Source organism: Cervus canadensis, chromosome 9, assembly GCF_019320065.1.
Source record: "Cervus canadensis isolate Bull #8, Minnesota chromosome 9, ASM1932006v1, whole genome shotgun sequence".
NCBI lineage: Eukaryota > Metazoa > Chordata > Mammalia > Artiodactyla > Cervidae > Cervus > Cervus canadensis.
Genome location: NC_057394.1, coordinates 68,797,406 through 68,919,301, shown reverse-complemented (window position 1 = coordinate 68,919,301; position 121,896 = coordinate 68,797,406). Strand labels below are relative to the sequence as shown.

Sequence of the window (121,896 nt, the reverse complement as noted above, 5' to 3'; positions counted from 1 at the left end):
ACAATGCTATGGGTGTAGTTCCAGGGCCTGGGCAAAGCTAACCTAAGGGAGCCTGGTTGGCTTCTTTCAGGTGTTCAACATATAAAATCAATGTTTCCAATAACGTGAGGCGAGTCTGAACCAGATCAGGTCAACTGGGGGCCATGTGTCCCCCATGGAAGCAGCTCCATTAGTGACACCATCCGGGAGAGCAGGAGGTGGGACCCTCCTCACAAATGGAGAGTTTAGGGGGTGTGTTATGGGGGCACGGGGAAGGGGCTTTTTCGGCTTCCCCGGTGCCTGGTGACTTGTCTGAAATGAACATACTGCCCTAATGTTGGGCACATAACTGGACAATAGTTATCACACTTGTGAAATAGAAACTGACTTTTAAAAGACCCAAGGGTGCCAGCATTAATTACAATGTTTGCTTCCATTATTCACTCAGAGAAATTATGTCATTCAAAGCCATTTTGTAAAAAAGCCTTCTGTGGAAGCTGGAAGAATGTAATTCTATAAAAAACCTTTAAATTCAGGTTCTTGACTCTTCTTGAATCCATGTGTTATAACTGTGACAAAAGATGTTTCCTTTGAGAAGCCATTTTTATTCATGTCAATTTCTTGTTTCTTCAAGCGTCTAATAGTATCTGATCAGTTGTGTTTCCAGAGAATTAAAGAGGAGTGGAATACTGCAGATCATTGAGGGGCGTATTTATGTCCAGACCAGGAATGTGGAGCAATGTGACCCTGGGCATGGGGGGGTCGGGAAGGTTGGGGGGTGCGGGGAGGCAGCCCGTCCAGCTTTCCACTGTTCTCCTGAAATTTGGACTTGGGATCACTGGCCAGAAGTGGCTCTGATTAGTGTTCTGAGGCCTTGTGAGGGAGAAGCTCTCAACGGTTTTATTTGCTGTAAAAAAAAAAAATCTCTTCTAGAAATTCTATGAGTCTACTCAGGTGCCTTTTACCTGGTGGATTGGAGAATTCATTCATCTACAGAAGGCCCAGTAGGGGAACAGGAAGTACTTGGATTTCTCCTGTTTGACGAGGGGCTAGAGAGATCAGCCATGGGCTCAAGGGCCTTCCCGATACAAGGAAACACTTGGCCTCACCCGGAAGGCGCTGGATGGTGCAGCTCAGCAGGCTTCCACATGACTGCACCCCTGTCCTTGGGTCTCAGGGATCAAGCAGTCCCCAGTGCTACCACCCCTCTGTTGACCACACATCAACCCCTCCACCATCGCAAAAGTCTCTTCAGGGGCTCACCACACTCCTCCATGGGAGACCCAACTGGGGTGACCCAGGGTGGTTTCTGTAGGGTTTGGGCTTGGTCCGTTAGGGACCCCCAAGAAACATTTGATCTTTAAAGCAGATACTAAGTAGTGATACTAGTGGATACTAGGTGGATCTTCCTGGTGGCTCAGATGGTAAAGAATCCGCCTGCAATGCAGGAGACCCGGGTTCAATCCCTGGGTTGGGAAGATCCCCTGGAGAAGGGAATGGCAGCCCACTCCAGTATTCTTGCCTGGAGAATTCCATGGACAGAGGAGCCTGGTCCATGGGGTCGCAGAGAATCGGACACGACTGAGCAACTAACACTACTACACTACATGTGGGAGACCACAGTGGAACCATGAGCAGCAGTGTGGGGAGCCTTATTTGGAAAAGGGGCAAGTAAGGGATGGCCTGTGAGCTAGACCGGGGCACTTATTAACACGACCCCTGGGGCAATGCTGGGGAGAGAAATGCAAGGTCGAGGAGACATGTTACCCATTAAACAACAAGAAACTACAGCTAAAATACAGATCTTCCATCGAGAATTGTCTTTTCCAGGAGAAAAATAATTTATGAGATGACCTCAGCTTTTAAAAATTGAACAAATTTATTGAGCACCTACTGTATGCCAGCCAGCATCTATCACAATAATAATCTGAAAGGGAGAGGATTCCCCAGGGAGTATCAGGAACCCTCCTGGATGAAGACAGCACTGGAGGTGGGTCAGCAAAGGGAGCTGAGCCCCAGGAGTGCCTCTGGAGCTCCTCCTCGCCAGAGAGACTGCTGTCTGCAGGGAGGGGCGCGTCTGAGTGAGGATGTGCTGGTCCTCTCTCCCTTCTCATGTTGTGGGGGCATCTTGCATTTCCTGTTATGGAAGAGGTTTGCTGACATCCTTTGCTGTCACTCAGTTCGGGAGACTGCACTGTTCTGCCGCGGGGGAGTCAGTGAGAAAGGGTGAAGGCAGACTGCATCTGAATTGGCTCTGAAGCATCCGAAGGGTGTGGGTGTGAATGTTCTGAGCTAAGGGTGCTGCTGAAGGGTGAAGCCTGGAGGAGCCATCACCTGGCTGACAGTCCACTCATGGATGCCCCGGTGACTTTACTGTCCTGAGCTTGCCTCCTGGTCCTTGGGGGCTACGTCAGCACCTGAATGGTTAGCATGTTGCTTTGCATCCTCAGCTACAGGCTGTGAGTAGCAGCAGGTAGAAAGCCAGTGACTTTCTAGGCATCATCTCTGCAGAAAGAAGCCTTGCACTGCTCTGAGCCCTGTGGTTCTATAGTCATCAGCGTGGTCCCAGGAGCGTGTTTTCTTGGTCTTGGGCATCACAGCTGCAAAGGGATGCAGACCTCCGTTCTTCATCGTTGACTGTGGCTGAGATCTCAAGTCTCAAGTCAACCTCAGTCGAACACAAGGGCTGGCCAACTATGACTCTCAGGCCAAATCTGACCCTCCACCTGTTCTTATAAAATAAATTTTCTTGGAACTCAGCCACTTCCATTCATTTACATATCCTTGGCTGCTTTCACACTATCATAACAGTTCAGTAGTTTCGACAGAGACCGTATGACTGGCAAAGACTAAAATATTTATTATTTAGCCCTTTATAAAAAGTTTGCTCACTCCTGGTGTAGAATTATAAAAGATCATAATTTTATGTACTTAAATCAGAGTACAGTACTGTCATCTGTAGTCCTGAAAGGGCTTCCCTGGTGGCTCAGTGGTAAAGAATCCACCTGCCAATGCAGAAGAGAGAAGACACAGGTTTGATCCCTGGATTGGGAAGATCCCCTGGAGGGGGCATGGCAGTCTGCTCCAGTATTCTTGCCTGGAGAATCCCATGGACAGAGGAACCTGGTGGGCTGTAGTCCATGGGGTCACACAACTTAGTGACTAAACAACAACAATCCTGGAGTGTCCGGGCTGTTTGGGGTAGGAGAGAAGTTTCTCATTACAGGGACGGCAAAGACTTTGGCTCGAGTGTGATGACTAGTGAGGGCTGCTGGGAGGATTGTGTTGAGGAGGATTCTGAAGGCCCATCTGGGCTGGTGTGGGCGCTTCCAGGGAGGTGTAAACTGGGCCATGAGTCATCCAGGCAGGAGCACCAGGGTGGGACGGGAACTCGGCAAGTCCACACTCTTCTTCTCCAAAGGTGCACGGCAACCAGGGACAGCTTGGTGTGGCTCCCGATGCCAGCACTTGGCACTGCTGAGGGTGGGATTGTAAACATTCCCTTGCTGGAGTGGGAGAGACGTGAGATTTGAATACCATTCACGCTGCGACAGAGGCAGGCGACCACAGGCAAGACCAAGGTCAGGTCAGAGCTCCAGCTTTAACTCAGGCTCCTCTGCACATGGGCAGCAGTGTTGGTTCAGGACGGCATCTTGTGTAAAGCTTCCCACTTGGAGAACAGGGGAGGGCATTTATTACTCAGTGCCTGATGAAAACGCCAGTTAAAATTGTTACAAATTGTTTAAAAATGAAAAAATGACAATGCCTGTTTACTGGAGAAAGCAGTATAAAAAGTGGCCCATTTACATATATCTGTCTAGATAGCCCTTAAATTGTGGATTTAAACATGGAAGCATCTTACGAATACCTACCCACTAAGTCTAATATCCTACTATCCCGTAACCCCCATGAAGGATTTTTCCTCAGTGGTCCAAATAAATCCAGGTAGTGGTCTTCTGTAGACTCCGACTTGTTACAGTGTATGTGTTTTAAAAGTGCATTCAAATCTAGTTCTTGGAGCTCAGATCGTATTTTAAATGCACCAAGAGTCTGTTATTTGGGCTCAATCTGTATAAAGCTTATTAGCCACTTTTGCGTAAATGCTGATTTTTGGATGGTGCGTGGCATCACTGTAGTGATATGAGTGCTGAAGTGAGGTCTTACTGTAGTCTGATATATATCTACTGTTTTACTAAGGTGACTCTTTTCACTGCAGCAGTTCCTAGAAATCCTCAGGGCCACTGCTCCCTGGTAGGGTAAACGGAAACGGAGAATCCACTAAGTGGACATCACAAGCACTGACCTCTCCTCCAAGTTGCTTGCTATCTTTCTCACATTGAGCATTTTGGCTTTAGTTGTTTTTCCTTCATGTCATGAAAAATTGTGCAATCAGCTCCAGCTGACTAGGTTTTCTTTTCAAATAATTATAGGAAGCATTTAAATTATGTAAGTGCATTAAACCATATCCCAAATGGAATTGAGTATTTAAAAAATATATTTTATGACCTAAAAGTTCGTTGAGAATTTATTTGCATAAAAATCCCAGTATCTTTATTGACTCTTAAAATGCCACTGAGCGTCTAGAAATACACCTCACGGGTGAGAAAGGCTGGCCTGCAAGGGTGTTAGTGATCCATGAGACAGATCATCAGACTCCAGACGGGCCTGGGGGAGCTGGGCTGAGAACACGATGGCACCAGACCCCAGGAGGGCAAGGTGGGACCTGAGCCTGTGGCTCTGAAAGACACGAGTGGGGGGGTGCTCAGATGTAGAATTCCTCCGTGTCATTGTCCCCGCATCCGGCCAGCACCAAGGGTGCTGGGACGTCTCTGCCAGTCTGCCGGGCCTGGGTGGCATCGGAAGGGAGTTCTGGGGGTGACTCTGTGAGCGAGGAGGTGTCCGAAGCAGGGGGAGCAGCGACGGCTGTTGCCGAGGAGCCCGAAGGCCCTTTGAAGAGAGGGAGGGTGGCCCAGGGGGCCCCCGCGGTCTCGCCGCCCCCAGTGGGCAGGGGTCCTTCTCTGAAGCCCCTGCGCTCTGACCAGAGGCCGCTGCCTCGTTCCGGGGGGTGCGGCGCTTCCTCGGGACTGCAGAACCTGCTGGGTGCCGAGTAGGCAGAGACCACGGACAGGTCGGAGGAGGAGAGCCGCAGCCCGGTGTCCACGTCCGTCTCCTGGGCCCCCTCCAGGTCATCGATGGAGAGGAGGTGGCCATGCCCCCGCTCCGGCGCCCTCTGCCCCCCGCCGCCGGAGCTTGCAGACCGCTGCGCTTCCGCCGCGGAGGCCAGGGAGGGGTCTCCGGTGGGCAGACAAAACAAGGACTTGCTTCGCTGGAAAGACCAGGGGAGGCATGGAGGGCAGGTGGCTCGTCCGGCAACTTCCTGCGGGTGCCTGGTAGACGGACCTGCCTGGCCGAGCCCTGGGTGTGATGTGTCCAGTGGCGGCTGCGGGCGGCCTGGGGTCCGGCTCTGCGCGGTGGCACGCGGGGAAGACGTGGAGCCAGGTTTCTGCTCTGAGGCCTGGTGAGCCCTGCCGGGTTTAGGGCGCTTCCTGTGCCCCTTCTGTGCCTGCAGGGGCAAGAGGGGACACCGTTATCAGTGTTGGCCTGGGGGTCCACCTGGCAACGGGGATTCATTGTTAAACAGAACAAGAAACGCACTTTCTGATGGTTGGAAACTTCCAGAACTGTCTCGGCAATAAAGCAACGCCAGAAATGTCACTGGGGCTTCCCAGTGCCCTGGTGGTAAAGAACCCGTCTGCCAATGCAGGAGACATAAGAGACAGGGGTTCGATCCCTGCATGGGGAAGATCCCCTGGAAGAGGAAATGGCAGCCCACTCCAGTATTATTGCCTGGAGAATCCCATGGACAGAGGAGCCTGGTGGGGCCCAGTCTGTGGGGTCACAAAGAGTCGGACACGTCTGAGCACATACACATACATACAGAAATTTCATTCTCCAAATTCTGAAATGAAGACAGAGATTGCAGAGCTTGGGGGAAGACAGATGGGATTTCTTAGTCTGAGCAGATGTCCCCGAACCCAGGAGGAGAGGCAGTCCCTTGTCAGGACAGGGAATAGGACCTCTTCCAGCGCACACACAAGGATACTCCATGGATTAGCGACAAGCCTGAGGCCTGGCTGAGCGGGACAGAGGACACTGGGATTACCATTCCATGTACAGAGGATGCTCGAAGGGTCTGCTCCCCTCTGGCCGAAGCCCCAGCATTTGGACATGCTCCCAACCAACGACAGGGTGGAAACGTCAGGATGGGGCTTGATCCTAGTGCATGTGTGACCATCGGGACACATCCCAGGGGCAGCCCTTGGTTCAGGGCGGTAAACCTTCGTTGAGTGAGGGGCTATCAGGAAATCTGCATGTATTGACTTGCTTTAGGAAACACTGACTCCTCTGGGTCCCCTTTCAGAAACTGTAAGGGGAAGGGAACAGCTGACTACTGACCAATCCCGTGGATGCCGCCTAGGGGCAAAGGCAAGCCCCCAGGGGTCAGTCAGTTTCATCCTTGAGCAGCTCAGCCCTGACCTCCTGTTCTCTCCCCCACCTTCCCTGCAGCTCTGCAGGAGTTTCTGTTGCACAGAATTAATTGGGAACCTCTCTTCCAATGGATGTTCCCACCTGGGGCTGCTGCTCTCAGGCTCCCCCCACCCAGGTCTGCTCCCCAGGCCTCCGGGCCAAACTTACTATGCAAAATTTCAGTGAAATAATGGATGTGGGGACAGTGATTCTGGTTCTGTCTAGTACAGGATCATTTCATTTATTGTTCAGTTGCTCTTTTGTGTCTGACTCTTTGAAACCCCATGGACTACAGCAGGTCAGGCTCCCCTGCCCTTCACCATCTCCTGGAGCTTGCTCAAAATCATGTCCATCAAGTCGGTGATGCCATCCAACCATCTCGTCCTCTGTCACCCCCCTCTCCTCCTGCCCTCAATAAATTTCATTTATGAATTTCCAAATAAAGAATTTTTTTTTTAAACACTCAAGTACAGTTTACTCCAAGGGATATTTCCCAGCTCTCTGCAAGATTCTGAGACCCTGGCCCTACCCTGGACAGCACACACCCCCGTCCCCCTGTTACACAGGAACCTGGTCTTCCCACAGCCACTTGGGAAGTTTGGTTCAACGTCCTGTACACCTGTTTGTACCTGTTACAGGTAAAGGAGGGGAAACTAGAGTGAGGAGGACTGTTTTCAACCACAGGAAGTACATTTCATTGAAAGGACAGGAGACAAAGAGAACTCAGACAGGAGCCTGTGATGACAGGCACAGTGGTAGGGTGGAGGGGAGAGGCCATGCCTGTCCGTGGGGCGGAGGAGTGTCCGTGGAGGCGGGCGTGGACGTGGGCAGCTGTCGTGCTAGTGGGAGGCACAGGTAGAGAGGAGGCTGGGTGGGAGAGAGAGGCCAAGACAGACAGAGGCTGACACTTGGCAGGTAAGCGAGGGAGCTGTGAAGGGCAGGGAGCCAGCAGTCTGAATGATTAGAGACCCGGTGCATGGAAGGTAGTGCTGTGGGTCAGCCTGGGGCTGGAGGCTAATAGTGGTCAAGGAGACCCTGACCACCTGGGTAAGAAACCCACAATCTTATCCTTTTGCTGGGGTCATATTCAGTCTTGATTATGTTTTTTTTTCCCCCCCATAGGATCGTTCCTTTCATTCATGAGATCTTTGCTTAACTTCAGATATTTCTTAATCCTATAAATAGACTTATTGACTCTTTTTTTTTCCCCCAATCAATATTAAATGAGGGTCTTTCCTGCAGAGCTTCTCATCTAGACTGCTTAAACTTTGACTGGGTTATTAAAGGTGTGCCGACATATGGGTCTCTTTCAGTGGCAGCCTCTTGCCATGTAAATATTATCATTTTTTATGTGCTCTGATGTGGAAAAGGTCTGGAGGACCAGGCAGAGATAATTTTGAATAAGACAAGATATTGAACCCCCACAAGTAACAATGCAACATTGAAATGTATTGAAGTAAGCCACGATGATAAGTTCAGTTCAGTGGCTCAGTTGTGTCTGACTCTCTGCAACACCATGGACTGCAGCACGTCAGGCCTCCCTGTCCATCACCAGCTCCTGGAGTTTACTCAAACTCATGTCCTTCGAGTCAGTGATGCCATCCAACCATCTCATCCTCTGTTGTCCCCTTCTCCTTCTGCCTTCAATCTTTCCCAGCATCAGGGTCTTTTCACATGATTCAATTCTTCACATCAGGTGGCCAACGTATTGGAGTTTCAGCTTCAGCATCAGTCCTTCCAATGAATATTCAGGACTGATCTCCTTTAGGATGGACTGGTTGGATCTCCTTGCAGTCCAAGAGACTCTCAAGAGTCTTCTCCAACACCACAGTTCAAAAGCATCAATTCTTCGGCGCTCAGCTTTCTTTATAATCCAACTCTCACATCCATACATGACTACTGGAAAAATCATAGCTTTGACTAGATGGATCTTTGTTGGTAAAGTAATGTCTCTGCTTTTTAATATGCTGTCTAGGTTGGTCATAGCTTTTCTTCCAAGGAGCAAGCGTTTTTTAATTTCATGGCTGCAATCACCATCTGCAGTGATTTTGGAGCCCAAGAAAATAAAATCTTTCATTGTTTCCGCTGTTTCCCCATCTATGTGCCATGAAGTGATGGGACTCGATGTCATGATCTTAGTTTTCTGAATGTTGAGTTTTAAGCCAACTTTTTCACTCTCCTCTTTCACTTTCATCAAGAGGCTTTCTAGTTCTTCTTCACTTTCTGCCATAAGGGTGGTGTCATCTGCATATCTGAGGTTATTGACATTTCTCCCAGCAATCTTGATTCCAGATTGTGCTTCATCCAGCCTGGTATTTTGCATGATGATAATGTGAGTGGCAATGTGTGAGCTCTATTGGATGCAAAGGAGGGGGGGGGGTTGATTTTATAGAGGGGTGAGGCAGCATGGGGAGAGGGTAGAAAAAGCTTGCCTTAAGAAGTCACGCTTGGACAAAACCTTGGAAAGTGGAGGAGGGTTTTGCCAACTGGAAGCCAGCGGGCATGGCATGGAAGGGCACATAGGCACAGAAGCAGCCTGCGCGGAGGCTGGCTCACTGAAGCAGAGGTGAGCCCTGAGGACTGAGAGGAGCCTCGCCAGGGGATGCGTATATATATCCTTTTTCAGGTTCTTTTCCATTTTTGTTATTATAAGATAACTGAATATAATTCACCATGCTATACAGTAAACCTTTGTTATTTTATGGGGCTTCCCTGATGGCTCAGATGGTAAAGAATCTGCCTGCAATGCAGGAGACCCAGGTTTGATCCCTGGGTCAGGAGGATCCCCTGGAGAAGGAAATGGCAACCCACTCAAGTATTCTTGCCTGGAGAATTCCATGGACAGAGGATCTGGTGGTCTAAAGTCCATGGGTCACAAAGAGTTGGACATGACTGAGCGACTAACACTTTGTTATTTTATAGATGATAGGGTGCATCTGCTAGTCCCAGACTCCTAATTTATCCCTCTGTCGTGCCTTCCCCTTTGATAACTGTTAAGTTTGTTTTCTATGTCACGGAGTCTGTTTCTGTTTTATAAATAAGTTCATTTTTATATCATATTTTAGATTCCACATATAAGTGATATCATACAATAGTTCTCTTTCTCCGACTTACTTCACTTAGTATGATAATCTCTAGGTCAATACATGTTGCTGCAAATGGCATTATTTAAAAATTTCTTTTTTTGTGACTGATATTCCATTGTATGTATGTACCACATCTTCTTTATCCATTCATCTGTTGATGGACATTTACATTGCTTCCATGACTTGGCTATTGTAAATAGTGCAGCAGTGAACACTGGGATGAATGTATCTTTTTGAATTAGAGTTTTCATCTTTTCCACATATAAGATTGCCCAGGAGAAAGATCGAGGGATCATAGGTAAGTTGATTTTTATTTTTTTAAGGAACCTCCATAATGTTTTCCATAGTAGCTGTACCAACTTACATTCCCACCAACATTGTAGGAGGGTTCCTTTTCCTCCATGCCCTCTCTAGCATTTGTTATTTGTAGACTTTTTGATGACGGCTGTTCTGACTGGTGTGAGGTGATACCTCATTATAGTTTTGACTTGCATTTCTCTAATAACTAGCAATGTTGAGCATCTTTTCATGTGCTTTTTGGCCATCTGTATGTTGTCTTTGGAGAAATGTCTATGTACGTCTTTTGCCCATTTTTGACTGGATTGGTTTTGTAAACAATTTTATTTATTTATTTTTGGCTGTGCTGGGTCTTGCTGCATGGGTTTTTTTCTCTAGTTGCGGAGACCAGAGGCTACTCTCTAATTGCAGTGCCCAAGGTTCTTATTGGGGTGGCTTCTCTTGTGGATCATGGGCTTCCGTGGTTGTGGCTCCTGGGCTCTAGAACACAGGGTCAGTAGTTGTGGCACATGGGTTTAGTTGCGCCGTGGCATGTGGGATCTTCCCAGATCAGGGATTGAACTTGTGTCTCCTGCATTGGCAGGCAGATTCTTTTCCATGGAGCCACCAGGGAAGGCTTTGATTGTTTTTTATTTTTTTATATTGAACTGTATGAGCTGTTTGTATATTTTGGAAATTAAGCACTTGTCGGTCACATTGTTTGCAAATATTTTCTCCCACTCTATAGGTTGTGTTTTCGTTTTGTTTACAGTTTCCTTTGCTGTGCAAAATCTTGTAAGTTTGATTAGGTCCTGTTTGTTTATCTTTATTTCTTCTGCCTTGGGAGACTGGCCTAAGAAAATATCACTTTGATTTATGGTAGAGAATGTTTTGCCTATGTTCTCTTCTAGGAGTTTTATGGTGTCATGTCTTATATTTATTGATAAGTCTTTAAGCCATTTTGGGGTTTCCCTGGTAGCTCAGTTGGTAAAGAATCCGCCTGCAATGCAGGAGACCCCAGTTTGATTCCTGGGTTGGAAAGATCCCCTGGAGAAGGGGTAGGCCACCCACTCCAGTATTCTTTGGCTTCCCTGGTGGCTCAGCTGGTCAACAATCTGCCTGCAGTGCGGGAGACCTGGGTTTGATCCCTGGGTTGGGAAGATCCCCTGGAGAAGGGAAAAACTACCCACTCCAGTATTCTGGCCCGGAGAATTCCATGGACTGTAGAGTCCATGGGGTTGCAAAGAGTGGGACACGACTGAGCGACTTTCACTTTAAGCCATTTTGAATTTGGGTTTTCTTTTTTTTTTTGTATGATGTGAGTGAGTGTCCAAACTTCACTGGTTTACAAGCAACTGTCTAGCTTTCCCGGTACCACTTTCCTTCATTGTATATTCTTGCCTCCTATGTCGAAGATTAATTGACTCTAGGTGTGTGGGTTTAATCTGGGCTTTCTATTCTATTCCATCGATTATACATCTGTTTTTGTGCCAGTCCCGCGGTGTTTTGATTATTGTAGCTTTGTAGTATTGTCTGAAATCTGGGAGGATTACTGAGCCTCTTCATCCTCAGTCTCTAATTCTGTGAGTGTGTTGGGGGGACAGGGTGTGTTTGAACCCATGACCTGCTGGTTCTCTTCCTGCCCATCAGGCTCTGTATTGAAATTCTTAAGCTGTTCTGCGGAGGGTGGCCTAGGGAGCTGAAGGTCAAGAGCAACAATTGTAGAGATTTCTGATGGTCCAAATTACAGATTTTTAAAGAATACAATGCAAAACACTTTTAGTACAGGTTGTAAGGTATGGTTCTCCTAAAGATCACACTCCCCTAGACCATTCTATGTGTGTTTTTTCAAAAATAATTTTATTTATTTTTGGCCATGCTGGGTCTTCATTGCTGCGTGGGCTTTTCTGTAGTCGTGGTGAGCAGGGGGCTGCGCCTCTAGTTGGGCTGAGTGGGCTTCTCATCGTGGTGGCTTCTCTCGCGGAGCACGGTCTGTAGGGCGCACAGGGGCTCGGCAGTGTAGCCCCCCGGACTCTAGAGCACAGGCGCAGTAGTTGCAGCGCAGGGGCTTCGCTGCTCCACAGCATGCGGGGTCTGCCCAGATCAGGGATCAAACCCGTGGTCCCTGCCCTGGCAGGAGGATTCTTCATCACTGAGCCACCGGGGATGCCCTCTATGTGCATTTTCTGTGCACGGGGACCTTGCTGAATTCGGTGAGGAAGGTGCTGAGCTGAGCTGGTTCCTCCTGGGGGTGTGATCCACTCCGCAGGGCTTGCTGCTCTGCGCTCAGCATCCCCGGGACCCCCAGCCCAGCCATTCTCTATGCTGGGCTGCTCTGGTTAGTGACCCATTTCTCTGCAATGCTCTGTGCCTCACGCGGGAGAGCCTGCTCGGCACACGCCCTACCCCAGTACCCGGCACGTAACAGGAGCTTAAGCGTGAGGGGAGAGTCCCAGCTTGGGGAGAGGGTAAGGAATGGCCCCCGAAGGCCCACTTGTGTCAGAGGTGTCACAGCTGGGTAGCTGTTGAAGAGAGAAGCCGATTTTCTCAATCATTTGAGTTTGGCTAAATAAGAGTGAAAATAAGTCGTGAGGTTCTTTAGACAAGGAAGTCCTCAGATATGGAGGCTGCTTTCAATGGAGAGACAGTGTTTATTAAGATGTTGAGGGATTTTCCTGGCTGTCCAGTGGTAAAAACTCCATGTTTCCAATGCAGGAGACAATGGGTTCGATCCCTGGTTGGGGAACTAAGGTTCCCACATGCTGTGTGGTGAGGCCAAAAATTTTCTTAAAAAATAAAAGTAAGGTTATTTATTTTAAAAAAGACATCTATCTTATTTTCCCCAAGGGCTGATTCCTCTAATAAGTACGTACTACCCTGTAACTTGCATCTTCAGGGTCTTATTCAAGGGGCATGTTCTGGGTGAGGCTGTCTGCAATCTAAATTTGCCTGAAAAAAGGAAGCCTCTGCGAACATTGCTCCATGAGAAGCAAAAGGCCAAGGTTCCCATGTGAGGAACTGCTTGGGGACGTCTGAACTCTCCACTACCAGAGACAGAGTGGGGTTAAATTTGACTTTAAGTCAGGAGCAGCTGGCAGAGGGTGAAAGCTCGATGGGTTTTGAGGAGGTTTTCGTCACTGTGCTTATTGAACGGAAAGCTGTGTGTGCTCTTATTTTCCCTGCATCAGGAAGGCTGGAGTCCAGATCAACCCTGATTTCTGCCTTGAGGAGAGGTGGCATCCAGTGTTTTCCACTGGAGGGGTGCCCACGTGCACCGTGGAGATGCCTGCTGGGTGGGTGGGATTCCAGTTGGCTGGGGGCCTGCAGGACCCTGGGGTGGGGAGCTGCAGGAGGGTGGCTGCAGGGCTCCCACCCCCCGGCTGGGTCCAGGAGATGTGGTGGTTTCCTCCAGCTCCGCCTGGGGGCAGAGACGGCAGCATCTAAGAGCAGGGTCTTGTCTGTCTAATGATAACTCACTCGTGCAAAGGATGCCTTTCTTTCTGTGTCCCTCCCCTGGCAAGGACTCTATTTCCGGCCGCTCTTGTCTGCCTGTCTGACTTGACCAGAAGCACTAGGAGCTGAGAATGAAGCATCACAGATGCTTCAAGAAGCTCTTCCCCAGTGGAATTTTCTTTCTATTTTAACTTATTTTCTTATTGAAGGATAATTGCTTTACAGAATTTTGCTGTTTTCTGTCAAACCTCAACATGAATCAGCCATAGGTATACATATATTCCCTCCTTTTTGAACCTCCCTCCCATCTCCCTCCCCACCCCTCCAGGTTGATCCAGAGCCCCTGTTTGAGTTTCCTGAGCCATTCAGCAGATTCCTGTTGGCTGTCTATTTTACATATGGTAATGTAAGTTTCCATGTTACTCTTTCCACACATCTCGCCCTCTCCCCCGACTCCCCCCATGTCCATAAGTCTGTTCTCTATGTCCCTTTCTCCCAGTGGACTTTCTCAAGGTGAAAGGAAACCCTGTGCCTTCTGTCCAGGGAAGCTTCCCCACTCCCCCGCACTCCCCAGCCCCCAGCTTTCAGCTCTGAGGGCTGCCCTCTGGAGCTTCTCCAAGAGACTGTAGAACGGTCCCTGCAGAATAGTTTCCTTTGCTTTTCTTTGAGGCAGTGCAGGCTCGCTGACTCACTGGGATCCAGCATTTCCCTCTTTGCTATTTATGGAACTTTCTCTAAGGTACTCAGTAGCATTACATCAATGACTGCCTGAGGCAACCAGCCAGGGAGATCTCTTGTGTCCCTGAAATCACCAAAAAGCTGACATGCGCTAAGTGACCCACGAGCTTTGCGTGGAACCTGGGCAGTTTGCAATGCAAGAAGTGTAAAGAGGTCTTCTTCAAGGGATCTTGTGTCAATAGACCCAAGGACAGAATCCCTAGGAAGGGTGATTCTGCCCCTGACCCAGTAAGCTTGGGTGGTGTCTCACGGATCCATCACAGTCAGGAAATTCTTTCTCACCCTCAAACCATCTCGTTCTGAGAAAGGTCCTTTCCTCTTGTTCTGTCCCTGCCAGGAGCACAATCAGTGTGGCACTGTCTGTTATGTAATAAGCCAAAGACCTTTTAACCTAGGGACTAATGAAAATTAGGGGCAGTCTCAAAAATATTGGGCAGTGGGTTCACATGAGAAATCAGATTTTGGATCTAAATAAAAACATCATATTTTGCTTCTCCTTTCACTGTCCTCTGGGTAGTGTTCATATATCCACTAAGAGTACTACTCCTGGAAAAGGCTATGTTGTCTTTAAAAATTATTTTAAATTTGATTAAAATTTTTATTGAAATTGACATATAACATATTAGTCTCAGGTGTGCAACGTATTGATTCATTATTTGTGTATGTTGTGAAATGATCACAGTAAGTCTAGTTAATCCACTACCACACACATTTGTTTTTTTCTCATAATGATAACTTTAAATCTACTTTTCTAGCAAGTTTCAATATACAATGCAGTATTGTTAACTAGTCACCAAACTGTACATTCCATCACCAGACTTACTAATTCTATAATTGGAAGTTTGTACCTTTTGGTCACCTACCTGTAACAACTACCAATCTGTATTTATGAGTTAAATACTCTGTATTTATGAGTTAGGTGTTTTTTTTTTAATTCCACATATAAGTGAGATCATATGGTATTTGTCTTCTCTGATTTATTTTGCTTAATGCCCTCAAGGTACATCCGTATTGTTACAAATAAACAGGATTTCATTCATTTTTTTTAATGACTGAATAATATTCTACTCTGTGTATGTATATATATGTGTACACACACACACACATTTTCTCCATTCATCCACTGATGGACACTCAGGCTGCTTCCATGGGTAGACTACTGTAAATAATGCTGTTGTCAATGTGTGTGTGCATGTGCTCAGTCGCATCCGACTCTTTGAGACCCACCAGGTTCTTCTGTCCATAGAATTTTCCAGGCAAGAATACTGCAGTGGGTTGCCATTTCCTACTTCAGGGCATCTTCTTGACCCAGGGATCGAACCCATGTCTCGTGTGTCTCCCACACTGACAGACGGATTCTTTACCACTGTGCCACCTGGAATACAAATACCTTTTTTTTTTTTAAGATTTTTTTTTTAATGTGGACTATTTTTACAGTCTTTATTGAATGTGTTACAATATTGTTTCTGTTTTACATTTTGGTTTTTTGGCCAGGAGACATGTGTGATCTTAGCTACCCACCTAATCAGGGATTGAACCCACACCTCCTGCATTGGTAGGTGAAGTCTTAACCATTAGTCTGCCAGTGTGTGTGTGCTCAGGAAAGTCCCCAAATATCTTTTCAAGTTAGTGTTTTCATTCCATTCAGATAAACACACAGAATTAAAACTGCTGGATCACAGGGTAGTTCTATTTGTATTTTCAGAGGAGCCTCCATACCATTTTCCATAGTGGCTACACCAATTTACGTTCCCACCAACAGCGAATGGGTTTCCCTGGTGGCTCAGATGGTAAAGAATCCACCTACAATGCGGGAGACCTGGATTTAATTTCTGGGTTGTGAAAATCCCTTGGAGGAGAGCATGGCAACCCACTCCAGTATCCTTGCCTGGAGAATCCCACGGACGGGGAGCCTGGCGGGCTACAGTCCACAGGGTCACAGAGTCTGACCGATATCTTGCCTGGAGAATCCCCCGGACGGGGAGCCTGGCGGGCTGCAGTCCCCGGGGTCGCGCAGAGTCGGGCACGACTGAGTGACGGCACAGCTACAGCAGTGCGGGAGGACCCCCTTTCTCCACATTCTCAACACTTCGCATTTCCTGTTTGCTAACAGCCATTCCAGTGGTTAGGAGGCGGTATCACTTTGTGGTTTAGGTTTGCATTTCCCTGATTATTGGTGATGTTGAATATCCTTTCATACCTGTTGGCTATCTGTATGTATTCCGTGGAAAAACATCTCTTTGGACTCTCAGCCCAATTTTTAATTGAACTGTTTGCTTTTTTACTTTGAGTTGTATGAATTCTTCATATTTTTTAAAGATATTAACCCCTTATCAGATATATGATTTGCAAATATTTTCTTCCATTTGGAAAGTGACCTTTTCATTTTGTTGATGGTTCCTATACAGAAGATTTTTAGCTTGATGTAACCCCATTTGTTTATTTTTTGCTTTTGTTGCCTTTCTTTTTGGCGTCAAATCCAAATTATCATCACCAAGATCAATCTGAAGGCGCTTACTGCCTATGTTTACTTCTAGGAGTTTTATGGTTTCAGGTCTTAGGTTCAATTCTTATATCCATTTTGAGTTCATTTTTGTGTATGGTGTAAGATAGTGGTCCAGTTAAATTAGTTTGCAAGTGGCTGTCCAATTTCCCCAGAATCTTTTATTGAAGAGACTGTCCTTTCCCCGTTGTATATGATTGGATCCTTTGTCATGAATTAATTGACCATATATGCATGGGTTTATTTCTGGGAACTCTAGGCTACTCCATTGATCGATATGTCTGTTTTTATGCCAATATCATGCTGTTTCAATTTGTGTAGTTTTGTAGTAATAGTTTGAAATCAGGAGGCATGATGTCTCCAGCTTTGTTCTTATTTATCAAGATTGCCTTGGCTATTCGAGGTCTTTCATGGTGCCATACAAATTTTAGGATTGTTTATTCTGTTTCTGTGAAAAATACCATTGAGATTTTGATAGGATTACATTGACTCTGTGGATTGCTTTGGGTAGTATGGACCTTTTTTTTTTTTTAACAATATTGATTCTTCCAATTTATGAGCATGCAATATACAGTATCTTTCCACTCATTTGTGTCTTTAATTTCCTTCATCAATATCTTATAGTTTCCTATTTTTTCTTTAATTTTTATTTTATACTGAAGTAGAGTTGATTTACAATGTTGTGTTAGTTTAAGATGTACAGCAAAGTGATTCAGTTATACATATATTCATTCTTTTTCAGATTCTGTTCCCACATAGTTATTACAGAATATTAAGTAGAGTTCTCTGTGCTATACAGTAGGTCCTTGCTGGTTATGTTTTATAGTAATATATAGTAGTGTGTATATGTTAATCCCAAACTCCTATTTTATTCTTCCTCCCAACGTCCTCCTCTCAACCCTCCCCCTGGCAACCATGAGGCTGCTTTCAAAGTCTGTGCCTCTGTTTCTGTTTTATAGTTTCATTTGTATCTTTTTGTTTTTTAGATTCCATATATAAGTGTTATCATATGATATTTGTCTTTCTCTGACTTCATTTAGTATGATGCTGCACATGGAATTATGTCATTTTTTTCTTATGGCTGAATAATATTCCATTGTATGTATGTACCATAACTTTTTTTTCCAATTGCTTATTAACTGACCATATTACAAAAATGATCCTGGTAGATATCTTAGTTCATCCTTCTAATAAGCCTGTTGCTCTGGTCTTCCCTGTTGCCAGCATCTCCACCTTCTATAAAATGGATGGTCTTTTTCTTCATTCCACTTTGTGGAGAAGACAGTTTAAAGGGCCACAGGAAGTTGTTTGCGTCTTTGAAACGCAAACAGTATAGACTTTCCAACAGTATAGATCTCATGAATCTGATCCTCCATGCAGATGATGCCATATTTCCCAAGAGATCAAGCAATCAATGCGTTATCTCTCAGGGCAATTTGCTTCTTGTTGATTTTGCCATAACCACGCTTGTAGATCAGTTCATTTACGGACTTCAGATTTGGGTACCCCCATGCAATGTATGGCTCCACAATTCTCAGCATGTTAATTGAAGCCTTGTTGAGCTTCACAACGGTGCCACTGAAGATCTGCTGGAGGTGAAGGAGCCGTAGCACCTTTAGAACCTCCGGGCTCACACCTTTGATACCTCTGATCCTGATGACAAACGCCAGTTTGGGTTCTGCAGGTACATAAAAGTTGCCGGCTTTTCGTGCCATCCCAGCCATTTGAATTTCAGTTCTGGACACCTGCCTGTGTTCCTTGTGGTGATGCTTAGCTTTTTCATAGATAAGCTTCCTCCCTGCCTTTCAAAGCATCTTTCAGGCAAACTTCTTTCTCAGGCACTTGATTTTAAGCTCTGCAAAATTCTTCACTTTTTCTTAAGGGTTTCTGGCATAGCAGGAACCTTCTTTTTCTTCTCTTTGGCACCCTTCATGGTTCCAGCCAGGGAAGAGGATACCATAACTTCTTTATTCATCTGTTGATGGACATTTAGGTTGCTTCCATGTCTTGGATATTGTAAATAGTGCTGCAATGAACATTAGGGTGTATGTATCTTTTTGAACTATGGTATTCTCTGGGTATATGCTCAAGAGTGGGTTTGCTGGATCAAACGGTAGTCCTATTTCAGTTTTTTTTTAAGGAAACTCCATACTGTTCTATAATGATTGGACCAACTGATTAATACATACTCACCAACAACGTAGAAGGGTTTCCTTTTCTCCCCACTTTCTCCAGCGTTTATTGTTTGCAGACATTTTGATGATGGCTATTCTGGCCAGTGTCAAGTGATACCTCAGTGTAGTTTTGATTTGCATTTCTCTGAAAATTAGTGATATTGAGCATCTTTTCATGTGCTTTTTGGCCATCTGTATGTCTTCTTTGGAGAAATGTCTATTTAGACCTTCTGCCCATTGTTTTGTTTTTTGATATTGAGTTGCATGTGCTCCCTCTATATTGTGAAGACTAATCTCTTGTTGGTTGCTCATTAGCAGATATTTTTTCCCATTCTGAGGGTTGTCTTTTCATTTTGTTTATGGTTTCCTTTTCTGTGCAAGGTTTTTAAGTTTAATTAGGTCCCATTTGTTTATGTTTGCTTTTATTTTCATTGTTCTAGGATGTGGATAAAAAAAGATCTTGCTGCAATTTATGTCAAAGAGTGTTCTGCCTATGCTTTCCTCGAAGAGTTTAATAGTATCTGGCCTTACATTTAGGTCTTTAATCCATTCTGAGTTGAGTTTTGTGTGTGATATTAGGGAGTGTTCTAATTTAATTCTTTTACATAGAGTGGTCCAGTTTTTCCAGAAACACTTATTGAAGAGACTGTTTTCCTCCACTGTATAGTCTTCCCTTTTGTCCTAGTTGGGGGCATGGGTTTATTTCTGCACCTTCTATCCTGTCTCATTGATCTAGATTTCTGTTTTTGTGCCAGCACAAACCCATACTGGATTATTGTAGCTTTGTAATATAGGAAGTCAGGGAGCCTGATTCCTCCAGTTCCCTTTTTCTTTCTCGAGATAGCTTAGGCTATTCAGGGTCATTTGTGTTTCCATTTGTTGTTGCTGTTCAGTCACTCAGCTGTGTCAACTCCTTGTGACCCCATGGACTGCAGCATGCCAGGCTTCCCTGTCCTTCACTGTCTCCCAGAGTTTGTTCAAACCTATGTCCATGGAGTTGATGATGCCATCCAACCATCTCATCCTCTGTTGCTCCCTTCTCCTCCTGCCTTCCATCTTTCCCAGCATCAGGGTCTTGTCTTTTCCAATGAGTCGAAGCACTGGAGCTTCAGCTTGTGTTTCCACACATATTGTACATTTTTTTGGTCCCAATTCTGTGAAAAAATGCCATTGATAATTTGATAGAATTTGCATCAGATCTCTGGATTGCTTTGGGTAGTATAGCCATTTTCACAATATTGCTTCTTCCAATCCAAGAACATGGGAATCTCTCTCTCCATCTATTTGTTTCACCTTCGATTTCTTTCATAGTATCTTATAGTTCTCTGAATGCAGGTCTCTTGCCTCCTTGAAAGTGAACGTGTTAGTAGCTCAATTGTGTCTTTTCGTGACCCCAGAGACTGTAGCCTGCCAGGCTCCTCTGTCCATGGGACTCTCTAGGCAAGAATACTGGCATGGTTGCCATTTCCTTCTCCAGGGGATCTTCCTGACCCAGGGAGGTTTATTCCTAGATATTTTATTCTTTTTGTTGCAATGGTAAATGGGATTGGTTCCTTAATTTCTTTTTCCAATCTTTTGTTGTTAGTGTATAGGAGTGTAAGAGATTTCTGGGTATTAATTTTTAATACTGCAGCTTTACTAAATTCACTGATGAGCTCTAGTATTTTTCAGGGCTTCCCTAGTGGCTCAGACGATAAAGAAACTGCCAAAAATGCAGAGACCCAGCTTCAGTCCCTGAATTGGAAAGATCCCCTGGAGAAGGGAATGGCTACCCACTCCAGTATTCTTGCCTGGAGAATTCCCTGGACAGAGGAGCCTTCTGAATAGTTTTTCTGTTGGCATCTTTAGGATTTTCTATGTATAGTATCATGTTATCTGTGAACAGTGACAGCTTTTATTTCTTTACCAATATAGAGTTCTTTTATTTCTTCTCTGAATGCCATGGCTCTGATTCCCAAAACTATGTTGAATAATCGTGGTGAGAGTGGACATCCTTGTCTTGTTCCTGGTCTTAGAGGAAACGCTTTCAGGTTTTTACCTTGAGAGTAATGTTTGCTATGAGTTTGTTGTATATGCCCTGTTTGGTTCCAAGCCCACTTTGTGAAGAATTTTTTAATCATAAATGGGTGTTGAATTTTGTCAGAAGCTTTTTATGAATCTAATGAGATGATCATGTGGTTTTTATTCTTCAATTTGTAATGTGGTGTGTCCCATTAATTGATTTTGCATATATTGAGGATTTCTTTCATCCCTGGGGTAAATCCCACTTGATCATGGTGTATGATCCTTTTAATGTGTTGCTGGATTCTGCTTACTAGTATTTTGTTAAAGATTTCTGTGTCTATAGTCATTATAATATTGGTCTGTAATTTTCTTTTATGGTTGTATCTTTGTCTGGTTTTGGCATCAGGGTGATGGTGGCCCTGTAGAATGAGCTTGGGGAGTATTCCTCCCTCTGCAGTTTTTTGAAAGAGATTCAGAAAGATGGGTGTTAGTGCGTCTCTAAATGTTTGATAGGATTCACCTGTGAAGCCATCTGGTTTGGACTTGCATTTGTTGGAAGAATTTTTTAAAACCACAGTTTCAGTACTTGTGATTGGTATTCATATTTTCTATTTCTTCCTGGTGGCCCCCCTGTCCTGCCCGTCACAAACCTGTTGCTGGGCCCTCCTTTGAGCCCCTAAAGCTCCCCTTCTGTCCCAGCTTGTTTCCCTGCCTGGGATGGAGCTTCCCCAGATGTGAGAACCTCGCCTCACCTTCAGCTCCCTGCCAAGAATTCAGGTCCTATCCTGCTTTCTTTCCTTCTCCTGTTCCCTTCTTCTTTCTTTTGTCTTATCTGGGGGGATCTTTCTTGTCTTTTTAGGTGTCTGAGGTCCTCTGCTAGCATTCAGCAAGTGGTCCGTGAGAACTGTTGTAGGGAGAGATGATTCTACATCCTACTACTTCCTTGCCTCCTTCCTCTTTTTTCTTTTGCCCTGCCTGGTTATGTGGAGGTTATCTTGGCCTTCCAGAAGTCTGAGGTCTTCTACCAGTGTTCAGTACATATTCTGTGTGAATCGTTCCACTTGTAGATGTGTTTTTGATGAATCTGTGGAAAGAGATAAGCTCCATATGTCCTCCGTCTCCATCATCTTGAATCTTCCCTCCAAAATCTTAGTTTTCAATGTACATATGTCATTGGCCTTCTTGTATAAATTTACTCTTAGTTATCTTATTTTTTGATGCAATTGTCGACTGCTTTTTAATTTCTTTGTCTGATAGTTTGCTATTAGTGTGTAAAAACAAAACAGCTATTTAATATTTTTGTATCCTGCAACTTTAGTGAAGTTTTTAGTTCAAATAGTTTTCTGGCGCAGGCTTTTGGATTTTTCTCTATAAAGTAGCATTGCATCTGCAAGTAGTGACAGTTTTGCTTCCTTTTCTTAAAAACACAACATGATTATATTTTAATACAAAATCACAATACAAAACACCATAGTAAATTGATGGCAACAAAATATGGTATTTCATTGACATTGCATGACAAATGTTAACATCCTTTGGCCATAAATGAGTTCCTGGAATATTTCCTTCTTTCTGAATTGGATGGCTTTTAAATCTTTTTCTTGCCTAATTGCCCTGTCTAGAACTTGCAATACTACATTGAATGAAAGTGATGAGAGCTGGAATCCTTATTTTGTTTCTGATCACAGAGGTAAAGCTTTCAGCTTTTCACCACTGAGTGTGATGTTAGCTGTTGGTTTGTCATGTGTGGCTTTTTTATGTGGAGATATGTTCCTTGTATACCCCATATGTTGAAAATTTTCCATAAATGTTGAATTTTATCAAATGCTTTTTCTGTATCTATTGAGATAAGATTATGGTTTTATCTTTCATTTTGATAATGTGGTATATCACACCAGTTGACTTGCATCAGATGTTAAACCACCCTTGCGCCTCTGGAATAAACTCCACTTGAATATGTTGTACAATTCCTTTAATGTATTGTTGAATTAGTTTTGTTGAAGATTCTTGCATCTCTGTTCATCAGGGATATTGACCTGTAATTTTCTTATGGTATTCTTATCTAGATTGGTATCAGGGTAATGATGGCCTTATAAAACGATTTTGGAAGTGTCTCCTCCTCTCTTTTTGGGGGGAAGAGCTTGGGAAGGACTGGCATTATTTATTTTTTTTAAATGTTTTGTTGAATTTACCAGTGAAACAGTCTGACCCTGGACTTCTTTTTGTTTGGAGATTTTTGGTTACCAATTCAATCTCCTTACTAGTAATCAGTTAAAGATTTTGTTTTGTGATTCAGTCTTGGTAGGTTGAATGTGCCTTGGAATATATCCATTTCTTCTAGGCTAATTGTTGGCATCTAATTATTCATAGCTGTCTTTCATGAAGCTTTGTATTTCTGTGTTATCAATTTTAACCTTTCTTCTTTCATTTCTGATTTGAGTCCTGTCCTTTTCTTGGTGAGTCTAGCAAAGGTTTGTCAGTTTTGTTATCTTTTCAATGAACTGGCTCTTAGATTTATTGATCTTTTCTATTTTTGTTTTTTTATTTATATCCATTGTGACCTCTCCTTCCTGCCATTAAATTTGAGCTTCTTTGTTCTTTTACTAATTACTTGAGGTATAAAGAGTTTTTTTTAAAGATCTTTTTTTGTTAGGACTTCTTTTACTATATCCCATAAGTCTGGCATGTTGTATTTCCATTTTTATTTATATTAAGGTATTTATTTCTCTTTTGCTTACTTCTTTGACCTATTGGTTGTTCAGCAGCATGTTGCTTAGTCTTCACATACTTGTGAATTTTCTGGTTTTCTTCTTAAAATTCTAGTTTCATAATATTGTGGATGGAAAAGATACATTTTAAATCATCTTAAATTTACGTCGACCTTTTTTTTGACCTAACATATGATCTATCTTGGAGAATAATTCCATGTGTGCTTGAGAAGAATGTATGTTCTGTTTTCTGTCTGATCTACCCATTGATGAATGTGGAGTATTAAAGTCCCCTATTAATACTGTAATGTTACTCATTTCTTTATGTTTGTTAATGTTTGCTTTATATATTTAGGTGCTCCTATGTTGGGTTGTGGGCTTCCCTGGCGGCTCAGTGGTAAAGATCCAGCCTGCTAATGTCGGAGGCGCGAGTTCAATCCCTGGGTCATGAAGATCCCCTGGAGGAAATGGCAACCCACTCCAGTATTCTTGCCTGGAGAATCCCACGGACAGAGGAGCCTGGTGGGCTATAGTCCACGGGATAGCAAAGACATGACTTAGTGACTAAACAATGTTGGGTTTGTCTGTCTCATCAAATGTTATATCCTTTGTTGGATTAATCCCTTTATCATCATAAAATAACCTTGTCTCTAATGAGTCTATCTTTTACCATCCCTTCACTTTCAATCTGTGTGTATCCTTACATCTGAAGTAAGTATCTTATAGGCAACATATAGGTGTATCTTGTCTTTTTATATCTATTCTGCTACTCTGTCTTTTGATTGGAGCATTCAGTCCATTTATATTTAAAGTGATTATCGATAGGTATGTCTTACTGTCATTCTGGTCATTGTTTTCTGGCTGTTTTGTAACTCCTCTTCTTTTCTTGCTCCTCCTTTGAAATTTGATGATATCTTGCATTAGCATGCTTAGATTTTCTTCTCTTTACATTTTGTGTATGTACTATGGGTTTTTGCATTAAGGTACCATGAGGCTTACAAAAAACAACTTATCAATTTAAAATAGACTTAAGTTTGAAAGCATTCTAAAGTTCGTGTTGTTTAGTTGCTTCAGTTGTGTCTGACTCTGTCACACGATGGACTGTAGACCACCAGGCTCCTCTGTCCAGGGGTTTCTCCAGGCAATAATACTGGAATGGATTGCTGTGCCCTCCTCCAGGGGATCTTCCCAACCCAGGGATTGAACCTGCATCTCTTACGTCTCCTGCATTGGCAGGCAGGCTCTGTACCACTAGCACCTTGCTAAACCCCTCTAGTATATTTTTCTCATCAGTTATTATATTTTTCAGCTCTATGACTTTTATTGCTTCTTTCTTATATTTTCTTTCTTTTGTTGCAGGTCTCACTTTGTGCATGTTCCCATGTTCTCTTGAACTCATGAGCATCTTTATGACCGTTGTTTTGAACTCATCATGAGGTAAATAACTTCTTCCATTTGGAGCATATTTTTCTGTTTATTTTCTTTGACTTTCTGTGTTGGTGTGTATGCACTAGAGAAAACAGCCACTGCTCCCAGTCTGAAGTAGCAACCTCATGTAATAGATGAAATTATTGTTCAACCCTGCCGTAGTTGGTTGTGTTTAAGGAGCCTATTTTATTCTTAATGGTTCCAGGAAGGGAGGGTGTTCCTAGACCTGTCAGTGTCCCAGAGGGGAGAATCTGTCTGCTCCCTCTGTGTACTGAGCCTTGGGGTGATAGCTAGTTAAGTCCTTATTGACCGGGGGATATTTGCAGAAACTAATGCCTCTGGCCAGCAATTTTTATTCTGGCCTCCTTAAAACTAATTCTGTTACTTAACTAACACTTCGGGGGTTATTACATTCACTAGTTACACCTGACATACCTGTAAATTCTTCTAATTTTTGTGAAATGTAGTCTTCAACGCAGTCTTCTGTAGAAGCAAATGAATATTCTCCAGCATGGGGAGTTTCATTTTCACTTTCCATATCAGAATCAGTCACTAAGGTTTTTTTCGTCTTTTTGTGGGTCTAGTATTCATATAGTTAGAACTATATTCTGTAGAACTACCATCTTCTAGGACACTAGTATATGTGTTCCTCGGACAATTAGAGAAAGTATCTGCCTGAAACTCACTGATTAAATTCATGTTTATAACATACACATGGTTGGAACAATGACCTAACAGAGCACAATGTGAATAATAACAGCAGTCGTAAGTTGTAAATGAACTGGACCCTTGATCAGTTTTAAGCTCCAGAAACTTTACATGGTGACATTAATTGTATCACCCTCTGAAAATGTATTGCTACATCTCCATTTGATGATGTTTGGGTAACAAAAGACATATGTGTCAATAATGTGTTAGGAACTATTTGTTTGCTACTGTCCCATTGAATCTGTTAACACAAGCCTCACTGACCACAACAGCCAGGCTATCAAAGGATGTATCCTCAGGGTGGTAGCCACAAAAGCTGGGTCACCAGATGTCTATAAGAGCTCCTTTCTCAGAGACTGTGGCGATTTGGAGCTGGGAAGACAGAAAGCATGAAGATGACAGTTACCAGCTTCCCTGGTCTTTGCAGAGGACTTCAGTCATCCTCTATGTGTGTGTGAGTGAGAGAGAAGCCTGGCTTATAGGCCACAGCCATGAAAGTAAGTTAAGAGGCTTCCTGTATAGGAGGATTGGGGCTTTTGATTCTCTTGCTTCTTTGCTGTTCCCTGAGGTTAGATAATTAAGAAGTCTTTGCTTGTTACAGTCCTATGGGACCTGTAGGTGTAAGCTCTGCTGTCCACCACAGCCAGGCAACCAAGGGATTCCTCTGGATGGCAACTGCAAAGAGCAGGGCATAAGATGAGGGCTCAAGCTCTTTTCTAGGAGTTACCAGTGACTTGGAGTGAGGGACAGTGTAAAGATAGCACCTTCCCGCCTCTCTTTTGGAGAGTAAGCCCCTGCACATGTGTTAAATTAGATGCCTGCCTCTTGGGCTGAAGCTTTAAGATAAACAAATTGACGTGTTTCACAGAAAGCGTTGGTGTGTTTTAGTTGGCTGCCTCTGCTCTGGGCCCTAGAATGGGTGATTCTGCCTAAGCCCTTTAAGAATTCCAGCACTTTTGGGTTTCTTGGACACAAGCCCCAGTGGCTTTCAAAGCTAGATGTTCTCAGAGTTAGGGATAACTTGTCTCTCAGGTGGGAGCCTTAAAAGCTGGGCCTCAAACCCTTTGCTCCTCGGGGACAGGCTGGGAGCCGTACGAGCCCCTCTGATTGTGGGTCCTGGTGATGTTGTGTCTCAGCCTCCTACCTGCTTTGCAGGAGTTGCTCTGCTAGTTTTAAAAGTTGTTGTCCCATCTGTAGCTGGAGGTTTGCTGTGTCCATGGCGGGAGGTTAGTTGAGGCTCCTCCTTTGTCACCATCTTGAACCAGAACCCTGGGCTGTCTTTTCTGAATGGTTAGTAGAAAGAGAGGGGGAGGACTCAGGCAAGATTCACTCTCAAAGTAACCTGTGCAGGTGAGTCGCTAAGTCATGTCCAACTCTTGTGACCCCATGGACTGTAGCCCTCCAGGCTCCTCTGACCATGGGATTGCCCAAACAAGAATACTAGAGTGTTTTGCCATTTTCTTCCCCAGGGATCAAACCCAGGTCTCCAGCATTGCAGGCAGACTCTCTACCAACTGAGCCACCAGGGAAGCCTAATCTGTGTACATTTTGTCAAATCAGCGACGTTTCTAGGTTGGAAGTTTGAAAATTTTCAAAGAGATTCTAGGCCTATAGGATGGTGGTTTAACCAAGTCTTTGCTGGAAAATTACTTGTCTGTTCTTTTCCTCTTTGTTATTATGGAACTGTAAGGCTTTCAGACTGTCAGGGTAACATACTAATTCTTTTCTTTTTAAAATGAAAGATAAGGCAATGTATACCATTTTGCTGATTTGGCAAAATGGCAGCAAAGCGATAACTATCCACCTGGACAGGCTTCCTGTCAATGGTTACATAGCCTCCCCAGCTTCACCCCACACATCTCTCCGAATGACCTTTCTAAATAACAAACCTGACCACGTTCCTCGGCAGAAGAGACTCACTGGCAAGCACTATAAGAACTTGTCTACTCCATCGAGCCTTGGGTCTTCCTAGAACTGACTAGAGCATACAGATTGCGTTTGGAACTAACGTCATTCCCAAACAAGCCATGCTACTCCTGATGCCTGTCAGCCTAGAGGACATCTTTAGAGACCAAGCCTAAGGTGATGCTGTGAAGCCTTATCTGACCAGCTCCCTTCTTTTGTGAACAAAATGCACTCATTTCTCTTGGCCTTATAAGTAGGAGTAGCATTGCTGGGGCCAAGGTGAGCAGCTGTTAGTTTCAGCAGGTACTTCCAAACAAATCTACATCAAACTGATTGTACCAATGTATAATTCTACCAGGAATTTACAAGTATTCCAACTGCTTTATATCCTCGCCAACCTCTATGGTTAGCATTCTTTTTCATTTCAGTCATTTCGGTAGGTGATGGTGTTTCATCATGCTGTTAACTGGCATTTCCCAGATGACTAATAATATTATCTTTTTATGTTTATTGGCCATTTGAATATCCTCTTTAGTGAAGCACCTGCTCTTTGTATACAGTATGTTCTAGATTCAATTCCTTTCTTGGATGTATGCATTCTAGATAACATTTTCCAGTCTGTGGCTTGTCATCTTACTCTCTTTCTGGTGTCTCTTGATGGGCAGGAGTTCTTATTTTTTTTGTAAAGTTATTACTAGTCTTAAAAAAAAAATTTGCTATTCCACCCAGCAGCCAAACAGAGGGTGAAAGACATAATGAAAAGAAGCTTGGATCTCTGAGGATTGTCAAAAATAGAGAGAAGCAAGCATCCATTGTTATTAAGCTTCTGTTTTTTTAAGCCTCTTTCTCAGTTGAACCTAAGCACAAATCATCACAACAAACATTTTGCACATAAGTATATTTATGTATTTAAAGGAACTGGGTTTAATTATAAAATTTTTAGTGCAGTAAGGCATTTAGGAGCTTGGTTGATTGACCTCTAACACCTATCCTTTATATAAGTATTTAAAAAATTAACATATTCATATTTGTACAAAACAGGCACTCAAATTACTACTGAATAAATCCAGATACACATATATGTATTTTTATCTCATGTTTCTTGGTGTTCACAGTCCCTCTATTTAGTATCTTCTGTAACATTTACCACACTTTCCCAAGATCTGATAATGATATTAAACAAAGGTGAAAAAAAAATATCTGAGGCAGCCCCTCAGATATTTCTTGACTTAAAATTTTTCCATCATTAGATACTGCTACTGCTATCCAATAATACTACAGTCCTCATTTTTTCCCATCAAAACCAAATATGAACTGTTGGTATTTATGATTTATAATATATATATGTATGTATGTATAAAAGCACCTTAAAATTCCCTTGATCATAAGCATATGTGGTAAGCATTAAAGAAATACTCCTTGCCACAGTTTAATGAGGAGATCCTAAGGGTAGCCGAAATGATTAACAACTTAAGCAAGAATCCCATTTTTTAAATTAGAATGAAAGAGAGTGAAGAACTATGTGGGACATGATCCAAAGAATATCTTCACTTTGGAGTCCCAGAAAGAACAGAGAAGCGATAAAGGGACTGAAATCTTAAAGAAATACTGGCTGAAAAAGTCCCAAATCTAGGGGGAGAGATGGCCATCTAGGTAAGGGAAGCTCAGAGATAATACCCAAAGAGATCCTCACTAAGACACATTATAACCAATCTCTCAAAAATCAAAGTCAGAGAGGATAGTGAAAGCAGCGAGAGAAAATCACATACAGGGAATTCTGATAGAACTGTAAAGCTTTCAGCAGAAATCTTGCAGGCCTACAGACTGTGGGATGATATACTCAAAGCACTTAAACAAGCCAAATCTGTCACCTGGAAATGAAGGCGAGATAAAGACTTGAGCAAACCGAAGCATGAGGGAATGTAATCACCACTAGACCTGCTTCCCAGGTGGCTCACAGGTAAAGAACCTGCCTGCCAGTGCAGGAGACAAAAGAGATGTGGGTTTGATCCCTGGGTCAGGAAGATCCCCTGGAGGAAGAAACGGCAACCCACACGAGTGTTCTTGCCTGGGAGATCCCATGGACAGAGAAGCCGGGCGGGCTACAGTCCATGGGGTCGCAAAGAGTCAGACAGGACTGAGTATCTGAGAACATAGACCTGCCCTACAAGAAATGCTAAAGAAAGTTCTTCAAACTGAAACAAATTAACATGAAAACATACTGAAATATAATACTGGTAAAGGTGAATACATATAGTCATATTCAAAATACTCAACACTACAGCAGTGGTGTATAAATCACTTTGATATCTAGCATATAGGTTAAAGAAAACAGTGTTGAATAAAAGTAACTATAGCTGCAACATTACATTAATATAACATTTATAAATATTACAATATAAATGTTTAATATATGGGGTGGTGCCAGTGGTAAAGAACCTGCCTACTAATGCAGGAGATGTGAGAGACACAGGTTCGATTCCTGGGTCAGGAAGATCCCCTGGAGAACGGAATGGCAACCCATCCAATATTATGTTAATATAACATTTATAAATATAACAATATAAATGTATAATATATAAATAACATAAAACATAAATTGGGACATCAACATAATCTGAGGGGGGCAGTAAATGGGTGGACCTTTCTTAAGTAATGGAAGGTGTCATAATCATCTATTTTTAGCTGATAACTATAAAATGTATTATGACAGCCTCATGTAACCACAGACCAAAACCAGATAATAGACACAAAATGATGAGTAAAGAATCAAAGCAAACTACTACAAAAAGATAATCAATTCACAAAGAAAAACAGCAAAAGGAACCAAGGAATGACAAAACAATCAGAAATCAATTAACATTGGTGACAGTAAGTCTCTAGCTATCAATAATTAATGTAAATGGGCTAAAAACTGGTTGAATGGATTAAAAATAAGACCCATCTGTATCTGCCTACAAGAATTTCACTTAAGCAGTATAGATACTCACAAGCAGAATGTGAAGGGATGGAAAAAGATATTTGAAGCAAACAGAAACCTAAAGAAAGCAGAGGTGGTTATATTTATATCAGACAAAATAGATATTAAGTCAAAAACTTAACAGGAGATGAGGTCATTATATAATGATGAAGGTGCAATTCATCAGATACATAAATTGTAAAGATATGCACACCCAGTATTAGAGTGTCTAAAAAACAATTATTTTAAAATATTATTAAAAGATCTGAAGGGAGAAACAGACAACAATATAATACCACTTTAAACAGTGGGCAGACCATCCAGGTAGAAAGTCAAGGAGGAAATAATGGACGTAAATGATGCTCTAGAACACATGGACCTACAGACATATACAGAATAGACTATCCAATAGCACCAGAACACACTTCTTCTTGCACGCAAAACATTCTCCAGAATAAATCACAGTGTCTTAGCAAATTTAAGAAAGTTGAAATTATACCAAGTATCTTTCCCAAACACAATGGTATAAAACTAGAAATCAATACCAGGGGGAGAGCTGAAAAGTTCCCAAGTATATGGGGATTAACAAACATACTCATGAAAAACAAATGGGTCAAAAGGAGCAATCAAAAGTAAAATAAAAAATATCCTAAAACAAATGAAAATAATAGCACAACATATAAAAACCCATGGGGTGCTGCAAAGGCAGTTCTAAGAGGAAGTTTATAGTGATAAACATCTCAAATAAACAATCTTGCTTTACATCTCAAGGAACTAGAAAAAAGAAGAAACTAAGCCCAAATTTAGCAGAAAGAAGGCAATAACGAAGATCAGAGCAGTAATAAATGACACAGAGACTGAAAAGAAAATAGAAGAGATTTACTGAATAATAAACTCAGTAAAGTTGCAGGATACAAAATCAATATACAAAAACCTATTGCATTTCTGTATGTTAATAATGAACTATCACAAAGAAAAGAAAACAATCCAACTTAAAATTGTATCAAAAAAAAAAAAGAAAAACAACCGAGGAATAAATTTAACCAAGGAGATCAAAGGCCTGTACACTGAAAGCTGTAAGACACAGAGGAAAAAAATTCCAATGACATTTATCACAGAAATAGAACAATCCTAAAATTTGTTATGGAACCACAAAAGACCTTGAATATCCAAAGCAATCCTGGATATACAAAAGAATCTTGAGAAATAAGAACACAGAAGCATTTCAAACTGATATTACAAAATAGTAATGGTAATCAACTGTGGTGTTGGAGAAGACTCTTGATAGTTCCTTGAACATCAAGGAGATCAAACCAGTCAATCCTAAAGGAAATCAACCCTGAATATTCATTGGAAGGAAATGATGCTGAAACTCCAATACTTCGCCCACTTGATGTGAAGAGCTGGCTCATTGGAAAATATCCTGATGCTGGGAAAGATTGAGGGCAAGAGACGGGGGTGGCAGAGCATGAGATGGTTGGATGGCATCACTGACTCAATGGACATGAGTTTGAGTAAACTCCGAGAGATGGTGATGGACAGGGACGCCTGGCGTGCTGCAGTTCATGGGTCGCAAAGGGCTGGACACGATTTAATGACCGAACAACAACAGCAAAGTGTTTTTGGAACCATAAAACACTTCAGATAGCAAAAGTCATCCCGAGAAAGAATAACAAAGCTGGAGACACCACAATATCTGATTTCAAAGGGATAGTGATCAAAACTGTATGTTTTTATGGGATGGCATAAAAACACACACACAGACCAATGGGACAAAATTCAGATCCCAGAAATAAATGTATGCATACATGGTCAACTAGTATTTGACAAAGAAGTCAAGAATACTCTAGAGAAAAGACCATCTGTTTAATAAATGGTGGTTGGAAAACTGAATATTCACACTTGGAAAAGAACGAAACTAGGCCCCTATTTTATACCACTCACAAATATTAACTTGAAGTGGATTAAAGACTTAAACCTGAAACTATAAAACTCCTAGGAGAAACATAGGAAAAAAGCTCCTTGATATGGGTCTTGGTAATAATTTTTTGAATATGACATTTAAAGCATAAACAGCAATTATACAAGTGGGACTAGATCGAATAAAAAGCTTCTACATAGCAAAAGAAAGGATCAACAAAGTGAAAAGACAACCTATGGAATGGAAGAGGATATTTGTAAATCACATATTGATAAGGGGTTAACATAAAGAGCTCACACAACCTAATAGCAAAAGCAAAAAATGACCCAAACAAAATGGGCAAAGGACCTGAACAGACAATTTTTATGAGACTGACACGCTGCCTACTGCACTAAGGAGGCAGATGTTGAACAGACAATTTTTAAAAGAAAATATATGAATGGCCAACAGGTACATGAAAAGGTTTTCAACATCACTAATCGTTGGGAAATGCAAATTGAAACCATAATGAGATATTACCTCTTATTTGTTACAAAGGCTGTCATCAAAGAGACAAGAGATAATGAATGCTGATGAGGGTGTGGAGAAAAGAGAATCCTTGTGCATTGTTGGTGAGAACATGAATTGATGCTGCTGCTGCTGCTAAGTCACTTCAGTCGTGTCCGACTCTGTGCGACCCCATAGACGGCAGCCTTCCAGGCTCCGCCATCCTGGGATTCTCCAGGCAAGAATACTGGAGTGGATTGCCATTTCCTTCTCCAATGCTTGAAAGTGAAAAGTGAGAGTGAAGTTGTTCAGTCATGTCCGACTCTTCACAACCCTATGGACTGCAGCCTACCAGGCTCCTCTGTCCATGGGATTTTCTAGGCAAGAGTACTGGAGTGGGTTGCTATTGCCTTCTCCGATGAACTGATGCAGCCACTAGGAAAAACAATATGAAGATTCCTCTAAATACTGAAAATAGAACTACCATATGATCTAGCAATTCTACTGCTGGGAATATATCCAAAGGAAATGAATTCACTATGTCATAGAAGTATCTGGACTCTCATGATCATGGTGGAAGTGAAAGTGAAGTTGCTCAGTCATGTACGACTCTGCAACCCCATGGACTGTAGCCTACCATGCTCTTCTGTCCATGGGGTTTTCCAGGCAAGGGTACTGGAGTGGGTTGCCATTTCCTTCTCCAAGGGATCTTCCCGACCCAGGGATCAAACCCAGGTCTCCTGCATTGTAGGCAGATGCTTTACCACCTGAGCCACCAGGGAAGTCCTAAAAACAATAAATGGTAGCTCTATTTGTAATACCCAAGACATGGAAGCAACCTAAGTGTCCATCAACAGATAAAGAAAATATGTTATATATCCCCATAGAATACTATTCAGCCTCAAGAAAGAAGGAAATCTTGCCATTTGTGACAACAGGTGCGTGCATGCATGCCAAGTCGCTTCAGTCGTGTCTGACTCTTTGTGACCCTATGACTGTAGCCCACCAATATAAGTATAAATGGACCCGTGCAGTTCAAACCCATATTGTTTAAGGGTCAGCTGTACTTTGGACTGTAGCCTGCCAGGCTCCTCTGTCCACGGAGATTCTCCTGGCAAGAATACTGGAGTGGGTTGCCATGCCCCCCTGCAGGGGATCTTCCCAATCTGACATACTTTACTACCTTAATGCCTTTGTCAGATAAAGACAAACACAACTTATATATGGAATCTAAAAACACTGAACTTGTAAAAACAATGGTGGTTATCAGGAGCTAGGGTAGGGGAATCAGAGAGTTGTTATTTCAAGGTACAAACTTGTAACTAGTAGATAAGTTCTGAAGATCTAACGCACAACAGCATTTCTAGTCATCAATACTATATTATGAACTTCAAAGTCGCTAAGAGCTTAGATCTTAATCATTCTCTGTACAGTGTACGCAAAAAAATAATACAAGACATGATAAAGCTTCTAGCTAACTACTGGGCAGCCGAGGATGAGATGGCTAATTAGCATCACTGACTCAATGGACATGAGTTTGAGCAAACTCCAGGAGATAGTGAAGGGAAGCCTGGCATGCTGCAGTCCATGTGGTTGCAAAGAGTCGGACACGACTTGGCAACTGAACAACAACAAACTTTAACTACTGAAGTAACTGTATTTGCAATATATAAATGTTATCAAAGCAATACATTGTGTGCCTGAAAATTACACAATGTTATCAATTATATCTCAGTAAAAATAATTTTTTAAAATCCCATTTTTATTTTGAGCATTAATCAAGAGAATCTAGTTTTGAATTATCCATATAATTGTTTCTGAGGGTATAATGCTAGCCTGCGGGACTGAACTTTAACCCATTACTATACTGTAGGTGAAAGGATTATTCATTTAAGTTAACACACACATTTGGAAGGATTATTCATTTAAGTCAACACACACACACACTTGGAAGCCTAACTGGAATCCTAGACATTTAGTTTAACTCAAGGCTTCTCAATTCAGCACAACTGATTTTTGGCTGGATAGTTCTTGCTGTGTGTGTGGGGGTGTCTCATGCATTAGATGCTGCCTGGCAGATGTCTGCAGAACCCCTGTTCTTCCCACCACATGGAGACAGCCACAAATGTCTCCGGACATTGCCCAATGTTCTCAGACACAAAGGGCTACAAAAATGCCCCCAGTTGAGAACCACTGCTTTTGTATTACGGAAACATAATGCTTTCCAATAAATTCAGCAGTCAAAATTTTAGGAATGCCTCATTTTTAAATTAAATTTTTGTTCTTATAAACTGATGGACAGTTTTAAAAACAAAGTACAGCTGACCCTTCAACAATATGGGGTTGAACTGCGTGGGTCCACTTATACATGGATATTTTTCCACAGTGAGAACTACAGTACTATATGCACAAATGGATACAGAGGTCCAGCTCTTAAGCTATGTTTAGATGAATCACCACATTGTTCAAGGGTCAACTCTGTAGTTCTACAAAGCTTATGGGAGAAAAAAAGAAGGTTCTGTAAAACTTTCTGCAATGGCACAGTCTGGTATGTAAGCCATCAGTCCGTCAGTTCCCTCCAATCTCCTACCTAGACAAGTGCTAGAAACCCAGCAGCCTGTGTTCTTGAGGCCAGTCAGGGGTGTGCTGGGCTGAAGGGATTGTTGAGAATACAGAACTGGATCTCTTCTTCCTCGGTTCACTCTAGCACTCTCACCCTCAACTAGGCTTGCCATCCTCCAGTCTAAGTCACTGGCCACTTTTTTCAGAGAATAAAATGATGCAATGAGGAAGAGGTGGCTGATTTGGGGTTCAATTGCTATGTGTGGGTTCCAATACAACTTGATGTACAAAAATAGCAGGCCACCTTTGGCTTGTGGTCTTTGGTTTGTTGCTGCCTGTCAAACTGCCTTTTAAATTAATTTTAAACCAATTTTCCAATTTTACCACCCACTCACCAAGGCACAGACACCATGCATGAATTCCGCCTCATCTCTTTTAGCTTGACCATCTCTCTCCTGCCTTTCCTCCAGGCTCCAACAACAAAGGACCCAGGGCATCAAGTCTTGGGCATTCAGTGGATCGGCATGATAAAGACAAGAGATAGTCACTGGTCCTCTAGTTCATGAATGCGGAGAGGGAGTACGGTTTGGGGACACTCAATCTTACAGTAAGCTGAGGGACTGTGTCCTCCCAAAGATAACCTGTTGACTTGACACGACCCCAGTCTTCTTTTATGGAGATGGGGTGGAAGAAGTTGCAGTTCTGCTGAACTGGGTGACCCAGCGTGCCTCGGAGAGGGAAACGACGGGTGTCACAATTGGAGCGTCTCATAATTTCCAGTGTAGGGTACTTAACACCTTTTTCTGCCTGGCCTACAATCACTAGTCTAAGGATAACTGGGCACCCCTTACCTACTGTCTGTGCTTCCCTGGCGGCACAGTGGTAAAGAATCTGCCTGCCGGTGCAAGAGATGTGGGTTCAATCCCTAGGTCAGGAAGATCCCCTGGAGAAGGAAATAGCAACCCACTCCAGTATTCTTGCCTGGAAAATCCCATGGACAGAGGAGCCTGATGGGCTACATGGTTCATAAGATTGCAAGAGTTGGACACGACTTAGTGACTAAACACCACCACCACCTCCACTGTCTGGCATAAATAAAAACGAATTTTTTAAAACTCAAAGGCAATGCTGTTGCAAATCTGAGATAGCTGCTCATATCAGAAAAGGACCCACACTTAAAACGAGGCAACACCAACAAGCTGTGTCTAATGAACAGCTTCAGAACCTTCCAGGGGCCCTAGCCAAGGCTGCATTACTGCCAGACTACTGGTCCACCTCCCGGCCCCTCTCAACTTCAGCCCCCCACACCATCCTCAGGGCAGTGAACACACACAGGTGCCAGGAGAGAGACTGGCAAAGCCTCGGGACCGAGGCTGTCATGAAGTCATGCCAAGAGAAGTGAGAGTGAATGGACTGAATTAGGCAGGCCAGCAGTTTGCCATCTGGCTGTACCAGGGAAGCTTGAAGACCTAGCCGACCCTCGAGGAACTGAAACTACATCTCTGGGGTGGGTCCCGGGCATCAGTTGAAAAACTTTCCAGGTGATTTTTAATGTCCAGCTAGAATGGGAACTGCTAGAACTGGAACTGCCAATTTCCTGATTTTCCCTTGTGCCTACCTTTATTTCTCATTCCCTGCATCATGTAACTATTAGGGTTGGCCAAAAAAGTTTGGGATTTTCTGTAAGATGTTATGGAAAAACCTGAATGAACATTTTTGTCAAACCAATATTCTGAAAGCCTTGGTAGTATATATTTTCGTGACTGTATACACTTCAGATTGGAAAAACCCTCTTTTTTACTTTCTGTGAAGTAAACTTTTATCACCATTCAGCTCCAAAAATCTGTGATTCTGAAAACTGAGACCCAGAAAACTGTGCCTTGCTTAATGTTCATGACGAAAGCTGGTGGGAGAGGCAGCGTGAGCACACGGGAATATTCTTTTCTCTTTGTCTTACCCCCGCTGTGTTAATTAGATTAGCATTCACTTTCCCCCTCATTTTATACAATTATTTTGGCTAAAGTACCCTGAACTTGTCCTCTCAATTAACCTTTGTCTGGAAAATGATACGGATAATGGAAATTCCGAAGAATGCGTTTTCCACTGCTGCATTCCCCTCTCAATAATTTTCTACTTTGTTCTTATCTGCCAATCTGTTTTAAAAACAAAACTTGCTTTTCAAGCCTTGAAACCTCATCAGTTCCAGCCATTGCTGTGGCTCACCTAGGCTTCCTCTTGCAGTATTATCTGTTAGCTCACTTAAAACAGACAGAGAACTATTGAATATAGTTGTAATGCTTAGGCCAGGAACACAAGGCTGCCCATATCAGACGCAATCAGCTAACTGTCCCACAGAACAAAGACCCGGGCTGAACAAAAGCTCCATCAAGCCTCCCCCTGGAACACACAGACGTCACTGTCATTGTAGATTCGAAAGAGCAAAGATGGATCTAATCTTTTCCATAAATCTGCCTCACTGGGGAAAAATGTTGATTGTTGAGATTAGTCCTGTAATAACAATGCCTCTACTCAGCAAACAGAATTTAGGACAGTGTCTCCAAGTTTCGCGAGTTAATAAGAAGCATGCCAGGAATATGTCAGGAACTCACTGTGACTGCTATTCACAGAGCAGTAGTACTCATTATGTCCTCAGGAGCTTTCCCAACCAGAATTTTATGTGGGCTTTCTTGGGTGGTGAAAGTAAAAATACTGAATTAAAAAATAATCCGGTCTTTGAAGTGCTTACTATTCAAAACACAGATGTAGAAACATAAGGATCTAAAGATGGGACAACTTGATAGATGGGCAATGAATATGTCAATTAAATAAGCATTTTCACTCAAGACAAGATAGGATGCAGCAAGTATCTTCATATGTTGAAAAGGATGACTCATTTCTGGCTTGAATATTCAGATACGTCAACAACCGGACACAAAGTCATTGGCTATTTGCCTGTTAGAAGCACCAGCCATTCCAACCCGCTGGGATATCAGGGCTGCAGGATGAATGTGGGGGCCTGGGGTCACTGATCTGGGCTGGGCCCACCCTAAATGCAGCGGACCATTAAGAGAATGGGCCAGATTTCCATGGGATCTGGTAGTGAAAGTGAAAGTCACTTAGCTGTGTCCAACTCTTTGCGATCCCACGGACCATACAGTCCATGGAACTCGCCAGGCCAGAATGTTGGAGTGGGCAGCCTTTCCCTTCGCCAGCCCTTCCCTTCTTCCCAACCCAGGGATTAAACCCAGGACTCCCACATTGCAAGCGATTCTTTACCAGCTGAGCCACAAGGGAAGCCCAAGAATACTGGAGTGGGTAGCCTATCCCTTCTCCAGCAGATCTTCCCGACCCAGGAATCGAACCGGGGTCTCCTGCATTAAAGATGGATGAGGGAGCTATGTGGGAAGTCCCAGTAAAACCCAGCGTAAACAGGACCTCTCCCAGAATTGGACTTTCCTGGTGACTCAGATGGTAAAGAATCTGCCCGCAATGCGGGAGACCTGGGTTTGATCCCTGGGTCTGGAAGATCCCCTGGAGAAGGGAATGGCAACCCACTCCAGTATTCTTGCCTGGAGAATCCCATGGACAGAGGAGCCTGGCGGGCTACAGTCCATGGGGTTGCAAAGAGCTGGACACAACGTGACTAAGCACAGCACTCCCAGAATGCCATGAGTGAGAGTGGCCCCCAGCACCGTCTCACTGGTGCCACGCTGACCTCGTTCAGGAGCTGGATCCTTGCATCTTCCTGCTTTCTTGGGGACTAGCCCTGGCTGTACTTGAACTAGTTCTGGCTGGGATTAAACTAACGTTCCATTGGTCACTCAGTTAAAATTTTGGACTATCAATGTAGGCTTTCTGATCTGTTTTTGTGCATAGAGAAATATCTAAAATCTACTTTTGAAAAATTAATATCCAATTAATTACAGTTATCTATGTCAAGCCCAAATTTCACTTAAATTTACTAATTTGAGTTCAATTCCCAAATCTTATTATTCCACTAACAAGTCTAGCAAATGTTAATAATAAACACTTATTTTTAAAAGAGCTCTTGCAGCTTAAGTAACTAATTTCCTTTAACATTTTAAACTGCATTTATACATTTAATGTCTTCTTCTTTTTATACATTTAATGTCTTCTTTTTAGTTAAGTGGTCTGATTAATAAACAAAACTTTTTAAGTCTTTAAATAACTCTAATGAATCTAATCAATTAGACATAGAACTGTTGACTATTAAATCCTCTTAAATGTTTCAGTGTTACAAATTTGCTACCTTTATTCTTATATCCCTTAACTTAAAACAGCAAATATAAATCAATTCTAAGTTATATTTTAAATTGGAGTCATAATGTTGGTCTCTTGTTCTAATAGACCAAATTCTTGAAAACACAACAAATGCTTAAAATACCAGACATGAACAAATTATTTCTAAACCTAATACAAAATTTTTAACATATAGGTTTTTAAAAATTTCATTATTTCTGTGTTTAATCCTATTTTTTTCTGGGATTAAAATACAATATCTACTAAAAAGAAACTATGTCATCCCAAACAATCTGCCGTTGCTTTTCTAGCTGATGGAGGTTACATGCAGACAGCTATTTTGGCCAAGAGGTGTCCCAACAAGGAGGGACAAACAGGGCCCTCTTTTATGGTTGGTTGCATGCATGCATGCTCCGTTGTGTCTGACTCTTTGCGACCCCATGGACTGTAGACCACCAAACTTCTATGTCCATGGGATTTTCCAGGCAAGAGTACTGGAGTGGGTTGCCATTTCCTTTTATAGTTGCTAAACAGAGGTTCCAGGACTTAAAGAGGTTATTCACATGGTCCATGTCACTGGATTTAAGTCAAATCATTATCTGATTTCTCTCTATGAACAGACTTCTGCCTCCTCCCCTCAGACTGTGACAGCTTCCATCACTGCTTCATTAGCTCTGCAAGTCTCTGCTTCCCTTAAAATACTGACATGTTACCCCACTGGACTCTGTCTCTCAAGGCTTTGCTGCCTCTGCAGTCTGCTGATAACCAGGTGTTCTTGGCGTCAGGGAAGAGATGAACCAGTTGAATTAGGGAAGCCCAGCTGTTTGAAATGTCCCACATGATGGGATGTTAAAGAAGTGACCCCCAAAGTAGCTGGGCAACTGAAGAAAGAGGTAGGTTCGGGAAAGAAAGGTGATGCTCGTAACTCAACTATCAACATCATTAGATTTAAGAGATGGGAAAACAAATCACGTCCTGGCTCCCAGGGCCCTTCAACATGGCACCCTCTTGTGGCCACTCATGGGCTCACAGGCCTTCAGAGTCTACCTCCTCTGAGGTTCCATGCCACATGCATGATCCTGCTCCCGCTACCTGAGGGACTGAGCCAGGAGCAGACACTTGACCAAAGGGAAACAAACAACCACTGAGCTGCACAACTGGATTCTCTCCTGAATAAAGACACACAGCCAAGGGTGGCCATGCCAGTGGCACGCCAGGAGCGTGGAGTTTTGTGTAACAGAGAACGTATTAGTTCTGACCAAACCCCATTTTCTCTAGTGAAAGGAGGTTAAAGACCTTCTTTTTGTAGCATTAGGAAAAGGTTTTTAAAAATTGTTTCTTTATTCAACAATACCCAAGCCCTGGAAGTTTCTTCCTTGATCCTGTTTACCATTTCTTCAACTGTTCCCATGGATCCTTTCTGTAGCCCTTCAAAAGATGGCAATCAAAGCTGAATTTTGTCCTCTAAGACTGAATGTATAACTCTTTCAGATGTCAAGGACAGAAATTCGTCTCCTACTATTTAAAAGGGAAATTTAATGTAAGAATACTGAGGAGACACTCATCAAGACAGAAGTGCAGCAAGCCATGGACACAAGAGTGGAGGATTCCTAAGGCCCTTTCTTTCTCTTCTCAGGACTTTTCTTGTAGGTCAGCCACCATTCATGGCCAGGTGGCTTTCTCAGTGCGCTAGAAAACACAGCTGTTGACCATCCCCGGGCTTCATGTCAGAGCTTCAATCATCTGGGCAGAGATTCACTTACTCATCAGTCAGCACCAGTTCTCCAGGGCCAAAATGACAGGGCAGAGACAGCTGACGTACAGCTACAGACGGAAGGCAGCGGTAGGTCAGGCTAACCTGGCGCTCTGGCTGTGCCTGGGTGAGGCGGGGAAGGGGGCTTTCAACAGAGGACCACCGGGAAGGGAACACCTTACACGGCAACGGTATGGAGATGACTGGGCTAGACATTAACAGAGAGGCCTCCTCACCTTACACTTCAGATCACTGCTGAGATGGTCTAACGTTAGGCTTTCTCTTACACAAATTATATTTCTTCTTTGCACTGTTTCAATGTCTTTTGTATCAAAAAAGGAGGACATTAAAAATATCTTATTTATATGAAACCTAGATGACAAGTAAGATTGCAAAGATTTATTTCCTGAAATTTTGTAGGAACTAGGCCAATAGCCTAATGATTTAGGTGTGATTTCAGCCAAACAGTTTTAAGTATTTTCTTTGCTTCTCATTTTCAGGAAGATATCCTTCTCTTTTGAGGTCCAAGGAAGAAAAATCTATTTGCAATTTCTAACAGTATTTTAGTCCAGTCATACACTGATTTCAAACTAAAATGACATTCATTTTATAATTTTAAAAATCATATACATATATTGTTATGTGTAGATGGAACATTGTCCGGGGTAAATCATATATTAGGGCACAAAAAAAGTCTTAATAAATTTAAGGAGACAGAAATCACATCAGCCATCTTTTCCAACCACAACGGTATGAAACTAAATATCAATTACAAGCAGAAAGCAGGATAATTCACAAATATGTGGAGATTAAGCATCATGCTATTCAATAACCAATGGGTCAAAAAAGAAATCAGAAGAAAAATTAAAGTTACTTGGGACAGATAAAAATACAACATACCAAAACTTATGGAATACAGTAAAAAAGCTCTCAGAGGGAAGTTCAAGTGGTAAATGCCTAATTGAGAAACAAGAAAAATCTCAAACACATTCACTTACACTTACAGGAAGTAGAAAAACAAGAACAAGTGAAGCCCAAAGTTAGCAGAAAGAGGAAATAACAAAGGTCAGAACAGAAATAAATAGACTAAAAAGACAATAAAGAAAAGATCAATGAAACTAAGACCTGGTTTTTTGAAGATAAACAAAAAGATGATGCTGTTAAAGTGCTGCACTCAATATGCCAACAAATTTGGAAAACTAAGCAGTGACTACAGGACTGGAAAAAGTCAGTTTTCATTCCAATCCCAAAGAAAGGCAATGACAAAGAATGTTCAAACTATAGACAATTGAGCTCATTTCACATGCTAGCAGGGTAATGTTCAAAATCCTTCAAGCTAGGCTTCCACAGTATGTGAACCCACAACTTCCAGACGTACAAGCTGGGTTTTAAAAAGACAGAGGAACCAAAGATCAAATTGCCACCATACACTAGATCATAGAGAAAGCAAGGGAATTCCAGAAAAACATCTGCTTCATTGACTATACTAAAGCCTTTGGACTTCCCTCATAGCTCAGTCAGTAAAGAATCTGCCTGCAATGCAGGAGGCCCAGGTTCGATTCCTGGGTCAGGAAGATCCCTTGGAGAAGGAAATGGCAATGCACTCCAGTATTCTTGCCTGGAGAATCCGTATGGACAGAGGAGCCTGGCAGACTACGGTCCATGGGGTCACAAGAGTTGGACGCGACTTAGTGACTAAACCACAAAGGCTTTGATTATGTGCAATATAACAAACTGTGGAAAATTCTTCAAGAGATGGGAATACCAGACATCCTTACCTTTCTCCTGAGAAATCTGTATGCAGGTCAAGAAGCAACAGTTAGAACCAGACATGGAACAATGGACTGGTTCCAAATTGGGAAAGGAGTACGTCAAGGCTGTATTTTGTCACCCTGCTTATTTAATTTATATGCAGAGTACATCATGCGAAATACCAGACTGGATGAGCACAAGCTGGAATGAAGATTGCTGTGAGAAATATCGACAACCTCAGATATGGAGATGATACCACTCTAATGGCAGAAAGCAAAGAGGAACTAAAGAGCCTCTTGATGAGGGTGAAAGAGGAGAGTGAAAAAGCTGGCTTAAAACTCAACATTCAAAAAACTGAGATCATGGCATCCTGGCCCATCACTTCACAGCAAATAGAAGGGGGAAGAGTGAAGCAGTGACAGATTTTAATTTATTGGGCTCCAAAATCACCACAGATGGCAACTGCAGCCATGAAATTAAAAGACACTTGCTCCTTGGAAGAAAACCTATGACAAACCTAGACAGCATATTAAAAAGCAGAGACATCACTTTGCCAACAAAGGTCCACGTAGTCAAAGCTCTGGTTTTTCCAATAGTCATGTACAATGTGAGAGCTGGACCATTAAGAAGGCTGAAAACTGAAGAATTGATGCTTTTGAACTGTGGTCTTAGAGAAGACTCTCCAGAATCCTTTGGACTGCAAGGAGAGCAAACCAGTCAATCCTAAAGGAAATCAACCCTGAATATTCACTGGAAGGACTAGTGCTAAAACTGTGATATGTGTGAAGCTCCAATTCTTTGGGCACCTGATGAGAAGAGCCGACTCACTGGAAAAGACCCTGATGCTGGGAAAGACTGAAGGCAAAAGCAGAAGGGGGAGGCAGAGGATGAAATGGTTAGATGGCATCACTGACTCAATGGACTAAGCAAACTTCAAGAGATGGTGAAGGACAGGGAAGCCTGGCATGCTGCAGTCCATGGGGTCCCAGAGTTGGACACAACTTAGTGACTGAACAGCAACAACATAAACTTACAGTATTGCAAATGATGAATACACATTCACTCATAATGGGCCTCCTCACAAAGTTTAATTGCCAAGTTCTGCCATAAACAAACAACTGCATGTATTTCCTCACAGCATTACTGAGCCCTGCTAGTTCAGTTGGCTTTGTGGTCGAATGGGAAGCTTCCTGGTCACACTGCTGCATATTGAAATACAGATTTAGCTATCCAATTTAGGAGTCGAGAAGCACTGTGTTTATTTGATGTTTTACCTATCATACTATAGCTTGTATACATTTTAAATAAAAATGTGACAATGTTCATGTAGTGGGCTGTACAGATGAAAGACCCCCAAAACTATACCTTAACAATGGTGAAAAATTATGTGTACTTTTCAACAATGTTTATTATGAAGCTTTTCAAATATATAAAAAATATTGAACAGTAGAAGATACAATGATTTTGTCTTGCTTCCTTTATCTCCATTGTACAGATTCATTTTGTGTGTATGTTTTATCATTTATCTATATGTATACATATATGTATGAGAATACGTATATATAGTAAAATCTATACACAGCTCTTTGCTGAACCACTTGAAAGCAGTTTGTGGCTTTTTAAACAGTTTATCCATAAATATCTCAGCCTGCTAGGACTAATTTATGTAAATCCCATGTATGGTGGCTGAGATGTTCACACATATCAAGCAAGCATCTTGCATTCTTGACTAAGGCAGGAAGGTGCTTTGTTGTGGTCTGCAGAGAGACCCCTGAAGTTGGGAAGCCCTTTGAATCCTTGCTGGGCCACTTATTAGCTCTGTGGCCTGAGGCAAGTGTCCTACTAGCTCTGATGATGATGGCAGTGGTGGTGATAATGAAAATGATTCTGCAGCTTAGCAATTACTTAATAGACCTCCCTGTGCACCAGGGTTTACTATCTTAGGTTCTTTCCTAGGGGTGACATCACCAAGATGGCAACACAGGTCATGCCTGATTTTACCCCCCTCCTAAGAAGGAGAGAGTCCCTTGGACAACAAGGGAGATCAAACCAGTCAATCCTAAAGGAAATCAACCCTGAATACTCCTTGGAAGGACTGACGCTGAAGCTCCAATACTTTGGCCACCTGAATCGAAGAGCTGACTCATTGGAAAAGACCCTGATGCTGGGAAAGATTGAAGGCAAAAGGAGAAGGGGACGACAGAGGATGAGATGGTTGGATGGCATCACTGACTCAATGGACATGAGTTTGCGCAAACTCAGGGAGATAGTGATGGACAGGGAAGCCTGCCATGCTATAGTCCACATGGTCGCAAAGAGTCAGACATGACTTAGTGACTGAACAAGAAGAAGGACAGTTAATATTCATGAACAAAGCAGCACTGAGGGAATTCTAGGACATACCGGGGGTGCTTCAGCTTCACCCCACTGCCAGAGACTAAGACAGGCTGCGTTGGAAGGCTAAGAAAAGCAACTACATGCTGTCAGCCTTGCCTTTCCCCCAGGTCAGCCCACCACCCCACGGGCCCCAAATTCCCCCAGTGGGAAACGAGAGCCAGCTGGACATCCCCCCCATCCCAGCATGGTGGGTCACTTTGTGGGGGCCCCCACTCTGATCGTGCCTCATGAGGATCGCAGAGGGAATCCGTGGGGTTTGAATCTGGGAATCTGACTGTGATGGAAAAGGTGGGAGGGGCTTGCAACAACCAGCGCTGGCCCCTTGGCAGCCTGAGTTCCTACCTGCCGCCCCCAAGCAGTGATCCCAACCAGCAGCGCAGTCTGAGCAGGGAAGTCAGCGGGGCGCAGGTCTGCCTGACTCAGGACCTCAAGTGAAGAGCCTTCGCAGCTCTGTAACCAGGTCTGTCTCTTCCCCTCCACCCTGAGTCTTAACCCACCTACTGCTGAGCGTTAGCTCCTGGCCCTGCCGACCAGAGAGCCAGGTGGGAACACTTCGAAGCCGCGAAGCCCAGCATCGCTGAGCAAAGAGGCCAGCAGGCAGAGCTGATCATCGGGTGCAGCAGAGCCAGCAGCACGGCTCAGCCCAGGAACTTGGGGGTTGGGTGGGGGGGTGGAGGGCTGAGTCAAGACCGCTAACAAAGAGCCTTGCCAGACTGGGAAGTGGTTCTCTGCTCCTCCCAGGCAGGAGAGATGGTTCATAGCACGGATTACTGCTGGCCCTGCCCAACCAGAAACCTTCCGGAACACCTGGAAAGCTGTTTGCAGAGAGCTCTCCTGCTCTGTCCAGGAAAGTGTTATTCGCTCAGTCCTGTCTGACTCTTTGCAACCTCATGAGCTGTACCCCACCAGGCTCCTCTGTCCATGTGGATTCTGCAGCCAAGAATACTGGAGTGGGTTGCCATTTCCTTCTCCAGGGGGCCTTCCCGACCCAGAGATTGAACCCAGGTCCCCTGCATTGCAGGCAGATTCTTGACTGTCTGAGCCACGGGGAAGTGCAGCTAATTCATAGCTCTGCCTACTGCTGAGGGAGCTTTGGGTTCTTCCTGACCAAGGAGCCAGGCCTGAGCACCTGGGAGACAGCGAGGACCAGCATCACTCGAGCAGAGGGCCTCGCCAGAAGCTCCACAGGTCTGCAGAGACAAGCTAGTGACCCCGTCGGAGCAGTCTGGTGCATAAATCAGCCTGGTTAGCTCCCTAAACCAGCAGTCTTCAACCTTTTTGGCACCTGGGACAGGTTTTGTGGAAGACAATTTTGCCATGGACTGGTTGGGGGTGGGGGATGGTTTCAGGATGATTTAAGCACATCACATTTATTATCTACTTCATTTCTGTTATAACATCAGCTCCACCTGAGATGATCAGGCATTAGACCCTGGAGGTTGGGGACCCCTGTCCTAAACAAGAGTCTTCTCAGCTTTGAGGTGTGCTCTGCATCCTGACTCCGCACCCCTTACCCCCCGAGCAGAGAAGCTAACCTGTAGCCCTGCCCGGTGCCAAATGCCGCCTCCAGCTCTGCTAACTGGGAAACCTAAACAGAGTTCCCAGGAATCTCAGTAGTTCACGCTGGCAGCCCTGGTTCCAGCAGCATCTGAGTGGAGAACCCAACCAGCAGCTCTGCACCTGAAGGGAGCCCCAGCTGCCCAGGGAGCTTAGTGAAGAAGTCTGTCTGGTTTGATTCCCAGAGAGCCTCACTGTCCCTGGAGACTGCTCTGTATGCAGCCTCAACCATGCAGGGAAGGTAATTTATTGCCATACCCAGAGCTGAATCCAGCCTCCAGCCTGTGAACCTAACCAGAGCTCCTGAGAATCTGTGTAGCCCATCTTGTAACTCCAATTACAGCAGCACTGAGTGGAGAACCTGGCCAGTGGCCCAGCCCATCAGGAGAGCTAGGATGCTGGCCCATCAGGCCAGGGAAGCTGCCCGATTTGATCTGCAAACAAGAGCCTTGCCAGACCTGGGGCCTGTGTGGGGCCCTGCCTGGTCAGCGACAATAACTCATAGCTCCACCCACGGCTGAATCTAGCTATCAGCCTACCTGCCCAGGGGACCTAATCAGAACACAAGAAGCTATGTACAGTCCTGGTTTAAGTACCGCATGAACAGATTCCCTGTCTGCAGAGAAAAACCAATGGCCCAGTCTGGTCAGGATATTCAGTGCACAGTCTAGCTTGATTTGGGTCCCCAAACAATGAGCAGTGCAGTCCCTTGGGCCCTGCTCTGCTGCCTCCCCTGAGCAGGGAAGCCAATTTATAGCCCAGCTGACTACAGAATATAATACCTAGTCCCCACCATCTGGAGAGGCCAGGTAACCGCAAAGCCCATTCTATAGTCTTTCTGGGCAGGGAACCATCAGTCCCATGCAATATTTTCAGCCACTGGTATGCCTCCCTCTCCATGACCTCAGAGCCTGGGCAGGAGCCTTGTCCAAAACAGACACTGATAGCAAGCCCTACCTGCCCAAGTATCTTACCAGCAAGCATGTCCAGAACACTAAGCTGAGCAAACTAGTAAAGAACTGCCCCTTCCAAAGAGAACCTGCAATGGCCTAGGAAAGAAAACACTCAAATGCATAGATAGCAATGTAAGGAATCAAGGGTAAAAAAAAAAAAAAGAAAAATCAAGTAAATATGAATCACTGAAGGAAACTAATAAAACTCTAATAATTCACCCCAGAAATGGAGATCTATAAAGAGCTGGACAAAAACTCAGAATAACCCTCTTGAAGAAGTTTAATGAACTACAGGAACACACAGAGAACTATGTGAAATTAGGAAAACAATGCAAGAAAAACAAGAAGTTCGACAAAGAAACAGTAGGCATAAAACAAATAGAAATCCTAGATCTGAAATATATGATGACTGAAGAATTCATAGAGAGCTTCAAAAATGGTCTCAACACCAGAAACTATAAGACTCCTAGAGGAGAACATAGGCAAAACACTCTCCGACATGAATCACAGCAGGATCCTCTATGACTCACCTCCCGGAATATTGGAAATAAAAGCAAAAATAAACAAATAGGACCTAATTAAACTTAAAAGCTTTTGCACAACAAAGGAAACTATAAGGTGAAAAGACAGCCTTCAGAATGGGAGAGAATAATAGCAAACGAAGCAACAGACAAAGGATTAATCTCAAAAATATACAAGCAACTCCTGCAGCTCAATTCCAGAAAAATAAATGACCCAATCAAAAAATGGGCCAAAAAACTAAACAGACATTTCTCCAAAGAAGACATACAGATGGCTAACAAACACATGAAAAGATGCTCAACATCACTCATTATCAGAGAAGTGCAAATCAAAACCACAATGAGGTACCATTACACGCCAGTCAGGATGGCTGCTATCCAAAAGTCTACAAGCAATAAATGCTGGAGAGGGTGTGGAGAAAAGGAAACCCTCTTACACTGTTGGTGGGAATGCAAACTAGTACAGCCACTATGGAGAACAGTGTGGAGATTCCTTAAAAAACTGGAAATAGAACTGCCATATGACCCAGCAATCCCACTCCTGGGCATACACACTGAGGAAACCAGATCTGAAAGAGACATGTGAACCCCAATGTTCATCGCAGCACTGTTTATAATAGTCAGGACATGGAAGCAACCTAGATGCCCATCAGCAGATGAATAGATAAGAAAGCTGTGGTACATATACACAATGGAATATTACTCAGCCATTAAAAAGAATACATTTGAATCAGTTCTAATGAGATGGATGAAACTGGAGCCCATTATACGGTGAAGTAAACCAGAAAGATAAACACCAATACAGTATATACTAACACATATATACGGAATTTAGAAAGATGGAAACGATAACCCTATATGCAAGACAGAAAAAGAGATACAGATGTATAGAACAGACTTTTGGACTCTATGGGAGAAGGCGAGGGTGGGATGATCTGAGAGAACAGCATCGAAACATGTATATTATCAAGTGTGAAACAGATCACCAGCCCAGGTTGGATGCATGAGACAAGTGCTCAGGGCTGGTGCACTGGGAAGACCCAGAGGGATGGGATGGGGAGGAAGGTGGGAGGGGGGTTCAGGATGGGGAACACATGTAAATCCATGGCTGATTCATGTCAATGTATGGCAAAAACCACTACAATATTGTAAAGTAATTAGCCTCCAACTAATGAAAAAAAAAAGGTCTCAACAATGCAGGAAAAAAAAAAAACATTGAACTAGCAGACTGGATATCTGAAATTATCCAGTGAAAGGAGCAAAAACAAAAACAAATGAAAAATAGTGAAGAAAGCCTATTGGACTAATGGAACACAATAAAAGAAAATGGTACGTACATTATGAGAATTCCTGAAGGACAGTAAGATAGGGACAGAAAGTATATTTAAAATGTAATGGCTGAAAACTTCCCAAACCTATGAAGATAAATGGACATGCTGATCCATGAATCCTAAAGGACCCCAGATAGATTGAAGCCAAATAGACGGCACTAAGAGACATTATAATTAAAATATCCAAAGACAAAGAATTATGGAAGCAACAATAGAGAAGAAACAAGTTACATACAACGTTACTCCCACAGACTACCGGTGGGTTTCTCAACAGAAAAAAATTTTTTTAAATTTATTTTATCTATTTATTTATTTTTCCTTTTTTGTTTCTTAGTTTCAAACCATTTTGTTGAGGACTGACTTTCAATAGTCCACAGTGAGGGAGCTGCTCTGCTAGGTATGAAACCCCGACCCAGAAGCAGGTTGTCTACGAATGGTTTAGCACCAGGTTCCCCAAGAATGTGCAGTGCATGACGGGTGAGGGGGCAGCCACCTTTCCAGCAGCACCCCATGTCCCAGGAGGAAGGGCTTTCCACACTGGACTCCGGTCTCGACATGTGGCTGGGTGCAACACACCGCTACCCGAGGGATGTGGGCCTCAACAGAAAAGTTTTAAGGCAAGGAGAAAATGGGATAATACATTCAAAATATTTTAAGAAAAAGTGTCAACCAATAATTATGTACCCAGCACAACTTTCCTTCAAAATGAAGTAGAGACATGTACACCCATGGCTGATTCATGTCAATGTATGGTAAAAACCACTACAGTATTGTAAAGCAATTAGCCTCCAATTAAAATAAATAAATTTTTAAAAGAATGAAGTAGAGATAAAGACTTTGCCAAACAAACAAATGCTTGTATAAGGAAAATCAACTACTAACCCCACTTTACAAGAAATGCTAAAGGGAGTTATTTGAGTGGAAGTGAAAGGATGCCATTTAACATTATTAAAGCACAGTAAAAAACTAAGCTTCCCTGGTGGCTCAGACGGTAAAGTGTCTGCCTGCAATGAGGGGACCTGGGTTCAATCCCAGGATCGGGAAAATTCCCTGGAGAAGGCAATGGCAACCCACTCCCGTACTCTTGCCTGGAAAATCCCATGGACAGAGGAGTCTGGTAGGCTACAGTCCGTGGGGTCGCAAAGAGTCGGTCACGACTGAGTGACTTCACTTCTTCACTTCAAAGCATAGTAAGGTAGTGTGAAACTCACTGGTAATGGTGAATATATAGTCAAACTCAGTAATATGGTAATGGTGGTGTGTAATTCATTTACACCTCTAATTTAAAAGTTAAAAGATGTGAGTAAAAATTATGACTACAATGATCTTTTATGAGATACATGAGATAAAAATATATAATGTGTAACATCAAAACCTAGAATGTAAGGAGAGAAGTAAAAGTGTAAAATTTTAGGAATGCTATTAAAGTTAACTTAGTATCAGTTTAAAATAGGGTGTTAATTCAGGCACTCAGCATTCGGCAGCAGCCACAGCGCAGATCAGACTTCACCGGCTCGCAGCTAGAGCTCCGCGCCCTCCGCAACAATGTCTGACAAGCCCGATATGGCTGAGATTGAGAAGTTCGATAAGTTGAAATTGAAGAAAAAGGAAACGCAAGAGAAAAATCCACTGCCTTCGAAAGAAACGATTGAACAGGAGAAGCAAGCAGGCGAGTCGTAATGAAGCATGCGCCGCCAGCATGCACTGTACATTCCACAAGCATTGCCTTCTTATTTTACTTCTTTTCCCTGTTTAACTTTGTAAGATGCAAAGAGGTTGGATCGAGTTTAAATGACTGTGCTACCCCTTTTTACATCAAAGAATGGAGAACTACTGACAAAGTAGGCCGCGCCTGCCTCTCCCATCTGCCTATGTGGCTGGCAGGGAAGGAAAAGAACTTGCATGTTGGTGAAGGAGGAAGCTGGGTGGGACGACAGTGAAATCTAGAGTAAAAAGCTGGTCCAAGGTGTCCTGAGGGCTGTAAAATGCAGTTTAATCAGAGTGCCATTTTTTTTTTTGTTGTTGTTCAAATGTTTTAATTATTGGAATGCACAATTTTTAAAATATGCAAATAAAAAGTTTTAAAACCTGAAAAAAAAATAAAATAGGGTGTTAATTCTAAGATAGTTTATGTAAGCTTCATGGTAGCCACAAGGGAAAAACTTATAGTAATTACACAAAAGAATATGATAAAGAAGGCATACTGATACCAAAAAACATCAAAACACAAAAAAGACTGCAGAATAAGAAGGAACAATGTATCTAAAAATCAGCCAGAAAACAATGAACAAAATGGCACTATTAAGTTCTTAAGTATCAATAATTACTTTAAACATAAATGGATTGCATTTTCTGATCAAAAGACAAAGAATTAAAGGATTAAAACAAAAACACAAGATCCAATGATATACTACCTACTAGAGACTGACTTTAGCTTTAAAAACAGATACAAACTTTAAGAAAAGGATAAAGATATTTAAAGCAAATGGTAACAAAAAAAAGAAAAGAAACCAGGACTAGCTATACTTGTATTAGACAAAATAGAACTTTAAAAGAAAATACAAAGCAGGTCATTATATGGTAACAAAGTTGTCAATCCTTCAAAAAGATACAGCAGTTTTAAAATTTATGCTCCTAGTACTGGAGCACATCAATATGTAAAGCAAAACTAATACAGCAAAAGAAGAAATAAACAATAAAAAATAGATGAATTTTTTGGTGGAACACTCTCAACAATGGATGGATCATTCAGACAGAGAATCAATAAGTAAACAGCAAGTTTGAACAACACAAGCAGACCTCACAGATGTGTATGGAACATTCTAACCAACAACAGAGCACACATTCTTCTTAAATGCACATGGAACATTATCTAAGACAGACCGTATGTTAGGCCATAAAATAAGTCTTAGCAAATTCAAGAAAACTGAAATCATACCAAGTATCTTCTCTGACCACAATGTCATGAAATTAGAAATCAGTAACAGGAGAAAAACTGGAAAAACCACAAACACATAGAAATTAAACAACACTCTTCTGAAATATCATTGGGTCAAATAATAAAGAAGAAACTGAAAAGTACCTTTTGGTGAATGAAAATGAAAACAACATATTAAAACTTATGGGATACAGAAAAAGCAGTTGTAAGAGGAAAGTTCATAACAATAAAAAAAAAAAATCAACCTAAGCAACAAGAAACATGTCAAATAAACAACTTAAATCTAATGCCTCAAATTAGAAAAAAGACTAACCCCAGTTTAGGCAAAGGAAGGTAATAATAAAGATCAGAACAGAAATAAATAGAGAACAAGAAAACAACAGAAAACAGTAACCAAATTAAGTGTTGGTCCTTTGAAAATATAAACAAAATGGACAAAACTTTAGCTAAACAAACCAAGGAAAAAAATAGAGAACCCAAATTTAAAAGTTATAAATGAAAGAGGAGACATTATAACTAATATCACAGAAACACAAAGAGTTATAAGAAGATTCTATAAAAAATTAAGTGCCATACAGTTTAGAAGAAATGGAAAAATTGTTAGAAACATACAACCTATCAAGAATGAATCATAAAGAAATAGAAAATCTGAACAGACTAATTACTGGTAGGCAGATTAACTCAGTAATAAAAAATCCCCCACAAAGAAAACCCCAGAATCAGATGGCTTCACTGATGTATTTTAACAAACATTTAAAGAATTAAATCTTTCTCAACCTGTTCCCAAAAAAGTGAAGAAAAGGGAACACTCTTAAATTCATTTTATAAGGACAGTATTACCCTGACACCAAAGCCAGAAAAAGACACTACAAGAAAACTACAAGCCATATCCTTAATGAATACTGATGTAGACATCTCAATAAAACACTAGCAAACCAAATTCAATAGTATATTAAAAGGATCATTCACAATGATCAAGTAAGATTGTCCCACGATACAAGGATGGTTCAATACTTGTAAGTCAATCAATATGATATATCATATTAATAGAATCAAAGAAAAAAATCAAATGATAATCTCAATAGATGCAGAAAAAGCATTTGACAAAATTCAACATCTATTCATGTTAAAAATTCTTAACAAATTAGATACAGAGGGAACATAGCTCATGATACTAAAGGCCTTATATATCATGCCACAGTTAACATCATACCCATTGGTGAAAGGCTGAAAACTTTTCCTCTAAGATTGGAAACAAGACAATGGTGTCCACTCACACCACTCCTATTCCACACAGCATGGACTCTTAGAACAATCAGGCAAGAAAAAGATAAAAGGCATCAACACCGGAAAGCAAGAAGTAAAATGGTCTCTATTTGCAAATATATAAAAAGTTGTGAAAACTTCACCAAAAAATGTTAAAGCTAACCAATAAATTCAGAAAAGCTGCAGGATTCAAAATTAACATATAAAAATCAGTGGTTTTTCTATAAACTACTACTAATTTATCTGAGTAGGAAATAAAATGATCTCATTCACAATAGCATCAAAAACAATACAGTACTTAGTAATAAATTTAACCAAAGAAGTGTGAGTTCTTGGCACTGAAAACTGCAAGACACTGATAAAAGAAACTGAAGATTCAAGGCACAAATGAATGGAAAGGTATCCTATATGTTCACGGATTAGAAAAACTGTTATTGTTAAACTATTCATAACCCAAAGACAGATTCAATCCAATCCCTATTAAGATCCCAATGGCATTTTTTTTTTCACAGAAATAGAAGAAACCATTCTAACATCTATCAGTTCAGTTGCTCAATCGTGTCCGACTCTTTGCGACCCCATGAATCACAGCACGCCAGGCCTTCCTGTCCATCACCAACTCCCAGCGTTTACTCAAACTCATGTCCATTGAGTCGCTGATGCCATCAAGCCATCTCATCCTCTGTCGTCCCCTTCTCCTCCTGCCCCCAATCCCTCCCAGTATCAGGATCTTTTCCAATGAGTCAGCTCTTCGCATGAGGTGGCCAAAGTATTGGAGCTTCAGCTTCAGTATCAGTCCTTCCAATGAACACCCAGGACTGATCTCCTTTAGGATGGACTGGTTGGATCTCCTTGCAGTCCAAGGGACTCTCAAGAGTCTTCTCCAACACCACAGTTCAAAAGCATCAATTCTTTGGCGCTCAGCTTTCTTCACAGTCCAACTCTCACATCCATACATGACCACTGGAAAAATCATAGCCTTGACTAGACAGACCTTTGTTGGCAAAGTAATGTCTCTGCTTTTTAATATGCTATCTAGGTTGGTCATAACTTTCCTTTCAAGGAGTAAGTGTCTTTTAATTTCATGGCTGCAATCACCATCTGCAGTGTTTTGGAGCCCCCCAAAATAAATAACATCTATATGGGACCACAAAAGGCCCAGAATACCCAGGGAAATCCTGAGAAAGAATAACAGATCTGGGGACATCACATTTCTTGATTTCAAGCTATATTATAAAGCTATAGTAATCAAAATAGTATGGTACTGGCATAAAAATACATGCATAGACTAGTGGGACACACTTGACAGCCCAGAAATAAGTCCATGCATATATGTAGTCAGGCTTCCTTGGTGGCTCAGTGGTAAAGAATCTGCCTGCAATGCAGAAGATGAGAGTGTGATTCCTGGGTTGGGAAGATCCCCTGGAGGAGGGCATGGCAAACCCCTCCAGTATTCCTGTCTGGAGAATCCCAAGGACAGAGTAGCCTGGTGGGCTACAGTCCATGGGGTCGCAAAGACTCGGAAATTACTGAAGCAACTGAGCACACATGCGTGCACATATACGCAGTCAAGTAATAACTGACGGGAGAGGAATACTGTGTGTGTGTGTGCATATATATATATATATATATATATATATATATATGTACTTAGCACATATACACAGTCGACTATAACTGACGAGAGAGGAATACTGTGTGTGTGTGTGTGTGTGTGTATACTTATGATACTTTAGAAGTCATATATAATTTACAAATGCCGTATATAAACATTAAGAAGTATTGGAGAAAAATAGCATTATATAATATTCTCAATAAGTAGATGTGAAATGAGGGATACCGTTGACTTGCTTCCACCCCAAGGTGGACTGGAGATATCTGTGTGTCCAGGTGGAATTTATTCCTGTTTTAACCACATTTCCCCTGCTTATAGGTCATTGGGTCTGAAGTCCATTAGAAAAGGCTCACTTGACCAAGGGAGATCCCCTCTGTGCGACACTGTGGAGATGTGGCCCCATCACTTGTTAACTACGGTAACCGTGCACCAGGGTGCGCACCCTCATGTTTGTCTAGGAAAGGACTCAGCGAACAGGCATCTTCAGGGATGCAGTGAGGTCCAGGGGGCAGGAAACCATTCAGGCCCCTTGTGGGCAGAGCAGGATGGCCAAACCCAGCCGTTTCCTTCCTGTGCACACAGAGAAAGTGCTCTCTGCTTGATCTAGAGTCCCAGCTAGTCTCCTGGGAGCAGGGGCAGCTTGGTGGCACACAGCTTTCTGCAGCAGATGGACAGAGTGCCCTGCAGGCCTGGCCTGGAGGTTGTCCAGGCTCTGCCTCCCATCACTGAGGCCCTTCAGTCCTTCCTTTATTCCTTCCTGCCTCCCTTCATGGCCCACTGTTTACCGCTCCCCACCCTGGGTCCAGATAGCAGAGACAGAGAGAGAGGTCATAGGTCGAGGTCGCTCACTGGGAAGGGGCAGGTTCCCGCTGAGGGCCTGCAGACTTCGTCGCCACCACTGACTGCAGCAGGGGCGACAGTGGGTCCCTCGCCCCTCTCACATGGCCTGCTGAGTGGTTCTCAAACTCTGAGGCCAGTTGTGCTTGACATGCGGGTTGTTGTTTTTTTTTCCAGAAGCAGGTGTTTACTGGGCACCTGCTGTGGGCAGACGCTGTGACAGCCACACTAATGCATATTATGTGGATCCTCACACACACCCCCTTCCAGACTACCCCAGGAAGAAGGTGACTCCCTCGAGGTGACAAAATCCTGACTCATGGAACCTAGACTTCCTGTATCTGAGTACAAAGAGGGAGACAGAAATTCTCTGAGCATAAAATTCTGGAGGATCCCGGAGCTCATTCTCCCAGCATAAAGCCAAGAATCCAGTGGAAAGTTCCTTAAAGTCTAAACAATGTTTGACCTTCCATCTGGGTGGCTGGAAGGTCAGTGGTGGGAGAGAGAAGTCCAAGTCTGAGGCCCTTTAGCAAGAGGTTCTTTTCCTATCTTTCTTGGGGACAAGTGAGAAATACAGAGTTTCCCTTTGTATGTGTATGTGTATATTTCCCTTCATATTTGTCAGAAAGTTGACATAAGATATACAGATTACATGACCAAAAAAACCTGGCAGAAAATATATCATAATGCTCTGTTATGGTGGTAGTAATTTTTTTTTAAATCTCTAATTCCCCAAAATATTTTGGGTAATGTGGTTTGATTATTTTCTAATAAAAATGTAATAGAAACTTCCCTGGTAGTCCACTGGTTAAGACTTTGCCTTCTAGTGCAGAGTGTATGGGTTTGATCCCTGGTCAGGGAGCTGGGATCCCACATGCCTCATGACCAGAAAAGCAAAACATAAAATTGAAACAATATTGTAACAAATTTATTAAAGATGTTAAAAATGATCCACATTAAAAAAATCCTTAAAAAATCTAATAAAATTTTTAATGAAAATATCAAACTGAAAAACTAAAAACAAAACTACCATGTGACCCAGCAGTTCCACTCCTGGGTATATGTTTGAAAAAAACACAAAGACACTAATTCAAAAAGATACGCACCCCCCAAAATTTAAAAAGATATGCACCCCAATGTCCATAGCAGCAAAATTCACAATTGCCAAGATATAAAAGCAATGTAAGTGTCCATCAACAGATGAATGGATAAAGAAGATGTAGTATAAATACAGAGTGGAATACTAATCAGCCATAAAAAGAATGAAAATTTGCCATTTGCAGCAACATGGATGGAGTTGGAGGGCATTCTGCTAAGTGAACGAAGTCAGACAGAGGAAGACAAACACTGTACGATGTCACGTACCTGTGGAACCTAAAAAACAAACTAGAGAATATAACAAAAAAGCAGCAGACTCACAGATACAGAGAACTGGTGGTTACTGATGGGGAGGGAAGTGGGGAGGGGTCATATGGGGTAGGGGGTTAAGAGGTACAAACTATTAAGTATAAAATGGGCTACAAGGTATATTGTACACCATGGGAAATACAGACAATATTTTATAATAAGTATAAATGAGTATAAAACTGTGAATCACTATATCATACACCTGTGACTTATATAATATTGTGTTATCAACTATACTTCAATAAAAAGGATACCTAATTGGGAGCTAACAAAGAATACATTAACACAGAAGGAAAATTAAAGTAGGTCTTTCAGCCCGGTGTTTGAAGGTTCAGCCAAACAGGACCTAGTCTGGATCGGTGGGATCGAGACCCCCCCAACTCCTAACTGCTGGCTCCCAGAAGCCTTCTGCTATGGTCTTCCTGTTTTCCCTGCCCTGGAAGGAGATGCTCCCCTGGAGCAAACCCACTGCACCCCACTTTCCTATACCACAGCTCGCACACGTCACACTCCATGGGATGGTCTGGACCAGCCGTGAACTTGGAGCACGGGACCCTCTTGTTCATCTTTGTCCATCTCCAGCCCCACATCTGACCGAATGGGGACACAGTGTCTGCCGACCTGAACAGCTCCCAGCCTTGGCGCTGGACCGTCCCCTTCCCCTGCAGTTAGTCACTCAGAGGCACGATGTGGCCTTCAGTGGATCGGCCCTACCTACCGGGAGCCACCTGCCATGGGCAGAATCAGCAGCCCTTTCTTCCAGGTCCACCGCCAAACCAAACCCCTTTGGAAGCAGAGCCATGGACAGACCAAACTAAATAAGCCAAGGGAGGCAGGCAGGCCATGGGGGAAAGCTGCTATAAGGACTGAGAGCAGAAAACACTGCTTAGAATCCCTCATTTTCCTTCCTCTCCCTCAAAGATCTGATTCCAAGTCCTGCAAAAGCCTGTAAGTCCAGTTCACTTTTTTTTTTTAAAACCTGATAGAAAATTACTCTTCCTTCCAGGCCTGAAAGAGCTCCCATGTCACTTACATATTCTGCAGGAATATCAAACTCGGAAGATGCTCTAGGAAATGATATTCTGGGGGCGACTTTCAGCCACCCTGGGCAATGTGCAGTGATAAACTAACCCAGTACAGGCAACGTGGTTGGCTGGAAACAGCAATTTTCTTTAGAGTCTGGACTGGGAGCCAGAAACCCTGACCAAGTGTTCCGAGCTCAGTGGCCTCCCATTCATCCACACCCCTCCCTGCTCCATGTGAGGCTGCTCTGCTCCTTGGGCCACTGCAGGCCTGCCCAGGGACCAAGGGGGCAGAGGGACAAGCTAAGACGTACTGAGTAGTCTCTGTGCACTGCACTTCAGGCTTGGGGCTAGGAACAGGATACGATCAGTCTTATAACTGACACACAGCTCTGTGTTAGGTTTTCAGATGTACAGCGATTCAATACATGCAATTATACTGCGAGTGATCATCACAATATTATGACTTGTACTCTCGATGGTCTGTCATGAGCCTGCTACTAAGCACAGTTAAAATAACCTTTTTAGAGGGAATGTGCCCCAGGCAGTGCTAATCAAACATGCAGTGACAACTGGTAGTCCTGCTGAGACTATCCTGAGCGAGTGACCATGGAGAGAGGGTGCTATGGTCCTCAGCACCCGGGAGGTGTGCTAGAAATGCAGGATCTCAGGCCCTTCTCCCGACACCTCCTGGATCCGAGTTTCTGGAGGGGGGCACCCAGGGAATCTGTGAGTTTCAGGGCTGCTGAAGCTGGAGGGGTGCTGGCAGATGCAGTGCTGGGTTCCTTGGAAAAGAACAGGGAGCAAGACAGCCGGTGTGGGCTCCTGAGTCCCCACGTGCACGCCCAGTCTCCTCTGCTGTTGGTGAGTCTGGGCATGGCAGGTATTGACCTAAATGTCTGGGGTGTGTCTGCAGGGGTGTGAGTGGTCCCCCCGCTGGTAGACACGCTGAGAGGGTGCAGTAAGGAAGGTATTAGAGTGCACTAAGCCATGTGGCAACTCCTGAGCAACCAACTGATATTCACCATCACACCATTATTATTGGGTTGGCCAAAAAAATGGGGGTTTTCCATAAAAATGTACAAAAGCTCGAGTGAACTTTTTGGCCAACCCAGTATCTCTTGGGGAAACTCTTCCCTGAATAGGTGCCTCCCCAGGCAAGAAGCTGACCAACTGGAGACGGTCTGTGCCCATCTCTGGCAGCTGGAAGCAGAGGCACCGGTCTGTAGGGTGGACAGTGTTACGTCGTTGCGTGTGTCGTCTGGCCCCGCGCCTGACTCTCCCACCTCCCCTGGGAGCAGAGGGACTCTAGGGAAGAGGGGCTTCTATTGGCATGGCCACTGTTCTCACCAGATGTGAGGGGCGGGGGGGGGGGGGGCGGGAATCCACTCGTGCCCTTTGCCCCCTACCCTGCATTCAGTGCTGGAGGCCCGCTCGCCATCAGCCAGCAGACACCATGGCCCCAGGGCTCCTCCGCGGGCGCCTCCTGTCCCGGCCTCCCCTCTGGTCACTCCCCTCCCTGTTTCTAACCACCAGCCAGGGTTCTCCCCACTCAGCCTGCCTCCAGGGGGCCTGCCCAGCACAGCCCCAAGTTCCCACCTCTCTCCCCTTCTGTCTCCTTTTCTTTGTTCATTCATTCAACAGTGAGTGTCTGATGTGTGCCAGGCACTGTCAGAGGCACTAGGGAGCCAGCAGTGGGCAAAACAGAGAAAGTCCCTGCCTCCGGGTGCCCAGGTTCTGGTGGGGGAGACAGACAAGCCTCTATTGGATCACGGCACCTCTGTTACAGGGGATGGTGCTATGGGGAAAGGCTGGCAGGGCAGGGGCACGTGTGTGAGAAAGGGAGAGAGGGATGCCCTTCACACCGTGGCCAGGGAAGGTCTCGCTGGTGGGGACACGGAGCAGAACCCTGATTGGGGGTGCGGAGAGGGAACAGCCGCGTGGCCAGCTGGGCAGCGGGGGTCCAGGCAGAGGGAGAGAACGGACACAGGGTGTTCCGAAGGGTCAAGAGTGACATCAGGGTGGCTGGGGCACAGTAAGGGGAGGAGGGCAGAGCAGGAAGGGCCACTGGGAGGAAACCGGCTCCACGAGGGAGGGGTCAGGCAGCGGTTCCGAGCACACGAGTCACCTGATCTGGCTTATGCTCTAAAGGGACCTGCTCACTGTCCAGTGGGCAAGCGAGGGCAGAGGTAAGGTGTGGTCAGGAGGCTGTGTGGGTGAGACTCTCTGAAACCTGAATCATGAGAAGGAACCCACCGTGTGATGTTCTTGGAGGAGACCATCCCAGGCGGTAGGTGCAAAGGTCCTGAGGCAGGAAAGAGTTTGTTGCCTCTGAGGAAGAGAAAGCAGGCTGACGTGGAAGGCAGAGAGGAAGTAAGAAGTGAGAGATAAAGGCTGAGAGATGAGCAGCTCACAAAAGGGCCTCAGTGAACATCTGGAAAGGCTGTCAGGGCCATGGGAAGCTTTGGAGAGTCTTCATTTTGAGAGAGATGATATGATGCATCTTTTATGATCATGCACATAGACACACACACACACACACACACACACACACACACACACGTTGTGCTTGGGATCCAAGGATGGCGCTGTAAGAATTTCTACTGTAGAATCTACATCTGGAGGGTGTTGGGTGAAGCACCACTGTCTTACCTCAATGTTTGCTCACTTCTTTCCAACCACCACCCTCTTTACCCTACAGTGCAGAATACAATGTATTGGACACCACTCTGGGCTTCCTACGTGGTGCCAATGGTGAAGAACCTGCCTGCCAGTGCAGGAGACGTAAGCAACTGTGGGTTTGATACCTGGGTTGGGAAGATCCCCTAGAAGAGAGCAGGCAACCCACTCCAGTATTCTTGCCTGGAGAATCCTATGGACAGGGGAGCCTGATGGGCTATAGTTCATGGAGTCGCAAAGAGTCAGACGTGACTGAAGTGACTTAACACGGACACCACTGTACCCCACAAACAAAAAGCAAAGTCTTTCTCTTTTTTTTTTTTCTTAAGATTTTTTTTTAATGTGGACCATTTTTTAAAGTCTTCATTGAATTTGTTACAATATTGCTTCCATTTTATGCTTTGCTTTTTGGGCTGCAAGGCCATGTGGGCTTTTAGCTCCCTGACCAGGGATTGAACCCGCACCCCTTGCATTGGAAGGTGAAGTCTTAACCACTGGACTGCCAGAGAAATCCCTCTCTACTTTCTTAAAAAACAAGTCTCACCCTCATGTGTTGCTGGTGGAAACGTAAAATGGCACAGCCAGTACAGAAAACAGTATGAAAGCTACTTTTTTCTAAAAATTAAACATAGACTCACCATGTGACTCAGCAATTACACATCTGGGTATAAACCCCAAAGAAGTAAAAGCAGGGACCCAAAGAGATATATGCACACACACGTTCACAGCAGCATTATTCACAATAGTCCAAAGGTGGACGCATTTCACGTGTCCATCAATGGATGAATGGATAAACTAAATGTGGCATGTTCATGACAGAATAGTATTCAGATTTAAAAAGGAAGGGAATCTGACACAGGCTACAGTTTGGATGAACCTCAAGGACATTATGCGAAGTGAAATAAGCCCGTCACAAAAAGATAAAACACAGTACGATCCCACTTATATAAGATTCCTAGAGCAGTCAAGCGCATAGAGACAGGAAGTAGAACAGTAGTTGGAAGGAGCCAGAGGGAGGTGGGGAATGTGGGGTTACTGTTTAACTAGGACAGAGCTGCAGCTCTGCAGGATGAAAAGAGTTCTGGAGATGGGCCATGGTGATGGTTGTACAACAATGTGGGTGCAGTAACACTACTGGACTGTACATTTAAAAATGACTAAGACAGTCAACTTCACTGTTGTGTGTATTGTTATGTGTATTTTACTACAATTATAAAATTGTTTTAGAAAGTCTCTGGAGGCCACTTTGTCTCTTATTTGCATCCTCATCAGCACCCATTTCCCTGTCCTCATGGCAGCGATGACCCCAGTATTTAGGGACTGACTGTCTAGACAGTCTCCTCGCTGTATGAAGATGACAGATAAATGAACTGGCATGGATGAAATCTTAAAAGCTCTCCAGTGAAGACAATCCCCAAGACTCAACCTGGCTGCTCTTTCAAAGGGTAATGATTCTTGTCAGGATTTCTTGCCTTTTAAACGTTACTTCCCGGTAGCTCAGCTGGTAAAGAATCCACCTGCAATGCAGGAGACCTAGGTTCGATCCCTGAGTTGGGAAGATCCCCTGGAGGAAGGCATGGCAACCCACTACAGTATTCTTGCTTGGAGAATTCCATGGACAGAGAAGCCTGGCAGGCTACTATGGGTTTGCGAAGAGTGGGATACGACTGAGAGACTTTCACTCACTCACTCAAATGTTACTTAAATCTTGGTGGCTCAGTGGTAAAGAACCTGCCTGCCAATGCAGGAGACATAAGAGATGCAGGTTCAATCCTTGGGTTGGGAAGATCCCCTGGAGGAGGGTATGGCAACCCACTCTAGTATTCTTGCCTGGAGAATCCTGTGGACAGAGGAGCCTGGTGGGCTACAGTCCACAGGGTCGCACAGAGTCAGACATGACAAAAGTGACTTAGCACACACAAAACCTTCCGTTTAAGCCAGTTCCCTCCTCTGCCTTCTGAGAATGCAAATAATAGCCAGTGACCATCTATGGGAGAAGTCCTCCAAAGGCTTAGATGCCATTGTTAAGTTCCCTTGCCTCTCCAAAGAGATGGAGTGACCTGCTTTCCACATTTTCCAGCCTAAAACTGCAGCCACATTCTCTTGGTGAAACCGATCTTTGAGTCCTCAACTGTGTCTCTATGTGTCTGGATGGACCCCAAATTGCTTCTTAAGGTGTGGACCAGCCCATGGCACTCCCATGGTAGACCTCTAAGGGAGGTGGTAGGCTACTATTCAGGCCTGTGTCCTTTGCAGGCTCCTCAGAGCATCTCAAGAAGACGTCAACACACAACCCAACTCAGGTTGAGTTGCAGGATAAACGACTCCATCCTTTACCAGCTACATGGGAACAGGTGTGCTCCAGGGACTGGGCCGGGAATAAACAAGCCAAATTCACTGTCACTTATAATCTACCAAAAAGTTGGCTGCGAGAAACAACTTTGGGAAGACTGAAGGTATATCCCTCCCTTTGGGGTTAAGTCCCCAGAAGCTGCAGGTGGGGGCCACCTGGTTTTGCCCAGCCTCCCTCTGCGGGGTGTCTTTGTTGCACTACATTGACTGGGCACTCTGCCCAGTCATGCCCGCCCTGCAGATGCCATGTAAGGAAGCCTTGGGAGGCCTCCGTGCAGTTGTTCTAGATGCACTATTGAAGGCAGGCTACTGACCCCTTGCTGGACATGAGAAGGTGCGGGCAGCACTGCTCCCAGGGCTCAGAGTCAGCAATCTGAAGTGCAATCTATTTCTGCCTTGTGGACTCTAAATTGCATTGCTGATGATGTGTTCCATTCTGGTTTTGCTGCTGGGGAACTCAAAATCAAATTGGGGTCCTATTTCTGGAAGAATGCTGTACAACAGAACTTTCTGCAATGATGGCAGTGTTCTGTATGTGTGCGGCCCAACATGGTAACCACCAGCCACATGTGCCTACTGAGTACTTGAAACGAGTGAGACTGCGGAACTGAATTTTTTATTTTAATTAACTTCAATGTTAAATTTAAATGGCCACGTGTGGCTAGTGGCTACAGATTCCACGGCAGAGTTCTCAAATAGGGAATGACATGAATCTTGGGTCTCACAGATGGTTTACCTTACTTTCCTAACATTATCCAAACTTCTCCTCCATTTCAAGTTTCTTTGGTATTTAGTTATTATTATTTAATTATTTTTATTAATCTTCTGATGTGGCCTGTATTTTTGTCAATCAACCTAAGTCTTTAAAAAAAAAATATGGGATTTCCTTATAAAGACAAAAAACCCAGATAACATGGCCATATTCCCCCCTTTTTGATCACGTATGCCCCCACTCCTTCGTGTAATATGGAGTAATTAATATGTTCATTTAAGGGAAGGGAGTCCCAAGAGTGGGGAAAGAGAAGCGTCCTCTTCTGTTTCTATGCATTGTTTCTTCATCTGGGTGTTGCTCAGGCAAAGGTTTAATTTGTGAAAATTCACCGAGCATGTATTTATGATATGTACTTTTCCTTGTATATATTATTTATATGATTCTTCAAGAAAAAGTAAGGAAAATGTATAAAGAGAACCTCCTATGTTCAAAGTACCACATTAGTTCTAGTGTGTGTAACACAGGTCTTGGCTCCAGAAAGCTGTAGTTTCAATCATCAAACATTAATGCAAATTTCTGAGATATATTTTATAGAGAGATATCTTCGGCAACCTCAGAGGCTGGCAACTCCCCACCCACCTATCTTTCTGCCTCTCCCCCCTAAATCAGGCAATGCCAAGAAAGGAGAGGTGAGCTTCAGGAGGTGGAAGGCTTTCTTTCCATCTAATCAGACACTAAAATCCTCAACAAAACACTAGCAAACCAAATCTAACAACAAATTAAAAGGATTGTACACCCTGATCAAGTGGGATTTATTCCAGATATTCAATGACTCTTCAGTATATTCAAATCAACCAGTGTGATACACCACATCAACAAACTGAAGAACAAAAACCATATGATCATCTCAATAAATGAAAAAAAAACTTTATGACAAAGTTCAATACCCACTTATGATAAAAACTCTCTAGAAGTGGGATAAGAGGGAACCTGCCTCAACATAATAAAGGTCATATACATCAGATCTACAGCTAACATCATACTCCATGGTGAAAGCTGAAAGCATTTTCTATAAAATCAGGAACAAGACAAGGATGTCCACTCTTGCCACTTTTATTCAATATCATTTTGGAAGTCCTAGTCATGGCTCTCAGAGAAGAAAAAGAAACAAAAGGAATCCAAATTGTAAAAGGATAAGTAAAACTGTCACTGTTTGCAGATGACATGATACTATAAATAGAAAATCCTAAAGATGCCATCAGAAAATTATTGGTTCATCAATGAATTTAGTAAAGTTGTGGGATACAAAATTAATACATAGAAATGTCTTGCATTTCTATACACTAACAACCAAAGATCAGAAAGACATATTAAGGAAACGATCCTATTTACTAGCACATAAAATAGATGACAATACCTAGGAAGAAACCTACCTAAGGAGGCATGAAATTAAGATGCTTGCTCCTTGGAAGAAAAGCTATGACCAACCTAGACAGCATATTCAAAAGCAGAGACATTACTTTGCCAACAAAGGTCCATCTAGTCAAAGCTACGGTTTTTCCAGTAGTCATGTACGGATGTGAGAGTTGGACTATAAAGAAAGCTGAGCCCCGAGGAATCGATGCTTTTGAACTGTGGTATTGGAGAAAATTGATGCTTTTGAACTGTGGTATTGGAAAAAATTGATGCTTTTGAACCGTGTTGTTGGAGAAGACTCTTGAGAGTCCCTTGGACTGCAAGGAGATCAAACCAGTCCATCCTAAAGGAAATCAGTCCTGAATATTCACTGGAATAGTCATTGGAAGGACTGGTGCTGAAGCTGAAACTCCCAATACTTTGGTCACCTGATGTGAAGAACTGACTCATTGGAAAAGACCCTGATGCTGGGAAAGATTGAAGGTAGGAGGAGAAAGGGATGGCAGAGGATGAGATGGTTGAATGGCATCACCGACTTGATGGGCATGAGTTTGAGCAAGCTCTGGGAGTTGGTGATGGACAGGGAAGCCTGGCGTGCTGCAGTCCATGGGGTAGCAAAAAGACATGACTGAGCAACTGAACTGAACTGACTGAAGGAGGTAAAAGACTTGAAGTCAGAAAACTATCATGGAAAGAAATCAAAGATATACCATATCCTTGGATTAGAAGAATCAATATTGTGAAAATGACTATAATATTGAAAGCAATCTACAGATTCAGTGCAATCCCTATCAAATTACCAGTGGTGTTTTTCACAGAATTAGAACAAAAAAATCACACAATTTGTACAAAAACACAAAAGATTCCGAATAATCAAAGCAATCTTGAGAAAGAAGAACATAGCTAGAGGAATCAGGCTCCCTGACTTCAGACTATACTACAAAGCTACAGTAATGAAGACAGTTTGGTCCTGGCACAAAAGCAGAAATACAGATCAATGGAACAGGGCAAAGTCCAGAGATAAACCCACATACCCATGGCCACCTAATGTGTGACAAAGAAGGCAAGAATATACAATGCAGAAAAGACAGGCTCTTCAACAAGTGATGCTGGGAAAACTAGGCAGCTACATGTTAAGGAATGAAATTAGAACACTTCCTAACACTATACACAAAAATAAACACAAAATGGATTAAAGACCTAAATGTAAGACCTAAATATAAAACTTAGAGGAAAACAGAGACAGAACACTCTTTGACAGGAATTGCAGCAAGATCTTCTGGGATTCACTTCCTAGATGGACCTAGAGATTGTCATACAGAGGGAAGGCAGAAAGAGAAGGTCAAATATCATGTAATATACTTATATGTGGAATCTAGAAAAACGGTACAGGTGAACTTATCTGCAAACCAGAAACAGAGTCAGAAATGCAGAAAACAAACTTACAGGTCACCAGAGTGAGGGAGGGGGTGGAATGAATTGGGAGATTGGGACTGACATATATACACTACTATATATAAAATAGATAACTAACGAGAGCCTACTGTATAGGACAGGGAACTCAACGCTCTGCGTGCATGCTAAGTTGCTTTGGTCATGTCCGACTCTTTGCAACCCCATGGACTGTAGCCCACCAGGTTCCTCAGTCCATGGGATTTTCCAGGCAAGAATGCTGGAGTGGGTTACCATACCCTCCTCCACGGGATCTTCCCAACCCAGGGGCTGAACGCATGTCTCTTTTGTCTCCTGCATTGGCAGGCACATTCTTTATCACTAGCACCACCTGGGAAACCCACTCAATGCTCTGTGGTGACCTAAATGAAAAGGAAATCCAAAAGCAACGTGGACATATGTATATGAATAACTGATTCACTTTGCTGTTCAGCAGAAACTAATGCACCAGTGTAAAGGAACTATTAAAAAAATAAAAGAGTGAATTTTACAAAAAATAATTCCAAATTCTTAAAAGAGGTTGAGTAGCTCCCAGAAACAAACCTCTCAGCTTTTCTCCTTCAGAGGAATTAAACGCTGAAGGAGGTCTCTGAAATATGGATTGTCAAGTCAATGGGGCAGGATGAAGAAATGACATGCAACCTATATTTTAAGAAAGCAACTAAAAACTACCCAACCAAGATTGTCTTCAATGTATAACTGCACCCAAGTGAACAAAAGCATGTGTATTGAAAATGAAACTTGGGAAACACACTGCTAAGGAGAATGTGGGGGGAAAAAAAAAAAAAGGTGCTCTCTCCACTGGGTCCCTCCTCCCACAACCAAAACATCTTAATTTGCTAAAGACTGAAGCATATAAATTTTTACTTTTAAAAGGAACTTAAAGAGTTGGACCGACTTCTCTGGTGGCTCAGACAGTAAAGAATCTGCCTGCAATGTGGGAGACCTGGGTTCGATCCCTGGGTTGGGAAGACCCCCTGGAGAAGGGAACGGCAATCCACTTCATTATTTTTGTCTGGAGAATTCCATGTACAGAGGAGCCTGATGGTCTATAGTCCACTGAAGTCACAAAGAGTTGGACACAATGGAGCCACACACACACACTCACAAAGAGGTGGGCAGGTGTGTCAAGCTAGAGCAGAGAGCTTCTTTCTCCAGTGATGCAGTAACAGTAACCTATTCAAACGGCCATAATCAAGAACTGTGAGAGGGGACCATTATTCATTTCTTCCCACATTAATTTAACTCTTTGACATATTGCCATTTTGGACAAAAGCCCAAATTCCTGAAACCCCCATGATACAAATCTTTTCATACTTGGATGCTCTAAATTCAAAAGCCTGTACCCATACAGATTGCATAGCTATTTAAATCTGTGACTTTTCTTTGAAATATTCTTTCAATAGTTCCTTCGAGTGGGTTTCAGGCCAAGCTTTCTTACTTTACTCTTTCATTTATATTATTACAGGGATTGAGGAGGGGGAAGTATTCTAAATAACGCAAAAAAGAAAACTTCCCTCAGAAACAATCACATTCATTTTGGACTTTTAGTATAAACAAAGTCCTTTCATTAATTTTTACTTATGCAAATGCATTATGTTTTGCATAAAGAATTGGCAGTCTTCAAATACAGAAGAAAACTTTTCTCACATTTCAAGAGATTATAAAACTGATACAGAAATACAAAGGATCGTAAAAGACTAGTATAAGCCACTATATGCCAATAAAATGGACAACCTAGAGTAAGTGGACAAATTCTTAGCAAATTTCCTGAAACTGAACAGGAAAAAATAAAAAATATGAACAAATCAACCACAAGTACTGAAATTGAAACTGTGATGAAAAAACTCCCAGCAAATAAAAGTCCAGGACCAGATGGCTTCACAGGCAGATTCTATCAAACATTTAGAGAAGAGTTAACACCCATCCTATTCTGAAAAATTGCAGAGGAAGGAACACTCCCAAACTTATTCTGTGAGGCCACCATCACCCAGATACCAAAACCAAACATAGATACCACAAAAAAGAAAATTATAGGCCAATATTACTGATGAACATGGACACAAAAATCCTCAATAAGATAACTAGCAAAATGAATCCAACAATATATTAAAAGGGTAACACACCATGAAAAACTGGGATTTATCCCAGGGATGCAAGGAGTTTTCAATATTCACAAATCAGTATGATACACCACATTAACAGACTGAAGAATAAAAACATATGATCATCTCAACAGATGCAGAAAAAGCTCCTGACAAAATTCAACACCCATTTATGTTAAAATCTCTCCAGAAAGTGGGCATAGAGGAAAACTATCTCAACATAATAAAGACAAAATATGACAAACCCATAGCTAACATCACACTCAAACATGAAAAACTGAAAGCATTTCCACTAAGTTCAGGAACAAGACAAAGATGTCCACTCTCACCACTTTTTTTTAACGTAGTTTTGGCAGTCAGAGAAGAAAAAGAAATAAAAGGAATCCAAATTGGAAAAAAGAAGTAAAACTGTCACTGTTTGCAGATGACATGATAGTACACACAGAAAATCCTAAAAATGCTATTAGAAAACCACTGGAGCTCATACATGAATCTGGTAGAGTTGTAGGATACAAAATTAATACACAGAAATCTCTTGCATTCCTATACACCACCAACAAAAGATCAGGAAGAGAAATTAAGGAAACAATCCCGATTTACCACTGCATCAAAAAGAATAAAACACCCTGGAATAAACCTACCGACAGAGGCAAAAGACCTGTACTCCAGAAACTATAAGATGCTGATGAAAGAAATGGAAGATGACACAGACAGAAAGCTATACTGTGTTCTTACATTGGAAGAGTCAATATTGTCAAAATGACTATACTGCCCAAGGTAGTCTACAGATTCAACGTAATCCCTATCAAATTACCAAAGGCAGTTTTTTACAGCTCTAGAATAATAAAATCTTAAAATTTGCATGGAAACACAAAAGACCCTGAGGAGCCAAAGCAATCTTGAGAAAGAAAACCAGAGCTGGAAGAATCAGGCTCCTTGACTTCAGACTATACTACCAAGCTACAGACAGTATGGTACAGTGCAAGACAGACTTACAGATCAATAGAACAGAATAAAAAGCCTGGAATTAAATCCCTGCACCTTTGGTCAATTAATCCGTGGCAAAGAAGTCAAGAACGTACAATGGAGAAAAGGCAGTCTTCAATAAGTGGTGCTGGGAGAACAGACAGCCACATGTAAAAGAATAAAATTAGAACACTAGCACCATACACAAAAAAAGTCTCAAAATGGATTAAAGACCTAAATGTAAGACCAGATTCTACAAAACCTTTAGAGAAAAACATAGGCAGAATATCCTTTGACATAAATCACAGCAAGATCTTCTTCTATCCATAGTCTACAGAAATGAAAATATATAAAAACAAAAGTAAACAAATGGGACCTAATTAAACTTAAACGCTTTTGCACAGCAAAGGAAACCATAAACAAAACAAAAAGACAACCCAAAGAATGGGAGAAACTATTTGCAAGTGGTGCAACCAACAAAAGATTAACCTTTAAAATATACAAACAGGTCATGTAGTTCAATATCAAAAACACAAACAACCCAATCAAAAAATAGGCACAAGATCTAAATAGACATTTCTCCAAAGACAACATAGAGATAGCCAAAAAAAAAGAAAAAAAGACAACCAACAACAAAAACCCATGAAAAGATGTTCAGCATCACTAATTATTAGAGAAATGCAAATCAAAACTACAATGAAGTATCACTTCATACTGGTCATAATGGCCAGCATCAAAAAATCTACAAACAATAAATGCTGGAGAGGGTGTGGAGAAAAAGGAACTCTCCTACACTCTTGGTAGGTATGTAAATTGGTACAACCACTATGGAGAACTGCATTGAGGTTCCTTAAAAAACAAACAGAAATACCATGTGATCCAGCAATCCCATTCGTAAGCATATATCTGGAGAAAATCATAATTCAAAAAGAATACATATACCCCAGGGTTCATTGCAGCACTACTTACAATAGCCAAGACATGGAAGCAACCTAAGTGTCCACTGACAAATAAATGGATAAAGAAGATATGGCACATATATATAATAGAATATCACTCATCCATAAAAAAGATTAAAACAATGCCACTTGCAGCAACATGGACGGACCTAAGTATGGACATACTAAGTGAAGTAAGTCAGACAAAGACAAATACAATATCACTTCTATGTGGAATCTAAAAAATTATAGAAATAAACTTATTTACAAAACAGAAGCAGATGTACAGACTTCAAAAATAAACATGGTTATCAAAGTGGGGGGTGGAGGGCAGAGGATAAACTAGAAGGTTGGGATTAACATATATATAAACTACATATAACATAGACAATCAACAAGGACCTGTTGTATAGCACAAGGAACTCCACTTAATACTCCATAATAACCTTATGAAAAAAAGAACGTGAAAAAGAATAGATATATGTATACCTGAAACACTTTAATGTATACCTGAAATGAACACAACATTGTAAATCAACTAGCCTCCAATACAAAATAAAAACAAATAGCGTTCAGTTCAGTGACTAATAAAGCAATGTTATATCTTATTTGCATAATTCAAAGAGAAATCTGAAAATTACCTATTTCTTTTAAATCGTAAATATTTCAAGGTGACTTTTTTGACTTGAGCAATGTGGCCTAGCTATAGTTTGAACCAGGTATCTGACATGTGCCAAATTCTCACTTCATTTTGCAATATGTGGATTATACTTCTGATGTTTAATGCTAAAACCAACAGAAACTATGCAACTTTACCTGTGATTCAAGTAAATACAATCAGCCAGCACCTTTCAAGACAATGTCGCCTAACTTGCTATCAGCTTTCTCCTCTCAGGTAGCCGTTTGTGAAAACCGAGATGCCAAAGGCAGAGGCATTTCAGAAAGACAAAATTGTATATGCCTGCAACTGATTTACCTGTTGTTAGTAATTCTAGAAAGCATTCTAGACCCTAGAATTCCTAGGGGAATCCATTCCCCTAGAAAGCATGGGTCTTGAAAGCATGTATCAGGTAGGGCATATATAGGACATTCTTAAATCTATATGCTCAATTTTGAATTCAAGAGTGTAACTTAATGACTTCTAAAGAGTTGGGATAATTGCTGGAAGGATGGGAGGAGGAAGAGGTCCAGTAATTGAACCAAGATATTAACCACAGAAGCAACAGAAGAGCCTACTACTGCATCCATTTCCTTCTATGTACTTACTCCCCTCTTCCCATGCGTAATGAAAACAGAAGCCCCAAAGACATCGTAGTACTCCTTAAAACTCTTAGAAGTCATTTCCCAGTAATCACTGAATTTTAACAACGTAATGCCGAGTAGCAGAAGGGTGAAGGGTAGAAAGTAGGGAAGGCACCAGAGCAAAGAAGAAAACATATCTTCTCTATTGAATGTCAACCTATTTTACAGTTGTCACGGATGGCTTTTCCTGAAGTTCCTTTGTGGAAATGAAGAATTCATTGGTAAAAACCTCCTACTTGTGAGGGAGAAGACAAAACAATCTTTAATAGCAAATTGCCTGGGATATCAGCTCATTCAAGATCCCCTGGAACCACAAGTATTTAGCAGATGGATGCTTGTCACAGGTAGGTGACACCAGAGGATCAGCTATTGTTGGCCTGGGGCACATGACCTTGGCAGTAAAGTGAAAATCATTTAATTAGAGTATGGACACCTTGACTTCGTCTTTAAGCCAGAAAGAGGGTCACTGATCCCTCCTTTTTCTTAACTCCTTGTTTTGTAACAGGCTAGGGCTTCAGGAAAAGTCATTTCACTTGTTTCTCTGTTATCATCAAAGGGAGACAGACACAGACAGACAGACGGACATTCCCCAGGTACCTGCAGAAGGATCTTGTTGCCGTCATGGTCCTCCGTCTGCCAGCGCCCCTCACTGATGGGGCTGCAAGGGTTGGGCAAGAGCGGCACCAGCTCGCCGATGTCCCTGACCCGAAACTCCAGCACGGAGGAGTCGGTGGGGACCGGGGTCTGGTCACAGGGCAGTCTCTTGAGGGAGAACTGGATGTCCACGTCCAGATTGGAGAAAATGGGGAAGATGCAGAAGTCCGCTTTCTTCTGGCTGGGGCTCCGCCTGAGGATCAGCTCGTAGAACTTGAGGATGTCGGCGTAGTTGTCGTGGCGACAGTAGATGGTGAAGCGCACGATCTCCCTGCCGTAGTGCACCGGCCGGATGGCCCAGAGCGGCGTCCCCGGGGCCAGCGTGAAGAAGTCCTGGCTGCAGGGCAGGTAGGGCAGGAACCTGCTGGGCACGCGCTCCGTGTGGTGGTGGCGCCAGGGCGGCCGCTGCAGCGTGCGGTGCAGCTGCAGTATCGGCTCCTCGCCGTATTCCTCCTGCAGGAAGAGCACCACCGCCAGCGCCGGCTGTGCCGCCTTGGGGGCCCTCCTCCGCCGGCGGCACGCCCGCCTTTCCGAGACCCTGAACAGCGGGAGGTCCGGGTGGATCCATGCCAAGACCTTGTCGATGGCCTCCTGCAGGGGGCGGGATTCCCCTGGGTCCGCGATGATGTGGATGCTGACCAGGAAAGGGTCCTGCGCCTCCTCCGTGGAGTATTCACCTAGTGACACACAAAAAGAAACCCCGAAGAACACACGGTGACTACTTCATGAAGGCGGCCCGCGATGACATGCAAGGCCTTGGCAGGAACAGAAGTCCATTTGAACCAACTCCTTGATGATTATGAAATTCTGATCCCAAGTTCACGTGCAAATATGACTGTTGCAGTACCCAGCCGCCTGCCAACGCAGGAGACATAAGACACTCGGGTTCCACCCCTGGGTCGGGAAGACCCCTGGAGGAGGGAATGGCAACCCACTCCAGTATTCTTGCCTGGAGACTCCCATGGACAGAGGAGCCTGGTGGGCTACAGTCCATATAGTGGCAAAGAGTCGGACACATGACTGAAGGGATGTAGCCCCGCACAGTACAACAGCAGCCCCAAACTCAAGAACTATTACCCTGGTTCCCAAGCCACGTGGTATTTTAGGGCGACCTTGGTGTGGTACTGCAGCAGATTGAGCATATCTTCCATTGAATAACACAGTCAAGTCTCCATGGATTTGGAAAGGCTACCAGGGCCCTTAGGGAAGAGCTGTACATTAAGCATCAGGTGTGCAACATTTGCTTCCCAGGTGGTGCTAGCAGTAAAGAACCTGCCTGCTAATGCAGGAGACATTAAGAGACATGGGTTTGATGCCTGGGAAGATCCATTTACACCATTTAGAATTTCCCAGAGTAACTATAGTGCCTCCCCCACAAATGTTCCCTACACTGCTGTACTCCCTTGGTTTGCTTATTTCCTTGGCTTATTCATCACTTTGTTCATTCATTTAACATTTATGGAACCCTTTCTTCACCAGGTACTTCCTCTAAAGGACACATCAAGCCCTGGCTGGTGAGGCATCCTGCTAACTGTCACGATGGTGGGGTGGCCAGTTGGTGATCATCTTGCTGCTGGAGACAAAGGGAAGAACAATCCGGGGGGAGGGGGTGAACCCCATGTTCTGTCAGAGCTTCCTGGGCCTGTGGTTGGGGGTGGGGTGAGGCATAGTTGGACCATCACGGCCCGTGCCATGCTGCCTTTTGGACCCCTCCTTGGGCCACATCCACCCAGAGGCCCACACATCCCGAGCAGGTCAGTTCCCCTCCCTGTGTTCTCTGGCAGAACATCGGATTCCAAGTGCGAAGTTGACTGTTTACCTTGGCTACCTTCTCCCATGGGGTGAAAAGTTTGCCGGCCACACTACTTAAGAAGTGTTCAGCATATTTTATCAGATAACCTGATAAAAGCCTTGTTCTTATTCATAATGGCTCTCTTTTCATTTAAGTTGTATGACCATCCAAGGGAAATCAAGGAAAATTTAAGTCTACTGTGACTTGGAGGGCAAGATTCATCTAGCATCTAGACCTGTCTCCACATACATGCCTCACAATGTCCACTAGGGTCTTAGGCACAGGGCCATCATGCCGTCGGTAACGTTTGAGAAGAATGATGTCCTTGTAGGAACCATCGTTTCAATCGGTTCACATGATGAAAGGTGATTTTTTGGTAGTTAAACAAGACATTTCAAGTGCGTTGACAGGTATATTTCATCACAGGCACCTATAATAACATGGTCTTAATTTTGCTGGAGCAAAACCTGTCTGAATTTTCACTGGAACCTGACTCTTAAATCTCTCACTTGGGAACATTCGTGTGTGTGAGCTCAGTCGTGTCCAACTCTTTGTGACCCCATGGGCTGTAGCCCGCCAGGTCCCTCTGTCCATGGAATTTTCCAGGCAAGAATACTGGAGTGGGTTGCCATTTCCTTCTCCAGGGAATCTTGCCAACCCAGGGATTAAACCCGCATCTCCTGCATTGGCAGGTGGATTCTTTACCACTAAGCCACCAAGTGGTGGTGGTGATTTATTCACTTAGTCATGTCAGACTCTTGCAACCCCATGGACTGCAGCCCACCAGGCTCCTCTGTCCATGGAATTTTCCAGGCAAGAATACTGGAGTGGGTTGCCATTTCCTTCTTCAGGGGATCTTCCCAGCCCAGGGATTGAACCTGCTTCTTCTGCACTGGCAGGTGGATTCTTTACCACTGCACCACTTGGGAAGCCCATTTTGGGAACATTTAGCTCAGTCTGTTTCTCCTTCGATCATTCATCCACATGTTTCTTGAGCAATCGATATGTACCAGGCACTGGGGGACAAGGAAGCTGGCACCTTGACTACTACACAGTCCACATTAATACAGGCTCTGGTATGACTAGTGCCCCCTTAGAGTATATGACCTGCACAGCCACAGGCAGCAGCCATAAAGAACCATGAGCCACAAATGAGACCCTCATAACTTAGCTGGGAAACACCAACATAAAAGATTAAAATTCAATCTGACATAAATCTATAGGAAATACAGTACAGGAGCATGTTTGACATGGGAAGAGTCTAAAGTCACAATGACATAAACATTTACTATAGATTATCTACCACTGAAAGTCCCTTGAATTTCCAAGATGGAACTGGAAGGTCCTGACTTGAAACAAGACCACACAGCCCAGATATATGTTCCTTTGGTTGACTAGTAAATGAAATAAAGGCTTGTGGCATGGCTGTTAAAAGAGTCTTGTATCATTAAAACACTAGGCCCCTCTCAGTAGGCTGTGTCTTTCATCTACAAGAGGCTTCTGGAACTAATGTAATGATGACTAACATAACAGCAAAGTGAAGTATTGATACTCCCACGATCATGGAGTTGAATGGTGGGTGGAATTATTTAAGTTCTCTCTCTCTGGTTGAGCATGTATTCCCAAACTGATACAAGTTAAGTATGAGCATGATGCAATTTCAATTTACTATTATATCACAAAGGAAAGAGCAATTTTTTCCCACAGGGCCTCTGAGAAGGCTTTCTGGAAGACAGTCCAGGTGAATTGGGTTTTGATGGGTCAATGACGTCTCACAATAACCCCAAATGCAGGGGAGATCACTGCAGGAAGAGGGAAGACTGTTTATGAAGGCACAGATCGGTATGAAAAACAAGCGCATTTGGAAGTGGGTGGTGAGTAACTCTGAAACACAGCAACAGATGCAGAAGGAAAAATGAATTGGAGCCAAGTTGTACAGAGCTTCAGCTCAATTTGGGAGTGATAAGGGGGCAGTGGAAAGTTTTAATAAAGGGATGTTGGGATCAAGTCAGGGGAGGCTGGCTGCAGGCAAAGTAAGAAGTTAGAAAATGAGTGATGAGTCTAGTAAGAGATAACAAGGATGTGGGAAATTACATTATTGGCCCTAGTTCTTTATTCTCTTGTCACCGTTCTCTCTGCCATGTGGCTTTGTACTTCCTTCCACTAAATGGTTAAAGTGCATTTCTCTACCCTTTGACTTTGAATGAGACTATATGGCTAGCTTTGGCCAATAGAAACACACAACAGTGGCATGTGTTTTGGCTTGCCTTCCTGTGCTTCTGACATTTCCACAAGAAGAACATGCTTGGGTCAGCCCACTGGAGCCAGAAAGAAGGATGAGAGCCATGTGGAGCAGACCCAGCCTACCCGAGCCTGGCCTTCATCGGCCAGATGCCCAAAGACATGTGGAAAGAGCCACCCAACTGAGCTTGGTCTGGATCAGCTGACCCAAGCCACTGTTTGGGATTGTTGTTACACAGTGATACTCTGCTGCAGGCAGAGTCAGTGGGTGTACAGAAAAGGCATAGTCTTAGGCTACTTAGGAAGCATAGTGAGTCCAGAGCCTGGGGATGGGGGCAGGAAAAGGAGAGGAGTTGACCTTGATGTTTCTGGCATAAGCAACTTGTTTGATATTGATGTTTAACTTGAGATAGAAAAAAGATGTTTAACTGCGATAGAAAAAACCTGCCATTTTTCTGTGGGGAGGTTTGTGGGGAAAGATGAGCTCTTCTTTGGCCAGGTTGGCTTGAGATGCCTGAATGACTTCCAGGAGGGATGTGTTTTTGGCAGTGGGCCTGCGTGTTGCTGAGGTGATGGGCTGAGCTCAGGGATGGACCAGTTACCTTTAGGCCACATTCACGTTCATGCAGTTATCTCTTAAGTGTGTGCCCACATTGAAAGAGTTGGATGCGATTTAGCGACTGAACACCAACATGTTGATTTGAACCAGTGAAAATTCACCTGGATGGCTTAAAAAACAATCAGAATTCATGGGTGATTCTGGTCTTTTTCTTTGCATGCTCCTTCTGCTCACCTGGCTACTTTCTGTTTCACTGAACATGAGCACCACTACCAACAGAAGTGCAGTTGATGCAAAAGTAGTGAACACACAGAGCAATGACATTTCCCACTGGTCAGGAGCTTCAGTGGTGGCGGTAGGAGACACCACAGTCGCCAGCAATGCCTATTGCACTTTTCCATGGTGTCCTCATCACCCACCAGTGGAGATACATGATTCACTAAACAGTGATGGATGCTCACTATGAATGGAAAAGAAGGGCTTTGAATAATTTGGGGATGAAGACACACACTTGAGAAGATTACTAATGGTTTCTATGAGGGAAAGACAGACACTTGCGGTAGTAAGAGTGTTGGGGAAAGAAGTCGTCAGAGCATCAGACAGTCCCAATAAGATCCTGACGCCACCACACTCGGGGTGTGCATGCGGCCAGGGATGTGGGGTGAAGCTGTTGGCTCACACACAAATGACATTGGCTGTGGGCTGGCACCTTCTTGGCGTTCTATATGTATGAACTCACGAAATCCTCATAAACAACCCCAAAAGGAGGAGGTGTGACTCTCATCCTCATTTTATTATTATTTTTAAAATTTATTTAATGGGAGGCTAATTACTTTACAATATTGTGATAGTTTTGCCATACATTGATATGAATCAGCCATGGGTGTACAGGTGTCCCCCCATCCTGAATCCCCCTCCCATCTCCCTCCCCACCCCATTGCTTTGGGTTGTCCCAGAGCACCAGATTTGAGTGCCCTGCTTCATGCATTTAACTTGCCCTGGTCATCTGTTTTACATATGGTAATATACATGCTTCAGTGCTACTCTCATATCGTCCCACCCTCACCTTCTCCCACATAGTCCAAAAGTCTGTTCTTTACATCTGTGTCTCTTTTGCTGTCTTGCATATAGGGTCATTGTTACCGTCTTTCTAAATTCCATATATATGCATTAATATACTATATTAGTGTTTCTCTTTCTGAGTCACTTCACTCTGTATAATAGGCTCCAGTTTATCCACCTCATTAGAACTGACTCAAATGCATTTTTTTTTAGTTGAGAAATATTCCATTGTGTATATATACCTAGACTGTGTGGATCACAACAAACTGTGGAAAATTCTGAAAGAGATGGGAATATCAGACCACCTGACCTACCTCTTGAGAAATCTGTATGCAGGTCAGGAAGCAACAGTTAGAACTGGACATGGAACAACAGACTGGTTCCAAATAGGGAAAGGAGTATGTCAAGGCTGTATATTGTCACCCTGCTTATTTAACTTATATGCAGAGTACATCATGAGAAATGCTGGGCTGGAGCACAAGCTGGATTCAAGATTGCTGGGAGAAATATCAATAACCTCAGAAATGCAGATGACACCGCCCTTATGGCAGAAAGCAAAGAAGAACTAAGGAGCCTCTTGATGAAAGTGAAAGGAGTGAAAAAGTTGGCTTAAAGCTCAACATTCAGAAAACTAAGATCATGGCATCGGGTCCTGTCACTTCATGGCAAATAGATGGGGAAACAGTGAAAACAGTGACAGACTTTATTTCTTTGGGCTCCAAAATCACTGCAGATGGTGACTGCAGCCATGAAATTAAAAGATGCATACTCCTTAGAAGAAAAGTTATGACCAATCTAGACAGCATATTAAAAAGCAGAGACATTAAAAGGTCTGTCTAGCCAAGGCTATGGTTTTTCCAGTAGTCATGTATGGATGTGAGCATTGGACTATAAAGAAAGCTGAGCGCTGAAGAATTGATGCTTTTGAACAGTGGTGTTGGAGAAGACTCTTGAGAGTCCCTTGGACTGCAAGGAGATCCAACCAGTCCATCCTAAAGGAAATCAGTCCTGAATATTCATTGGAAGGACTGATGTTGAAGCTGAAACTCCAATACTTGGCTACCTGATGTGAAGAACTGACTCATTGGAAAAGACCCTGATGCTGAGAAAGATTGAGGGCAGGAAGAGAAGGGGACAACAGAGGATGAGATCATTGGATGGCATCACCGACTCAACGGACATGAGTATGAACAAGCCCTGGGAGTTGGTGATGGACAGGGTGGCCTGGCATGCTGCAGCCCATGGGGTGGCAAAGAGTCGGACAAGACTGAGCGACTAAACTGAACTGAACTGATATGTACCACAACTTCCTTATCCGTTCATCTTCCCATGGACATCTAGCTTGCTTCCATGTCCTAGCTATTGTAAACAGTGCTGCAATGAACACTGGGGTTTATGTGTCTCTTTCAATCCTGGTTTCCTCAGTGTGTATGCCCAGCAGTGGGATTGCTGGGTCATATGGCAATTCTATGTCCAGCTTTTTAAGGAATCTCCACACTGTTCTCCACAGTGGCTGTGGAGTATGTACTAGTTTGCATTCCTACCAACAGTGTAGTTCTCTCTTCTCCACACCATCTCCAGCATATATTGTTTGTAGACCTTTTGATGGCAGCCATTCTGACTGGCATGAGATGGTACATCATTGTGGTTTTGATTTGCATTTCTCTGATAATGAGTGATGTTGAGCACCTTTTCATGTGTTTGTTAGCCATCTATATGTCTTCTTTGGAGAAATGTCTTTAGTCATTTATTTTTCTGGTATTAAGCTGCATGAGCTGCTTGTATATTTTGGAGATTAACTCTTTGTCAGTTGTTTTGTTTGCTATTATTTTCTCCCATTCTGAAGGCTGTCTTTTCACCTTACTTATAGTTTCCTTCATTGTGCAACAGCTTTTAAGTTTAATTAGGTCCCATTTGTTTATTTTTATTTCCATTACTCTGGGAGGTGGGTCATAGAGGATCTTGATGTGATTTACATCAGAGAGTGTTCTGCCTATGTTTTCCTCTAAGAGCTTCATAGTTTCTGGTCTTACATTTAGATATTTAATTCACTTTGAGGTTACTTTTGGGTATGGTGTTAGAAAGTTAGATCTAGTTTCATTCTTTTACAGGTGGTTGACCAGTTTTCCCAGCACCACTTGTTAAAGAGATTGTCTTTTCTCCACTGTATATTTTTTGCCTCCTTTGTCGAAGATAAGATGTCCATAGGTGCATGGATTTATCTCTTGGCTTTATATTTGGTTCCACTGATCTATATTTCTGTCTTTGTGCCAGTACTATACTGTCTTGATGACTGTGGCTTTGTAGTATAGCCTGAAGTCAGTCAGGTTGATTCCTCCAGTTCCATTCTTCTTTCCTCTCCTTTTGCTTTGGCTCTTCAAGGTTTTTTGTGTCTCTACACAAATTGTTAAATTATTTGTGTAGTTCTAGAAATTATTTGTTCTAGTTCTATGAAAAATACTGTTGGGAGCTTGATAGGGATTGCATTGGGTCTATAGATTGCTTTGGGCAGTATACTCATTTTCACTATATTGATTCTTCCAATCCACAAACATGGTCTATTTCTCCATCTATTTGTGTCATCTTTGATTTCTTTCATCAGTGTTTTATAGTTTTCTATATATAGGTCTTTTGTTTAGGTAAATTTATTCCTAAGTATCTTATTCTTTTTGTTGCAATGATGAATGGGATTGTTTCCTTAATTTCTCTGTTTTCTCATTGTTAGTGTATAGGAATGCAAGGGACTTCTGTGTGTTAATTTTATATCCTGCAACTTTTCTATATTCATTGATTTGCTCTAGTAATTTTCTGGGGTTTTCTATGTAGAGGATCATGTCATCTGCAAACAGTGAGACTTTTACTTCTTTTCCAATCTTGATTCCTTTTATTTCTTTTTCTTCTCTGATTGCTGTGGCTAGGACTTCCAAAACTATGTTGAATAGTAGCGGTGAGAGAGGGCATTTTAAAATTTAATATTATTTTTTAAAATTTATTTTTAATTGAAGGATAATTGCATTACTATATTGTGTTGGTTTCTGCCATACATCAACATGAATCAACCATAGGTATACATATGTCCCCTCCCTCTTAAGGCTTCATTCCCACTTACCAATCCATCCCACCCCTCTAGGTTGTCACAGAGCACTGGTTTGAGCTGAGTCATACAGCAAATTCCCACTGGCTATCTATTTTACATATGCTAGTTTATATGTTCCCATGCTACTCTCTCAATTCATTCCACCCACCCTTTTCCTCACTGGGTGCACAAGTCTGTTCTTTATGTCTGCATCTCCATTGCTGCCCTACAAATAGGTTCATAAGTAACATCTTTCTAGATTCTATTTATATGCATTAAAACTCCAGTACTTTGGCCACCTGATGTGGAGAGCTGACTCATTTGAAAAGACCCTGATGCTGGGAAAGATTGAGGGCAGGAGGAGAAGGGGATGACAGAGGATGAGATGGTTGGATGGCATCACCAACTCAATGGACATGGGATTGGGTGGACTCTGGGCATTGGTAACGGACAGGGAGGCCTGGCATGCTGTGGTTCATGGGGTCACAAAGAGTCGGACATGACTGAGCGACTGAACTGAACTGAACTGATGATATTTGCCTTTTTCCTTCTGATGTACGTCACTCTGTATATGGGCTCTAGGTCCATCCACCTCATTAGAACCAACTTAAATGTGGTCCTTTTTATTATTCCATTGTGTATGTTTAACCACAACTTCTTTATCTATTCATCTGTTGATGGTCATCTAGGTGGTTTCCATGTCCTGTGTGTGTGTGCGCACATGTGCATTCAGTCATGTCTGACTCTTTGCAACCCCATGGACAACAGCCCACCAGGCTCCTCTGTCCATGGAATTTCCCAGGCAAGAATACTGGAGTAGGTTGTTGTTTCCTTCTCCAGGGGATCTTCCCAACCCAGGGATTGAACCTGTGTCTCCTGTATCCCCTGCATTGGCAGGTGGATTCTTTACCACTGTGCCACCTGGGAAGCCCTTCCATAACCTAGCTATTGTAAATAGTGCTGCAATGAACATTGGGGTATGTGTGTCTTTTTCAGTTATGGTTTCCTCAGGGTATATGCCCAGTAGTGGGATTGCTGGGTCATATGGTAGTTTTATTCCAATTTTTTTTTTTTTTTTAAGGAATCTCCATACTGTTTTCCATAGTGGCTGTTATCAATTTGAATTCCCACAAGCAGTCCTAGAGCAGGAAGCCTCGAGGCACAAAGAGGTGGAGGAACCAGCCAAGGGCACAGAGGCAGGGAGTGAGCAGGCAGGCACTTGGCCGTGGCGTCTGAGGTCTGTGGGTGCCGTCCCCTCGAAGTTCTGCAAAAGGACTCGTTTCCCAGCTGTAGGGGCAGCGGTTACTCTCCAGCCCTTTCTGGCCAAGCTGCTGCCACTTCCCTCTCATGCTCTCCTGCCTGCTCCTCGGTCCCTGTCCTAGCTTTATTTTGTGGCCACACATTTACATCTCTTCCTTCTGGCCCTGGGTCTCTGAGGGAGAATGCCCCAGAAACCACCTCCCTGAGGGCGCATGCCCGGGTCTCTACATCTGAGCACTGTCTTCAAGGGGAACTGGATCAAGCCAGCACTGCAGGTGGGTGTGACAGGCGCAGAAGAGCAACACTGGGAAGGCAGCCAGTATGAGAGGGGGAAGGTAACTTCTGAGTCTCCAAGACAGAGTTGTCAGGGTGCCCGGCGCCAGGCCACCTCTACCAGCAACACAAAGGTTTCCCGGGGAGCAGTAACAAAGGCCAGGCTGCAGCCTGCACGCCTGACTGACTGTTTACAGCTCTGCAGAAAGGGCAAGATGCTGGGCCTCAGAGCAGGGAACAGGGCTGAAAAGCATTCCACCAAGCCCGGCTCGCCCAGGCGGCGCAGGATGCAACCCCGATCGACCAAGCAGCGAGGCTGGAGACCTGACCCCTGTGCCCCCGTGAACCACAGAGACATCAGCAGCCAGTATCCTGTCCCCAAGAAGAGTCGGGGGGATGAGTGCTGACATTAGGACACTCCGGCTGTCACCAGCCTGTGCCCACTACATGTGACCCTGAAATAAACAGGCTCCAAGGGGGACAGAACACAGCTCCAAACCACCATCGGGCACTGGGGTTACACACGCCCCAGAGAAAACCTGCCTCCATGGAGCTAGATAGAAAACCAAGTCCTGGAGGGGCAGGAGAGAAAATGTGAATAATTAATTGCCATGAAAGGCCTCTCCGCCTCCCTGGAGAAGCAGGGACAGCGTCACTGTAGGATATGCCTTTATCATATCTATTACACGGCCTCTCAAAGGCCCTCAGAAAGCACCTGTTCAGTGAGGGAAGGACGCAGACCCAAGAGGCCAATGGGCAGACCCCCCGCCCCCCGCCAGGGGTAGAGAGAGATCGGAGCTGTTCACCAAGCTTTCCAGCTGGCCTGTGCTTCCCAAGAGGATGAGGAAGATTCCTTCCCATGGGATTATATACAGTTAGATTTTCCTTGGAGAATGTATAACACTGTAAGCAACTGTAAGTAAAGCACTGCACCAGGTCAGGCCTTTTATGAGACAGAAAGAGTTACCCCCATATTTCACTCTCTTGTATACTCCCCTGTTTTTGTCTTGTTAAGTGTAACAGAAAATAACTTACATGGTAACAATCATGTATTATGTTCTTATTGTTTGTCAGACACTATCTTAAAAGCCTAAAATATCTCATTTAAGCTTTACTTGGGTTTGATCCCTGGGTCAGGAAGATTCTCTGGAGAAGGAACCCACTCCAGTTTTCTTGCCTGGGAAATCCCATGGACAGAGGAGCCTGGCGGGCTACAGTCCATGGGGTTGCAAGAGTGGGACACAACTTAGCAACTAAACCAACCAACCAATTTTTAAAACACCACCATGATAAAGGTGAGGCAGGAGGTAGAGGCTCCCCAACCCCCACCTCCCAGCCCTGGGGTAAAGCAATTGGAGATTCATTCCCTGTGGATCAAAACTCAAAGACAAGAAGAGCAGGACCTTTAAGGGAGGAGGCTGGGCCCTGCCCGGACCACATGTTTCTCTTCTCGAAGTCAGGAGACCTCCCTGATCATGCATGAGCAGAAGAGGCTCCCTGGAGGCCAAAGGGGATTGATGCCAAGGGATGTTCTCCACCCATATGCCTCTTCAGTAAAATCCATCTTGGCTAAGAGATGTGTGTGCACACACAGGAGGATCCTGAGATATACCAAATATGAACTGTGAACCAGGCAAATCAGAATGACCGGCCAAAGGAAACCCAGAAGAAATACCCCATAAAAGTAATTCAAACTGCCAGGAGTTCAGAGACTCTCTCTCCCTGAGTCTGCCTGTGTGTCTATTCACATGTACTGTACTCTTTTCCCTCTTAACACTTTACTAGCTTCACTACTTTCTGTCTTTGTGAGCATTCTTTCCTGCAAAGCCAGAGGGCCAGGGCCCTTGTCACTGACCACTGGTCTAGTGGCTAGGATATCATGCTGTCACCACTGTGAACTGGCCTCAATCTCTGGCTGGGAACCCAAGCCCCAAGATCAAAGGTATATCCTTTCTCTACATCTTGCAGGTGAAATGTTAACTGACTTGCCAAAGGCCATTAGGCTGAGGAAGAACTGGGTCTCTATGTTCCTCAACATGTGCTTTTTCTTGCCCCTTTTAATTTAAAAAAATTTTTTTTGGGGGAGGGGTGCCTACCATATGACTTGTGGGATCTTAGTTCCCCGTCCAGGGATCAAACCCACAGCTCCTGCCATGGAAGAGTGGAGTCTTAACTGGACTGCTAGGGAAGTCACCTTGCCACTTTTATTTTTAAATAAATTTACTTATTTTCCCACACCACACAGCTTGTGGGACCTTGGCTCCCTGACCAGGGATTGGACCTGTGCCCCCTGCAGTAGAAGCATGGAGTCCTAACCACTGGACTGCCAGGGAAGTCCCACTTTTTCTTGCCTCTTGAGCCCACCAACCTTATGATCATCCTGCCCTGAACCTCAGCCTGCCTGGTTAGGCTCCATCAGGAAATGTGGTTGGGTAATTTTGCTGTGAATGGACTGACCAGTGTGTCTGGGCAGCTTCTGGCAATCTCTGACCTGTGTGGATGTCCCAAGTCTGGTGGAGGAACAGGGAGGGGACCAAGTCCTGCTGCTTGTTGACAGATGACCTGATGCTGGTCCTCCCACTGGGTTATCTCAATGCTGCCTGTGCCAGGACCCCTCACTGCCACACTCTGCATCCCAAGGCTTCACACCAGCCTTGCTTGCACAGTCCCCCACTGTCTGGTGTCCGCCAGACTGGCCCTCCTTGCAGAATTGACAAACTGGTGTGTCCTCAAGACACTGACTTCCTAATAGCAGGTATGTCAAATTGAAGGTCCAGATCGCCTGTTCCAAAGGGAATGAATGCCTGGCCAAGTCTCAGGACATGACAAGGTCAGACACCCCTTTCTAGAATTTCTGGGCAATAATTAATGTCTCTTGTCACTTTATCCACCATTTATCGTTGACAGTCTGCAATTCTGTGACAAGGACTTGGGCTTCAGTGGTAAAGAATCAATCTGCGATGCATGAGCCACAGGAGACACAGGTTCAATCTCTGGGTTGGGAAGATCCCCTGGAGGAAGGCATGACAACCTTCTCCAGTATTGTTGCCCGGAGAATCCCCATGGACAGAGGAGCTTGGTGAGCTACAGTTCATAGTGTCACAATCAGTCAGACATGACTGAAGCGACTAAGCATTCATACATGCACGCACGGCAATGACTTATTTAATCAAGGAATGTTTATCGAGCATCTACTATCTGCCAGAAGTGTCGGATGCAGTGGTGAATAAAACAGTCTCTGCTTTCATAGAACTCATCATCTAGTTAGTGGGGGAGATAGACAATAAACAAACAAATAAGATGAAGTCAGGTACCTAAATGCAATAGACACTTCACTGCACAAACTCATGTTCAATGTGGGTACTGCAGGGGTTTCCAAGGCAATAGCCATAACCACTACCATCACGTAAATAAACTGTCCTGGACCATTTCAGGGCCCTATGACCCACAGGGCCCCCAAACAGCTCAGGAGGCCAACAGAGTCTGAACAAGGGCCCCTCCAGCTGCTGCAGGTTGCTTGCTTCAGGGAACCTGGCTCCGGGAGTTTAGCTAGAGTCCCTCCAACCTCAAATGCAGGAGGTTGAATAAACTTATTTGCATTTCTAAAGCCCCACTCTGAGGCACTCAACTGTTCAGGGGCTTGGATACCTAATCTATTGACCAGACACACATGATCATGTGGCAGAAAACGGTGGATCAGGTATGTAGGATCCACACACCCAGGGCATAGACTGACATGTGAAGTAAGATTAGGTCAGAAAGCAGGAGGGAAAGAGACCCCAGAATGACAAGGAACACAAAACCCGCTGCGTTAAAGTGCCACAGGGGGCCAACCTCTCACCATTAAGCTGCCTGGTCTTTCCTGAATGCCAGAAATAAAAGCTGCCAGAAAAGGGCTTCCAGATTCCTCCCCGGGAGAATCTATTCATCCGAAATGTAATGAATAACCTGCCTTCAGCTCTTTTTTTTTTTTTCTTTTACAGTTTTTCTTAAAGCCAGTTCTTCAAACCTCTAAATTAATTAAAAATTGAAGCAAACCCCTTTGTCTCTGACAACGCTTAAAGTCCCAGATATTCTCAATTCTTAGTACTTTTATGATTTTGACAAGGCCTTTGGTTGGCCTGTAACTTTGAGCAGTGAAGGGAACAAGACTGGTCCCAGTGCCAGCCCCAAAATATAGTCAAAACGAGACACAGGGTTGGCAATAGTGGCAATCTGGTGGCAGTGAGGTACATATGGAATATTTAACATAGGGGATCCAAAATGCATTCATAATATAGACAAAATGCTTCTCCTCTCTCAGCCTGAATTCACAGAGCATGCATGCTAAGTCACTTCAGTGGTGTCCAACTCTTTGAGATCCTATGGATTATAGCCCACTAGTCTCCTCTGTCCATGAGATTCTCTAGGCACGAATACTGGAGTGGGTTGCCCTGTCCTCGCCCAAGGGATCTCCCAGACCCAGGGATAGAACCTGCATCTCTTAAGTCTCCTGCATTGGCAGGCAGATTCTATACCACTAGCACCACCAACTTTCCTGTAATTGAAGAATGGAATACAGGCTAGAATACCTAGTCTTTTGACGAGACACACATGACCAAGTGGCAGAAAACCCATGGAGAATGGTACATCAGGTGTGTAGGATGGACACACCCACGGCATAGACTGACGGGTGAAGTAAGATTAAGTCAGAAAGCTGGAGGATCATACAGTGGTAAAGAATCCACCTACCAATACAGGAGACGCAAGTTCGATCTCTGGGTTAGGAAGATCCCCTGGAGAAGGAGATGGCAACCCACTCCAGTATTCTTGCCTGGAAAATTCAACGGACAGAGGAGCCTGACTACTGTCCATAGGGTTGCAAACAGTCGAACATGACTCAGCACGCATGCATACAGGCTGAAGAAAACAAAACCTCTGTTTTCCTTTGACAGAGGAAAACACTAGGGCATCTTTCTGGTTGTTCGGCTCTTGTAAGAGGTACAGCTTTGCTGTTACTGTATTTGACCACTCTCTGAATTTTCATCATCTGTTGCAGAAACAATGTCAGGAATCTGAACATGTGATTCATATTCTTAAGCTCATTCTAAAACTATTAAGAGAGAAATAATATAGAAAGCAAGGCAGACGCTTTAGACACACTGCATGTTTTTTCATGTGGAAATGTGATGTCCACTTGACTCTAAAGGTATTTCTAAGCTTTGCTGTGAGACAAACCTCCAGATGGGAAAGGAGGGGGAATCAAAGGCCAGACACCAACCAGCCAGGAAGGACCAGGTCACTTTAAATTCCGATACTGCTTGACAGCAATTCTGGAAGAGGGCCAGGAAGTTGATACGTGATTAGTCTGAGAAGCTTTAATTCAGTTAAAAACACTTAAGCATATCTGGCATAGTTATCCAAGTCCTGAGGACTTAATGATTTTGCAAGTTTATGAGACGGTAAGACAGGTCTGATGCACACTAACATCCACTGCTTGTACTCAGGGGGCTTCCCTGGTGGTCCAGGAACTAAGACTCTGCGCTTCCAATGCAGGGGGCCTGGGTTCTATCCCTTGCAGGGGACTAAATTCCACATCCCACAATGAAGACCCAGTGCAGCCAAATAAATATTAAAAAACAAACCAAAAAAACAAAGGGGTGTTCAAGCAACTCCAACAACAAATTTTTTTTTAAATGTACTAGACCCTTTATGTATAAAAATTGTACTGTTCAGAACGACCACAGAGTCTCTAGTATTCTACACACAATCACTCTACTCAGTAACTGCCATTTTTTCTAAAACACGTTGTATCTTGTCATTTCCATCAGTGGCACAGTCCCCCTGAGAGTGCCAGGACCTCAATAAAATTCTGAAGATTTGGAGGTGAGGCAGCAGGGCTTGCCAACAACATGATTGGAGGGCTAATCTTGTTTTAAGAAGTAAGGTGTATCCATCAAAGTCAAACAGACAAAAGAGGAGGATGTTAACCAAACCTATCCCCAGGATTTGTTCACCAAGACCGCTCAGCCTTCCAATGGAGCTAGCAGGAGGAACCCTCACAATTACAGTAATTAAGATTTATATTTAAAAGGGATTTGTCTGGCAGGATGTTGAGAAATGAGACGGGCCATGATTAGTCATTACAAGTCTAGGAAAAAAAAATACTACGGACATGCACATAAAAGACATTGTGGATGGTCTTAGGAAAATCAGCAATTAAATCCGGTTTTGCTCGTGATCAAACTAGCAATATGGGAAATGGAGCCTGTGGACTCTTTTATTTATTTATTTTTTGCCCTAAAATTCAGTGAAACATTCAAAAACTCTGCCAACTTGAATTGGATATTGATGCATCCCGGGTCCTTGTTTCCAAGTTTCCTTAGAAAAATATGTATGTTACAGCCTATTGGAAGAACAAGCTTCCTGAGGGCAACTCAAAAATTAAAGATGGGGGAGGGACATCCTTGGTGGTCCAGTTGTTAAGACTCCATGTTCCCAAGCATAGGGGGCGGGTTAGCCTATGATCCCACAGGCCATGTGGAGTGGCCAAAAAAATAGATGGGGGAGGCATTTCAGTCTGCTCCCCGCCCCCCGCCTCGACATGTTTCAGATGATGTCAGACAATTTGCTCAAGTTGACCAGCTAGTCAATGGCAGGTCAAGAAAGAGAACAAACATGTCCCAACTCCCAGTCTGTGGCTCTACCCAGTTCTGAAGTTCCCTCTCCTATTGATGGGCCCAAGGACTGCAAAGCAGGCAGAGACAGAGTCCCTTCACGAGCTCACAACCTAATTAAGGAAGCAAGACACTCACATGTGAGCAATATAAGAAAAACACAAAACGGGAGGTGGTAGGTTCAGGATGCTCTAGAGGATGAATTGCAGAGATAATAACCGCAGTTTCCCTCTCCCTCCGTTTTCTTATTGCCTGTCTCCCTCCACCTGCAGAGTCCGGGCTGTTCCTTGCTTCAGGGACTGTGGGGGCTGACGGACTCATTCATCAAGCTTCTGAGTTTAGGTTGTTTTCCAATCATAGCAGAGGAAACAGCCTGGAAGCGCAAAGCTCTCTACTGTGAGGACTGGGGGGTTGGAGACAGAAGAGGCTTTCTGAGCCAAAAAGGGCTAAAAACCTAGAGCAGGGGGTTCACCTTGTTTATTAAAAGTCAAGAAGAACATGTGGTGCTGTGGGGGTGGCTTTTCCCACTCAGAAGATGTCACGTTTCGGCTCCTGGTGAGAGGGAGAAGACCACCTGGTGGGAGGGAGAAGACCGGAAGGGACGGGACCAAAACCTGGATGCCGGAAGGTTTCCCAGGATGGATCACGTACTGAACTCTCAGGCTGAGCCCTGCGGGTGTGGGGCCCCCACTGCAGACCTGTGCCTTCCCTTGCCCGGGTGTGAGGGCAGAGGCTCAGGAATGAAGTTCAGCTCTATTACAGAGACATATGGCAAGTTCCACTTTTATACCTGAGCAGGTGACTGTGAAAAATTCCTACTCGCTGTAACAGGAGGTTCATAGAGAGTTCTCAACAGACAGCAGAAAGTGTTATGATCCAACTGATAGGGACCCCCTCTAAACATGCCAGCCTATAGAAAGACCTCCAGCTTCTAAGTCTGGGTTATCTATGACCCACACATTTTAGTCTCACTATGTTCAAGCCTGAGGCAATGGAATATTAAAGATGGAATCACAGAGGAAGTCCATTGTCCCAGCAACAGACAAAAGAAAGACGTCTCACAATTATTCTTGTTACACAGAAGGAAAGAGGAGTCCTTCAAGCATTGGTTGCACAGCTCAGCTTCACTCCCTTTTGATATCAATAATAATGTCAGATGTCAGAGTGAGATAAAAAAGGGGGAGTGAGAGCAGGTAAAATGTTTCTTCTTTTCCATTACCAGTGTACTGTACAAAATTTGAAAGTTTAACAAATGTGGGGGGCTTCCCTGGTGGCTCAAACTGTAAAGAATCTGTCCATAATGCAGGAGTGCCAGGTTCGATCCCTGGGTCAGGCAGATGCCCTGGAGAAGGGAATGCAACCCGCTCCAGTATTTTTGCCTGGAGAATCCCATGGACAGAGGACCCTGGTGGGCTACAGTCCACAGGGTTACAAACAGTTGGACATACCTGAGCAACTAATGCTTTCACAACAAATCTGGAGGAAGGAGAGAAGGTTTACAAAGAAGAAAGAAAGAAGGACTAATGGGATCCTCTTTGCTTTCCTGGTCAATTCTGATTATAACCTTTAGTGGCTATGACCTGGCTTTTTACATACCATTCCCCAAATATTCCCAGCCTGTTATCCCCTCAAAGGTTAATGGCAACAATTTTGATGTTGAATAAAGATAGAAATTGGCTACTGGAGGGAAATTACTTTTCATGAAGCCTCTTCAGGGTACTGATGGCGTTTGGGTATTGTTAATGATGCCTGGGGTTGGAGCAGGTGTGTAATCAATAAAGTGAAGTGAAGTGAAGTCGCTCAGTCATGTCCGACTCTTTGCGACTCCATGGACTGTAGCCTACCAGGATCCTCAGTCCATGGGATTTTCCAGGCAAGAATACTGGAGTGGGTTGCCATTTACCATACATTTAATGAGAACCACAGAACAGGCTCCAACTTGTGGGCCTCCAAAAGCCGAATCTCCCTGTTTACAATCTACTCTTTAGAGCACTTTTGCCCATTCTTATTGTGTACATGTATGTATATTGTGTGTGAGTAGCTATCTATACAGTTTTTTGTGCATAAAATCTCAATTTTTATAAGACCCTGGCACTCAAATCCATGCCCACAGGACAGTGAAATAGTTCTTTTGGAGAGTAACAGGGCAAGGGAGATCAGAAGCTTTAAAAAGTAAATATTTGACAATTTCACTTGTAGGAATTTATCCTAAGGAAATAATGAAGGATATGCATAAACTTGTGGTATAAAAATATTCCTGCCAATGCTGACTATAATAGTGAAAAAGAGAAGAGGACCAACAATAGGGTACCAGTGAATGATGTTTGGAGCAGAAAGAAATACAATGGACTACTGTACAGTTAAACTATCACAGAAGTAAGTTTGGTATATAAAGAAAGTTCACAATATGCTTAGTGAGAAAATCAGACTATAAAACTCTCCAATACTACTGTTGGTAATAATATACACATATATAGGAATATAGATGCCCAAAAAAAATTTGTAAAGGCAGACACCAAATTATGACTTGTTTCTGGATGGTAGCATTCTGAGTTTTCTTCTTTTGGTGAGAAAAGCACCTGGCATGCTAGAGGAATGTGTAATGGCAGCTATTCACTTTTGTTCCCTCCCTTGGAATGGGGGTTGGGGTGGGGGGGTGGTTTCTGACAACCGTGGTAGACCAGATGTCCCTGAAGTGTCACTTCAGCCTCTCAGAGAAAATCTGATCATGAGAACCCTGCCTCCACTTTCCTTTCACACCCTTTATGTAGTTGAAATCACACAATTAAAACTTATCTTTGACGCCAGAAGGACTATACAACATTTTTTTGGAAACGGATGTCCGTGTAACAGACCATCAGAGGAGTTGTCCATATGGGATATTGAACTCAGACTCTGATTTCCTGATGAATATCTTTGGTTATTGCTTTTCTCTTATCAACTGTCAAACAATAATACTGTCTAGTTTTTCAGGTCCCCACTCAGAGGACTCTGAATATATAGATTCCACACCATCAACTAACTAACGTTCAAAGTGCACTCACAATTTCAGCTCCAACAGGTTCATTCATCTCAGGTTTCATTTGCTAATTCCAAGATCATATAGATAAAGCTGCTACTTGCTTCTCAAAAGAACCGCAAACAAATACCTCTAGCTAGCCTGATAAAGAACAGGTCCTATGTTTTAAAATAAACTACTCTTAGAACTTCCCTTGGTGGTCCAGCGGTTAAGAATCTGCCTGCCAATGCAGGGGACATGGTTTTGATCCCTAGTTTGGAAAGATCCCACATGCCACGGGGCAACTAAACCCATGTGCCAAAACTACAAAAACCTGCACTTTGGAGTTGGTGCTCCAAACAAGAGAACAGCCACTGTTCACCGCAACTAGAGAAAGCCCACACACAGCAATGAAAGCCCAGCATAGCCAAAAAATAAAACACATTAATTTAAAAAAAGACTATTCTTGGAGGAGGAATACAATTCTCTTCTTTTAAATTATCCATAAAATAACTTAAATATTAAGTGGATAATTTTATTTAGATGTTATACAAATCCTAGAGCCCACAGAGTATACCATTAAAAGTTAGCCTCTGAAAGTAAGAAACTTGGATCAACCACCTCAATCAGGGATGATTAAGAGCAATCTTATTTATTGGGGGGATGGGCTAGATCAGTGCTCTGCAAAAGGTAAGTACAAACAACTCACTTAGCTTAGGAGTTCAGGGGTGGGGCCTGGGATTCTACATTTCTAACCGAGTGATGCTGGTGCAGGGGTCTGTGGACCACACTCTGAGTAGCAAGTTTTCCTGTTTGGTGATTTAATGTGCTCTGCCAAGCCAAGAATACCTTGTCTGGGCAGCTGACAAAATGTGGAACGAGCAAGTACCCACAGCAGCTGCATTTTTTAGCTCTCCGCCTCTGCTCAGCTCCACCTGTGTGGCAGCAAGGCCCAGGCCTGTCAAAAATGACCCTTGCAGGGCTTCGGCCTCTGTATTAGTGTTCCCTACAAGCTACACGCTAAATGGCTCCGACCCTCAGAGGACGGTCCAGGAGCACAGCAGGTGTCTCAAACACGAAGCCACAGTTGCCCCAGGGAAAGCCTCAGTGTCGGGGGGCCTGGGAAGAGCCACAAGCACCAGGGCCCTTCTCCACAGGCAGGAGAGCCAGTTCCTAACTGGAGTGAGACCAGTGCATCCCCAGGAGGAGAGAAGACGCCTTGAGGGCTCTTTCCCACACGGCTGTAGGAGCTGGCAGTGGGTGGCCCAGATGCCCCATGCTAGGGAATGCAATAGGTATTTCTGAGTAAAAGCAGTAATCCCACAGTCTCTTTGGAAGGCAGAGCCACAAGGCAGGACAGATTGGACAAGAAAATCAGACTGATCTGTCTACATGCACAACATCTTAATGGTTTCTGATTGGTCTCTGACCATGACCACAGGTGGGGAAGGGCTGGGTCATCAGTGATAACATCACAGGGCCTGTCTAGGGCTGAGGCCTCGCTCCAGTTGTGCAGTAGCTCACCGGAACCTCCATGGAGCAGCTCCGCATGTGAACCTAACTGTCACGCCAGAACAGGTTCATTTGCTGGAAGCTGCACACTCAAGCCTTCCTGGCACACAAAACCCTGACTGTCCTGCACTGAAATATATACACATGTCCCCAGTGCATTCATTTTTTTTTCATTCATTTTATGTCAACTGTGTATCAACTGTATATATACAACAGTATGTCAGAGAGCATCACTAGTATCAACATTAATAAGCCCTTGGGGATCCGAGGAAGTAGAAAATGAATGAAAGTAGTGATGGACGTGAACTGAGATACTTAAGATACCTGTCAGGTTATTTTTTTAAAGACTGTATTATGGTCTTTAACCATAACTAACTTTGTCTGAAAGGCAATATTCTAAATTAGAGAAAATTGGTAACTTTTCTTTTGGTGCTTTTACTGCAATAGGAATGTGAAGCTGGGGATGGAATAGGTGGATTTTTTAATCTTTTGGCAAGCCTGTATATATTACCAATTCCACACTGACCACAGAATTAAGCAACTTCAATGGCTGAAATTGTTCTTCATAAGGATTAATACATAGGTTTGAGTTCTGCTTAGATCTTATGGAATAAGATTCTGGAAGATATTTGTTCTGAAAATCATAATGGGGAAAGTACTGTACACAGAAAAAAAAATTATGACATTTACAAATGGATCAAAGTGAAACTGACTCCCGTCACCTCTTCCAAAACACTGATCTTCCTGTTTCTGGATGTGTGTGATAAAAACTGGCTGTAAAATGAGCAAACTCTGTCAATAAGTTATCTGCTCTTCTAATAAAAACAGAAAGAAAATAATGAATATTTCATATCCCAAGTCTGAATTTAGCTCTGGATATAGGGACACAGATCATATATGCAAATATTCTCCATCATTGGTGAGTCCTACAGGACAAAACCATACATTTTCAAGGTACTGCTGCTTTAAAAGCTCCTTACGTTCTTTCATTAATTAAATCACAATGGGCTTATCTTCCCCCTCCATGCTGAGGGGAGGTACAGATGTAGCCAGAGACAAAATCAAAACGTATTATGCTTCCGTATCCTGAAATAGCATGGAAATGATGACACCACTGAGAAATGAAAAGAAAAAGATAGCATTTAGAAAGATGCGCCTGTGAACAAAGGCAGCCTTGGGATATCCTCCCATCAGAACAGCGAGGAGGACTTGACAAGCCCCAAGGTGGCTCTCGACCAGCTACAGTGCCTTGCAATTAATCAAGATATCCTGATTTTTTCCATTTAAAAAGCACCTGTGGGGGCAGGGCACAGCCTTTGAAAGAATGACAGAGCTCAAGGACATGACATAAACTGATTAGAAGCAAATGGGTCCAAGATGGCGGGCAAGTTGACTTCCACTAGACCTTGAGCCTCAGTAAATGCTCATCGTAACACACCAGCAAGCTAAGTGACACACTCAAGCACCATGACGGTTTCAAGGCTGATCATCAAAGACCAAAAAGCGGGCAGCGGCCCAATTCCTGGAAATCCCACCCCTTCTCCCAAATAGTTGGAATAATCCCCCCCACTCATTAGCCTATGAAAATTACCCAGCCCATAATAGCTTAGGGGATTCCCTGGTAGCTCAGCTGGTAAAGAATTCACCTGTAAAGCAGGAGACTGCCTGCAGCATAGGAGACCCAGGTTTGATCCCTGGGTCTGCCAGATCCCTTGGAGAAGGACATAGAAACCCACTCCAGTATTCTTGCCTGGAAATCCCATGGACAGAAGAGCCTAGTGGGCTACAGTCCATAGGGTCACAAGAGTAAGACACAGCTTAAAGATTAAACCACAACATAAAAGCTAACTACACCATGGTTTGAGGTCTCTCTTGCCTTGAGATGGCCCACACTCTGTTTGTGGAGTGTGTTTCTCTCTAAATTCACTTCTTACCTATCAAAACAAAACCCCAAGCAAACAAACACTGCAATCTACTGACCATTTTACCTTGAGACGAGAATGTGTCCAGGGGCCCACAGCAGCAGCTGGGCCTCTTTGAGGCTGCCCTCAAGGGCCAATCACAGACACGGTGGCCCCAGGAAAACTGAGGGGACAGAAGTCCATTGGACCTACAGCTTGTGGAAGCCCGGGACCATTAGGGAGAGCGTGGGTGGGAAACAGGGAAGCTACCTGACTCACTAGAAGGGCAGAGCAGGAAGCAAGGGAAAGAAAGCTGGGAGAGAAACTGGCGGGCAGGAATCTGAGGCATAGGCAGGGGCCAGGGAAGATGGGGGAGAAATGGGTGAAAACAGATTCAGTGACTCCTGCCCACCCATAACACGGGCCTTTTTTGCACAGCTTACTCCATGCTCCTGGGCTCGGGTGAGCAGAATGCACTGCTCAGGGCCACTTCTCCATAATTTCAGACACAGAGGGTTCCTCAGGGCACTACCAAGCACCTTCTTGATCACTTCAACTGATCTTTTGCCATGTGTGCTTTGAAAAGTCTGAAAAGAGCACAGAACTGCCAGGCATTCCTGCTGTCATGGGCAGTTGATAAGAACCAGGTGAAGAGTTAATGACTCTACTTGAGTTTCAAGAAAAAACAGTCTCAGGCACAATTAGGAGAAGAGTCTTAAAGGCACAATTTGAAGAAGAGTCTTAAACACATAAACAAATTCTTTGACTACCTCCTACCGGCATTATCCTGTGGCTAGAAGTCCCCAAGAAATGTTATACTGTCCTGAAAATATCATTTTCCAACTCCCAGCATTTTCTAAGAGAAATTCTCCAAGTATGATTATAATCTTTATTGGAATGGAAATATTCAATCACACATCATGGGAAATGCAGTTGATTTATTTTCTCCTTGGCATAATGATTGTTTTTATCTTAGCCTGTTTATAAAATTTCCTCTTTTTATTTAAATCGCTTAAGAATGCAAACTGTACACAGTAGCTTGATGATCTTCTAGCAAGGCTGCTGGAAAAAAAAACAACCCAAAATTCTGAGAAAGTGAAAGTGTTAGTTGCTCAGTCATGTCCCACTCTGGGACCCCATGGACTGTAGCCCACCAGGCTCTTCTGTCCATGGGATTCTCCAGGCAAGAATACTGGAGTGGGTTGTCATTCCCATCTCCAGGATATCTTCCCAACCCACGTTCCCTGCATTGCAAGCAGATTCTTTACCTCCTGAGTCACCAGGGAAGCCCAAAATTCTGAGAGTATAAATTAAACTCAACTTCCTAAGGAAGCATCATGCTTTACTGAGATCTCCTGAATGCTCAGCGTGTGTACAGTTTTTGCAGAAACAAATGAAAAGCCTTTTTGGCCATCAATCTAAAAAAGTCGAATGGACCAGTTGCAATGAGGACAAAATTTTATCTACACAAAACCAAAACATCCACTAAAGAAGCCCCTGAGCCACTCTCCTGAGTTGAAAGTGTGACTGGACACAGTCAATGGAAATGCAATTCTTTAGTCCCAGACGTGGCAGAAAAACAAGACGACCAGTCTGGAGAAGGGAATGGCAACCCACTCCAGTATTCTTGCCAGGAGAACCCCATGGACAGAGGAGCCTGGCGGACTACAGTCCATGGGGTCACAAAAGAGTCAGACATGACTTAGCGGCTAAACAATAACAACTCTATAGCACAGGGAACTATATTCAATATTCTGTGACAAACCATAATGGAAAAGAATATTAAAAAAGAATAATGTATACATGTATGTATCTGAATCACTTTATTGTACAGCAGAAATTAACACAACACTATAAATCAACTATATTTCAATGACATTTTAAAAAAGATTAAAAAAAGAAGATGCCCAATGGTATGTTACCCTCCTTCTCTCCCCTCCCCTATCCACTTATTTGAGTGCCCTCACCACAATGTCTCTACTGACTTAGAGGAAGCTCGCAGAAGCTCAAACTGACCTGAACAGCCCTCATTTCAGGGTTAGTGATACTGTCCGCCAGAGAGGATGCCCACCCTCTGGACTCTTATTCCAGGACAAAGAAAAAAGGTACAGAGTCCTTGAGTCTTCACGCTGTCTTTCCTCCCTCCCTTCTCTCTTTTTAGTGGAGTTTCTAAGACAGTCACATCCAAGCATCCCAGAGCACCTGGAGAGGTCCTCAGGGGTTCATTCTACAGAAGGGGAAACTGAGGCTCAGAGAGGGTAGATGACTTTCCTGAGAGCACACAGCTAATTCATGGCAAAACCAGGACTAGGACACCTGGACCCCACACCACCGCTTTGGTCCTTTCTCTTGGGGCTGATCTTTCTTCTGCCGTCATCAGGGCAGGCAGGGTGAGGAAGCAGCCTCTGCTTTCTTTCTAAGAAGAAAACTGGCGGCCCAACAGAGTGGTATTCTTGGTGGAAGCTCTCCTGACCACTCCAGGAATGACAAAACCCAACCCTGGACAGACACAGTCCAACCCCAGCTCATCCCAAGGAAGCATTTACGCCTCTGTGAATTCAGGATCAAACAGTTAAAGGCACATCATGTGGATATTCGGTTAAGAACCACCTGCAGACACAGATAAGTCCATTACCTAAGTGACCAGTTAGTACCAGTGCTCAAACCCTGATCGGGAATCAGGAATCATTTAGAAACAAGTGGTCCAGTGGACAGGGGCTGACGAACAGCAGAAGAATGACCGACAGGCAAGAGGTGCTTCCACGACCAACATGTGGGAACCGGGACTGACTGGGGAGCCCTCTGGATCGCACGGAGGATGAGGCCACCAAGCTGGCTGTGAGAGGGGGAGTGACCCTGCAACTGCGCCTTTCAGGAGGAAGAGGAAAATCATTAACCTTTCTGCTCAGTCCTCTGACTGTGATTATCCAGTTTGTGAGGAAACGCTATTTTTAACATCAATTTGAAAAATACTTTTTACAATTGCAGCACAACTGAACCTATGTTTTAAAGGATAGACTTAAGACTCTGATTTAACATGAGTTTTTACTTTTCAGAAAGGGTCCACTGTGTTACCTTTGGCTTGATGCGTAAGGGGCCTTCTGTGTATAGGTGTGGCCAGGACTGATGGTCCTAGCTGGGAGGAAAGGCCCGTTCAGGCAACATACAGGACAAAGACATCCAGGGGCCCACCAGTATCCCCTCACCTCTTCTTGCTGCCCAGAACAACGATGTGATGGCTGTGGCAGAGGCAGCTATTTTGTAACTTTGAGGCAACTCTGAGGAGGGAAGCCAAAATCCAAGGACTGCACAACAGACCTGCATTGCTTCCTCCAGACTTTTTTTTAATTAGAGGAAAACACTTTGCTGACAAAAGGTCCATGTAGTCAAAGCTGTGGTTTTCCAATAGTCATGTATGAATATAAGAGTTGGACCATAAGGAAGGTCCAAAGAATCGATGCTTTCAAATTGTGGTGCTGGAGAAGACTCTTGAGAGTAGCTTGGAGGAGATCAATCCAGTCAATTCTAAAGGAAATCAACCCTGAATATTCATTGGAAGGACTGATGCTGAAGCTGAATTTCCAATACTTTGGCCACCTGATGCGAAGAGCTGACTCATTGGAAAAGACCCTGATGCTGGGAAAGATTGAGGGCAAGAGGAAAAGGGGGCGACAGAGGATGAGATGGTTAGATGGCATCACTGACTCAGTGGACATGAGTGTGAGCAAGCTCCAGGAGACAGTGAAGGGCAGGGAAGCTTGGTGTGCTGCAGTCCGTGGGGTCACAGAGTCAAACATGACTTAGCAACTGATCAACAACAGAGGAAAGGAAAACCATACTTAAGTCATTATTTTTCTCTATTACTGGTGGTCAAATACATTTCCAATTGAAATACAAAACGCATGTATACACCCTCACTCACCAAGAGGCCCCAACACTGAAGGAGGAGGCAGGAATCGCCAAATATTTAAAGAGAAAGGGAACAACAATAAAAGGTTATTGATCCCAACTGCACCAAGAAAAATTCTAACTCAGAGATCGCAATTAAAATAATGGAGAGAAAAACATCCCAAACCAAATTACCGGTTTCACTGACAAGAGAGGTGCTTTGTTGTGACCCAGAGGACTGATTTGAGAGCTACAAATTGAACAAAGGCTTCAGGCAAGTATTTTAGAAAAATCATTCTTAAAGAAATGTAGCCTCTGGGCAAAACTGAAAATGGCAGCAGAGAGAGAACACATTCTCTGGTTTTCGGAATGCAGAAGCTTCCGGGAGGGAATGCAGATCACTAGAGCATTAATCTCATTATTACTAATGGTTCTTAATAACTAAGGGGCAATGCTGGGTCTCCAGTTGGCTGAAATGATCAGAAATTGCTCACTGAGGTTATACGAATAACTAAATATAATTTGACACTAAATTACCATCCCAGACATAGAGCTTTCTGCACAGTCTCTTATTGCAAAGAAAAAACTAAGCCAGAACATCAATAAATAGAATAATCCAATTAAGTATCTTTCCATTTGGGAACTATTTAGAATTGAGAGCTTAACAATGAGCTAGGACAGAACAATTCAAATAAAAAAAAAAATCAGGGCTTTTATTGTAAGACAATTTTTGTGTTATTTTGTTTATAAAATAAGTGTTTAATTAATCTGAATGGCTTTGTAGTGATCTTCATCTTTGCACATTGCTCCTAGATGTAAGGCCTAATTTCCCATAAATAGATTTGTAAGTTATTAATAATATTTAATACAGGCACCTTTTTCTATGCTCAGAGTATGCTTATAAACATACTCCCCTTTTTTTTTTGTTTGGCTTTTACTATATGTAATAGTCACCTATGACATCTGCCTGCAGATACAGACAGACATGGGAGGAAGTTTGCCCAGCAGAGGAGTTGGGGCCACCTCATGGATCCAATGAAAGCACTCGGAGCTGTGAGCTCCAGACAGTAGGTACATGACACGTTTGTTGAATGAATGAATGACCTCAGCTTTACCAGAGAAGGTATTTTCCAAGCATGCAGGTAAATAAAGCCTGGGCTAGTTCCTCCAGGCTGAATTTCCATAGGGAAAATAGTGGCATGTCTAGCCCTCAAGTCAAGGTGCAATCAAATTCTGCTTCCCAGATTTACAGGATCCTGTGACACGTTCTTTGGTAAACCTGTGATTCTTACTATTAAAGCATGGACAGCCTTCTCTAACATACAGGAATGGGACTGACTGCCCACCCCGGGTGCTCAAGACAAAGAGGAAGGACAGTTAAGCCATACTTACTGCTGGTGGAGGACACGTGGCTGTAGTCGGACCTGAAACACAAAACCTCAGCGTTAGGAGGAGTAGACGTGACTGCTCTCTATCCAAGTGATCGCTCCAAGCTAGAATCTTAAAACAGTCAGTCGTAGCATTTAACTGGTAAAGAAATGCCACAAATTCAAAAGTGTCATGCTGTGGACTGTTTTGTACAGAATCAAGTTATGTCTGAATTTGAAAGCACAACTAGAAAGACATTCTAGAAACCCAGGGTCCCTCATATAGGCTCTGTGAGTCTCCCACATGGGAGACCAGATGGGTTCCGAACCATCTACATTTACTGGCAAAGTTTTGAATGGAAGCTTATGTGTCTGGGGAGAAGGCTAGTGTTTTCAACAGATTCTCAAAGGGCTTCACAGCTCCCCACCCACACCCTGCCCCCTGAAGGTTAAACCGCTGCAAAAGGTTAAACCCTTCAAAGATCAGTTCCTCCCCTTGGGGAAATGCTTCTTTGCTGATGTAAGCAGAGGCGAAGTGGACCCCCGGTGAGTGAGAGGGGACCCTGGCTGGGAGGGCCCCCATATTCAAGGTCTGGCTGACTATCAGGAAACAGTCAGGCACAATGGTGGTTGATTTCAGTTCCATCTGGGAAGAAATCCTGCTGATACTAGAGTAACAGGATGTGGGCTACGATCGGCAAAGGGAAAAGGCAGGGTTAGGGCCAGGGTGAAATAACCCATCAGCTTCTACACAGAGAATCAGCTGCTGGCATCAGGCCTCTGTGAGAACGGGAATCTGGCCAAGAACTTGCCTGCTTAATCTCTACTAAGTTTCTGCTCTATTTGTGTGGCTCTTAAGCCGTCCCTCTCGGGCAACTTCCATGGTATAGAAGCTATTGGTTTTCTCCCCGCAGGGTCCCCAAGTCATTCTCAGTAGGCAACTAATCTCTCAGGCACTGAGGGGCTTATTCTGCCAAGGTGGTAGTTAGGGGACATAGTTATGCAAATAGAGCAGTTAATTATGTTTAATTTTATAGGTACACACTCCCTGTATTTACTAAGCCTCATGTGGCCTTTCTTGAATCATCTTTTATTCCATTGACTTTCTTACCACATTAAAAAGGCATATACAAAAAAAATTTTTTAAGAGCATAAAAAGCATACTGTCTCATTAGTTAAAACAACCTATATCTCTCACACAAAATGATGGGCTGACTTACTGGTAGAGGGACAAAATGGAAGCAAGACAGCGAGTGATTTTCTCTTTTCAAATGAAATATTGTGTGCGTGCTAAATTGTGTCCAACTCTTTGTGACCCTATGGACTGTAGCCCACCAGGCTCCTCTGTCCATGGGATTCTCCAGGTAAGAATACTGGAGTGGGTTGCCATGCCCTTCTCCAGGGTATCTTCCCAACCCAGGAATTGAACTCATGTCTCTTATGTTTCCTGCATTGGCAGGCAGGTTCTTTACCACTAGCGCCAATTGGGCTGGCCAAAACATTTGTTCGGGTTTTTTCAGAACGCTATCATGGAAAAACTCGAATGAATTCTTGGGCCAACTTGTACTTTAACTGTCACAGAATCAATGAATTTTAAAACTGGAAAGAATAACAACTACTAACACCTGCATATCCCTCGATAGATTACAAACTGCATCCACCGAAATCTCATCCAATTTTTCATACCACAGATTTGGAAACTAAGGTGATAACATATGTAAGGTGACCAGGAAGTGAGGAATGATATGATAAAGGCTTGAACTAGGGTGGTGGCAAGGAAGGAGTTAGAAGGCAGAATGGAGTGGAGAGTCCGGAGACACACGCTAGCTCAAGGAACAGTGAGAGGAGAAGGGGAGAAAGAGGAGTCAGGGATCAGGAACATTATGAAATGCAGGATTTGTAAGTCAGTGCATTAAATTTCTTCTGGAACCAGGCAGGGCATAAATAAACTTTAGGATGATACTTAGAAATGTAACTACATGTAAATGCAATGAATAATCAACCAGCATCCACTTGGTAGATGCAATAGCAAAACAATTCCATGACAATGTGATCATCTTAAGATGGCCAGGCTTCAGAGAAACTGCATGACAAGTCCAATAAAACATTCTATAAGAATGTGCAATCGTATTGATTTTTACCATTAAAATTTTGTCACTATTTTCAGCTAGGGTTTTCCAAATGCTCTCGAAGCATATGGGTTTCACATATGCATTCATTTTAAAAGATTTGCATATGGATGGATACGTATGTAGAATAAAATTTACATTTGAAGCATTTTCCAAGAATCTTAAAGTGCAGAGGGGGAATTTTAGGGCAGGTGCTAGCAGAATGGATGCCTCTGCCTTGAATCTCTCCATATTTCTTGTGATGAAAAGCACTGCCCCAATCAAGCGTGCCAAATGGTCAGTCTTCGGTCACTCTTGCTCTGCTCAAACTCCTCCCTCATCCAGCGGCCAATCTTTGCAAAGCACAAATCTGATGAAGTTCAAGCTGGACATAAGCCCCTCTTTCTATGACTGATGGCCTCTGCTCAGCTCTGCAGTCTCATCCATCACTCCAATTTCTACCCCTGTCCACCATCAAAACAGAAATCAAACAGAAAGAAAAGTCACTTACAACCTCACATTGCTTTCCAGCCTCTGGTCCTGGTGATGTCATTTGTACCCAGTTGCCATAATGACAGAGATACAATTTTAAACTACTCTTTTCACTAACTCTATCATAAAATGCTGCCACATAGTTCCTGTAATTATATAGATACAGTGATATTCTATAATTTAGTCAACCATGTCCCTTTTGTTGGCTATATGACTGTTTCTGATTGTTCACTTTTGCAAAGCACACGGAGATGAGATATTTATCAATATATTTAATTTCCTTAGAAAAATTATCATGATGGGGAATAGGAACTGAGTTGAGGTATGAAGACTTTTATAGTTCTTAAAAGACATTCCAAATAACCCTGGAAGGTTATTTACTAGAAATATGGACAGTGGAAGACAAACTTTAAGCTTGAAACAATTTTATGCATAAATATGGTCAAACAATTTTGGATACTGACTCTGGTTCTCTGGAGGGGTGTGTACTCCCAGGTGTTTTAGGTAAGAGGAAGCAAGTGGTAGGGTACCTGTCTTGGGGATCTTATTTATTGGTCTCACATCTTAAGATGGGAGAAGAATTTATAAGAATTTATCTAGCTGGCTCTGCATAAGATATTCAGCTCTCCCAGAATGAAGCATGCCAGGTGAATCCACAAATTTTAGGATGAAAAATTTATGGACACATGATACAGATAAGCAGGATAATACAAAGATTATATATATTCACATACCTGGCACATATAGTAGACACATTTTCAAACATTACATTTATTTAGTAATGTAATACTAAACAGAAAGTGATATGTGGTCCCTTGACTGGACTTTAATCACAATTATACATAGAGGTGTTAAATAGAAAGAGGTCGGCACTTAAGATGGTTTGTCAATAGCCTACTGGCCAATTTTTATATTCATTTAAAATGGATACCTTCCTAAATTCTCTTTTCCAGAGAAATCTTGGGGTAAGAATTGATCTCGACATTTCAGTGAAATTGATCTTGACATTTTGGTAAATCAGCTCAATGCCCCATGGACCTCAACTGTGAACTCTCGGTCTACTGAATTAGATGCCAGAGTAATTTAGAGCTATCGAGCTCCACCTTGAACACAAAGATAATAGAGTATCTAATAGATCGTCTTTTCTTCTATGCAAGATTTCCCCCCTACTGTTCTTTAAACGTCTTGTTTAAAAATCTACTCTACCTATTTTTTCCCACCCACCGGTTTATAAACGCTAGACCTGTGAATTGTTGGTTATCTCTGAAATCACAGTGATGCATCTGTTGGAGGTCACCCAAAGATAAAGGACATAATATGACCCTATGTTTTCAGAAGCTCAGTGACAGCTGACATTACTGCCATTAACGCCAGGCCAAACTTCTGAATGAAAATAATCCATCAGCTATTGTCATATTTGAAAGAGTGGCTTAAAGGCCAAGTCTGGGAGACAGCGCTAAAGAAACACCCATTGGAAAACATTCATCTTAGTCTTTTGTTTTGGTTTACAAAACTCTGCTTGTCTCTCTGTTCAAGAGATTCTGTTTCTTATGATAGTGGATTACAGTCAGTAGCTGACTTGCCAATCTTTTTCTAACAGAAAGTACATGGAAGCACAAAGCAGGTTTTCAAGTGGATCTAGAGAATGCAAGTTTCAAAATGACGTCAATTACCCAAGAATGCTAGTTTGCTTTTAGTCTTAGCCCATGTTGAGGGGTCAGACTGCAAAGGTATTGATAGCAATCCAAGCAAAAGAAAGTATTTGAACAGAAAATAAGAATCAATTACAGACCAGTTGCTCCTTGAAAGACACCTTTACCAGGTGGAAAGTGTGCTGGAGGCCTGGGTTTCAATATAACCCATTAACTAGTCATGCACCTCCAAACTTTCATTTCTTCATCTTTAAAATAAAAATAATTATCATATTGAGGCATGTGCCATAGGCTTTCAGACGTTCTGAACAATGACCAAATTTTTAAGGCATTTAAAAGCATCAGAACCTCTACTGTGGACACAGAACATATGGTTTTGAGGGCACCAGGAGATGTACCTTTTTATTATATGAAACTCTAAGTACTTCCTTGGTGGCACAGTGGATAAGAGTCTGTCTGCCAATGCAGGGGACACAGGTTTGATCCCTGGTCCGGGAAGATTCCACATACCATGGAGCAACTAAGCACGTGTGCCACAACTGAGTCTGTGCCCTAGAGTCTGAGAGCTGGAACTACCGAAGCCCACTCACCCTAGAGCCTGTGCAACAAGAGAAGCCACCACAATGAGAAGCCCACGTATTGCAATGAACAGTAACCCCCACTTGCTGTGACTAGAGAAAGCCTGTGCAAAAACAATGAAGACCCAGCACAGCCAAAAATAAAAATAAATAAAATAAACTTAAAAAAAAAAAGCATTAAAAAAAAACTCTAAGGGGCTTCCCTCATGGTCCAGTGGTTAAGAATCAGCCTTGCAATGCCAGGGACACCGGTTCAATCCCTGGTCCGGGAAGATTCCACATGCCCGGAGGGCCACAGCTACTGAGCCTGAGTACTGCAACTACTAAAGTCCATGCACCTTAGAGCCTGTGCTATGCAATAAGAGAAGCCACTGCAATGAGAAACCTGAGCACCACAACTAGGCCTGCAGCAACTAGAGAAAGCCTGGACACAGCAATGAAGACCCAGCGCAGCCTATATATATGTTTGTGTGTTTTTTTTAACCCTCAAGTTTACCATTTGGAGTATTTTTCATACTGGGGGTTTACTTATGCCAGGCACCATTCTAGGGACATTAAGTGTATAGTGTTAATTGCTCAGTCATGTCCGACTCTCTGCAACCCCATGGACTGTAGCCCGCCAGGTTCCTCTGTCCATGGAATTTAAGTGTATAGCCTCATTTAATCCTCATAACCATCCTATGAGGGGAGTACTATTATGTCACCCACAGTTTACAGACGGGAAAGCTGAGGGCAGAGAGAGCTTAAGCAACTGGTTCAAGGTTCCACAATTCCTAAGTGGAGGAACCAGCATTTAAACCGCAGCTGGTCTTTATCTTTCTGGCTTACTTCACTCTGTATAATGGGCTCCAGTTTCATCCATCTCATTAGAACTGATTCAAATGAATTCTTTTTAATGGCTGAGTAATATTCCATGGTGTATATGTACCACAGCTTCCTTATCCATTCGTCTGCTGATGGGCATCTAGGTTGCTTCCATGTCCTGGCTATTATAAACAGTGCTGTGATGAACACTGGGGTGCACGTGTCTCTTTCAGATCTGGTTTCCTCGGTGTTATGCCCAGAATGGGATTGCTGGTCATATCGCAGTTCTATTTCCAGTTTTTAAGAAATCTCCACACTGTTCCCATAGCGGCTGTACTAGTTTGCATTCCCACCAACAGTGTAAGAGGGTTCCCTTTTCTCCACACCCTCTCCAGCATTTTTAGAAAGATGGTAACAATAAACCCTATATGCAAAACAGAAAGAGAGACACAGAATGTACAGAACAGACTTTTGGACTCTGTGGGAGAAGGCGAGGGTGGGATGTTTCGAGAGAACAGCATCAAACATGTATATTATCAAGGGTGAAACAGATCACCAGCCCAGGTTGGATGCATGAGACAAGTGCTCGGGGCTGGTGCACTGATGACCCAGAGGGATCGGGATGGGGAGGGAGGTGGGAGGGGATCGGGATGGGGAACACATGTAAATCCATGGCTGATTCATGTCAATGTATGGCAAAAACCACTACAATATTGTAAAGTAATTAGCCTCCAACTAATAAAAATAAATGGAAAAAAAAAGAGAAACAAAAAAACCCGCAGCTGGCTGGCTCTTTTGACTGTAATGCTCAAAGGGATGAGCACAGTCCACCCCCTGGCAGTGGGACCCACAGAGGTTCTTAGCGGCATTTCAGATGCGCTGCTGAAAGGATCAGTCATCAGCTCAAGCAATAGCCCCAGAATGCCTTGCTCCTCTGTTCTGCTCACACCAGCCTAGCAACAGTCCCCCCACCAACCTTGATGATCCCAGCTACCCACTATCTCTCTCTGCCTGCCCCTAGGCAGGTGGACCCTGCTGCAGGAGAGACAGACTGGTACTTTCCGATGTAATCACTAATCTCAGCTGGCTTCCCACTCATCTTTGCCTGAACAACCATGTCAGGTCTCCATTCTCCTGGGGGCTGCATCTGGACTCAGTGGAAACCCATGTTCCCTTCTCTCCCACTGACTGCAACAGGGATGTCCCCCCTCTGTCCATAAGCCAATCTGTCCAGCTGGTCCAAGGTCCATCTGCCCCCCTCCACCTTTTTAGAAAGCTGACATTACAGATATACATCTTTCTCCTACACAGTTAGCCTCCCTCATTTACAGAATCCTTTCTATGAGCATTTACTGCCCGATTATTGCTTATGTTGAAGACTCCTTCCCTCATCCCATTCCCCGCTCCCAGATACTGCCTCTCCTCACTCCTCCCATTCCCAGCTACCTCCTCTCCCTCACGCCGACCTGGCTTTTGCACCCACTTCTCCTCCATCAACTACTACTCCTCCTCCTCTTCATCATCTCTGTTTACAAAGAAGAGATTTCCAGACTTCTCTCGTGGTTAAGAATCCATCTGCCAATGCAGGGGATATAGGTTTGATCCCTGGTCCAGGAAGATTCCACATGGAGCAGAGCAACTAAGCTCATGGGCTGCAACTACTGAAACCCGAGGCCAGGAGCCTGTGCTCCATAGCAAGAGAAGCCACCACGGGGAGAAGCCTGCATACAGTAACTAGAGAGCAGCCTCCGACTCGTGGCAACTAGAGAAAGCCCACGTGGAGCAATGGCGACCCAGCACAGCCAAAAATGTAAAAAAAGAAGACACTTCACCTTCCTCCTGATTCATTCCTCATAGCATAACTTGCCTCTTTCCTTTTTTTTTTCCCTTGGCTGCCAGGATACCACCTTCTTTTTTTCACTCTATGCCTCTTTTTTCTCAGACTCTTTTATCAGCTCATCCTCCTTTACCTGACATTTAAATATTGTAGTTTTGCAAGGTTGGCCTTCAATAGCACCTGCTTCCCAGAGCTGTTGCATGATTAAATGAGTCAATGAAATAGGGATGCTGGGAAAGATTGAGGGCAGAAGGAGAAGAGGGCATCAGAAGATGAGAGGACTGGATGGCATCACCAATGCAATGGACATGAACTTGGGCAAACTCTGGGAGATGGTGAGGGACAAGGAGGCCTGGCATGCTGCAGTCCACAGGGTCGCCAAGAGTCAGACATAATGGGTGACTGTGGGCGACTGAACAACAACAATGAAACTTCCCAGGTAGCCCTAGTGGTAAAGAACCTACCTGCAATGCAGGAGACATAAGAGACATGGGTTCAATCCCTGGGTCGGGAAGATCCCCTGAAGAAGGAAGTGGCAACCCACACCAGTATTCTTCTCTGGAGAATCCCACGGACAAGAGAAGCCTGGTGGGCTACAGCCCATGTAGTCACAGAGAGTCGGACACACTTGAAGCGACTTAGCACGCAGCACAAGCCTTAGAATGGTACCTGGCACATAGGAAATGCCAGGCATGTGTCTGCTATGACCTTTAGTTGATTTAATCCACTCTGAAGGCTTTAATTGCCGTTTTCAGGCTGGCAGTTCCCAAATGCAATGCCATCCTGCAGTCCTCCTCTCTAGGTAGATTACCTGACTGCTGACTCACTATCTTTCCTTGGATGTCTCCCAATACTTCAAACACAGCATGTTGAAGAGGAAACTTCTCATACCCTGCCCAAACTTGGTTTGGAGGGGATCAAGGGCTACTCTGAGACTCTGATGAAAAATAGTGTCTTCTCATAAAACCACACAAAGCCCATCATTTTGCTTACAGCTCAAAGCAATTCACGCATCCCAAATTAAGACTCCTTGCCTTAGAAGATGTGTCACTTAAGCTGACTCCTAAGAGTAGAGTTTCACCTGGCGGACAGGCGTGCCAGGTGGAGAAGGGCCCAGCAGGCAAAGAGGGCAGCTTGACACAGGCGGGGGAACTGGAGAAAATCCAGCTGATGTGGTCGGATGCAGGGTGCAAGGATGGGCCTTCCAAGTGACAAGGCCAGAGAGCGGGGGTTGGGGGGTACTGCACAACACTGGGGCTTGTGGGCCATGCTAAAGTCTTTGTACTTTGTAGACAACAGAACCACTAAAAGCTTGCAAGGCAGAGAGACATGATCAGATTTGCGTTTTAAAAATATGCTGCACTAAGTCGCTTCAGTCGTGTCCGACCCTTTGCAACCGCGTGGACTGTAGCCCACCAGGCTCCTCTGTCCACGGGATTCTCCAGGCAAGAACACTGGAGTGGATTGCCATGCCCTCCTCCAGGGGATCTTCTTGACCCAGGGATCAAACCCGGTCTCTTACGTCTCCTGCATTGGCAAGTGGGTTCTTTACCATAGCGCCACCTGGGAAGCAAACACATACTGAATGCTTTCTACATATTTTCCACACAGTCTCCACAGGCAGCTATATGAAGCTGGATAGGGTAAGAGGGGGCAAGCGCTAGAAAAGCAGGGAAACTATGGACAGTTTTTTAAATAAGTAAACTCAACTTTAAAGGATATATGAGTAAGTGGCAAATACTAGATTAATAGAAATAGCCTAAACTATTTCATTTAAATGTATGCCACTTTAGCTTTAAGAATGCTACGGAAGTAATAAGAATTCTTCAAACAATTCTGTCCGATTAACGTACACATTATGACAGAGGCAGAGTGGTGGCAGAATGCTCAGCGAACCCCTCCCAGGAGCCCTGACAGCTGTCATGCTGTCCCTTGGGATGGGGGGGGCGGGGTTGAGGGGGGTGTGTGTGACACACAGGTCAGGGCTTCCTCTGCACTTCTTCAAGACAGCCCTTGCAAAAAAGACCTGTTTTACGTGAGTTCCGCAAATTGAAAACCAATGGACCAGCTTATGCTTTATTTAACCCAGCTGAAAATGAGCTGGTTAATTTTGCTTTGTTCTTCTACTCATGGTCTAGCTAACTAAAGACAGGGAAGCGGGAAGCCAAGAATCTCTGATTAAAGGGATAAATGTCACATATACAGAGTGTGGGAGGAAGCACAGGAGTTCAGTATTTGGAATCAGGTTGCAACGCTGGAAGGTAATTGGGTTCTGTAGTGAACCCTCAGTGATCACAAGTGAGGGTAACAAGGTAAGCACATTGCACAGTAAATGCTTTGGGGCAGTGAAGTCCCAGAGGCGGGCTAGAGTGGGTGGAGGCTGCAAGGAAGGGTTGGGTGGGCGGGCAGGAGGGGCTGCCTAGGGAGACTCTCCCGGGGTCAGGTCAGACCCTGGGTCCATTCTGGACCTGGACTCTCTGTCCTCCCAGGGTTGCCAAATCCTGAGATTATTCTGAATTGCCCCCCTCCCCCTCAACCTTCCAGGAACGAGGCTTTCTGTGCCCTGGGCAGCTCCTGTCCTCCCCCCCCCCCCACCCCGCTCCCCCCGGGGTTACCGCTGATAGGAAAAGACACCCTTTCCTTCTGGGTCGGTACGCGCATCCGGGATGTACCGCTGACTCTGCACCGGGAAGTCCTCTAGAGATAGGGACTGGGCGGGAGCCTTTACAATGACCTCCGTCCCCTAAAAGACATTCAGTCTTTTGTCCCGCTCAGGAAAACAGTGTTGGTGGGAGAGGGTTAATTACATGAGTCTCCAAAGGTTTGGGCTAATTGAGTCAGCTGAAGCGAAGAGGATATTAAAAAAATAATGATGATAAACAGGGTTAGATCTTAGCACTATCCTCACCCCACCTGTGCTCAAGGCTAGTGCTTCCAGCTGGCACAGGTGCGCACAGAGGCGAGGAAGTTTCGGCTGGGCAGCGGAGGGGTTGGGGAGACAGGGCGTCTCGCCAAGCACAATCAAGCCATAAAATGAGAAACGCCATCCTCTTAGACGACTTCTGAAAGACTTCTAGGTCTCACGTGTCCTACCCTCTTTACTTCTCATCCCCAAGCCCCCGTCCCGGACTCCAGGGGGCTCCGGAGTTACAGGAAGAAAGTCCTCGCGGAAGGTAGAAACAAGTGCAAGAGCATCCCTAGTCTGAGGAGGATACAGGGGGACTCTGCATTTGCCGTGCACGCTGCATCATCTCAGTGATAGCGAAGGGCAGGAGAGGCTGGGGCGGTGTGGGGTTACTCTGAACCTAGACTCCTTCCACTTTCCTGCCCCTCAGGGAGGGGACCGCCCTGACCCGGGCAGCCACGAAGCACGCCGTTCTATTCTCAGGGCCGGCCCAGATGGGCTCACCACAGCCCCTCCGGCTTCCCCGAGGGACCCGGCGGCAGGAGCAGCCCCAGTGGCCCGAGGCCAGCCCAAGCGGCTCCGGCGCGCGGTCCAGGAAGGTCCCCGGCCGGGAAGAGCCACCGCGCAACTCGAAGAGTGCCCTCCTCGCCCACTGCCCGGCCCGGTCCGCGCGGCTCACCCTCCAGTCTCGGCGCCCGAGTCCACACAGTCATCCTCCTCGCCGCCACCCGCCTTGGGGTCCATGGTGCGCTCCCCGCCGCGCTCCGCTCGCTAGCGCCGGCGTGACCCGGGCGGCTCAGTTCAACCCGGCCCGGCGCGAGCTGGCGGGGCTCCCTCGGAGAGTCTGGCGGCCGGGGCTCCGGCAAACAACTCCGGCACCGCCCCGCGCCGCGCCCTCTTCTGGCCGCGCCCAGACGGGCCCCCGGGGGCTGCTCGCGTTCCGCCCTTCGCCTATCTGCCGAGAGAGCGTGTGCGCGCGCCAGAGGGTGTGTGCACGGAGCGTGTGCGCGCGGGTGTGTGCACGCGAGTCGGGGGTACGTGCGTACGCAAGAGGGCGTGTGCACGTGGTGTGAGCGCGCGCGCGGGTCTGTGCGGAGTCTGTGCGCACGCAAGAAAGTATGTGCTTGTGAGCGAGCGTAGGTGCGCGCGCGAGAGGGTGTGTGCAGCGGGTGTGAGCATGTGCGCGAGCTCGCATGAGCCCGCATGTTGCGTGCCCGTGTGTGGTGTGAGGGCAGGAGTGGGTGAGGTCTGTGCGGTCTCGTGCACTTGTGGTTTGCTGTGGGTGGGTGGGTGAGGCATGCAGTACTGGTCGTTGTACACTTTTGGGTGTTTGCTGGGCGCGTGTTCCCGTCTGTGCTTTGTGACCGCTTATCAAGACCAGTGCCACATATTCTTACGTATAATCTCATTAAATTCACAACAAGCTATAGGGCAGATATCAACAGTCCAGTCTTACAGATAAGTAAATCAAAGCTCAAAGAGGTTAAATAACTTGTCTTAAAAAAGAAGAAAGTAGAAATGAGTGCCTCGCGAGTGAGCCGGGTGAGTGGGTGAGCCGGGTGAGTGGGCTCCCCTGGGCCCACAGTCCCGGAATTCAGACTCCTAGGGATCGCCGGGAGGTTCCTGAGCCGCGGCGGCGTTGCAATTCCCACGGAGAAACACCAGGGCGCACGGTGGAAGCGAGGAGGAACCTGTTTTACTTCTAGAGCATCTAGGTGTTTTCTCACAGTTCCCTCAGAATTGCCAACACTGAATTCATTATCACCCTTTTTAGCACAGGTCTGAGTGGCTTCCCACCGCCAACTTGCCAGTTTACCACTGGTGTCACGTCATTCTTTTGTGTGTTAGTCGCTCAGTCGTGTCCAACTCTTTGCAAACCCATGGACTGTAGCCCACCAGCCTCCTCTGTCCGTGGAATCCTCCAGGCAAGAATACTGGGTTGCCATTCCCTTCTCCAGGGTATCTTTCCAATCGAGGGATTGAACAGCGTTTCCTGCATTGCAGGCAGATGCTTTACCATCTGAGTTACCTTTTGCTAGTTAAAAAAAAGCCTTTAAAAATAACTTGAAGACAATTGCAGGCACCTGCATTCAGGGGTTGCTGCTGTAGGGAGATAATGGATGTTTGTAAAATACCCTGCTCAGCCCCTGGGGTGAGTTAATGATCACTCTGGCATGGGATCACTTCCCATTAGGGTGAGGCTGGATAGAGTTTGGGGTCAGGAAGGAGCAAAACTATTTGGATTTAATTCTGACAGCCCTGCCCAAGCCATAGGAAGGCACTCGTTTCTAGTTTCTTCTTTTTTGAGACAAATTATTTAGCCTCTTTGAGCTTTGATTTACTTTTTGTAAGATTGGACTGTTGATATCTACCCTATAGCCTGTTGTGAATTTAATGAGATCGTTTGTAAGAAAATGTAGTGTTGGTCCTGATAAGGACTAGTCCTAGGCAGCCATCATTACTTCTAAAGCATGAGCTAGCTACAGTCCCAGTCTCGGTTTGCAAAGCTGTGACAAGTGGTTTCAAGAAGGGGAATCTCTTTTCTTTCCTCTCTCCCTCTCCTCTCCCTTCTGTTCTTCCTTCCTACTTACTTAAATGTCACTCCCTTTGATTCTTAATTAAATTACACAAAACAGAGATCTAACTAAACAAAAGAAGAATAGACATGCAATCTCAGCAAGAAAAAACATAGGTAAATATGCCAACCCCAAATCTTAACTGAATTGTCCTTACTGAGCATAAAATTCCCTGAATACAAAATAGAGATGGAAATATTATACTCAATTTGTGCTCATTAGCTGAAAGAATAAGCATGTCAATTCTTCAAAGGAGATCCCCCTCACTGCCACCCCACCCCCACCCTATATACTGATGTCTAAAAGGAAATTCTCAGACAAGACAAAAGAATTGTTGTAAGAGATTTACAGCACAATGCCATTAATGACCAGCTTAAATTTATTGGTATAGTCAATAAATACCAGATAGAAGGCTGAGTTCTGGATATATAAATGAAGGAAAACAGTAATGGATAGTATGCTTGCCCTCATGGAACTTATAATCCCTCTCCTTATAGGGAGAGGGAGACTAATGAAATAAGTATATGTTAAAATATATATATAACATAAATGAAGTGGATGCTATGAAGAAAAAGAACAGTGAGTCCTGAGAGAGAATGTAATTCAAGTTGGAATGTCAGGGAATGCTCTCTCAGGAAGGGATATTCAGTCCTCTTCTGCCTCAGGGTCTTTGCACTTACTGTTTCTGCTCCCTGGAATAATTGCTCCCAGATTTTCTGCAAGGCTCTTGCCACATTATCTTTCAGGATTCTGTTCAGAGAGCAGATTTACAGGCACAGCAAGGGCAGGAGAGGGTGGGATGAATTGAGAGACAAGCACTGAGATCTATACATAACCACATGCCAAACAGATAGCTAATGGGAAGTTGCTGAATAACACAGGGAGCTCAGCCAGGGGCTCTGTGACAACCCTGAGGGGCGGGTTTGGATGGGGGGTGGGAGGGAGCTTCCAGAGCACATGTATGCACGCCCGCATGCTCAGTCGCTGCAGTCGAGTCCAACTCTTTGCGACCCTATGGACTGGAGCCTGCCAGGCTCCTCTGTCCATGGGATTCTCCAGGCAAGAATACTGGAGTGGGTTGTCATGCCCTCCTCCAGGGGATCTTCTCGACCCAGGGATCGAACCTGGGTCTCCTGCATTGAAGGCAGATTCTTTACCATTGAGCCACCTGGGAAGCCCTGAACATATGTATGCTTACGGCTGATTCATGTTGATGTATGGCAGAAAGACAAACACAACATTGTAAAGTAATTATCTGCCAATTAAAAATAAATAAATTTTAAGAAAATATTGAACTTAAAATAAAGGACTCTGAAAAAATAAAAAAACAAATAAAGGACTCCGTTCAAATGGTCCCTGATCAGAGAGCCCTTCCCGATTAAACTTGCCTCACAGTGTTCCCTTAGCTTGCTCTGTTCTTTCTTAGAACTCTGCCAACACTTGACATCTAATAGGTTTATTGACTAACGACCTCTTCTTCGCTCCCTAATCCTACCCATGGAATGCCGGCTCCAGGAGAGCAGGGGCTCTGTTTTGTTTACTGCTGTATCCCCAGTACCTGGAATAGTCCTTGGAGCAATAGATACCTGCTGAGTGAAAGAAGGGAAAGCAGCCACAGCCTGGGGTAGGGGAAGTAGTAAGGAGAGCTTTCCTGGTGCAGAGACCAGCAAGAGCGCGGCAGGACAGAGCACTGAGCACTTGATTAGAGACAGAGGGAAGCGGGGGGACCAGAAGGACCCCAAACGGGAAAGATGATAGGCATTTCTATATAAATATGACATCTCCCAGAAATCAAAAGACCGTTATAGCCTATTTGAAAAGTTGTAGGACAAAGCCTGTCCATAAACCAAATTAAAGGGCTGATAAAAGGGGCCAAATAAGTAAGTATAATGGAAGTCAACCCTGAATATTCACTGGAAGGACTGATGATGAAGCTGAAGCTCCAGTACTTTGGCCACATGATGAGAAGAACTGACTCATTGGAAAAGACCCTGATGCTGGGAAAGATCGAAGCAGGAGGAGAGGGGGACGACAGAGGACGAGATGGTTGAATGGCATCACTGACTCGATGGACATGAGTTTGAGAAAACTCCAGAGGATAGTGAAGGACAGGGAAGCCTGGCGTTCTATGGTCCATGGGGTCTCAAAGAGTCGGACACAACTGAGCAACTGAACAACAGGCATAAGATAATGAACATTCTGCCGTCTTGTTCTCCTTAACAGCCTCAAGGGCACCTACCTTCACCTATTCTGTGTAGAGGCAATTCATATTTGTCACGTCATTTAATCCTGGGCAAAGTTCTCTGAAGTAGGTTTATTTTTTCACTTGGCAGTTGAGGAAACTAAATCTCAGTGAGTTCAAGGGCCTTGCCCCAGGCCACCCAGTGAATGAGCAGAGGAGGCAGGTGACCCATTGAATGTAGATGGAGTCCTTGTCATCTGCCAGGAAGGCCAAAGGGCCAGCCATCACACCCTCAGGAGGAGGACACTAAGAAAAAGAGCAGAGAAGAAACAGTGAAATTAGCATGATCCTTAGAAAATGAGATGCTGCTTAAATTATTTTCATGCGTCTCTTTGGTTGTGTCCGACTCTTTGCGACCCCACAAACTGTAGCCCGCCAGGCTCCTCTGTCCATGGGATTCTCCAGGCAAGGGTACTGGAGTGGGTTGCCATGCCCTCCTGCAGGGGATCTTCTCAACCTAGAGATTGAACCCTTGTCTCCTGCATCTCCTGCAGTCTTTCTCAAATATCCAGAGAAAGGTCAAATTAGATAAAAACCTGGACCACGTCTCAAATGATGGATTGATCCAGCTCCCCTTGATTGCAGAGGACACAAGTGTTATTTTTCATTGGCACAGCCCCCGATGGTGACTCAGTAATGAGGTATTTATTATCAGGAAGAGAAAAATTGTGAGCAGTACTCACTGTCCCTCTGAGCACGAACATCCAGCTGGGCTCTCCCTTAAGTCTTCGGGTCCCAGGAATCTCACTTTGTTATTTTTTTGGTAAGAGGACCTTGTAGTGGTCACCAGAGTATATCGTGCCCATAACCTTTACATGATTCCCAGGCTCTCCTTGCAGCTATTTAACATTGATCACTTTAATTGTGGGGGTGCAACACCCTCCCCCTCCCCCCTGTAAGATATGGGCAGAGAAGTGTCCCTGGTCTGCTTAGAATGTCCTGTCCAAACCCCTTAAAGATGTTCCCATTGGAGTCTGAGGCCAGTGTGGGAGGAACCCTGAGGTAGGGTGTCATAGGCCAGGAAACATGAAAGCTGATTTCTAACCAGAATTCATCAAGTCCCTAGAGCAACAGTGTAGATCATCGGCTGTTTTAGAAGCACTCACTACACATCAGGCATTGAAGTAGAGGCCTTCCGTGTACAACCTCACACAAAACTGTGGGCTTCCATTGTCCTTCAAATGAGGTTGTTGTGTAGTGATGCATATATATGGAATCTAGAAAGATAGTTCCGAATCTAGAAAGATAGCACATGCCGGGCAGCAAAGGAGACACAAACATAGAGAACAGACTTTTGGACACAGTGGGAGAAGGAGAGGGTGGGATGGTTTGAGAGAATGGCATTGAAACATATACATTACTGTATGTAAGATAGACAGTAAGTGGGAGTTTGATGCATGATGCAGGGCACCCAAAGCCGGTGCTCTGTGACAACCTGGAGGGGTGGGGAGAGGGAGGTGGGAGGGGGTTCAGGAGGGAGGGGGTCACACGTATGCCTGTGGCCGATTCATGTTGATGTATGGCAGAGTCCATCACAATGTTGTAATTATCCTCCAATTAAAATAAATGAACTACGTTTCAAAAACTTCTAAAAACTGGGCTTGTTGTTATAAATCTCACAAGAGATGTGAAGCCCTCTAGAAACTGTGAAGCATATGATTACAAGGTGTCACTGGTTTTTTTTAAATCACTTTTTCTCAGAGAGATCTGAACACAATATCTTGTTGGATTTCACCCAGGATCCTCTTTTCAGCCTCTGTGGATGCTGCTGCATACGGTGGTGCATTAGAAAAAGACTGTCCATCCTTTTATTTGTGGAGCACTTTTGTGTCAGGCAGTGGCCGGGTGCCAGGGACACACTGGTGAACAGGTCAGAGGCCGTAGCTGGCCTCATGGAGCTTTTGAGGTCGGGAGAGGACAGTGCATCTCCTTCCAGACCCACCAGCAGGGCTGGCCTTTCCACCAAGCCAAGCTTTCTTAGAGGAAACCTGCCTCCCCCCTCGCCCCTCCACACACCTGAAAGATGCCTTTGTCTATTAGAGTAGGACTGGAATATCAATGCACATTACTGAAGGAAGAAACTCAAAATAATCTGATAGGAAAGAGCATCAATTCTGTCAGTGAAAGAGATAGACTAGTAATCAAAAAAGTACCAGGGAGGGTGCCAAAGGAGTTAGTAAAAGATAAGTAGCTTTAAGATGGAACTTGCCTGGTGACTCAGTGGTAAGGAATCCATCTACCAAGAAGGAGACACGGATTTGATCCCTGGGTCAGGGAGATCCCCTGGAGAAGGAAATGGCAACTTATTCCAGTATTCTTGCCTGGAGAATTCCATGGACTTAGGAGCCTGGCAGGCTACCCGTGAGGTTGCAAGAAGAGTTAGACATGACTTAGTGGCTAAATGACAACAACAAAGCTTTAAGATAAGAAATCTGAGGGTTAGAGGTTGAAACATTAAAAAAAAAATTAAAATCTCCTAGGCATGGGATTTGCTTGGGTTTGAGTTTCAGTTCAGAGGGAAGTTAGGCCATCTCATTGTATGAGTCTAAATCTTCTGGATCATTTGTTGTATGGCCACCCTGACCTAAGATAGTTCTTTAAGTAAAATTCTGGCTTATGGTATATAGTACCAAATTGAACTGGGAGAGATGTTGGTTTGAGAAGTTTTGCTCATTCATTTTTATTTAATTCTTTATTTTAAAAAAATAGATTTTCAGGACTTTCCTGGGAGTCCAGTGGTTAAGACCCTGGGGTTCCACTGCAGAGGGTGCAGATTCAATCCGTGGTCAGGATCCCACATGCTGTGTGATGTGGAAAAAAAAAAACCAAACATTTCCCAGAAATAAAAATTCAGGTTAAAGAGAGACATGGAGAAAAAATTCTCTTTCTTCCAAGACTCCAGAAGAGTTTGTCTGATGTGAAAAATAAATATTATGATCATGACAAGAAAAATTATAAACTATTGACAAATCTACTTAGACAAAGAAAGCCACTAGCCTTACAGGCAAGCATAAGGGGACCAGATGGCAAAGGGATAAATGAAACTAAAGATAAACTGTTGCGTTGGAAAATAATCTTATTAAAATATAAATGACTCCGCTTGGATAGGGAGGAACAGAGAGAGTGGTCCTGCCTTGGAGCCTCCAAAGAAGCCTTTGCTTTATGGGGTAGACCCGGAGTCCAAGGCCAGACACTCCACATTGTGCCCACGGTTACCCCTCCAACTGCCAGGTGGTGAGCGAAAAGTGAGATGGGAACACGAAAGACTTCTGGAGAAGTGCCGTGGAGATTTATAAATATAGGAAAACATTAGACTCAGGACACTGCTCTCCAGGCCCCTGAGAGGAGGGCTGTGCCTCTGGGAACTGTGGCCCGGTCACCTGTTTATCGTGGGATGTTAGCGCTCTGTCTTCTTATCCTCACACTTTCCTTCAGTGACCCAATCTTCCACCATTCTGCCTGCCTGCATTCATTTCTTAGGGTGGCCATAACAATATACCACACACTGGGGCCTTCCACAGCAGAAGTTTACTTTCTCACAGCTCTGGAAGAAGCTGCAAGTCCAAGATCCAGGTGTTGGCAGGTGTGGTTTCTCCTGAGGTCCCTGGCTTGTTAACGGCTGCCTTCTCTCTGCATCCTCATGTGGTCATTCCTCGGTGTGCACATCTCTGGTGTCTTTGTGTGTGTCCAAATTTCCTCTCTTTATAAAGGCACCAGCGAGATTGAATTAGTCACTTAGTCATATCTGATTCTTTGGAACCCCATGGACGGTAGTCCACCGGGCTCCTCTGTCCATGGAATTCTCCAGGCAAGAATACTGGAGTGGGTTGCCATTCCCTTCCTCAGGGGATCTTCCCAACCCAGGGATTGAACCCGGGTCTCCTGCATTGCAGGCAGATTCTTTACCATCTGAGCAACTAGGGCCCACCCTAAATGGCCTCACTTTAATTTATTTCCCTAAGGACCTTAACTCCAAATCTGGTCACATTCTGAGGTACTGAGGGTTAGGGCGCCAATATGTGAATTTGCAGGTGCAAAATTTAGTCCGTAACACTGCTTTCAAAGACATCTTATGTAGGAGGCGGGATGGTAGGTGTAGTGGGTAGATTTGAGTTTTGATCCCTGCCAGACTGTTGAGTTCAAACTCAACAGTCTATGACTTAACTAGGTTTATAATCTGGGGCAAGTTTTGTAACCTCTCTGAGCATCAGTTTCTTTGTTTGTATCGCAGGTACTCTAAGGGCTTATGAGGACAGAGGAGTTATTACAGAGGTAGCGTCTGGCACGTGGGAAGTGTTGGGTATTAACATTAATCATCATTTTGCTCAATAGTCAGCTTCCAAGTCTATCTCCATGAGCTCTCTCACCTTCTGTCCAAATGCACCTTCCCCCTTCCACACGAATGCCGCACACTCGCTCTCTCCTCCAAAGACACTGACTTGGTTATCCTGATGGATCTGGTTCAAATAGGACAGAGCCCCTATCCTTGAAACCTGATGTCATGACTGGGAGAT

At 43.9% G+C, this 121,896-nt stretch overlaps 2 protein-coding genes and 1 pseudogene across 2 annotated transcripts; 1 reads left to right on the top strand and 2 right to left on the bottom strand.

The window, feature by feature from the left end:
* Positions 1-1,837: 1,837 nt before the first annotated feature.
* FAM124A (family with sequence similarity 124 member A) lies at positions 1,838-113,519 on the bottom strand. Its single transcript, XM_043478161.1, has 4 exons — positions 113,244-113,519; positions 102,214-102,245; positions 73,547-74,280; positions 1,838-5,542 (listed from the first exon to the last, which is right to left on the bottom strand). Exons 1-4 carry the CDS (start codon positions 113,306-113,308, stop codon positions 4,742-4,744), a joined length of 1,632 nt encoding a protein of 543 aa, XP_043334096.1. The 5' UTR covers positions 113,309-113,519; the 3' UTR covers positions 1,838-4,741.
* On the bottom strand, positions 17,738-18,496 carry LOC122447515 (annotated as a pseudogene).
* LOC122447516 (thymosin beta-4-like) lies at positions 51,417-51,946 on the top strand. Its single transcript, XM_043478162.1, has one exon. It carries the CDS (start codon positions 51,488-51,490, stop codon positions 51,620-51,622), a length of 135 nt encoding a protein of 44 aa, XP_043334097.1. The 5' UTR covers positions 51,417-51,487; the 3' UTR covers positions 51,623-51,946.
* Positions 113,520-121,896: the final 8,377 nt, after the last annotated feature.

Coding starts and splice junctions, on each gene's coding strand:
- LOC122447516 (XM_043478162.1), top strand. CDS start 51,488: ATGTCTGACAAGCCCGATATGGCTGAGATTGAGAAGTTCGATAAGTTG.
- FAM124A (XM_043478161.1), bottom strand. CDS start 113,308: ATGGACCCCAAGGCGGGTGGCGGCGAGGAGGATGACTGTGTGGACTCG. Junction 102,246..113,243: donor TCGGGCGCCGAGACTGGAGG/GTGAGCCGCGCG, acceptor TTTGTGTTTCAG/GTCCGACTACAGCCACGTGT. Junction 5,543..73,546: donor GCAACAAGATCCTTCTGCAG/GTACCTGGGGAA, acceptor TTGCCCCTGCAG/GCACAGAAGGGGCACAGGAA.